The sequence below is a fragment of the Saccostrea echinata genome, unplaced genomic scaffold (assembly GCF_033153115.1).
Source record: "Saccostrea echinata isolate AGI-Se365-2 ecotype Australia unplaced genomic scaffold, CSIRO_AGI_Sech_v1 ptg000001l, whole genome shotgun sequence".
Classification (NCBI taxonomy): domain Eukaryota; kingdom Metazoa; phylum Mollusca; class Bivalvia; order Ostreida; family Ostreidae; genus Saccostrea; species Saccostrea echinata.
In genome coordinates, this window is record NW_026889750.1 from 41203020 (window position 1) to 41335655 (window position 132636).

Here is a 132636-nt window from a genome sequence, read left to right on the forward strand (position 1 = left end):
AAGTTTTCTAAACTGTGCCTTAGAAATAAATATTCTGATATTCTGTCCTGCAAGGGTATTAAAATAAATAATCTGGCTCTAGAAAATCACCACCACGCCCCATCCCCTGGAAATTTTAGTTTTCAAAGGATAGTTTAATAAATATAATAAATAACGCGTTCATGACTGACTGAAATTTTGAATTAAGAATATATACAGGAAAATTAGATTATAAATATTTATCTGACTAGAAATAAATCTGAAAACGGTATTATGTCTATATTGTAAAAAAAAACATCTACTCTAATCCTTGCGTCGGAAGCAAAACATTAAAAAAAAGGAATGGGAATATTAGAAAATCATATAAGGAGTACTACAAGTGGATCATAGGACCTATGGACATCATTTTATTTTTTAAAAAGAAGGCAAATAGTTTATGTTTTCAAACAGTGCATTTTCAATAAATCATTGATTATCATGAAGATAAAGGAAAAAAAAACTTTTTTGCTTGCATTAACTATGGTTACATATTGATGAATCCGTTTCTGTGGAACACTTCTGATTTCTTTCGCTCCGATATATGTTTTTAAGCACCAGAAAGCGTTCGTACTTTGTGTATGCATATACCTCTGTAATTTTCCTTAGTAGTACAAGCCACAAAATAAAGACAATGTTAGCGGGATTTATATTTCCAGATTTTTATAAATTACAGTGGATTAGCTATTACATGTAAGCGTGGATGCCAAAGCATTCACATTAACACCCCTCCCCTTTAAAAATGAAAACAAAAGAAAGAAAGAAAAATACAAAATCTTTTGAAGTGAGAATGTATTCTAATAAATTTGTTTTACTATTCAAAAATAAATTCAAGATATTGCATTATCCACACACTGCACATTCCGGGACCCAATTTTACAGTCATAAATATTGTCAATTTCTGTTGAGCACCCCCCCCCCCCTACCCGCTGGGGGCGGGGGGTGGGTGGGTTAATGCCGCTCCAGACGCCTTTGCTTGAGACAGAAAAGCATCCAAATTATATTTGCCCAGCTATGCCACTGAAATAAATATCTAAAACATTGTTCATGTTCTTTATCCTTAAGCTGTACAGTCAAGTATTCTTGAAAATTTTCGTTATTTGCTACCGACCCTGATATCGAAATTTCCATCAATAAGAGAAGGAGAAAGTTGGAGGACAGATTGCTAATAACACACATACTAAGTATTGTTGGACACTGTCATATAATGTTGTAAATTTTGGATTTTTCATGAAATATTTTCATGGGAGGACTATCAAATAGAAACTCCTTGTCAAGCTGAAAAGTTATCATATAGACGTTATTCATGTTATCATTGAGCCCAAGCATAGAGTGGAGCGTATACTTACTATGTTTTACATAGTTTAATACATATATATTGGCAAAATTATTGGAAGTGTACGGTCCCCTCATGCCTGCCCTTTCGGTTCCTACGGCCATAAAATAGATAAACTCCATATTCACCTTTACATGAAACAATTTTCCGAATAACTGAATGTTCCGAAAATAAAATTCATTAGCGTTTAGAACTTCTTTAGTTATATTCAGGTTAACGTAGTGCTAAAATGTTACTGGTGTATATTAAAGTACTTTGCACTTCGAATTAAATTTCATGCACAAAGCAAAAGAAGAGTTAGATTTTGTAAATGTTTTGCATGATTACATTACATGTATTTACCCTTCCCCTTACAAATATTAGTTTAAACATTAAAAAAAGTAATAATGGCGGATCTAGAGAGGGGGTTATGGGGTTGCACCCCCCTTTTGGATTTGCTAAAAAAACAAAGACAAGGATGGAAAGAGAGAGAGAGAGGAGAGTCCCGATCGAATATTTGTTTCTTTATTTTTCCAAAAACCGTTTTGCTTTCGTCTAGTTTTATCACATACTTTTACGTGATGTGATATGCTTTACCGGTTTTAAGTCAACATCATAAACGTGATATTTTGAATGATCAATTCATGGATTATTTACGTGAAACGATATGGACATTGGCATCTAATTATAATTTATAATACATGTATTTAAAATATGTGAGTGTTTCTCCGAGTTTATCGAGTTTGAATATCCAAAATACCTGCAGTTGCCATGGAACTAAAACTGGTTCATTATTTCGAAAAATTTGAAAATTTGGCACAATTTTAAAAGAGTATTCCCCGTTTTCAAATCCAATATAACACCGCTGTGGTCGAAGGGACATACTTAATATGTTTCAGCATGTAAAAGCAGTGTTTCTTGTATTGTTTGTTTTTATTTTCGGCTTTTTTCCTTTTTTTCCCTTTGAAGAACTACTAGATTCAAATAATCACAAAATAGGATGTGGTAGCGAGGTAGATATTTACTTACAATAACACAAATTTAGAATTTTCTCACACACTCTTTCTAAAACTGATCGATCTACTAGATAAAATACTGGGCTTTTAAAGGTGGACTCATTTACACTTAAAAATGAAATTTAGTATTAGTATTTAGTATTTCAGTTTTATTTTAATTTTACATATATCTAATCAGTTTCTTTATTATAAAAAGTGTTCTTATTAATTGATAGTATCAGACCCATAGAACGCAGAGGGGAGGGGAGCACTTTTTTCGGAGTGTAGTATTATTCTATAGTAAATTTCCTTTCAAATGCTGGTTGCCCCCCCCCCCCCCTTCTGTCGCTGTAAGGTGGAGAACTGGCATATTCTAGGATTTGGACAGTTAATTAGGTGTTTTGGGGGGTCAAATATTTTGACCTCCCTCCACTTTTGAAACCGTTGCTACTAGCCTGAGTATATATATTAAGTTGTCGTTTAACTATGTGAAGGTACGGTATAACAGCTCTTATTTACTTATTTACTCCTCACCCCCCTTGAAAAAATTCTAGATCCGCGCCTGAGTAATGGTAATAAACGTAAGAGTTAGCTTAATATTTTTTGTATCCCACATCGTATAGATTGTAAAGAAAACATGCATTTATTTAGTCTAAAAACCTCTTTTCTAGGTGAAGACTGGGGCTTACTTAGATAACGTTTCCTTAGCAAAAGGTTTCCATAAAATAGTGTTGAATTTATAATTAATACACTTTTTATTTTTACTACTCATTCTTTCCTCTGAATTAGACATTTATAAGTAGTAATTTTGAACAGCGTAAAAGTAAAAAAAAAAAAAAAACAATCTGTTCCTTGTTATGTTAAAAACTTTCATATTTTTCATACTCATTTACATTATGAAATTTTACCTTTGCCAAATTACGCGGATTTTTTAATGACTGTGACGTAATACTAGCAAGGGAGCTGACGTCATTAACGAATATGAAATGTCCCTGTGTTCGTTATTTGAAAATTAGTAAAATCATTACAATAAAAATTATCTTTGGGATGTTGCTTATCATTAAAAGAATATTCAATACATTCTGATACTTGTAACCAAAAGTTCTGGCGTATCAACTGCTGTTCTGGCAGTAAGAGGGTTCAAAGAAATTTTAAAACTTCGTAATTGGAATTATAAGAATTAAACGTTCTTTTTGAAAATTTTATCGATGTGTAAACTCTTGACATTTTACTCACAAACTAAATAAAAGTGAGAAGCACTTTTATGTTAAGTTTGTGAGTAAAATGTCAAGAGTTTACACATTGATAAAAGGATGACTGCACTACACGCCTGTTTTTGGGTCCTTTTCGGTTGCTTCTGTTGCTTTTATATCTAAACCTTATTTCACTTTTGTATGTTTATGAAAGAATCCTGTCAATTTGGAACCAAATTTAAATCTTAAAATGATTTTAGACTGTGATACAATAAAATGATTCAATGTTTTTTGTCCTTACTGCTTTCCAAATATAGTGAATTTACACTTACCTGCCCTTGACTGAACATTAGATATGCAAGAGAGGTGGAGCTAACATTGTAAGAATTGGTCTGAAATTAGACTTGATAAATAACAATGACATGTTTGGAAAAAAGAACGTGATCACTCTTTCCAATCTCCCTCTCCATTCTGTATGGCACAAATACACTTCTGACAAAAGTTTCAAAACGAAATTAACAATATGAGCACGTTAATGTGATTAAAGCAGATTTTATATTGTAAGCTACCCAAGGGGTGGCTAGTATTTCTGAATCCTCAGCATGTATACAGGTCATTGCTTCATCATCTAAATAAATCATCTATTTACCAGGATGCACCAATTTAATTTGTTCTCATGTAAAATAGACCAGGCTCCTCTCTCTGTAGATACTTGGTGGAATAATACTTAAGATGATGATCAGTCATACTTATCATTTATTGTACGTACAGCATCCCATTATCATAACAATAGTGGCAATACACAAATAACAACATAAGAAAACATGGCTGATTCTTCAGAAACACAAGTTTAGGTCGTCCAGTGTGGTAGGAGATTTCTAACTAGGCTAATTACGTGTAATTTACATTATAAGTATCTCACCGTCTTAGCTTTCTTCTTTATCTTTTTAAATGTTGCCGCCGTACAACTAGTTGAAATCTCTCGTAACGTAGTACGCGCTTGCTTATATAACCTCCTATCCCCTGTCACATGACACAAATTATCCAATGAAAATATGCCGTACGAACTATCAACCAATCAACAGCTTGTACGGGAAGCTGACTTCCCACACAAGTTCCCACACAGAACTACTTTTGCCACACAAGCTGCCGTACAATATCGTAACAAAAATAACAACGTAAAAATAACAACTGGAAACTGAATACATAACATAAACTTGACTAGACGAATAAATTAATACCTTCAATGTTTATAAAACATCCCTAGGCTGTACAATAGATACTGAACAATGTAGCGTATGAATATCGTAACTACCAACGATAGCGTAAACAAATGTAGTTCCGATTAAGCTGACTGATAATAAAGTTAATGCTGACAATAAAGGACTACTTATAGCCTCAAAATACACAACAACTCAAATTAAAATGTAGAATCTGATCCAATATTCATAACTTGAATCATAGATTACTATAGTAAATGTCACTAAACCGGAAGTGACGATCCGAGTAAAGTATGATGGCTACCAAAACATGAAATGTAAAATCCACCCTCTTATCCCTGATATTATAAATCCTACGACTTTACATGAAGCAGCAACAGGTAAAATATGATGATAATAGCTATTACTATAATCGTATCAAGATAAGCTGACATATTATTTTCAATAAAATCGTAAACGAACAACTTTTCTGGCAGGCACATGATGAACATAGATTTAACAAGTATGAAAACTGGACGACCGCATAATATTACGTATAAAATAAAGTGATATATTACAATATATTACACTCCCCACAACTTAATTATAAAATTCTCCTGAATTTGAAATTTTCATCACTCAACATAGCTTTAACAGTCTTTACAGATTTACAGTCTGATGGGAATGTTCTTAGAGTCTATAATGGCAAGAAGGTCATCAGTGGAGCGGTCCCTAAGAGCACAAGATCTCTCAAGCATCTTTACCCAGGTCGAATCCCCATTGTCTTCACTAACTATTGTCTTAAGTTGTTCATACATGTAGTACCGAGCCTTTCGAACAATTTGTTCCTCCTTTTTCCCAATCTTCTCTACTGTGCCCGGAAGTGCGAGGAAATTGAACTTATCTAGTAGGTCCACACGTTCGATACTGGAACTTCTTGTTGGGTCCATCTTCTGTTGAATGGTCATGGATGTGAATTCCCAAGATAAAAGCTTTCTATCAGGTGACATCCCCTGCCAGTCCTTTGGAGGCCATAAAATACTGAGATCTTTCAACTTCAGCGTAATCTGTTCTGTGCCCCAGTCCCTTCTTGCTGGAGGAAATAATGGCAAACATCCACGTTTTAGGAGGTTGAGGGCCCTTTCTGACATACTTGCTCTGGGTTTATTACTAGAAGAAGATTCTTTCACTGACTGCGAGGCTGGCTCAGATGGAGTTTCTGCTATGGCTGGTGCAGTGAGAGCAGGGGTTGGGCTTGAACATCTGATTTTCTTTGCGGGAGGACTGTTGTCATCTGCCTCTATCGTTGTATATATCATGTCAAGGTAGTTCTTGTCAAGGCCAGCAAATTTCAATAATCTGGACTGGAAGGTAGGTGAACTTAATTGCACCATCTTAGTCTGGTCAACCTGAGGGGCTTCATTCCTCTTCTGTACCGACATTTTCCTTGAGAGACTGGCTACTCCCTTAGCGTCTGTGAGGATGACATCTCTTATATTCATCTTAAAGATCTGTCTGCCCTGGCCTATAAACAAGCAAATTTTCCCCAACATCAGGGAGACGTGTAGTATCTCCATCTCTTCTATCTCAGGGGCAGAGGGCGTGTAGCATATAGTTGGTACATGTATGTCTAGGGCTTCTTCATCATAGTCAGGTTGAAATAGAGCTTCTGGGGTTGGGGCCTGTGTGTGTGTGATCTTTAACTTGTCCCATCCTCTCTGCCACTCATCCTTCTTTCTGGTTGTTCTTCTTGTGGTGGAAAGCCATTCCAAGACTAAAACTCTAGCATGGGTGGCAGAGGTACTCCCCCATTCTGTTCCGTTGACCAAGCGACTATATCCTTCTGGGTCCAGGCTGAACCACACACCATTATTTTCAGAAATCAAGTCAGATGGGTATTTGGCGAGCTGGTGAGGATGTGTTGACTTGATGTGGCTCCTGAGGTCTGTGACTCTTTTATATGTTCTTTCGTCAGGGCACCAAGGACAAACAACTCTCATAGTTCCATGCGTAGGCATCATATGGTTCTTGAGGTCTCTGTTGGAGGGAAAATTCAGGTGGCATATCCAGCACTCCATTACAATAGTCTAAAATCAAAGTAAATGGTTGTTAAAGGGGAGTTCATGCGTCATCTTACATCGTCTTATCTTCTAAAAGAGTTTCTTTGTTGTTTAAACTAAATAGGAAATCATAACATCAACACTTCTACTTCTGAAGTTAGCTACCACATGCACTAACATCTACATCTAAATCTCTAAGAGACTGGTTAGAACAAGACATCAAACATCTATAGGATTCAACGTGTGATGTGTACCAGGTAGTAGGTCCACGTCTATAATACTGTCTTATAAACGACTTGTTAACCATCTCTATCAACATCTTTGGGAGAAGAGTTCTGGGTGATCAGGCCAGCTCTATCCCAACCTCAATGGTGCACCAATCTCATATCTATCATCTACATAAACATCTAAGTATGACTTCTTAAAAGTAACTTGAAACATAGGAATACAAAACAACATCTGAAGAAACTTCTATGCTTTATTTAAAATTTTCTTAAACCAGTTAGGGAGGGTTTTTCCTTTGTAGGGCATTAATCTGTCAACATGATAAACTTTTGCTGGTTTCCGAAGTGTTCTTTGCACGAGGTAGTTCAAATCATCTATTCGTTTGGTGATGAGGTAAGGACCCTTCCATTTTGAAGTTAGTTTTGGACACACCCCAACTTTCCTGGTATCATCATACAACCAGACAGGTTGACCTCTTTCTAACAGTTGTTTCTTTGCTTTCTGATCATAGTGGCGTTTATTATATTCTGTGCTCTTCTTCAGATGTTCCCTGGCCAGGGCATGAACATCAATCAAAGTTCTTTGTAGCTCATCTATGTACTCGTTTGGTTCTATGCCATCATCTGTCTGACTGGGAGGTTTGCCAACAACTGCTTCTAAGGGAAGATTAACATTTCTGCCTAACATCATGAGATTTGGTGTGGTATTGATACTAGAGTGTATGGAAGCTCGGTATGCCATCATGACTTGAGGGAGATACTTGTCCCATATTTTCTGGTTGTGCTCACAGTACATAGTCAACATAGTAGCTAAGGTACGATTGAAGCGTTCCACACTGCCATTAGCTTGAGGTCGCATACTACTTGTCCTAGTTTTGTCAATATGGAGAAGTTCACACATTTCTTTAAAAGCTTTAGACTCAAAATTTCTTCCTTGATCAGAGTGGACTTGTAAAGGTGTACCAAACCGGCAGACTATTTCATTGACAAAAGTTGTAATAACAGTTTCAGCTTCTTGATCTGGGATAGCTATAGCTTCGGTCCATTTAGTGAAACAATCAATCATGACCAGAATGTATCTGTTACCTTTTGTAGACTCGGGAAGAGGTCCCAAAATATCTAGAGCTATCCTTTCCATTGGTTCTCCAACCATGTACTGTCCTAATGGTGCTCTGTTTTGTCTTTGGCTGGATTTACGAGCAGCACATAAATCACATTTTTTACAATATCTTGCAATTTCTTTTGACATTGATGGCCAGTAAAATGAATTTTTTATGCGGGACGTGGTCTTCTCAGCACCAAGGTGGGCTCCTGTGGGAACATCATGAAAGTAATGAATAACCTCTGATCTCTTCTGTTTTGGTACAACTAATTGTAATATGACCTTGTTTGTATCCACATCTTGGAACTCTCTGTATAACAGACCATTGATGACTTTAAGTCTATCCCATTGTCTCCATAAGGTTTTGAATGCCTCAGAATTGTGTGATATGACATCCCATTTTGGTCTTACAGAACCATCTGTCAAGGCTAATAAAAGCATGCCCATGGATTGGTCTTCCAGTTGCATCTGTTGAATTTCATCCACCCCCCATCCCTCTAGTATTACTTGGTTTCTGAATTGGCATTGGGTAATTTCTTTACTTCTGGTTGTCACTCTAATAGTTGGCATGGATTCAAGACCTTCACTTCCATTGGATTTTTCATCATCACTATTATCACTGTCATCTTTGTTTTGTTGTTGTCTTAGACATGGTTTGCAAGGATTTCTCGACAAGGCGTCTGCATTTTGATGACTTCGCCCTGGGCGGTGAGTAACTGTAAGGTCATAAGTTTCGATCTCTTGAAGCCATCGTACTGTTTGACCAGTGGGGTTCTTCAAGCTTCTGACCCAGCTGACAGTGTTGTTGTATAAATCAAGGAGGGGCTTTGCTATCTCTGCAAAATTCTTCACAAATCTTCTGTAGTAAGAACAAAGTCCCAGGAATGATCGGATTTGTCTTTCATTCTTTGGAATTGGCCAGTTTTTGACAGCAGATATTTTCTCAGTATCTGTCTGGATACCCTGTGAAGAAACTATGTGACCTAAGAATTTGACTTGCTTTTGGAAAAATATACATTTTGATGGCTTGAGTTTTAGATTTGCTTCTTGAAGTCTCGTAAAAATATTGGCTAAGCGCTGAAGGCCTTCTTCATAAGTTGAACTATAGGAAATTATGTCATCCATATAGACTAAGCATTCAGTCCACTGTAGACCTTTCAGTACATTCTCCATAAGTCGCTCAAATGTAGATGGTGCATTAACCAGACCAAATGGCATGACTCGAAATTGGAAAAGTCCTAATGTTGTTACAAATGCAGTTTTCTCTTTGTCCCTTTCAGACATTTCTATTTGCCAAAAACCTGAATTGAGGTCCATCGTTGAAAACCATTTGGCACCAGACAGAGAATCAAGGCATTCATCTATACGGGGCAATGGATAGGCATCTTTCACAGTTTTCGCATTCAACTGTCTGTAGTCGACACATGCTCTAGTGGCTCCATTTTGCTTAGCTACTAAAACTAGATTTGATGCCCAGGCACTGGTGGATGGTTCAATTACACCTTTCTCTAACATGTTCTGAACTTCTCTTCTTTCAATATCTCTTTTTGCTATAGGTTGTCTTCTTAGGGCTTGTCTGACAGGCTTTTCATTTTCTGTATCTATCTTGTGTTTTATTATACCAGTGCAGCCAAGATCATCTGGTGTCTTAGAGAATACATCTTTGTGCTGTAGGAGTAGTTTGAAGAAAGCGTCTTTCTGTTCTTGGTCTAAATTTATGGAACTTCTTTCAAACATGTCAAGGAGATGTTCTGGTAAATCTTTTTCAAGAGTTGTATTTTCCTTGGTATCCTTAAGAACTAAGACTCTCTGTGGTATGGTACCCTGATCCAGTAAATATGCATTTCTGCATTTACCAATTGTAGTTCTGGCTTGAAGTTTTACAGGTTCTTCTCCAAAGTTTACAATGTTTACATGTATCTGATCAGACTGGGTATCTATCAAACCATCCAGTACTTGTATGTCATCACTGAAGGTGTTAAGTTGCTCTAGGAAGCCTATGTCGGTGAGGTCACCATTTCTGGTCAAAGCTACTGGAACCCAGATACCACAATTTGCAGGTATGGAAACTGTTTTCTTGACCTCTACATTTGTAGCTGTTTGATCATTGGCAATCCAGCATTGAACAGTTGTCTTCTCAGTCTGAAGTGTTTTTGTTTTGTAGTTAATGTGATGACAATACTGCAAGAGGAAGTCTTGTCCGAGTATAGCAGTAAGATCCATGTCAACCACCAACAAGTCAACTGCATGTGGAACATCTTCTAGATAAATGTAAAATCTTCCAATACCATGGACCGACAATGTATGACCATTCAAATCTTGCACACCCATGTTTGAGGGTTGAAGATCAGGACACGACTCCTTCGGAATCTTCAGAAATTCCACATGTGACAAAAGTGATGCAGTAGAACCACTGTCTAGTAAAAAATTAACATCCACCCCACCCAATGTTCCAGTAATATGGAAACCATTATCTGAGATATTTTTCTCTTTATTTAAAACCACCCCCCTAGAGTCATCAGAACTAGGTCTTGGCTCCTCCACCAGCTGTCGACCTACAAGGCTGATGGTCTCCCATTTCCCTGTTGGTAATTTTGTCGCCTTAGTTCATCTTGATTTCTTCTCTGCCCAGGTCTTTGTTTGTCCAAATAAGGACAGTCTTTGATAAAATGCTTAGGTGAGCTGCAATGGAAACAGAGTTGAGGGGAAAGCTTCTTGTTAGCTCTTTCCAGGCGGTCCAGTCTGTTGCTGATTTCTTGAATTAGTGAAGATGAATCAGGAGAGTTGCTTCTAGACGCAGTAAAAGATGTTAACTTGTGGAACATTAAATTCCTCATCATTTGTTTTGACAGCTCTAGCATGTTGTTTCTTTTTGTCATAGTTTTCACCTAGGATGGCTTCATATCTGTCAATTATATCAGCAGCTTCTGAAATGCTCTGACAATCTTTATCAATACATCTGCACTTCATCTCTACAGTTACCAGCTTGTAAAGGTGATTTAAAGCTAAGATTTCTTGAGCTTGCTCATCTAAATTACAGTACGCTTTTTGAACCATCTGTCGGATATCATCACCTAGAGCAGCAGCACTCTCACCCTGTTGTCGTCTGCGTGATTCAAGCTTAGCTAACCATTTGTTCTGGTGTCTGGAATTTCCAAACCGCTGACTAAACTTGTTAATAAGGGCGTCAAAGGATCTTCTTTCAATCACAGATAAACTCATGTAAAATGTCCTGGCTTGGCCTCTCAAGCTTGCAGCAAGAAACAGTACTCTATCTCTCTCTGTCCACTGGCTTAGTTCTGCACAGTCATTGAAGTGTGAAATATACTCTTCCCAGCTTACAGTACCATCATAGGACTCTGGCTTCATCATGTAATTCACAGGTTGGATAGGGCCTGAAAACAGCTGAGGGGCAGGTCTACCAGAAAAACCACTATAGGTGCTTGGTGGTGGACCATGATTGTCTTCGTTTCTTTTGAGAGAAAATCTTTCATCATTGCTCGACTTCTGACGTTCATCATATGTGTCACCTTGACCACCATCATCAAACGTAACCGACTCAGGCACGCGCACCTCGACTTCGTGATCAACCGACTCACCGGATTCTGACATCTTAAATTCTTTTTTTTTCGTCGTCTTAAATAAGTAGTAATGAATCTATTGTTAAATCTATGTCATCTTATCTTCTAAGACTTTAATGTTGTTGTTAAACTACCACACTGGACGGCTCATGGGCTCGTATCAGGACACTAAAAAAATTTAGTATCCCACTTCTGACACCAGTTTGTAAGCTACCCAAGGGGTGGCTAGTATTTCTGAATCCTCAGCATGTATACAGGTCATTGCTTCATCATCTAAATAAATCATCTATTTACCAGGATGCACCAATTTAATTTGTTCTCATGTAAAATAGACCAGGCTCCTCTCTCTGTAGATACTTGGTGGAATAATACTTAAGATGATGATCAGTCATACTTATCATTTATTGTACGTACAGCATCCCATTATCATAACAATAGTGGCAATACACAAATAACAACATAAGAAAACATGGCTGATTCTTCAGAAACACAAGTTTAGGTCGTCCAGTGTGGTAGGAGATTTCTAACTAGGCTAATTACGTGTAATTTACATTATAAGTATCTCACCGTCTTAGCTTTCTTCTTTATCTTTTTAAATGTTGCCGCCGTACAACTAGTTGAAATCTCTCGTAACGTAGTACGCGCTTGCTTATATAACCTCCTATCCCCTGTCACATGACACAAATTATCCAATGAAAATATGCCGTACGAACTATCAACCAATCAACAGCTTGTACGGGAAGCTGAGTTCCCACACAAGTTCCCACACAGAACTACTTTTGCCACACAAGCTGCCGTACAATATCGTAACAAAAATAACAACGTAAAAATAACAACTGGAAATTGAATACATAACATAAACTTGACTAGACGAATAAATTAATACCTTCAATGTTTATAAAACATCCCTAGGCTGTACAATAGATACTGAACAATGTAGCGTATGAATATCGTAACTACCAACGATAGCGTAAACAAATGTAGTTCCGATTAAGCTGACTGATAATAAAGTTAATGCTGACAATAAAGGACTACTTATAGCCTCAAAATACACAACAACTCAAATTAAAATGTAGAATCTGATCCAATATTCATAACTTGAATCATAGATTACTATAGTAAATGTCACTAAACCGGAAGTGACGATCCGAGTAAAGTATGATGGCTACCAAAACATGAAATGTAAAATCCACCCTCTTATCCCTGATATTATAAATCCTACGACTTTACATGAAGCAGCAACAGGTAAAATATGATGATAATAGCTATTACTACAATCGTATCAAGATAAGCTGACATATTATTTTCAATAAAATCGTAAACGAACAACTTTTCTGGCAGGCACATGATGAACATAGATTTAACAAGTATGAAAACTGGACGACCGCATAATATTACGTATAAAATAAAGTGATATATTACAATATATTACAATATCAATGCCAGATGACTTAACGTGTTCGAACACAATGTCTTAGTTACATGCTACCTTACAAGTCACGTGACGGAATCTAGTATTCACAAAGTTACCTGAGGTAAGAAATCACGTGGTGAATTTTAATATTCAACAAGTCACAATCCTTGGTTACAACACAGAGAACGAATGTAAGAAGAAGCGGTTTTTTCTCTTTTTAACCATGAGCGCATATTTGTCTATTAATCTTCTTTTGACACATTGTTATTTATGCAAATATACAACTACTGTTAAACGTAGAACAATAGACAAACATGCGCTGACTATGTATAAAGTCAGTAAAAAAGTGGGCGTCCTCATTATCGAACGGAGATTCAAGAAATTTTGATGACCCCTGCCTTTGAAAACAGATTCAAACTTCGTAAATACACACTTTTATTAAACGTAATTACATAAAGTTGTAGATTGGATGTTGACCATTCTTGCAATGAAAAGAAAAATGCTTGTTTTGAAAGTTTATTTTGTCGCAAATTCCGCATGTCCTTAAGTGCAGTCATCCTTTTCAAAAAGAACGTTTAATCCTATATTGTCTAAAGGTGCGGTCACACGATGCGATTTTTCATTCGATTTTCATTCGACTTGCTCAGGTAAGTCGATTGGAGTCGATTGGTGGGGTGGTCACACGATACGATTTTACACTCGATTTACAAACGATTTTGACAAGAAATGAACAGGTACTTGTTGTTTTTTTTGTTTGTTTTTTTTTAGTTTGAAAAGTAGTTCTGATTTTAGTAATAAACCTAAAAAGCATCATTATGAAAATATTTTTTCCTTTCATTCTGTTTAATATTACGTCATTTGCCCCATTATGACGTTTATGTTGACGTAATCTACAGGTTATGTCTATCACTTTACAAGATAAGATAACATACCGCATTAAAAGAACTTGTCCGAAGTATCTGATGTTTTCCAGGGTTTTTAAACTGACTAGTTAAGGAAAACACGTTTTTTTTTTCTTTTCATTTCGGCATAAAAAGACTTTAAAAAAGAATCTGCACTAGACTTTCGCTTACAAGAAAGGTAAAATAGCTACGTCGCGAAAGTTAAACTTTTTTCCGTTGACCAGCAGTTGACGAAGCAATATTATTGAAAACATTTGATATATTGCTTTTTTATTTTCACAGATTACTATAGGTGAAATATTTACAGCCCAATGATTACTATGTGTATATGTAAAATGCGTGACTGGGTACACAGTAAATCAAATTCATCAGACGCTCCAATAATTAAGTTAATCAAAATTTTAATAAAGGTAACTTTTGGTAGGTAAGTAAAGAATGTTACCATATTACCTTCCTAAAAAAATAAGAAAATAAATAAAAAATCAGACTTAAAAAATTCCCTGATGATATGTAAACTAATCTTTAATTTTTAAAAAGAATTTAATGTTGATTTTTTTTTTTGGGGGGGGGGGGGTGTTTTCAGACTCTCCCTTTTATTCATTCAAACCAAAGTACATAAGTTACAAAATTAATAACATACAAACATATATACAGTAGTTAGAGGTACACGTACAATGCTACATCACGTCGAAATGAAAAGAAATAAGGAAGATAATTCAAGGAGAAAAGACAGCAACGTAATTTCTCCTAATAAACATAAATAGTTTTTTTCAGTCATTTTTTTTTTTTGGTTAGTAGTTCCGTATATAAGGAGAGTAGGGACGTTAACAGAGGCTCTTACTTGTAGGAGTAAAAATTGAAAACCTAATCTAGTTAATCACTTCATTTAGTATTTTTGTGTGAGTTCTATACAATTAAAATCTACCATTTTAAATTATTCTACACGTGTTATAGCTCATGTTATCCCTCTTTTTAAAAAGGATGATCCCTCTTTGGTGTCTAATTATAGACCTGTGTCGCTATTATCTTGTGTTAGTAAAATTATGGAAAGAATTATTTTTAAACATGTGTACAATTATTTCCATAGCAATAATCTGTTTTATCGATATCAAGCCGGTTTTCTACCCGGTCATTCTACTGTGTACCAATTACTTGCATTCTACTGTGTACCAATTACTAGAAACCTATCATAACATTGTACAAAACATTGATGAAGGTAAATCATGTTGTATGGTTTTTTGTGATCTTTCAAAAGATTTTGACAGGGTGTGGCACAAAGGTCTTATTTTTAAATTACAAACTTTATGGTATATCTGGTGATCTCCTTCAGTGGTTCTCTAGTTATTTAAGTCATAGGTCACAAAGAGTTATGTATAAGGATTTGTTATCGTCAAAACTTGATATATTTACAGGTGTTCCCCAGGGCTCTGTCTTGGGGCCACTTTTATTTCTGATTTATGTAAACGATGTGGCTGAAAATATGTTGTCAATGTGTAGATTGTTTGCTGATGACAATTCGCTTCAACAATCTTCATACAATATTTTAGACATTGAATATAAGTTAAACCACGATTTACATATTTTGGAATTATGGTCAAATAAGTGGCTTCTAAAATTTAACCCATCTAAAACTAAGGTTATTTTTTTTCAACACGAAAACTACTTCTGTTACGCCTAAAATATTTTTTAAAGGTGACAGACTGGAATGTGTTCCAGTCCATCGACACTTGGGTCTACTTTTGTCACAAAACCTCAGCTGGTCTACATATATTGACGGTATTGTAAACAATGCTTATAAGAAACTTGGGCTTTTGAAAAAACTTAAGTACAAACTGAGTAGAAGTAACCTTTGGAAATTGTACACTACCTTTATTAGACCTACGCTTGAATACACTTCTATTGTTTGGGATGGCTGCTCTAAACACGATGCTGATAAGCTTGAAAAAGTGCAACTAGCTGCCGCTAGAATTGTCACAGGGCTTCCTATTTTTGTATCTTCAGAAACACTCTACTTAGAAACTGGGTGGGAAACTTTAAAATCCAGGCGCTATATTGCAAAAATGACTACTATGTTCAAAATTCATAAAGGGGGTGTTCCTGAGTATTTGAGTAATATTGTCCCGAACACGCATGAAAATGTATCAAAATATAATACCCGTAATAAAGAACAGTTTATTGTCCCAAGATGTAGATTAGAAGTATACAAAAGGTCCTTTGTACCAGATGCTGTGAAGCAGTGGAATTTATTAAAAGTAGAAGCGAGAGAAGCCATCTCAATTAATTCATTCCGTAAAAACGTAATACATGTACTATTACAAAAGTCAGCAATCCACCAACATATTTTTCTTTTGGTAAACGCTATACAAACATAATTCATACCAAACTAAGACACAACTGTTTACTTAATTATGATCTTTATAAACGAAATATTATCGATAATCCTTTTTGTTCATGTGGTACAATGTAAATACGAAGATGTTTATCATTTCTTTTTTGCATGTAGAAATTATCCAAATGCTAGAAATAAGCTTTTTAACCGCCTGTTTTTGAGTTGGTCAATATTGACACAAATTTGTTACTTTGGGGTGACACAGATTTGCCTCTACAAACTAATCGCACAATATTTGCTGCTGTCCATAAATTTATTGATGAAACCTGTAGATTTTAAATTGCTATGTTATTGAGCAGAACTTTCAATCATGTTACTTGTTAAATTAATATTTCTATGCATTTTTTTTTCTTTGCATGACAATTGTTATATTTAAGGAGAGGAACCAGTAAGTTGTAAGAACTTGCTTCCGATCCATTTGCTTATGTCAATAAAATATGTTCAAAACAAAAAAAAAACCCATTTGTACCCAGTAATTGCAGTTTACTGGGTATCCTTAAAAATTTGTCAATTAATAATTTATACGTTCATTATAGATGACAAAAATAACGACCATACATTTCGCGTCGCGGGAAATGTCATTGTGACGTCACGATTTTCACTGGAAAGTCGATTGAAAATCGGACGCCATCCGGTTTCCAATCGACTTTCAGATTTTGCTTTCGACTTTCGACTCGGCTGGTCACACGGTACGATTTTAGTCGAAAGCAAATCGAATGGAAAAATCGGATGGAAAATCGAATGAAAAATCGCATCGTGTGACCGCACCTTAATACATACTTGGTACCCATATGAGATAGCCAGTACACATTATGACGCCATTGTTCTTTACTACACAAGATTATAATGGACATCAACAAAAATGCTTCGGCGCAAGGGCATGCTCTATTTTATTTAACTGAATCAAGGTGTATTAAGAAGCAATATATTCCAAAATTTGCTGGTATTGTTGCACAAATATCAACAGCTCAGTTGTATAATTTCTATTCGTGAAGTTTTTAGTTGAATAAGGGTAAAAATGTACCGTCCGGTATAAGTTTCTTCAAATTTCAATCAAATGAGAAAATGACAAGGATTGGTGCAGCAGTTTTATTAATCTATAGAATATTCTTCTTAGAATTATACAATTTTTATATAAAAATAAGCAGGGTAACCCCTTTGCGCCGAAGCTGTTTTGTTGATGTGATTTATTACCTCAGTAGGTTAGATCAGTGACGTCATAATGACGTCATAATGTGTACTGGCCATACCTATCGTCAATCTCCTATGCAGAGTTGTCGTTCGTTCCTCTCTCAGACACCTCTGCAATGGGCTCACGTCAAGATTTTTGACATAACGTAAAAAACATAACATTTCAAGGATTATTTCAAATTAAACTAATAATTTTACATCTATTTAGTAAATATCTATCTTTATGGACTATCATTAGCTCGGACATTTAATTATAATGAATGGAAACAAACGCACTATTTCTCGTGCTTAACACCGTAACACCGTGATATACGCGAGCCAACGACAGAGGTGAATGTATGAGGCGATGGCAGAGAGTGACCTATCGTGGGTACCAAGTATGCATAAGAAAATAAATCAAAACTTTCTCTGAATAATAAATATACCTCTTATGCGTTTCTATTAGCTTATTTGAATAGAAACGCCTATATCTAGCCTTAACTTGCATGCGTAAACATAAAATGTTTTATTAAAGTCACGTATACATAATTCAAATAGCAGATGACTTCGTTAGGATGAATCATCATTTTTTTTCACATGAATCGTACTTTAATACAAAAATATAATATAATTTGTGATACACTTATGCCCCCGACAGATAATTGGAATTTTTCTAAGTCCAAGGGACATAACTCTGTCAAAAATTGCTCGATCGTACCCAGAACAAAACTTGACCTAGATATTCTTATGATATATCTGACAGGTACATGTATATCAAATTTCATTTCAGTATGTGCAACCTCTGCGAAGAAAGTAAACGGGAAATTGAAAATAAAAATTGCTCGATCATACTCAAAACAGAACTTGAACTAGATATTCTTACGATAAATCTGTATACCAAATTTCATTACAGTACGTGCAACCTCTGCGAAGAAATTGAACAGAAACTGTTGGTGGACCTACAGACAGACCGACCGACCAACAAACAGCAGAAAAGCAACATGCCCTTCCTTCTTCGAAGGGGGCAATAAAATGTTACAGTGAAATATGTGGAGATAACGAACAGTATTCAAGCTCAAAAGTCCAGTAAACATTACAAAATAGGTGCAGAGCAAACACGGACCTCCAAAACATCAGAGGTGGGATCAGGTGCCATGGAGTGAGCATCCCCTGCCGCCGGTCACACCCGCCGTGTGCTCCTTGTCATGATCAGGAAATAACGGAAAAATCCGTCGACAATTCAGTGTGTAAATAATGGTCTAACAATTGGTATGAAAAACGTCAGTCAGCATTTGACTCAATGATAAATTGTATTTGCTGACAAGGTCATTGTATCGACCATAGAACTTACGAAATGATTACTTTAAACGAGACTGCTGATATTCTTGTTTCATCAACTTGTTTGTCAATAATTTACCTCGTTTTAGAAATTGTACATGCTTAGAGCATGCTCTTGCGTATCGAATCAACTGTGAGATATAAACCCCGTATGCAGGTGATGAAGGTATATTGCTGCATAAGTAAGGGAAGTTGACGATTGAAAAGTTAAAGTCATCACGTTTATCATAAAGCTTGGTTGTTAGATTACCATTAACGTCTTTGTCAAGTAAAATATTCAGATATGAAACAGATGTGTCAAACTCTGTAGTATCTTTTATCTCAAGCTCACTGGGATATATCGTATCGACATAAGAATGGAAATAACCATTGTATATTGACAATACGTCGTCGATATATCTAAATGTCGAGTTGAAGTTTCATTCATTTCAAAGTAACTTTCCTGCGTTACTTAGTAAGGCAGAAAGTTTATCAGCGGTTGTGGAGTACCCTGTGTGTCTGGCATAGCCAAAATACCAGAGTTTTGAACAGGCATGAACACAATATTCCTCCTTTGCACTGACAGTACCATCCTTGTAACTCAGAATCAGTGTACTGTATGCAAACTTAAGGTTGTATTGCTTACCAGTCAGTGGAATGATGGGACTGAACGCGGGCGTGGAGTAAGTCTTTGTATTAGAAAGATGAATTTTATAGATGTTTCTCTGAAAATGTCGATGCTTGTTTAATCTGATAGATACCAAACGTAATTTGTCTGAGATCTGTAAGGATAAGAACCAGAAAATCAAGCAATAGATCCTTGGCATCCATGAGTTTCCATTGTTTGGACCCGCTGTTGAATGTCATTGCACACAGCGTTTTTGGAGCGGCTTTTCCGTTGTGTTGGAAGCAATACGCATACTGCGGCCTAATTCATTATACCCGCCGTTATTGCTTTTCAAAGGAGGTTATTATTTGTTGAGTATAGCAGCTACGATGCCCACAAAATCGCCAATCGATGGAATTTTGGACTACATGAACAAGGTATCTCCATTTCCTTAAGCGACCGTTGGCTGCCTCAACATCCACCTTACCTTTGTCACACATATCGACAAGCTTGCTTCTTTTGTACTAAAGCTTTCTCAACGAATGGGGGCATCTCCGTTCTGAAACCACAGCTCTGAAGAAACTAGAGAGCATCCCGAAAACCGTTACCGACTATAAGCAGATATTTTTTCTCCATGAAATTCCCGGAATTGGACTTTACAATGTGCAAAGAGTCGTTATTCTTTTCATTCGCATAGTACGGCCCCATTACATCAATAATATAACGATTTGTGTTAGTAATTATAAAAGATTTAACTGGACTGAATATGTCAATCTTTGGAACTGATATTTTGAACTCTTGTATGGATATGTATGTGCCATCCAAAACGAGTATCACAGTATCTGAGATTGGGTCAGTAAACAGTTGTTTTGCAATGTCAGTGGTGTGTGTTCACGATTTCATTTCTTGATATATTGCATTCAAATGCACTGCACAACATCAACTACCGACTGGAGAAACAAAACTAAACTGTACGAAAAGTTCTGATCGTGCAGTGGTTGATAAATCTCCAAGTGTTGTCTTATTAAACAGACAAATAGCACATTTCCTATTAGATATTCCTAACGAAATGACTGGAAGCGAAATAATTGAATTTTGTTTTGGAACACCCTGTACATCTTTATCACCTAGCTGAGGTGTGTTCAGCAGAGCGAGCGCTCGCGAGAAAAAAACTGTCTTTATTCAATATGGCGAACGTTTCACTGAAATTCTATGATGATTTTAAAATTGTTGATTTTTAAAAGATTAATCGCTTACGGTTATTCCCGGAATGCATGATCGAAGGAGATTTCAATTTTAGATACTTTGTTTACCATTACGACAAACCGAAAGTTGATATGGCATGGGATGGTTGACTCGAGTACAAGATTATTAGAGACTTCGACAATCGGGCCGTTTTTTGTCTCTGTAAGTTTGAAAATAAATACAGAGTAACAAATAAGTGGTTCCCTTGTCTTATGTCATTATTGTCTGCTTCAGATACTTAATACCACCAACTGAGCAATGGCAAAATATTTTAAGGAAACGTTATTTTAGTGTTCGGACTGTGAAGTAATTTTTTTTTAGTTTGTATGATTGTCAGAATCATAACTGTCCAGCAAATTAATCGCCCTCAGAGAGACATTCTAATTCTAAAAAGATTTAGAATTAGAGGAGCACGAGGAAAATACTTTGTAAAATATGTGCAAATAAATTTTATAGTAGCATATCAGAGTATCCTTGCATTGAATCATTGACTATAGTTTTTGACAAAGTTAAACTGTATATAAGCCTAAATATGAGCACAGGATGTGCTACTTTTCATTTAATATTGGTTTTTAAAATTTTTTGAAGATTACCTTATTCATTGATCAAAATATGGACTGTTTAATTAACACCATGGGTCAGATCAGTTGTTTGGTTTGTGCAGTAAATCTAAAATAAATAATGTCCCACAAAATACATGATATGTATGTGTACAAAGTTAATGTTTCACAAATGTATCCATGTTAACAACCTTCTGCACTTTGTACAACTAAGTTAGTAATTACTATAAGCAGTAAGGAAGCAGACTTTTAAGAATGTTCACTCATCTGAAGTCTTTGTGTAATTAATAATGCACATACCAGACTCTTATTCTTTGGGGAGAAAAGTATTTATCTAACCTGGAAGTTTTTATGTTTCATAAACTATAGTAAAGAGGAGTCAGTTGCAGTATCAAGTAAGACAAGGTTGAGGGAAAGTGATGAAGATCTAGGTAATTCTTAACATCATCCTATTGATTCATCCTATTTATATGTAATCAAACAATATGTAGTTTCATTTCCAAGTTAATAATACATCATCCCTTATAAATGATATAAAATTATTCAAAGCATATTTTATAAACATTAACTTTTATATTATTTTACTCAAGGACTGTGAATCTTTTATAAATGTCTGTACATGTACATGTAGAGGTCTGCCTTAATTGATAAAATTAAATTTCAGATTCATCTGTAGCTCTTCCAGATGCTGATATCGATGTTCCATCAGGAAAGCAAGGAGGTGAAGTTTATGATTAAATGATTGAAATCATCAATGTCCTTCACATACTAATGTTTATTTTTTTTTTATTTTGTCAGCATTATGGTTGGTAAATTGATAAATATCTTCCTCGTGGCAGTGTCATTTAGCTGTTCATTTATGAATAATTCAATGTATCTGGAAAAGGTGCCTGTTGGGGCCTGAGAATATCTTAGTTGAAATTGTATCTGCTAATCTTTACAATTACGACATTTTAATTTCTGTTTGTCTAAATAATTATTTCTCATCCAACTACCCTAATTCTAAGTGTTGAAATCAAAAGACTGATAATAGGGAGATTTCCATTTTTATACCCCCGCTCCGAAGGAGAGGGGGTATACTGTTTTACCCTTGTGTGTCTGTAGGGATTAACTTTAAATTCATGGTTAGTAGGGTTAGTGGGGATGTTAATTCCTGGGTTAGAGTAAACTTGGTATTAAAGTGTACAGATACTGTACAAAGTAACAATTCAGCGATACATCGACCGTATTGATCGCAAGGGCCCACAATACACATATCATATTTGCATGTACCTATTGTTATACAGCACAATTTAATTTTCATTGTCTTTTTTTGAAAATCTTCCTGCAACATAACAAATTTTAATGTTCCAATATGACTAAATACAAGGTAGCAAAGAAAAAATACAATGTTAATACTTAGCTCAACCTATAATTAACTTTGGTTAGGGGTGTAAAGATATTCTTTTTATATTTTCAGTATCTGTGGAGGTAAGCAAACAAGAATATGTTATGGTATCAGTGAATTCAATTGTTGACAACTGTATCATTATACATGTATTGCATAGCACGTCATGATATGTATCGTATCGTTTGGTAGCTTGCGATACTCAGGCATATTACAGGGCTATATCAATTGTTATGTCATCTAATATATCCATCTACATCAACAATAAAGTATGAACTGAACCCATTGTGGCTGTGTCCACTATTACATAAACAGGTTCTACTGGCTCTGGAAATTATAATCTCTTCAAATTTTGTGAAAGAAATAATGACCGAATTTTTATATAACAGGAAATCAAAGACAAAAATGAAAAATATAAAATTTAATAATATTATGTCATGTACATGTGAATTTAATATCTAAGTCTGCACATGAAATATATATTCCTATGTGAGATTTTAAAAATAAATCACATATGATTCTGTATCTGGGCCTAATTCTTGTTGGGTTAATGAGACACAACTTTTAAGCTGAGCAAGTCAAAAAACATCTTAAGCATCTCATTCTATTATACACTTATCATATGAAAGATATAACAACAAATGATTAAATCACTAAATGGTGTTTACAGTTGAATACACAGTTCCATAGTAGTTCGCGACCTTATATTTTGACCAATGATATACGTCGAAAAATAAGCTCCGCCCACCATTACGTACCTCGGACAAGACTCGGACATAAGCGCCATGTTGTGTACGATTAGTACGGTGATGTTTACATTGTTTTCAACGTGAAAATAGATATATTCTGAAGAGAAAATGGTGAAACATTGTTCATTTGGAACGTGTAATTCGGACAGTCGGTATAAAGACAAGCTTAATGGTGCCAAGTTTATACCATTTCCCAAACCAAAGACGAACTTGCAGAAGTGTATGCGGTGGATTGCGTTATGTCATAGGCCACAGCATCAGCTAAATGTCAACAAAATAACAAAAGATACGTATATATGTACTAAGGTAAGGTATTTTGCTCTTTATATATGTATGCAGTCTTTTATGATTAATATATCGAAATTTGTAAACCAGCGGAGAAAGCGAACAGGCATATTTGTTCAATGAAAAATAAATATCGGCCTGTTGATTATAGCAAGTTATACATGTTGCTGTATTTGATTATTTTCAATCGTCAGTCATTAGATTAAATAATAAGCATTATATTAATGATGAACGTTATTTATATTATAAGTGCATGTATCATCGAAACATAGAATGGTTCTACAGTTAGAAGTACTTTTACAAGTAATATTTTTGTTTCTTAGCATTTCTTCAATATTGATGGGCCAACAGCAGAGTACCCAGACCCATGTGATGCAAAAACGGGGGAATTTAAGAAGGCAAGACATCTTCCATCCCGTCACCCTTTCAATGCATTTATTGGAAATGCTACTTCCAGTGACGTACTGTCAGTTAGGTAATATATGGATATAATATAGTTAATTACACATAGTTTGTTTGTTGTTTACGTCTCTCTCGAGAATTTTTCACTCATATGGAGATGCACCACTTGCCGGTGGAGAGCTGCAAATTTTGACCTATGCTCGGCACTTAGGGCCATTGAGCAGTGAGGGATCTTTTTCGTGCCAGCACCTACTGCAACACGGGACCTCGGTTTATATGGTCTCATCCGAAGGACCTGTTTCCATGTCCCACAGTGGGATTCGAACCCACAACGTAAGGATCACTCCTTATCTTGCGACTCTACAAGTGTTACCCCCAATGTTTTATTTTCTTATCTTGATCATAATGTAATGTTTATTGAAAGTTTTGAATACATTTTTTTGTAGTGAGGTCATTGAAGATATGGAGACCTGTACAACCGAGAGTGATGTTTATCTTCAGGAAACTGCCTGTCAAACAAGTGAACAGTGTAGGTTTGCGTCTCATAATTTCTAATTATAATATTTCAGCCTTGTTTATTGGTGAAGAACCTTACCAATCATTCTAATAGGTCAGAGGAAAAGCAGTGTATATTTGTAGCATTAATTTATTCCATTATGATAAATAAACACAGATATTTTACATATACTTTGACTATATCAGATTCTCAGCGATTTAACATATTCAGCACCATGCTGCAAGTAGAAATTTGAAAGCATCTCAAACATTCTGTTTTGAAAAATTAAATCCTCTTTTATATTTTTGAACAAAAATGTTCTTTCTAGTAAAAACAACGAATTTGCAGAAAGTAGCCCCTGACACCATCATTTGACCCTGTATTTGAAAAAAATAGTCATGGTTCTTCTTTAGTTCAAATTTTCCATCATTTTCTTGAAGCCGGAATTTTGGAATCTGTTGTACTGCTTCTGAGATAGTCATATCGCGTGCAGTAAATGGGCATTTCACTTCTAGGACACCAGTTTCCCCCTCAAAACACACCTTGCCATCTGGTGAGGCAGCTAGATAAGGAAAATCAGGGTTTATAACCAATCCACAATCATGAATATGCCTCTCCTGGAAGGATTCCAAATATTTTTTCTTAGCTGCATTTTCATTTCCTTTACCATAAGATGTGGCACTAGTAGAAAAGTGTTTATTTGAGGCTGGAAAAATATCCTTTAGAAAGACGTCATTTACAGCCTTTTTTCGTTTGCAGATTTTTCCGAACTGTGAGGCTGTTAGTCGTTCCTTTCTTTCTTTGAACCATGTTTCACAATTAGCTTGATCGACAGTCTCTTTTTCATTTTTCTCTGCATCTTGCATAGTTGTGGCAAACATTTTCACTATATTGCCATATTTTTCATTCACTGTAATATTTTTTACAATTTTTGGAAATTTTGTCTCCCCACATTTCCCAGCATCAACTTGAGGATGTTCTTTAAAATGCTGAAACTAATCAAATAAAATTTTATCATATATTTTCATATTTATGTATTTGAAGAAAATCTCTGCAAATAATGAAGGTTAGTTGTAAAGGTTTATTATGTTTTTTTTCCAGTATTTTCATCAATGGAGATGTTAGCAATGGCAACCAGAATACATCAGTTGGAGAAGGAAAATAGAGAACTATGTGAAGCTTTAGAAGCCTTGCAGTCTAATAACCAAAGCCTTAGAAGCACCTACACACAAACTGATATGCATGTTCAATTTCAATGTGGAGTCTGTGTCAAACTCAAAAATAAAAAAAATATTTCAGTATTATACAGGGATAACACATTTACGTTTTCTGATGCTGATATCTTTTTTGTTTCCAAATGGAACTTTTTCAGATGCTAACCCTGTTACTTATGATTCAAATAGGGAAGAGGTAAAGAGACTGCCTGTAGATCAACAAGTATTTTTGTTCCTATGCAGAATTAGGAAAGAACTTCAAGTTAAAGACTTGGCTTGTAGATTTAATTTGAAGATTCAAAGTGTGTCAACCATACTAAAAGGCATCTCCAAGTATATATATTTACGCATAGGATCACTCAGTTACTGGCCACATAGAGATACAATTATTCAGAACATGCCTTCTACATATAAAGAAGAATTTCCAAACTGTGTTGCTATTATTGATTGTACAGAAATAAAGATACAAAGGCCCTCATCACTATTATGCCAAAGTCAATGTTACAGTGAATATAAATCAGCAACCACGTTGAAATCCCTTGTGGTGTGTGACCCAAGAGGTTCTATTTTATTTGTGTCTGATTTATACTGTGGATCTATTTCAGACAATGAAATTTGTACCAAAAGTGGATTTTTTCAGTATCTAGAATCTCAGATGAGGCAAAGATATTTACATCCAGGGGACTCTATCATGGCAGATAAGGGGTTCAAAATAGAGGACCAGCTGGCTGAACTGGGACTAACACTGAATATCCCTCCGTTTGCTTCTAAAGCCCATTCCATGAGTGCAGCTGATGTGACTTTAACAAGAAAAATCGCTGCTCACAGAATACATGTTGAAAGAGCCATTAACCGAATCAAGTGCTTTAAACTGTTCAGCAAGAAAATTCCTGTCTCTTTGTTGCATAGTATAAATGAATATTGGGTGTGTGCTTCTCTTCTCACAAATTTTCAGGACACATTAGTGAAATTATCATAGTGTTCAACCACATTTGTACATGATTATTTATTATGTTTACCCCATATTCCCAATGGATACCACCCGACATTGGATATTTTTTTCACATCCCACTGCTGTGACATAAAACATTGATATTGATGTTTAAAATATGTGATAAAAAGAATCTCCCATGATTTGTGGTTGGGTGTGATTTTATCCAACAAGTGCTTTTTTATCCCCTCGCCTTGACTCGGGGATAAGAAACACACAACTTGTTGGATAAAAAATCATATCCAATCACAAATTATGGGAGATCCTACATTTATATGTATGCAATGTTAATGAATTTTAAAAAGTGAAAGTTGAATGAACTTTTTCAATTAAAAAAAATCAAAGATATTTTGAGAATTACTGAATTAAAGTCTTTGTTGATTTCATGTCCTCCAAAAGCCATCTTACATGATATTTAAGCATGGATCCTGTTTGTATATTTCCACAAATAGATGGCTCTAATTGAACATCCTCTTGCAGCAAATATGATAGTGGCAGTGACGGATCAACCTTAAGCTTTTTGATATCCTCAGGAAACATCAGGAATTCTACAAAGAGAAAAAAATTAAACTTTAGTTCAATAGTTGAAAAACCATAACATTCTGTCCTGTTATAAATAGTTGATTTATTGTGATTAATAGCTATATGAAATTGCATTGGGCGTTTACGTTTAATTTGGTTTGTCCACATAAACTGGTTTCTTCTTTCTTGGGGTTGGTTTGGGCTTTGAGAATACCATGGAGGATAAGGGTTCCGGTTGAATTTTAGTCCCCCTAGGCTTGTGCCATTGTTGAGGCAAACTTGTGCAGGGTAGCTCTGCAGGAACCTGATTCAGTCCAAGACGCTTATAATGCTGAATAGTGTATATCAATGCCGTTGTGTGAGCACATGTTCCAGAGAGTCTACAGTAAACATTGATCAATTTTTAATCAACTTACTCACGGTACGGAATAATTCGTAATATAAATTAGCCATGAAGGAAAAAAAATAACTCACCCTGCCTGACAAGAGCAATGACTATCGTCAATGACACACACATCATAGTTTATCGTCATATTTATCTTGTGGGGATCCTCGCTCTTTTTCATAGACCAGTAACATTTTGCCGTAATTTCTACGTTTTTATTGGTGGAAGTATACAATTTTACTGCATGGAGATAACCATTAATTATACCCCCTCTCCTTTGCACGGGATGTAACGACGACATTTTTAAAGTAATCTAGCGATATACTCGCAGGAATTATTCCTAGAGCGTTTGTATCAGCCGCCGTTTTTCATCTCTCTTTGTCCGAGTCTGCTTCGTTGCTATGATGTATCTATGGTGGGCGGAGCTAATGCTGCGGCTGTGGAACTGTGTATTGTGATCTGGTACTTGCACTCTGAACTATAAAATGTGGTTCTCTGTAGCTTTTTCAATTTAAACTAATCTATAATGCATTTAAAGATTTTTTCAACATGTTTCTTTTTTTTTTTTCATCTTTTAGTTTGCATTGTGTATCGATAAATCTTGTATTCATGCATCTTACTTAAAACACTGGACATGCCGGAGCTGGAGCCTTCCAAGGATGCCATTGTTTTGATGGAAGCAGACGATAAAGAGATATGACACACAAACCACTTATAAGTAACTGTATCTGTTACATATTTAACACAGAGACAAAAAGTGGTGAAAAGTTTGTCACTTCTCATTTCCATCACATCTTACAGCAAATAAAACCAAAACACGACTATGGCGCATAAAACGTTGCTTTATTCGATAATCTTGAGATATATATTCATAATCTTGTGATGTATATTCAAAATCTTGTGATGTATGTTCAAAATCTTGTGATGTGTATTCAAAATCTTGTGATGTATATTCATAATCTTGTGATGTATGTGCTATATCTTGTTATGTTTATTCAAAATCTTGTGATGTATGTTCTATAATCTTGTGATGTATATGCAATATCTTGTTATGTATATTCAAATTCTTGTGATGTATGTTCTATAATCTTGTGATGTATGTGCTATATCTTGTTATGTATATTCAAAATCTTGTGATGTATGTGCAATATCTTGTGATGTATATTCGAAATCTCGTGATGTATGTTCTATAATCTTGTGATGTATGTGCAATATCTTGTGATGTATATTCGATAATCTTGTGATGTATATGCAAAATCTTGTGATATATGTTCTATAATCTTGTGATGTATATTCGATAATCTTGTGATGTATGTGCAATAATTGCATTTTGGGTAATATGACGCAATAGTGTTCTAGTTAAGTAAGGACAATTTTCATTGGTTGGAAATAACGAAAGTAGCGGGATGATGCATACATAGATCAATTGGACTTTCATTTCTTTCGTTTTGATCGCCGAAATATTGCCGACTCGGCGTTAAACAATAATTATCAATCAGTCTTTCGTTTTGATACAAAGAAAAGAGACATAAGATATGGATTATATATGCAGGTATATCAGTGAGGAAGATATAAATGTAATTAACATGATAAATAGAGTGAAGTCCTCAACTGCAAATCATCGAAAATCTTTTTCTCTAAAGAAAAACAATAGCTGTTCATCAAGCTTTTTTCTTCTCCTGTAAAAGAGCTGATCGGTAGTCTAGTGATAATGAAAACACAAAAAAGATTATCTTCTTGTCATATTAATCAGGGTGATTTTTTCCAGATTTTATATTTGGAATATACTCATGATAAATTTGAAGAGTATATATAGAAGTTTAAGGCTTATGTAATTACAATGTCAACTATACTCTGTCTTTTGTATGTTTTTTTTTCAGTTCGCAGCTACTGTATACATCACTGTCATATGATTTTCTCAGTGTATTACACATGTAGTAGGACAGCTGATTAGGTTTGACATGAGATATGGTGATTGGTCACCTACAATCATGATTGCTAAAACTGATGTCCAACTTGATACAACCCAATGTTTAACCTAAGTGACCTAAACTTATCTCACAGATTTTTTGTAAGCCTTAGTCATTTTAAATATACAATGTACATGCGTGCTTTATTTGGAGAGTTGTAACTTGTTTGAAGAAGTCAGATAAAACCCCTGTTTTTTCCCTGTCAATTGAAAGCAAAATATCACTGTCTAAATCTTCTGCAGAGTTGTATCAGCTACAGCCTTGATAGATGCTACTAAAATGAAACAAGACATTCCATCACATATAGATATGCTTGCAATGGCTTACATCTCTTACATAAATCATCATACTGTGAAGGCTTTCACTTGTCTTTAACTCCAATTGGCTTCATAACATTTTGCTCAAAGCTAATACATGTATATCCTGGCTCAACATCAGATGTTTGTCATAGTCCTACATAGTGAGGTTCAAATTCTAAAAAAAAATCAGTGCAGGAGTCCTTAATTATCTTACATGTATCTGATGAAAGATTCATCATTCACTGAATCAGGACTGTGTCTAAATATACCAGTTTTTCTTTTATTCAGAGGTCAGTTCACTTAACTAAGAGGCTGCATTGTGCTTTAAAATTGCCAGTGCACATTACTGCCACGTGCCAATGAAAGGATCAAAAAATGAAATACTTCATTTTTGGTTTACTTTCACAGATATTTCAACCATGTTCATCTTGTTAACTTGCAAGTCCCTCTTTTGAAAGAAGTTGTATAATATAACTTCAATATCCTTTTGTCACTTGTTCAACTATTATATACATATACTTAAGTCTATGTTCTCCCAATGTTTCTTATGGAAGTTTTGTATTTTGTAGATTCTTTAAGAGTGAAATTGACCATTTTATGTGTTTTAAAAAAATCTTACATTCATCAGGTCGCCCGCGTGGCGCAGTGCTTAGAGCATCTGCTCTAGAGTCCCGAAGTAAGGAGTTGATCCTAATGTCGTGGGTTCGAATCCCACTGTAGGACGTGGAGGCCGGTCCTTCGGATGAGACCGTACAAACCGAGGTCCCGTGTCACAGTAGGTGCTGGTACGAAAAAGATCCCTCCCTGCTCAATGGCCCTAAGTGCGAAGCATAGGACAAAATTTGCAGCTCTCCATTGGCAAGTGGTGGCACCTCCATATGAGTAAAAAATACTCGAGGGGGACATTAAACAACATACAAACAAACACACTTATCAGTTGGACAGCAATTAATGGCAATGAGTACTTCACTTATTCCTTTGACAATATAAGTATTTTAAATACACAGGTTACTTGTTGCAATATTTAAATGATCACGTTTTACAAATGAATGATTAAAAATTAGACATTATGCAGAAAAGGCATTTTTACATGTCACAGAACTACACGTGTATGGAATTTACTACCAAATTTTGCATGTCCATGCACTAAAAAGGTACTGAATTGAATTTTTTTTTTTTGTACAAAATCTCCTTCACTTTATTTATCTCAGATTTACATTGACATATCTATTACTGAACAGAACAGAGACCAACATAGTTTGTCAAAGTTTCTAGTTTTCTCTTGGTGCTGGAATAAAGGTACTGTAGTAAAAATTTATAGCAGTGCAATATTTTTAGTACATTCCTTATCCTACACAATTCTTATCATAATGACACTGTTGATCAGGGTCCCAACCAAAAAGATGCAACATGTCTTGTTAAACATGTGTTGACCTTGAATCTGGTGGTAGTAGGCAAGGTCAGTTTTCAGATGTAATGAATCTTCCTCGTATTCTGAAATATGAAAATATAATTAACATTTATGTAAACTAAGGTAAATTTTTTACAGATAAATTTCGCCAAGTAGTCGGTGATAGCCCAAAGGAGCACTGGAGTAATAAGCCTTTTTATGATATTATAAACAATAACATGTACCTAAGTATAAGTCTTTCAGATAATTGACTGCATCTTCAGCTGTTAATAATGCAGCAGAATAGGTACACTTGACTTTCACAAACTTGGAAATTGCTGTCCTAGCATACAGAGTCTGGTAAGATACTTCACAGAGAGGAGGATGCAGAACTAAATTATGTGAAACACCTTAAGCACCCAAACAATTCATCGAGCCAAATTCCTGAAAAGTAAACCAAAATATTTCAATCATTGAAAACTAAAACCATGTCCATAGTACATGAATGCCCTGCCCAGTGTTCATTGTAATGCAACATGAAAAGAAATGTGCTTTGCTTCTTTGTTAAAGATAAGGTAAATGAGAGATATTGAGGTCAAGGTCACAGTGAAAGTTAAGTCAGAAAGATGTGACACAGTTGAATAGCTGTGACTAATTTGTGTTAGTGAACGAGGTATAAAGAAAATCTTGAGAATAGTTTCTTTCAAACTAATATTAAAACAAGACTATTAGTAAAGTCAAAATGTCATGGGGAAGGACAAGGTAAAAAATAATGGACAGAGTTGATAAGTTTTAACCAATAAGTTTTATTATATGTAATAAAGATAAAAATATCTTTAATGGTTTCTTTTAAATTGAGTTTTAAATAGTAGGGTCAAAAAGAACGTAAAAAACAGCTAGTCTGCAATTAATTAGTTTTTGCATAAAACAAAACAGTTTTATCTGATTTAATTCATTGATTTTTTCATAAACATTTAAATATATAACATTACACTAAAATTTAAATTTCATTGGATTTAGGACCCTCTATACACTAAAGGAAAAGATTTTTTGGACATTGAGAAAATTATAGTGTGTAAAGGTGTAAATGTTGAGCTTATCTATTACATGTTCAACATAGGGTACCTTGCATTTACCCCCAGGAAAAATGTTCAAAGAAAATGAAGTACTGATGAACAAAAATCACTGTTGTTTACTTTAATGGGTAAAATACCAGCAAATTAAAGTGTTCAATCTATTCATCTTAGCCTATTAAAATGTTATAAATGCTTTATTTGATCACAAATTAAGAAATAAAATGTACACGTCAATTTATTTTATTCTAGATCAAAGGACAGATTACTCTATCAGTCTATCTGCATAAAAATACCACAAATCAGAACTCTTTAGTGTGCAGTGTATAGAGGGCTCTTAAATTGTTTGTACATGGCTACACATACTTTTTCTACACAAGTTCAGACACCCATTTGCAGATGTGCACATGCATTACCTTTTTTCACTTAAAATTAAGCACAGCTTCAAAGTTGGAGATAGTTATCCTTTGTATCCTCATGACTCCCCCCATAAAATTTGTTCAATACCGTTTTGGTGCCTTTGCAGTATTTGGACAGAATCATTGCATAGTATAACCAGACAAATGGAGCATATGCTTCAGTAAATTTCAGACAAGTCAAGGATCCTCCGTCATAGGAGCAACAAGGATCTGGTGCTCATGTGACTCTGGCTGCTGAATCCAATCCAAAGCTGAAAATATTAATAACATTTAGTTGATGATGCCAATTAATATTTTAACTCTAAAACGTGTGGTTCATAATTTAAAAAAAGTATAAAAATTGGGAATGTTTGCAAATTAATGGTTCTAATGTGTTACTTTTCATTCACTATGATCCCCTGTTATGGACCATTCCTACCCCTAGAGGCAACAAGTTATTAAAACAGATTAGAATCTACACTACCTCAGGAAGCTTTCTATAAAGTTTCATTTTTCCCCCTAGTAAGTTGTTCTGTAGAAGAAGATTTTTAAAGACTTTTATCCCCAATTGAAAGGCCCCATCTTACCCTCCAGGGTCATGATTTGTACAGTTTAGAAATTTCAAAACCTCATCACAATACATGATATGCTTAGTTAAGCTTTCAGGTCAGGTGAGCTAAAATAAAAAAATAAATCATTCATACAATGTTCCAAATTTTAACAATAAACCTGACAAGCCTTGCCAATATCTTTCTAAGGAAAATCCTGTACTTATTATCAAATGGCATATCTAATGCTCTTTTATTATAATTTAAAATATACAGAATAATATAATTAGAGTGTTTCAAAGAAGTGTAACCTTTCCTATATTGCATCATTAAAAGTGTAAATAATCTTAAGATATGGTCAGCTGTTTATTTCCTACTAGCATTATAGTTCTTATTGCCTGCCAAGAAAAAAAAACATCCATGAATAGTAAAGTGTGTAAGACTTTGACAGAAATATATGAGTATTTAAATTTCTATGTGTGGTAACTGTACATAATCCAGCAAGTACAGTACTGTCATGAGCTCATAAACATGTATATAAATGCTAATTAATTATCGATACCCTACCTCTCAAAACTCAAAAGGCATACATGTATGTTGAATTATAAATGTCTGGAGTATTTTTTGCGAAGTAGGTCAAAGATCAAGGACATCTAGACTGTTCACATAATGTTGGTATTGACAACAATCAGTGCACATACTAAATAGCATAGACTTACCTCTTAAATATCAAAAGCCTAACCGGATACATTCATCATGAACTATTTAAAAAAAAGTAGTCAAAGGTCACATTCAATGGTCTCAAAGTTTGTAACTATGGTATTTTACAAAAGTCATTGTGCAATGCAAATAATTTGTGCAAAATATCAAATCCAATGTGTGACAGACAGACACCGGGTAAAGTGATCCCTAAGTGTCACTCTGCTTAGCAGGCGAGACAAAAATAGCAAGGATAATGTGTTTGTTTGTTGAAAAGTGATTGAAGGATCCTTAAAAGTAGAAATTTTTGTTCATTAATGTACTGTAATTTTTACCTGTATTTTAAAGGACTTGTTGGACATAACTTATGCACCATGGTTTTTGTGTTCCTTCTCATTGATGTCTTCAGATTTTAAGCCACCAACACTTTAGATATGTTTTACATACAAAGCATGCATTTATATCTGAAAATGAAAATAAAAACAAACTAGAGGTACTGTGAGCACTGAGCTCACAAACTGATACCCCTGCCTCCCATGTTATTATAATGACAAAGTTCATATTTTGCTATGGGAAACCTGAAATATGTGTCCGATCAAAAGGTAAAATAGGGGGTGCAAAATGGCACAATGTAACAAAGATTTTGTAAAAGTCTCATCAAATTTCATTCAGTGGTATAAGAGGAGATGCTGATAAGAAATGGGTACCCCAAAGTATATATTAATGGATTGTTGTACAGAAAGATGGACAGCTAGACGGACGGACAGACAGATGGACACCCCCATCACTAAACACCCCCCACTTTTCAAACGGGGAGTATAATAATTATAATTAATTTCATTAAAACAAATTAGTACAGAATACACAAGAATAATTAACTGATTCCGTTAATTTATACAGTTTCCATTTTACCTCTTAACTGATCGAGGAAAAAAAAATCAAATTAATTTCACTTTACAACAGTAGATGTTCTTTAAATTAGATATAAGTACTGTACATGGAAATCTTAATGCATATTTTATAATTACCCATACAAAAGAGGTGCAGAGGTTGTTTCAAAATGATGTCATATGAAGTTATCCAATGGGCATTCACAGCTAGTACAAGCAGATACAGCGTAACTAGAGTTGACTGGAAAAAAAATATATAAAAATCATGGTGAAAATTTGAAAGTAAAGACCTGCCTTGACCTACCCACCTCCGGGGGGAGGAGGGGGGGGGAATGAATTAAGAAATGAATGTAATAATTTTTTCTTTGACCAAAGTATCAAACAAAAATTTGGACAGAAAACGTCATCAATGCGCGAAGGATGAAAAAGTTTTCCATCCAAATTTTTGTTTAATACTTCTGTTAAAGAAAAAATATTAGGCTACATTCATTTCTTCGATGAAAAAGTCATGGAAAAGTAAATTTACAATTTATAAGGGCAGAGACATATAAAAACCAATATATGTCTCTGATAAGGGTTAATCTAAAATGCGAAATCATGTACGCGTACAATCACTTTCTCATAAAAAAATGTTTATGATCATGATTACCGTCTTCCTTGGAAGACGGTATACATAATTTTCGTACGACGTAACAATTTTTCAAGATTTTCAATCGTAAAAAAATATGACAAAACGAACAGTGGAAATTGGCAACAATTAATTCGAAATAACAAGCTAGTTTTTTTTATAGCAGTTAGCAAAAAGCGTTTCTTTATTTTCAATGTTAACAGAATTGATCTTTATTGCTTGCAAGCTTTACAGCTTGTACATTCTTTTTCCCTTTGTGTTGCACTGTTTTTCTAATCTCTTCAGCACTCGGCAACACCTCGGCCGAGGATTGCCGAATGATCTCTGCAGCAATGTCAAACTTTACGGAGACAGCCGAGCATCTGTTATTGTTTCACTTGGTTAGGGCTTATGTCAGAAAGAATTAAGAAGAAATACAAAGCCAAGAAGTTTTCAAGAATTATACAGCCTGATAGGTTTAGGTCAGTTTACTGTTTAATGTTGTTGCTCAAGACGGTAAGCTTTTTAAAAAAGCTCTACTTGTGTTTCCTTTTTTATCAAAAGTGCACTCCTATACGTACCTACCTACGGTGACTTTATACAACTTTCTTCTCATCTACGCCTGGATGGACATGCAGAATTTCCTCGTTGTACAAAAACTTTAGGACATGTTCACTGGTAACAGGATTCTCATATTTGCGCAAAAGTTATCGACTTTGTCAGTGTAAAATAAAGTTACAGTCCGCAAGCCCGGACTGAGGACTCTCCTTTTCACAGCGTTCTGGCGTCTATAGTTCTACTTTCACTTTGGAGACCAATGAAAAATGTCCTTACATAGGTTATCGAAATTAAGTCGAATATTACCCACAATGCAATTATTGCATATACATCACAAGATTATAGAACACACATCACAAGATTTTACATATACATCACAAGATTATTGAACATACATCACAAGATTATCGAACATACATCACAAGATTTTGAATATACATAACAAGATTTTGCACATACATCACAAGATTATAGAACATACATCACAAGATTTTGAATATACATCACAAGATATTGCACATACATCACAAGATTTTGAATATACATAACAAGATTTTGCACATACATCACAAGATTATAGAACATACATCACAAGATTTTGAATATACATCACAAGATATTGCACATACATCACAAGATTTTGAATATACATCACAAGATATTGCACATACATTACAAGATTTTGAATATACATCACAAGATTTTGAATATACATCACAAGATATTGAACATACATCACAAGATATTGAACATACAGTTAAAACTGCCATAGCGACCCACTGTATTAAGCGACTCACTGTCATATGTGACCGTAAAAATTCCTCCCAACGCTTTTCCCTATATATTATACCTGTCTTAAACGACCACCTGTCTTAGGCGACCAGCGACCGTGATTTTCCTGACAATTTTTTGTAATTTCAGACAATTTTACCTGGATTTAACGACTATAAAATTTCCGATTCCTACTTTCGATTTCGGTCGAGAATGCTACGTTTTTTGGTTCAAAACATCTACAGACACGCATTTATTTCATTTAATAATTATAAAATGCGAATTTTACGAATAAAACATTTCAAAATAAATATTTTTACTTACGTTTTGATATTTATTGAATAAACATTAAAATCTAATACATAAACATTCACGTTTTTCTCTTCAATGATCGAGTGCCATTTTGAAAATAGACGTTCGAGGTCGATCCCAATATCATTTCGTGCTGTAAGGGCCAAATGGAAATTCAGCTATAAAACCTGCCTGTTTAACTTTTAATTATCAAATAACTAATTCCTAGATGTTTATTTAAGTGAATTGTGTCACCAACGGGGAATGTAAACACACGCTAAGATAGCACCCATACCAGGTGATAATTGAAGCGATTGAAGTAACTGATGACAAACAGGCAATTAGACGCGGTAGTTCAATAATGGAAAAAAAAAATAATTAGGTTAAATAGATTTTTAGTCATAAATATAATTTAATATTTAATAATATATAATTTAATTTGTTACCAAGTGCATAACAAAAATCATGATACAGTTTTAATTCTTAGTAATGTGCAAAGCATACGAAGTTATATATGGGCTATCATGTAAAAAAAATATTATTAGAAACATCTTTGCAGCTTTTTTATACTGTATAAAAAAAATTAATATTTTCAAATGTTCACAATACATGCACATGTATTTCCCAATAATCAAATGACTCGTGTGTGGATCAAGCAAAATTTATTACTGAACTGGACAATTGTACCTTAAGTGTAAAAGCATTTAGAGTTGAGCAGTACCTATTAAAAAGCGGAAATAAACAGAATATGTTATAAAATACATGTCATTCCACATGCAGTGTAATATTTCCAGCATTGTTTATTTGAACACTGCGGAAAATAAGCAACCTGTGTATTAAGAGACCACCTGTCATATGTGACCTTTTTTCCTTTCTCCGTTGGAAGGTCTCTTAATACAGGTTTGACTGTACATCACAAGATTTTGAATATACATCACAAGATTTTGAATATACATCATAAGATTATCGAATAAAGCAACGTTTTACACGCCATACAACACCGATCTTGAGCTTTGTTTTGGTTGTGGTATTTTTATAATATTGAAACCTTTCAGGTGTTCAAATTCCGGAATGAGGATATACAGTAGTTAGACAGTTTTCATGAAAAATACAGCTTCTCATCCATCGATCGAAACATTCGACGCCATATTGGATTTGAGGCGAACTACCTAAGAAGCAAGTTCGCGAGCGATCGCGAACGCTCTGACGATCACCTCCGTTCAGAAGCGAGCGCTCGCTCTGCTGAACACACCTCTGGTGTGGTACATGTACTCACATTTATTACCTCAGTGACATTCCTCGCTGCTGTAGCAAAGTATAGAGACGTGTGCATAACTTACGTTTTGTTTTGCCCTTTATTTTTACACAAAACACAGCCATAGGACCTCGGAGCTGGCATGTTTGTTTTGGTCTCACAAAGCCGCATTTTCGACATTTTTCGATTAAAACGCTATACACTTATGAATTTCCTAACATAAATTTGTTTTTAAAAAGCAAACACGTATTTTAATGTAAGTGTTTTATAAAAAGGTATATGAAAAAAAGTTTCACGGGATTTGAATTCGCTCCACACCTGGCTTTTTGCGAAAATAAATAAACGCGTTCACCACTGCGCTATTCAGTCAGCACATATATTCCCTGCCTTAAAGAGGCTTAAGCAAATGGCATTTTTTCGAGTTTTCTTTTCCTGTATGAAATTATATAAAATAATTTGAAAAGACATCATTCTACTTGTTTTTGTTATGTTATGAATATTGACGCTAATTATGTAGTGTTGAGAATGCCACAACTTGACTTACTGAAAGTCCAACGATGATTGATTGTATATTGTTTTACGCCCCGTTCGAGAATTGTTCCTCACATAGAGACGTCACTATATACCAGTAAAGGGCTTCAAATTTAGACTTAACTCGCCACTCAGGGCCATTTAGCAGTGAGGGTTCTTTATCGTGCCATCGCCTGCCGTGACACGGGTCCTCGCTTTTAAAGGTCTCATCCGAAAGACCCGAAAAAGGTCTCAGCCGAAAGACCCGCAACTTTTCACTTCATAGTGCCGTGCGCATGGCGAAGGAATAGTTCCTACCTTTTTCTTTTATAAACTAAGGTGAGCCGCTATTCGAACACACGACCTCCCGATGGGTCAGATTCCAAAGTTGAGGTCAATGATTGTATGTTGTTTTACAATTGTCGTTTGAGAATTTTTCATTGATAGAGAGACGTCCGCATATACCGGTAAAAGGCTTCAAATTTAGACCTTTACTTGGCACTCAGGGCCATTGAGCTGTGAGGGTTTTTTCCGACGCCTACTATGACACGGGGCCTCGGTTTTTAAGGTCTCATCTGAAAGACTCGCAACTTTCACTTCAAAGTGGCGAACGCTTAGCGAAGGAACAGCTGCTACCTATTTTTTATCGACTTAGGTTAGTCGTGGCCGTGATCCGATTACGGAGCGTGCGCTCTACCGACAAAGCTACCATGAGGATCCGGTATCCATTGATAAGTTAGTGATAATAATTAAGAAGGATATACAAAAGAAACTTTGTTAATTACAAGTATTAATATATATGTATCAAAGTGATCTTATAACGTAGAACACAGATGACGTCAAAATTGATGACTTTCCCAATCCGGAAATATTGCATCCTCAACTGAATCCTATAGAAGAATGAAATTATTTCTAGCGCCGGTAATCAAAAAATGTACAAAACGAGAATAAAGAAGGCTATAACTTCGAAGAAGGAAGGTGGTATTAATAATTACATGATTAAGTACTGCTCAAGAGTACTGTAAGATACCGTAAGAGTCAGGCAGGCCCAATGCAGGCATTGCACACATTAAATTTTAAATCTGTTTATTTCTTTTCAATTGACATTCATATCGAACCTCTTTAAATTCATGAATTAAAAAAAGTTCATTTCTTTTGTATATTGTGATATTTACTCCCAAGGTAAATTGATAGATTTGATTAAATTTCTATAGAATATCATTAAAATTCACCCTTTTTAAATCAATAATACTTACAAAAAGCATTCAAAGAAATAGCTTCTCATGATAAAATTCTGTTCATTGTAATTTATGCTTTAATATAGAATTGTTAATTTTATGTGTTTTCTTCATGCTATTAAATATATAGCTTCTAAAGTTAAGCCCCTTTCCCCAAATTTAACCACAAGAGTTATCTCCCGTTTCCTATAATGCAGCGGGGTATCAATATGGCAGCCTCTACTGGAAGATGCTCACTCAGTGTTTATTCCTCAAGTTCTTGTGCTTTTTCACCCCTTCATCCATCAGAAACAAATTTGACAAGATTAAAAGACTGCAAGAGAAGTATTGTTTCAATGGAGTTCGATCTGGTGTAAAAGGAGAGGCTGATGTGTTTAGTGAAGCAGATCTAATTTGCAAGCGGGTGGGACTCTTCACTGTTGAAGAAACATTTAACGTTTGTCCCTATCACAGAAATTTTCTAGGTATACACTGGCGTCCCAAGACCTCTTGTCAGTATACTAACCATCAAGGAAATGCCAAACCATATCGAAGTTTTAACTCTCACATGTGTAAGCGGATGGTTTCCTAGTTTAGAATTTTAGTGCCTATTGGTTCCGGTAAGTTATCTATTTATCATGTTTTTATTCATCAAGAAAATTTGAACTGGAATTATTTTAATTATAAAATGACACACAGTAACAGTTGAATATCTCATGAGGGTTGTCATTATGAGACAAGGACTGTCATAGCTTTAGCAACTGTTCAGAGGGGAGGGGGGGGGTCTTAAGGAAGCTCTAAGCACCAACATAAAATATTTTTGGACTTTGTGAAAATTTTTACCATATAAAGATGTACATATTGAATTTTTCTAATTTATTTTCAACGTAGGTTACCTACCACATTTCTCCAGGAAAAATGTTCAAAGACAATGAAGTATTACTAAACTGAAATCACCTCTCTTTATTTAAATTGGGAAAGTACTTGAAAAAAATGTTTTCAATTACTTTATCTTGGTCTAATATAATATTTAGAATGCTTACATCTATTTTAAATTGTGTCATATATACTGTAGAGTTCCATGTATTTCATTTTACATCAAAGATCAGATCACCCTAACCGCATAAAACTACCTTGAAATTTGAACTCTAGTGAGCAGTGTTTAGAGCTTCCTTAAGGTTTACCTATTCCAAATATATTCTTTTGAAATAAATATGAATGTAAACAACATTGATTGATTTGATCAGCTGATGATTGAAATTCTATAGACTATTATATTCAGCATGTTTTGAATTTTTATCAACCAGGATATAAATAGAAAAGTATTTTTTGCAGTTTGTGGACCCAGACAAATATATATATATATATATATATATATATATATATATATATATATATATATATATATATACACGATTGGGCAACAGGCATGCAATGCTTTTAAATACCTCTCCATACAAGAAGTCAAGGTTATAAATACAATGAACTGAATAAAAATACACTAGTATTACAATACGAGTAAACACGCATACACACACACAATCTCTCTCACACACACATATATATAAAGATACATATAAACATTGAAATGTTAATTCAATGTTGAGAAAAAGAGCTAAAGAAAACTCTATGGATAAATAGTAAATCTGTCATTCAAAAATGACTTCTAGAAATAAAGAAGATTTATATATCAATTATTGTAATTGATTTATTATACAGAGATATGTAAAAAATAATAATTAATAAATTTTAATAGTTTTCTTTTATTTTTTTTTTTAGGAATATGCAGAAAATGCCATGGATATTACTTGAATCTTCCATCATCAACAGTAGGAGAGGTAATAAATGCAGTCTTATTTTACTAGAGTTAATTCGCCCCTTCATACTCAGAAATGATTTATTTTCTTTTGTACAATTAAATAAATAATATCATTGGCTAAGCAACCTTCTCCCTGTTGTATGAAATAAGTTGCTACATCCATAGTTGCATAGTTGTACACAAGTAAGTTAAGGCAAGGCATGGGCATTTTAGCTCACCCGAGTCACTCAGGTCATCTATTACTATCCGTTTTTGTCCGTCGTCGTGCGATGCATTAATCTATATATTTTTCATAATTTAAAGTCTCCTATGAGCCATTTTTACCCAAAATCACTTTTTAGCTCACCTGAGCTTTTCTGATCACATTTTGTCTGGCGTCCATCAGTCTGTCTGTCCAGCTGTCCGTCTAAACTTTTCACATTTTCGACTTCTCAAGAACTACTGGGCCAATTTGACTTGCCACAGAGCATCATTGGTTGAAGGGGATTCAAGTTTGTTCAAATAAAGGGCCACACCCTCCTTCTAGGGGAGATAATTAAGAATAAGTGAAAATTTAGTGTCGTCTTTCAAAAATCTTCTCAAGAACCATTTAGCCAGAAAAGTTGAAACTTATGCAAAACTTTCATTATATAGTGTAGATTCAAATTTGTTCAAATCATGACCCCCGGGGGTAAGGTGGGGCAAAAAGAGGGGATCAAAATTTTACATGGAAATACATATGAATTTTTTAAAAAAAAAAAAATCTTTTTCTCAAGAACAACAAAGCTGTGATCAGTCATATTGATATAGAAGCATCATCAGGTAGTGTAGATTCAAGTGTGTTCAAATCGTGACCCCTGGGTTGGGGTGGGGTCACAATGAGGGATCAAAGTTTTACATAGGAATATATAAGAAAAAATCTTTTCAAGAACAGAAAAGCCATGTTTAGTGTAATTGATATGTAAGCATCTTCAGGTAGTGTAGATTCAAGTTTGTTCAAATGATGCCCCCCAGTAAAGCCATTTGTTATACTGATATGGAAGCATCCTCGGGTAGGTTAAAATTCAAGACCCCCCCCTCCCCCCCGTAAACTTTTCAATACTGAACTCATTTGTGTTTTTTCCTAGTCAGTGTGCTCAGGTGAGCGATGTGGCCCATGGGCCTCTTGTTAAAGAATTAAAACTTATGAGGACAGTCATTTGAAAATCTCCCTCTGAAAAATTATTACTTTAAAAATCTTTCTACTAGGTATGAAAGCATCATTTTATACTGTATACTCTTGAAACTTGTATCCTTGAATAACCCCCAAATTGTTACATCTGCGCCCAAGTGAGCTACGTGGATCACATGTCAGACACATATTGCAAAACTGAAATTTTCTGTCTTCAAAGTACATGCATATTATGCATGTATACATTGTAGTATGTGCAACTTATATATGATCTGTACATGTATAACTTTTCATTTTGTAACAGAGTTATGTCAAAGCAGTACAGTTTGCAGCCAAAGTTCTAACTGGAGTCATGAAGAGGAAGCATTTCCCCTTCATGAAATTCAGTTGGCTGATGTGAATGCAGCCATCAACATCTTAAGCCAGGGTCAAATTAGTCCTCTTCCCTCAAGACTCAGCACAGATTTGATGGATACTAAAGAACGAACTTTAAGGTGAGTGAATCACACCAATGCTCTAAAATTCATTAAAATCTGTTTACTTTTTTTGAGGATGAAAATAATATGAAACCATCATTGAATTGTTAAATAGTGCCCCCTGAGGATGGGTTGAACCACAACAGGGTAGAAGTTCATGTATATAGCATGTCTTGGGCAGGTTGGGGGAAACGTAAATTCCGCTATAATAGTGGTATATCACTATTATAGTGAGATTCCGCTATATTTTCAGCCGTAGTTGTCCTCTATTTCATCAAATATTATACTTGCTGTTTAAAGCGCAAGTTATGATGGGTATGAAAATTGACAATAATTGGCATCCTTACATATCATGAATTTTATTTAATTTTCTACCGATGCGTTTGATAATGCGAACACACTTTTTAAAGCGGAAGTTACATTTTTAATATAGCAACCAGTGATTGTAGTGGTACTGAACAAAGACAGACTCTTAATATCTCTCACACATGTGCACAAATTAGTGCTTTTAATGAATTTCAACCCATGTTGGAATAGGTTTGTCGAATTTAAATAAGTAAAAGATGATTTTTGCCTGCATAGTTACTTGCCCGTTATGACAAATGAAAAAAGGTTCAGCACATGTACAATTTAATGGAACCGATTTGTGTCGTCTAAATCGTAAGCAATAAATATATAAGATTTTACTTTTACAAGTAATCTTAAATTCATGTATAATGTTTCCTTTCTTGATGATGAAACCATGAATTTAAATGATTATTCTTAGCAAGAAAAGAATCATTACACTTGTGCATGGAATTACCTGTAGACGTGACGTAAAATAAATTCTGCATGATTTATTGATTCTCTAAATTGCATGAAATTTTATATTTAACTACGTTATGCACTGGAAAAGAGACGATGAAATCCTAATAACCATAAATAGATTATTCTGGTGTAAATAAACGAAATACAAGGAGAAACAGAAATATGAAGATAACGAAAAAGGCCATTTGAGCAATAAAATTTTTTTTGTAGAGCGAATAGGTAGAATTAGGTGCTATGGAGGAGTACGCATCCCCTGTCGAGCTTGGACTTTGCAAAATTCATTTATTAATAGTTATCTTGAATTAGTGCATCGTTGTCTGCGCCACAGCCGCTGAAATATTAAGCCTGCTTTTTTAACTACACAGAAGCCATTATTTACACATTGAACTGTCTTCGCGTACGGTTATTTTTTTTTTGTTTTTTCCCGATCATGACAAGGAGCACACTTATCGGCAAGGGATGCTCACTCGTCCATGGCACCTGATCCTACCCCTGATGTCTTTATAGGTCCGTGTTTGCTCTGCTCCCAAATTGATTTGTTTCAATGGACTTTTGAGATTGATTACTGTTTGTTATCGTCATATTTCATACAGTATTTAAGCAAATTGAAAAAAAAATTGAATCCATTTAATTTATTTTTTGCCTTAAAGTTCAAAAACTTGAGTATATTACATCATATTTTTTCTTACATCTATTTATTCATTTTCTGTCAGAAAATGTACAAAATTAAGTAAAATAAATCACTGCATTTTCATCGATTTATTTATTGTATTTCTCTGACTTATATTGTATTAAATTCTACAAAACACGGGTACAATGTATATCTAAGTTTGGATGTAATTAACATAATTGTTATAAACACAAATGGACTTTCAACTCATTTTGTTATTTGCAAGCGGGAATAGGTGGATATGTGATTTTTTTTGAAAAAGTAGGAATAGGTGGAAGACACTCTTAAAACTGAGACCCCTTGTTGTTCGTAATGTGTATCGAATCAATTAATATTGTAAGACATTAATCCCATGTGCAGTAATATGGTATATTGCTACATAATAAGGAAAGTTGACGATAGAAAAAAGTAAAGTCATCACATGTACCATGTAAGTTTAGTTATTAGTTAGTCATCAATCTCTTTCTCTAGTAAAATATCCAGATATGAAGCAGTTGTGTCGTACTCTCTGGTGTCTTTTATCAATAATTTTCAACATACTTCTATTTTTGGAAACTGCAGCTATATCATAACTAAATGAACCTTTAATGATTTTAGTGCCTCATCATTACGTGGTTTAATCATAATTCCTGTATTACATGTAAGCACCAATGTTTCTTCTGAGAAATTGCGCCAAATATTCCCAACAAAAAATAGTTTATACATATAATTTTTGATAGACTTTTTAAAAAGATGTTTCTTTTTTTTTTATCTAACTTTATTTATTGTCATAAAACAAAAATTAATATTTTACAATTTTTTTTAGCATCCCCGAAACTACTGTCATATAACGTGTTTGTAATTACCTGTTGAAATGACATCTTATATCATTGTTTACGATTTATTGCAATTAAACTATACAAATCGGTTTCATCAGAATAAAGCAAATATGTAATGAGCTTTTTTGTTTGTTTGTCATAACGGGCCTCCATACCCGTTACCATGCAGGCAAAAATCATCTTTTCTTCTGTAAAATAGACAAACCTATTCCAACATGGGTTGAAATTTATTACAAGCACTAATTTGTGCACATGTGTGAGAAAGATTAGGAGTTTGTCTTTGTTCAATATTGCCACAATCACAGGTTCCTATGTTAAAAATGTAACTTCCGCTTTAAAAAGTGTGTTCGCATTATCAAACGCATCGGCAGAAAATTACATAAAATTCATGATATGTAAGGATGCCAATTATTGTCAATTTTCATACCCATCATAACTTGCGCTTTAAACAGCAAGTATAATATTTGATGAAATAGAGGACAACTACGGCTGAAAATATAGTGGAATCTCACTATAATAGTGATATACCACTATTATAGCGGAATTTACGTTTCCCCCAACCTGTGGGTACCCTAATAATCATATAGAGTTGACTAAAGAACAAACTTTACCTATATTGAATTTTATTTTGTTTTCCATACACAATAACCTTTGTTTATCACACCCCCTTCAAACGATGAGGGGGTGGAGGTATAGGAATCACCTGCTGTCCATCGTATGTCCGTCCGTCTAATTATCCTTCCGTCTGAAAACTTTTCACATCTTCAACTTTTTCTCAAGAACCACTGGGCCAATTTTAACCAAAGTTGGTACAAAGCATCCTTGGGTAAAGGAGGTTTTAAATTATTAAAATGAAGGGCCAAGCCTCCTTACAAGGGGAGATAATCAAGAGAAAACAAATATAAGGTGGGGTCATTAAAAGATCTCCTCAAGAACCATGGGGCCAGAAAAGCTGAAACTTATGTGGAAGCATCCTGGGGTAGTGTATATTATAAATTGTTCAAATCATGACCCCTAGGGGTAGGGTGGGGCCACAGTAGGGAATCAAAGTTTAACATTGAAATATAATGGAAAAATCTTTAAAAATCTTCTCCTCATTCACTGGGCAGAAAAACTGAAACTTATATGGTAGCATCCTGGGGTAGTGTTAATTCTAAATTGTTCAAATCATGACCCCCGGGGCTCGGTGGGGCTACATTAGGGAAATGAGTGTTTTGTCTTGAATACTACTACTAATTACGATTTCATGAATAAGAATCTTGAAAATAAGGTTCAAATGTGTAAATTTCTTTTTTAGGTCACCTGAGTCACTCAGGTGACCTATTGCTATCTGTTTTCGTCCGTCGTCGTGCGGGTGTGCGTCGTGCGTAAATTTTTCCCATTTTCGACTTCTTCTCAAGAACCACTGGGCCAATTTCCACCAAACTTGCCACAAAGGATGGTTCAAGTTTGTTCAAGGGCCAATGCCTTCTTTCAAGGGGAGATAATTTAGAATTAGTTAAAAATTAATGTTATCTTTTAAAAATCTTCTTCTCAAGAACCACTGGACCAGGTAAGATGAAACTTATGTGGAAACATCCTCAGGTAGTGTAGACTCAAGATTCTTAAAATCATAACCCCCAGGGGAAGGGTGGGGCAACAATGTAGGATCAAAATTTTACAAACAAATACATAGAAAAAATCTTTTTCTCCAAAACCACTGGGCCAAGAAAGGTGAAACTTACGTGGAAACATCCTCAGGTAGTGTAGATTCAAATTTGTTCAAATCATAACCCCCGGTGGTAGGGTGGAGCCACAATGGAGGATCAAAGTTTTACATAGAAATATATAGGAAAAATGTTTAAAAATCTTCTTCTCAAGAACAGCAAAGCCATGATCAGTCATAATTATGTGGTAGCATCCTGATGTAGTGTAGATTCAAGTTTGTTCAAATCATGACCCCCGGTTGTAGGGTGGGGCCACAATGGACGATTAAAGTTTTACACTGAAATATATAGGAAAAAATTTACATTGGAATATGTAGGGAAAATCTTGAAAAAATTCTTTTCTCAAGAACAGCAAAGCCATGATTGGTTATATTTACATGGAAACATCCTCAGGTATACTAGTATAGATTCGAGTTTGTTCAAATCATAACTCCGGGGATAGGGTGGGGCAACAATAGACGATCAAAGATTTACAAAAGCTTCTTGTATCAGTTTATTTCATACTCTATGGATCTTTTATGGATTGTTGTTTAATACTCAGGTAACCGTTAATGCCCTTGGGCCTCTTGTTGTAGTCATGTTTTGTCTGTTTGAACATTATGCAACCAAAAGTCCAATATCCTGGAAAAGAATCTTAGAGAATGTTATATATACTGTAGTGGCAAACATTTTTATCAAATGAAAATATTTTGTACATTTGTATGACTATGTATTATCCATATTTCAGGTATTACTGTGAAGCGTTATGACTACAGTGAAGCACAGAGTGGAAAAAGTTACTGTGATGCTAAAATTGCTCATAAGAGGTCAAAGATGAGAATCCTATCTTCAGAAGGCCACAATATGTGTACAGCAACCCAAATGAATGAAGCAACTGATAGTGGAGCAGGAGTAAAGGGAACTTGCATTGCTGTTGTTGATGTTGATGTCACCAAACAAGAAGTCACAAAACATTCATCGAAGGGAGGGAACTTCATATAGAACATAGAGTTCACATCAACAGGAATATTTTTATAAGGAAATGGAGAGCCTACAGAATCGGAAAGGGGTGCTTTAAGAACAAAGAGAGTCTTCAGAAGCTAGGACAAACCCCAGTCTGCTACCTGTGTGAAAATCAGCAGCGACTTTAACTTTCCTGAGGACCATGGCCAAATTTATTTCAAGACACCAAAAACAGAATGGATCAGGATCACATGATCAGTCTGATAGCATATCAAATGATAATGAGGAGGAGGGTGAGGACGAACTTACTGGAATGAACTCTAAATTGTTCTTTTGTCCTGAATATGGATGTGTAAAGTCATATCAGACTTTTGATAAACTTAACGAGCATCTACTCATTGGGAATCATGTGTGTTTAAAAAATTGTCAGAATCTTCTCGTGACAAAACAAAGAAACTATGGGCAGAAAAATGTGATAGTGTGTTGGCAGCTACTCGTCCTAGAGTTGAACACGAGTCAGAGGCTTTAGACAGTGTGGATTTGAGAAAAGAGATACTGCAGATTCTCTGAAAAAGTGAAGGATTGTAAACCTATAGGGTTTGAGACAATTATTTTAATCAGAAAATAAACATATTAAACTATTTACAATGTACTTAAGATAGAGTGCATTGACCTGTAATCCAATCGGGATATGGAAGTGTAAGACTTTTCTGTAATAATAAACAAACCTGGTAATCGGATTGAGGACAATGTAAGCTACCAGGATGTTTATCTATCTTGGGACGACGATGCAGGAACAGTAACGCAACATTGCTAAAAATTATCTTAACATTATTTTAACTTTTGCACAATACTAGAACGTTGGACTGAAGCTTATTAAAATTTATGTTTCAATTACAATTTATTTTATAAAATTCCAGGATTTTGTACGAATTTATTGAATAACTTGTTTACTTGAATCTGATTTGTCTATTTCATACGTAAATGAGTATTATGTATTGTACATTATAAAATACGATCTACGGCGCTCTTCGGGGGAGCCACTATACGATCAGCTTTACGACTCACAACTTTCAGTAAATAAACTCTTTGCAAACATTTTGGTTTCATTGGCTTACAGGATTTCTTGACCGTGTAATTCAAGAAAGGAGAGGAAAGTGGTAGAAAGGAGAATCCCACAGCTGTTGCATTAGAAATGCGAACTCTGGTTGAAGATGGAAGAAGGAAGTTTTCTCCATGTGAATGGTTACAGCCAAGTCAAATTTCATCCTTTTTTTCCAGATTTGCTGTAAGTTGCAGTCATGCAAATGTGACTTGTGTTGACAAGTGTGAATAAGATTCAAGCGACAGTGATTTGCTGAGTGTTTTATGTGAACTTCAAAATGCAGAAGTTTTTCAAAATGTCATTGCATGGTTGACATGAAGCAGACAGTCTAATGTTTACATCTTAAGACGTTTAAATGACATCTCCATGGAATAGTTTTGTCAACCTTAGAAATGCAATGTAGTTGATTTTTGGTTTGGATGTTATTTTCCCTGAGCTTTTGCAATGAAATTTTTGATATGTATATTAGGAAATCCCCTAATTTAGCTCACCTGATCCAAAAGCTCAAATTTTGAGCAAATTTTGTTTGGAGTTGGCTGTTTGTCCTCTTCTTAAAACCACTGGGCAAATTCAAACCATGTTATTATATAGGGGGAAAATCTGTGGTAGAGCATTGTGGCCATGGGCCTTTTTTGGGATTGGATCAAAAGGTCAAGGTAAACAGTCCTCTATTGATTTTGAAGTCAAGGTAAAGGTCAATTAATTCCTATATGATGATATAAGTTTACAAATGACATCTCTATTTTTCTAATCTTTTGTAATTAAACTATGCAGTGACGCTATACATTTTAAAAAAAGTTTTTAAAAATAACAAGAATTTTTTTTAATGAAATTTGCTGTATTTTATTGTTTTTTATTTGAAAATACAGTAAAATTGTAATTTTTCTGCATATTTGTTTTTTTTTTAATTCCAAAAATGATATCCAGTTGGTTACCATAGCAACAGTGAACAATGAAAAAAATGTTATGTTTAAAGCTCAAGTTTGTGAACATACATTACATATAAGTCATCAAATATATTTTTCATCATGCACATGTGCCACCCTCTGCCTGAATCTTGCATGGAACAGTACTTAATAGCTATCATCGGCATGTTTTGTTAACGTAAGCAGTAATGACGGCAGTTTTGGAATGATGATCTCGACCATGTGCTATTAAATTATAAGACGTCTTTATATGTACATGTTATTTCTCAATAAGAAGTGTTGATCTGTCTTTAATTAAGTTCAAGTGCAGTACTTTGTAGTTATAAAAATCTCTATTATTCTCGTAGTATTACTGGCCGAATTTGTAAACTTGACAGCTGAATTGTCACCCATCATTAAAAAAATGTTCGTCCTCGAATTGTAAGTGATATGATTTAAATATTATGTAGTATTTAAAGATAATTAAACACATACTCACTGATCGTCAATATATACATTGTTATAACCTATACATTAAATTAGTAAATATTTAGAATGATTGCCAATTAACATCAATAAATACTTGAAATGTATAACTGAATAGATTATAAAATATGTACACAAATGAATTAAGAATAATTTAATTCTAGTTGTAACGCTGTATTTGATTGGATAAAAAATTTACTTTATATAGTATAAAATGGGTTGCCTACGTCACAATGACTTGCGTCAAAAACGTATTGATCCGCCTGACGTTGCATTCAAATTTTGTACAAATTGAAGTCATTTTTTAAGGACAATCATCTTTTTTTCTTACACCAAATGTATGAAAATTAAATTATAAGGAATGAATTTAATAGCTACCCAATTTATATGGTATAAACTGGGTTGGAACAGTTTACGCTTTTTTATAAACCGCTTCGCGTTTTATAAAGCGTAAACTGCCCAAACCCAGTTTATACCGTTTAAAATGGGTAGCTATTAAATTCATTCCTTAAATGAATACATAATTACAATACTATTTCAATGCATACATGCAGATCTTATGAATAATATATATATTAATTAAATATAATATATATATATATATATATATATATATATATATATATATATATATATATATATATATATATATATATATAAGAGATTCAGTCGATTACTAGAGATTCAGTCGATTACTAAAAATTATTTCAAATTATAATTTTAAAAAATTTAGTCACATTTGAAAGAGGCGCAGAAACAACCACAAAGACGGGCACATGAAGAGGCGCGCATAGAGCAGACACGGGATTAGATCACTCTCCATGGGTGAAAGTCTAGATGGTAGAAACTTGTGTAGCAGCATCACAGATTAAAGTAGAGGTGAAAATGTAAGAGAGGCTAATCTGGACACTTTTGGGTCCATCAAAGTAGACTGAGGGTCCCTAGTGATTACAGACTTTAATACTGTCTGGTACCGGGATGCAATTCTTCTCTCCAATTAATGGCCGAAGAACCAAGGGGCAACCAGGTCAATCTACGTCCTCTTAGATGACGGGCTTCAAGGTTCGCCTTCTGCATCAGAACATCTACAATATCATTACAATCAAAACTGGGAGCACCTGAAAAAGAAAAATTGGGGGTTATTTACAAAATCCAGATGGTGGTAGGAGGAACGAGAGGACTTGCTCTTGTGAAGTGTATAGAATGGAGTGTTGATGGATGCTTGATAGAAGTTTTAGGGGCAACAGACAGATGACAGCTGCAGGTTCAACGACGGAGAGAGAGCAGATGGAGCTGAGGTCAATGGTGTTACCAGAGAGTGTGCGGATGGAATAGACTTCAGGTAGGGCAAGCAAGCAAGTGTCCAAGTTTAAAAAGTCATAGTCAGGGATGCTGACCAGTAAGAGTGGGTCAGTTGAGGAGGTAACTGGTTTCTGGAATAGAAAGCACTGGAATCGTGGCCTAACCTGAAGAGGAAGCAGTCATCTGAGGGGTGGACAGGGAATCATTCACAGCCAAGCAAGCAGCCTTTTCCGTAAGAGAATCTCCAGCATCAGTGAAGATAGGTGGCAAGGGAGCTTCAGTGGGTGTTGGAGGGACAACAGGTGACTGAGAAAAGGTCACAGAGGCCACATGTGCTTAACAGGATCCTTTGTAAAGAGAGCCTTTTTTTGAAGCCATCTTCCGCACGGGCAAGTCTGTCTAGCCCGTACAAGTCGACTTTCTTCAGGCTTCCCTACGAAGACAGAAGGGGATCGCATAGGCATTAGTGGTATGCCCGATTTTCCAGCCTTGGAAACTTCTGGCACTCAGGATGAAATTGGAGACACAGAGGTCCTAGTGCGTCGCCTTGAAGATTTCCTGGGATAGTCCTGGGGATCTTATGGAAATGCTCCTCTCAGGACGATACTTTAGCAATGAAGGAGAAAGCACAGGAAAAAGGAAAGAGTCGCGTTTCCTCACAGTCTAGGTTCGGTGTTTCCAGCGGTGCCTATGTACTGCTCCATAAGATATCTTCTGGTAGCTGGGTAGTAACAGATGGAGCATTCTAAGATGTTCCAATGAACTTCCTGAAGGTGTCTTGCCAGTTGTTTCCTGAACTTAAAATTTCTTGGACAGAGCCGTCAGTCAAACATCTGCATTTAGCATAAGTAGATATGAGAAGACAAAACATAATTTTGTCGCCCGCGTGGCGCAGTGGTTAGAGCATCTGCTCTAGAGTCGCGGAGTAAGGAATTGATCCTTACGTCGCAGGGTTAAATCCCACTGCGGGGCATGGAGACCGGTCCTTCGGAAGAGACCTTATAAACCGAGGTCCCGTGTCGCAGTAGGTAATGGCACGAAAAAGATCCCTCGCTGCTCAATAGCCCTGAATGCCAAGCATAGGTTAAAATTTGGTGGCGTCTCCATATGAGTGAAAAAAATTCTCGAGAGGGACTTAAACAACATACAAACAAACAAAACAAAAAAATAATTTAAAAAAAAATAATATTCCGGAACAAAATTGAGGAAAGTTTCTGTAATCTTCATGTCTCTGTACTTAATTTTACAGAGTACTCGGGTGCCAGCCTATAATCATTCCAAATATGGCTTTGAGCAGCTTGTGATGGACAACTTTCTTCACTGAAGGACCTCTAGAAATTTCGTAAGTCAGGTCAGAAAGTATAAGGACCCGCCCACTTCTTGCAAAACTTAGGATGCATTTTAATAGCCCTGTTTATATTTATTAAAACAAAGTCACCTTCATTGTATTGATACTGTTTGCATTGTGATCATACTTTCTCTGCTGTCTGGCTCCAGCCTTTAACATTGCTGACCTTGTCAGTTCATGCACATCAAACATTGTACATGTGCTTTGTAATTCTAGTACATAGTCACTGTAAGAATTAGCAGGAACTCTGGAAGTGTCATGGCGGCCATGTAACAAATAAATAGAAATCTCAATTTCTTTACCAACCATACGTAAACATCGGGTCTCTCCGGTACTTTCAAGAATTGGAGATCTATACATCTTCAAGATATATACAAGATATATTGCCAACGTAAGGAGGGGCAAGTATAAAACCCTATCTCTGGGATGTTTTCCCATATACATGTATTTTTTTCTAGAGGTGTGCAATATTACCGGTATATCGGTATATTGCGGTAAATCCCATGGCGACAATAAATCGCGATATGAAAGTCAGAAACCGGTATTTTACGATATATATATGAATATATAGAACAACTTTTAATTGTAAGAAAATGTTGAAATAAAGTGTTTTATCTTGTCCACAACACCTCAGGCATTTTTAATCGTGTCAAATAACTACACCGGATGTCAAAACTATGATACTAACTGAAGGGTCCGGGTATGGTATGAGCTTTGAAATTCGGAAAATCTAGATTCTCAAAAGTGATGTTCTATTTACTTTAATACTTTCCTTATTAATGAAATTATATTTATTTAAAATTTTTTTTTTTTCAAAACGTTTAACAACTCTGGTTTTCCGATTTCTTTCTCTATATGTCATATTTTTGCGGGAAAAGTACGTTTTGGTTTTAGTTTCTAGTGTCAATTTGTTAAAAAGAGTTCGAGGTGGTGAAGAACACAAAGGCAAAAGCTGCTATTTGGCAGAACTTTTCACTGAAGAAAAGAAAAAGTGATGGGGTGTTGCTATCAAATATTGCAATTTATAAACACTGCAATAATGAAGTTAAGTATTCCGGTGGAACTTCAAATTTAAATGCTCACATCCGTGTGTTTCACCCAGGTGCAATGGGGTAGTTAGAATAATCTAACTGTGTCTCGGTACAAGCCCTCACCACAGTTAGAATACGTCCCATATACTTGCAATGTAGCAAATCGGAGTGGATCCACTCCGAAATGATTTTGAAGTAAACAAAAGGAGTTGCACTGAAAATAACTACCAAATTAATCATAACAAACCTTTTTGAGATTGTATATGCCTTTTAACCAAAAAAATAATCCATATTAAGACGAAAATTCAACTCCTTTTCTCAACGTTTTTTTCTCGCTTCAAATTTACACACCATGTTGACATTCGGAACTCTCTGGATGGATCATAGTAAAGCACTGAGTTCGAGTTATCGCCCGTGTTTATTTCGCTACATTGCAAATACACGGAACGAATTCTATCGTTAAACCGGGTCCGTAGGACAATATCATTTTAACGATAGAACATTCTATCTACAATGGAGATGCATGGCTTGGCTTGCATTCCAGTCAAGCATGACAGAAACAATAACACAGACACGATACCATCCAAAATACTTACCAAGCCAGCGTCATCTCAGCAGACATTACCAAATGTTATGGCAGTAAAGTATCCACCAAAATCATCAAAAGCGATGGCAATTACTGATTCTATAGCCAATTTTATAATTAAAGATCTGAGACCATATAGAATTGTTGACTCTCCAGAATTTCGAGCAATGGTAAAGACGTTGGATTCTCGCTATCAATGCCCTTCTAGGAAGCAATTTTATGATGTTTTGATACCCCAAAAATATGAAGCAGTCAAAACTCAAGTTCAGGATCGGTTGAAAAATGCTGGCCAGGTAAATTATTATCAACATGATCAAGAATAATATTGTTACATTCACAATACATTATATACACTGAGGGAGATTTTTTTTTAAATTCATTATCATTAATGCAAACCAATTTTACATGTGTATCACATTGAATTTATTAGTGATTTAATGTAATTTTAATAACCAGAATATTTATTTTGATTTAAGGTAAAAAATCATTTGAATTATTTGTGACTATTAATTCTCTGATTTTTTGTTAGATTGCCATTACAACTGATGGATGGACTTCAAGATCCACTGAGTCTTATGTGACCATAACATCGACTCACATTACTGACGAATGGAAATTGCAGAACTTTGTTCTTCAGACTCGGTGTCTGCCTAAAAGTCATACAGGTAAAATAATTTACTTATTGAAATATTTTAGTAAATACTCTTGAAAGAAACTTAATTGATGAAAATTACTTTTGAAATTATTATTTTAATTTTTAAATTAGGTGAAAACCTTGCTGAGGCAATTACTAAAGCTTTGGATGAATGGAACATACCAAGGACACCGCTCTTTGTGGTATCAGATAATGCAGCAAATGTGACTAAAACAGGAGATCTACTCAAGTGTGAACTCCATCTTGGATGCTACGCCCATACTCTAAACTTAGCTGTTCAGAAATGTTTGGGAGTCCAGTCAGTTGCACGTCTTCTTGCCCGAGTCAGAAAGATCGTTGTTTTTTTTCCACAGAGGTAGTGTTGCATCTGCAATGCTGAAAACACAAGCATCTCTATTGGAACTTCCTTATCACAAACTTGTTATTGATGTTTGCACTAGGTGGAACAGTGCATATGAGATGCTTGATAGGTATTTATCTATGCAGGCAGCTGTAGTTAGTGTCCTGGTAAGCAAGGATCTTAAAAACAAGGATAAAGACTTAAAGTTTCTCTCTGATGATGAAACTACCCTTGCTGAGGATGTTGTTACCTGCCTTAAACCACTGAAGGCAATTACCACAACAATGTGCAGTGAAACAAGTCCTACAGCTTCCATTATTTTGCCTATTCATTACCAGCTACTTGATTATGTTCTTCTCCCAAAAGAAGGTGACTCTCCAACAATAGTAAACATGAAAAAGTCAATGTCATTGAATCTGAAAGAAAGATATGCTACAAAAGAAAACATGTTGAACAAAGTAACAGCCCTTGATCCTCGTTTCAAAACACTTCCATATTTACCTGAGGAAGATCGATTGTCAGTTTTTGACACATTAGTGAGGGAGGCAGGAAATCTTTCTAACACAAACACACAGATTACTGTGAAGACTGAGCCAGTGGACAATGCTGACAATCCACCCATTCCTCCTCTGCCTGTATTGCCTACAGTTTCAGATGATTCTGTCCCTCATCCTCCTGAGGAGAATCCTATTCCTCCAAAGATCATGAAAATTGAGTCAAAATCGAAACCTTCATCTAGTACCCTTAATGACATCCTTGGTGATGTTTACATATCTAAAGTGTGTCCACCTTTGAAAAAGCCTAAGCTTCAGGCAGCAGAGGATGAGATATCGCAGTACAAGAGTTGCCCTGGTATCCCATTGAATGCTAATAAATTAAACTGGTGGAAAGAAAACCAAGGACAGTTCCCACTTTTGGCTGTACTTGCTAAAAAGTACTTGTGCATACCAGGCACAAGTGTGCCATCCGAACGTGTCTTTTCTACAGCGGGGGACATAGTGTCTGCCCAAAGGGCAAATCTCAAGTCAAAGCATGTAGACATGTTAATTTTTTAAAAAAAGAATATGTGATTCAGTGATTGTGGAGTACTTCAACTCAGTTTTATTGAATCTTTGGAATCTAGTCATGAAAGTTAAGGCCTAATGAGCTTGATTTATTGTTTTGTGTAAATGTGTTTACCTAGTAATGCTAATTGCCAGAACTTCAGGTTTTTAATGAGCAAACACTCAGATTTCTTATTTTATTTTTTATCATTTTAACTGTTATTTCAATTTTATTTACAGTAAAGTGTTCTGTAAGTAGTTGTAGTGTCATGTTTTTCTATTAAAGAGTAAAGAGTTCTTCTAAAATAAATAAATTTAATACAATTTATTAGTTTTTATTCACATTTATAAATGTAAATGTATCTGCAATATATCGCAATATATTGCAATATTCAAAGTAAAATATTGCAATATATCGCAATATGGTTTTCACCCACAATACCCAACTCTATTTTTTCAGCATACATTTTAAAGTTCGATTAAATTGCTCCACTAGGCCGTCGCTCTGAGAATAGTAGGGGATTGTTCTCGTTTTATACATGCCTAATACTTAGCATATTTATTTCTCAACGGATTTTTCCGTACGCCCGATCCTGACAATGAGCACTTACTTCGTCCCACCTCTGATGTTTTTTTAAGAGGTCTGTGTTTCTCTGCTCCCGATTTGTATCATTTCAAGGGACTTTTGAGCTTTATAACTGTTCGTTATCTCCATATATCGTGCAATATTTTCACAATCATCTGACTGTGTTTTTGATTCGACTCTAAAGAGCATGTTCTGAATATGATCAAATTTTAAACCGAGGCAGGTTAATCAAAAATAAGTTGGCGTTTCATGGTTTTCAATGTCAAAGTTGAAGATAACGAACAGTGATCAATTTTTAAGTCAGGAGTTTGCAAATCCTATGGTCGTTATAATGACCTTGTTTGCAAGTTAAACCATTCGTTCCGTCTTATCTCGATTGATATGTTTCCCACGAATTGTTAAACAATTTAGACTTCAGTATTACTTCATTTACCTGATCAATACAGAGGGTTCATGGCGGATGTGGCCAGTCAACAGGCATTGCTTACTCCTAGGCACCTGATATCACTTCTAAGGTTTCCAGGGGTCTGTGTTTTTGTTCTGTTCCCGAAAAACTCTCTTCACAAATTAAGTCACGTGCACCTCTTTACGGTCCACTACGCTTCCGACAAACCCTTGACAGATTTGTAGCTAAAACTCGGTGTAATAGAAATTTCACAAGGTTTTACATTCCCTTAATTGTACGCATTTGAAATAGTCTTTTTGTTACCAAAACACATTTTAAGTTAACAGGAGGGAATTCATGAAAACTGCATTTGTCATTATTAGGAATGAGTTTTGTTTTTGTCTGTGTTTGCTTACAATGGATTAAAGTCGCCCGCATGGCGCAGAGGTTAGAGCATCTGCTCAAGAGTTGCAGAGTAAGGATCTGATCCTTACGTCGCAGGTTCGAATCCACAGCGGGACGTGGAGACCGGTCTTTCGGATATGACCGTATAAACCGAGGTCCCGAGTCGCAGTAGATGTTGGCACGAAAAAGATCCCTCACTGCTCAATGGCCCTAAGTGCCGAGTATAGGTATAAATTTGCAGCCCTCCTCCGTCAAGTGATGGCGTCTCCATATGAGTGAAAAATTCTCGAGAGGTACGTTAACAACAAAACAAACAAGGAATTAAAAGCTGTTGGCTAGAATTCAGTGTCGCTAATATCGGCCGTAAACACATCACAGTAAAAGGGTTTGTGGGAGCGTAGCGGACCTACAAGATGTCGTAGAGCATGACGATGTCGATGTATCATTGTCATTATATCGACTATAGAACTTACGAAATGACGACTTTAAACGAGACTGCTGATATTCTTGTTTCATCAACTTGTTTGGCAATAACCTACCTCGTTTTAGAAATTGGTCGTACGTAGAGTATGCTCTTGCGTATCGAATCAGCTGAGAGATATAAACCCCGTATGAGGTAATGAAGGTATATTGCTGCATAAGTAAGGGAAGCTGACGATTGAAAAGTTAAAGTCATCAGGTTTATCACAAAGCTTGGTTGTTAGATTACCTTTAATGTCTTTTTCTAGTAATATATCCAAATATGAAACATATATTGGAGACTTTTGAGTTTGAATACTGTTCGTTATCTCCTTACATTTCAGGAGGAATGTGACTGTGAATCATGACCTTTTTTATGCTTAGGACAGAATGCAATACAGATGAAGGGATTAAGGCATTAGTGTGAATAACGCAAAAAAAAAATCCTAGTCCTATTCGAAACATGGATTTACAAATCTATTGCATGCATGGCCAAGGAGATATAATTTTACATTGAAATATACCGCTATGTTAACGATAATCCTAATCATTCTTATATATGCACTTTCTGGTCAAAAGATCAATATTTAATACCTGACTTTAGGCAGGGTTGTTTCTAAATTCTAATTTGTTATCTTCCAAGATAACTGTGGATAAAAATAAAATGACATTTTCTTCTTTCTCAGATATATTTATATGACTGGAACTTCCATGGTAAATAATGACAATGTTTTAACCAAAATATCCAAAACTACCTTTAGAATCTTTCTACTCATAAGTTATTATTTCTGTTAATTCTTAATTAAGGTGTTTTAAAATTAGTGCATGGAGATTACGAACAGTATTCAAGCTCAAAGTCCATTTAAACAATATGAATTGGGAGAAGAGCAAACACGGATCTTCAAAAACAACAGAGGTTGGATCAGGTGGCATAGAGAAGAAAGCATATCCTGTCCACCGGTCACACCCGCCATGTGCTCCTTGTCATGATCGGGAGAAACGGGAAAATCCGTAGACAATTCAGTGTGTCAAAAATGGTTTAACAATAAGTATGAAAAACATCATTCAGCGTTCTACTTAATGATAACTATTTAGATTGTGTTTGCTCACAATGTCACAAGATCATTTCACCGACCTTAGAACTTGCGAAACTTGACTCAAACGAGATTGTCGGCATTTGACTTAATGATAGGTTGTATTTGTTGAAAAGGTCTTTGTATCGACATAAAACTTGCGAAATGATGACTTCAAACGAGACTATTGGTATCTTTGTTTCATCAACTTGTTTGCCAGTAGCTTGCCTCGTTTTAGAAAGAATGGAAACAATCTATACGAATTTTAATGAGACGATCGAAAATATATTTGATGAATTTTAAAAGTTAGAATATTCTTATGTGCACCAGTGGAAATAAGTTATTCATCATACGATACCTTGTTTCTTGACGAGTTCCGATTATCAAAATGTATTATTTCTAATCCATGGTTTTTAAAACTTAATGTACATACACCCCTATGTTTAAAAAAAGTATGCCAACAAATTATAGTGTATTTACTTACATTTCAACGATCTTTTTCAAAATTGCTAAAGTTTTAATGATGACATTTGTGCTTTTACTTTGTTTATTCATGTCTTCAAATAGTAAACAATTTACCCACAGTTTGACTTTTACATTTGGGTCACTTATAAATTATAGCTTTCAAGAGTGCATGGGCAGGCTGTACTTTAATCAGTAACATGATTACCGTATGGATTAAAATGATGATATTCATGAAATATAGCCTTTCATTCTAACTTCTATTGTGGGCAAAAACTTTGTCGTTGTCTTTTAAAGTACAATGCAGGAAAGATTAAGAAAAGTAGTTTAATGTCTTGCTAAAAAATACTGCAGTGAAAGTTTAAAATTTCGATAAACATAAGATTATCAGAAAAAGCTAAGGAGGCCATTGTACTTTTACTTCAAAAATCAGCTAGTTATAACTGTACTGTACATAGTAGAGTGAATGATCTAAATCATACTTCCCATTCTCAAGTGGTGTAAATCGGATGTGGATTCTCAAAAATTCAAAATCGCCATTTTTTTTTTCAAAAGTCAGTAACACCAAAACTTCACATGTTAAATTAAAAACTAGGCTTTTTATATCAAAGACAACACTGCTTCTTCAATAAAAATGGAAGTCGGAAATTTTCATATCTTAATTGGCCCCAGGGTCAGAGGAACTGGAGTTTGAATTGGGCTCTTATGATCTTATAGTGAAAATGAATAAATTCTTTAAAAACTCTTCCTCTCCGTGTATATTTGACCGATAAACTAGGTGGATGGGGTCACGATGAGCAAGGATGCCTCTTCCAATATTGTGAAAGGGTCAGGGGTTGGGGGAGGGAGGCTATTGATTGTATAGTGAAACTGCATTATTTCTTTGAAAAAATCTCTGATCCTGGGTATTAAGCAAACAAACTAATACATATTTATTGATAGTTATTGATAAGCAAGGGTGCCTCCGTCAAAATTATGAATTTCATGGCCCTTGGGTCAGTGATTCTGGTGTAAGGGTTGTGCTCTATTGATTAATATATGGTCACAATTTTTTTTTTGAATGTGATATCGATGGAACTTTTTAACAGTACACAGAGACGTAAGCGTAGTCATGAACATCGGTCTTACAATAAACCTATTACACACGATGTTTCCTTTGATTCATTACTACCTTATGTTAATAAACAGTTAGGCCTTCATCACATTCGCACCAAACTTTACTCTGTCCCTTTGAAAGTTTTGAATACTATAGATCTATGTATTCTTTGTTATCCCCCCGGATCGAAAGATCTCGGGGGTATATTGTTTTTGTCCTCTCTGTTTGTCTGTCTGTCTGTTGTCAACTTTTCCCTTGCCCATAACTTTTGATTGGTTGGAGCTATGACTTTCATATTTCACATGTGTATTCCTTATGACAAGAGCTTTCTTTGGGTACCATCATATTTGACCTTGGAGTTTGACCCACTTTTGCAAAATTTTATGAGACTTTAACCTTGGCCATAACTTCTGAACAGTTGGTGCTTGGGATTTCAAACTTAACATGTATATTTTTTGTGACAAGGCCTTCCTGTAGATACCAACCACTTTGACCTTCTTACCTTGGAGTTTGACCTACTTTTGAAAAACTTTAACCTTGGCCATATCTTTTGAACAGTTGGTGCTTGGGGTTTCAAACTTCACATGTGTCTTCCTTGTGACAAGACCTTCCTCGGGATATCAACCTCTTTGACCTTGACCTAGGAGTTTGACTTACTTTTGAAAAACTTTAACCTTGGCCATAACTTTGAATGGTTGATGCTAGGGCTTTCATACTTCACATATGTAATCCTTGTGACATCAACTTCCTCTGGATACCAACCAATTTGACCCTTTGACCTTGACATGGGAGTTTGACCTACTTTTGAAAAACGTTAACCTTGACCATCACTTTTGAATGGTTGGTGCTAGGGCTTTCATACTTCACATATGTAATCCTTGTGACAAGACCTTCCTTTGGATACAAACTTTGACCTTGACCATGACATTTTACTTACTTTTAAAAACTTTAACCTTGGCCATAACTTTTGAACAGTTGCAGCTAGGGCTTTCAAATTTCACAGGTATATTTCTCGAGACAAGACCTTTCTTTGGGTACCAACATTTTTTATCTTTTGGCCTGGATTTTGACTTGCATTTGAGAAACTTTAACCTTCGCCATAAGCTACCATACGGGGGCATCAGTGTTTCACAAATACATCTTGTTTGAAAATTGTCTTTCTATTTAAAAAGAGAGTTTAATGAGGAAAGTATGTTTTAATGATATACATTCTAAGTTGAATAAAAATGGAAGGATTATTGCTGATGTAACAACCAATATTGAACGACGTAGTATAGAAATATACATAAAAAAATCAATTTAACACATTATACTCGGTAGTAAACGAATTAAATTATATCACATCAACATTTCGATCAGTATGGTGTATCAAAGCCGTGAGCTCTATAGTTTTCAATATATTCAGGTTTGAATTAAGAGTCCTCTCCTCTCCCCTTTTGTATGATTTCTCTTTTTGTAATTTACGACTAGAAATGCCCCCCTCCATCGTTATTTCCTGTTTTTGAACTTCAATGGTATTTCTTGTGTCTTCTTTGATTCCTTTGCCATTTTCACAATTCTCTGAATAATTCGAGGCGTTTTCTTCTCTGTCGGAGTTTACATTAGTAATGTTAGTGTCCATGGATGTATCTGTCGTCCGGCTACTTCCGGTGCCGTTATTGTCTGAGCTATTTTGTCTCATTTCATACGTGGAGTTTGAACTCCCCAACAGGAACGATAACTCCCGTTTCTTTTCTCTAGTGTATTTTGTTTTGTTCACTTCATGGTAGTATTTCCTTGCTTCTATTTCCGATCGATGCTTTTTGTCCTCGGATAAGAAAAGACCTTGATCAAAGAATGAGGATATTTAAGAAATTTACATGGCTTGAATAAATTAGATAGACACTTATCATGACTTATGTAGGAAAAATGAAATTGTTCCATAAGGAAAATATTCTAAAAGTAGAAATTTACCTTTTAAACTTTTCCATCGAGTGCTCTGAATAAAAAATAAAAGTGGTGTGCTTTTTATATTTGATTTGAAAAACAAAAATCGTTTTACTGCAAGATTGAATATATACGTTATACATATCGTGGTTAATTGTAAAGATTATTTTAGAAATAGGTGCTTGTTCGGTTGTTCAAAATATATAATGATATAAAATTATTATATCTCATTATAATAATATTATTACATGTATAAACGCGTCATCTGACTGGTCTAGACACTCGTAAACGTCGCGTATCCTACGAAGAAATATGGAATCCAACCACTCTAGAACACTAAATTTTCCTTTTGGAATTTTTATTCTTTATTTTATAATTTTGCCATTATAAACTCTACTATACAATATAAACTTGAGTTTATTCACAGAGTGTCCCCATTAAATTTGCCGGGATATACTATATATTAGAAAATAAAGGTAATTTATGGATGTACCTCCCCCCTCCCCAATAACGTGATGAACTTTTATTCTTACTGGTCCAGAATTTCTTTTAGGTTGTGCTTCGTCAAACTTAAATTGCTTCCTATGGGCCTGCGTAATTGAGTATCACATTTACAATGAGAAGAAAGTATGAAATGTACTTGACAAAAAGATTTTAAGAACACAGAAAACCTCAAAACTTGCAAAAAAGCGCTTCAAACACTTTATTAAACGTGAATTTGAGAGCAGCAAAAGTTTGTTTTGATTCGGTATAAGAAACAATTCATTACATGAATGTTCGGGAGATATTTCGATGATACAAACTCATTAAGCAAATCATGTCATCTTACTTGTTTACATTTGCTGAAGTCCTAGCCAAATGCAATGAGAGAAGCAGGGTTAAATAAACATTACCAGTCGTATGAATTTGGAATTTTTTTTAAATCTTAGATTAATTAGGGATTATGGATTAGGGTCCAATAGTGGGGGACCTGCCTTTCAATGAACATTTTAGTCTAAATTAAAAGTAAAAATTCACTTTTAGAAAGTTTTTATTGGGGGGGGGGGGGCTGAACCCCCATCCCCCCAACCACCCCAACTCAAATAATATTTTCCCTAATGTTATGTTCACCTGAGTGGAAGTCGGTAGCAAGTGAAATAGCTTTCCAAAACTATTTGTATCAATTTTGAATTCCCCGATCTATTTTTAGACCAATGTTGAGAAAATAAATCTTTATATTCATCTGGAAGGTCACGTGCAGGTGAATATAACGTAGTATTTTTTTCTACATTGTTGGATCTTAGCCAATCAGAGAGATAGGAATTATTCAATCATATAAAAAAAGTTATATTCAGCCAGGAAATAAAATTCCCCGAGGGGAATGTGATTTTTCTTGGCAGGATAATATTCATATTTCTTTCAAGAATATGCAATGAATATATACATCATCTGAAATTTCGAGGTCTAGTACCAACTTACATGTGATAGACTGTGTTCTGTCGAGAAGCAATGTAAGGCACAGTGTTTGATCTGTAATATTTAGAATAATTTCCATTAGTGTACTCTCTGGAGGAAAATATGGATTACGATTTCAAAGTACTGTTGATAACATAGTTTATCTGTATGTGTTGTATTATTCTCAAACCTTGCTCTCCAAAACGCATCTTATAAGATATACATAACCAACCTGAAATATGAATTTACAATCATTTTTTTTTTTTTTTTTTGCACATCTATTTTCGAACAAAAATGAATATTCCATTTTAAAATCAGAAAATGAATCCAAGCCATGTTTAAAAAATTGTGTGTTTACCCTCTCCCAACCAACTGACTAAAAATGGCCGACTCAAATCTCTTTTTTATCCTCCAGGAAACAATTATATTTTTATTCATTCCAAAGTTTTCTCATCCCATTAATTACTATTTTATCTTCATATTCGCAATTGTTTTTGAATTAAAAAATTCCCTTACCTACCTAGCCAACTTTTTTTATCCTGAGTCGGGAGAGGGCAAACAAAGATTTTTTTTTTTTTTTTTTTTTTTTTTTTTTTTTTTTTATAAAAGATGGCCTCATATACTTTCATTTCATTTTATATTCTTATTATATTTTATTTGCAAACTACTTTGCTGAAGGAAGTTTTTCAAATGTATGCAGATACTCCAATCTTCGTTATTGTTGGATGATAAGGTAACGTACCAAACAAATTTTGCATGTGGAATGCAGAACAATCTGAGAAGAATTAACATTGACTAAGTCCATTCCTAATACAGCCTCCGTCAGAGTTAGTGACAACAATATTAAAGACTTCAAGAAAATAAGTCTGAAAATTACAAAAAAAATTAATAATTGTAAAGAATAATTGTTCGAAATTAAAAGAGAGGAGGAGATTTATAAAGATTGAAGATAATATCTATAGGACAGCACGAGTGAACAATGGCCTTAACTACATTATAGTGTTAAACTCTATGTACACACATGAAACGTCTTTTGAACACAACCTCGCTTTCCTCTGTAAGTTTAACACGGATTTTCCACACTATGGTAGTGAAAACAAGGAATGCCTATTCAAAGAAGAAATATTTCAGTTTGCTAGAAAATATTCGATATATCTGCTTTTTTGTGTAAGTCATACAAGCAACGCGTTAAAAATTTGTGTCAGTGATATTTACCGATTTATAAATGAAAAAAAAACAACTTCGAAAACGATGAGTATAGATCGAAGATAACCTTCAAAACTGGAATAAAAAGAAAACTTACCAGAATTATAAATGTCACTGGCAGCATAAAGACATAAAACTGCCAGGTGGATTTGGAGATCCAACAACTGAAAGAGATATAATAATAATTTTATCTACAATGTTTAACACTAGAATTATAAGGAAGTAAACTATTTACTTATGCAATTATGTTCCTTTACCTGACACTACATCTGAAATTTACAACGAATTTTTGATGTGTATGAGGTGATACCCGACAAAGGAGCACGTTATATTTCGCAAAGGAGCGTGAAATAATTCGCATAAGTATTAGTGATCTCCTTATACACACCATAAATGGACACTTTTCTAAAATTTGCCTGTTTACTTCACAGCTTCACAACGCACCCTCTGTATCACACTTGATACATAAAAGATGTGCATATGTTATAAAAAAAAAAAATACCAATCACCACTCCGTTTTGATCTTGAAAAAAAAAACAACAACAACCGAATAATTGATATCATGATGTGATATGTCCAGGGATTTTACTATGAATAAGATGCATTTGTCATGTGGCAAAAGTTTCGTTGTGGAATCATTAAGTAATCCTACTTGATAAGAAATCGATGTGCTTTGCTGTTTCCTTTTTTTTTATTTCCAGCTAGCTCGGCGAAGTTTGAGGCAAAACTTACATCATCATTTTTTCATCAGATGAAAACTTTGGAAAAACAGCTGAAGTAGTAGTGAAGAAAACCGTCAAAACCACTGGGATTCCTGAAAGATATAACATACAAATTACAGTCTATCGTCAAATTCACCGGGATTTCTAAAAGATAAAGCACATTTTATAGGAATTTTCAAAACCAATTTTTACTTCTATAAAGTTACAGAAAATCCTGCCAACCAAAGGAGATCAAGAAAGATAACGCACAAGTTACTAGCAATTGTATGCAAACATTACAGGTAATCTTTGAAATTTAACATATTCTCAAATAAAACGCATGTTATTGCGGAAAAAAAAACAGGAAAAAGTTAAGCTGGTTTTCATCATCAAAACTTTTGAGTAATGACAATTATGCTCACTGGTATTTAAAAATTCGGCATGTATATTTGTAATTTTTACTGGTTTCAGTTTGCAAATTCAAGCTTACTTAACTGCAATAACAGTAAATTACATTCTATGGTTTGTGATTTTGACATTTTTATCTTACAAGATGTGAATTTTTTTTTATCACTAAACTTCTTACGAAAAGATATGCGACCTAGTATGGTTAGGTCTAATGTTGACTGGCGTTTTTTTTCTCGAACAAATAAATAATAAAGGCCATTATTTTCATACAGAATTGTCTACGGATAAGAAAGGACTCACGACGGGTGTGACTTGTCGAGAGAAGATGCTTATTCTTCTCTGGCACCTTATCCTACCTATGATTTTTTATGGGTTCATGTTTGCTCTGCTCTGAATTTGTATTGTATAAATGGACTTTTTGGACATGTTTACTATTATTTTTACATTTTAACAAATAGGTTCAGTAAATTACATCATTTAATAAATATAAACAGTGAAGCTTTTCCACCACCAACACCCCTTGAAAACCGGATCTCCATAAATATCGGCCAATTTCTAAAATCTCTTTACAATAAATTCTCCCAAAACCGGTCATCCCTGTGAACCGGACAGGGGCCAATTTTTTAAATTTATTTTTTAAAAACCAAAGGTAAAAAAACACAAGTAATTTTACCTCATTATACCGGCCATATTTTTATGGCAAGAAAATATAATTGCATTACCAAGATGTGTAATAATGCCTGGTCAGAATGAAATCTGTGATAATTGTTTAATCTCAAAGGGTTCAAATGTTTTTTAGATTGTCAACTTAAATTGAACAACAGTTCCGAGGACTTCTGTCTCAGGACAAAGTAAAGTAATAGGCCATCGGCCAGTAATACATTAAAGGCCATCGGTCTCAACACTTTCCTATGCAGAGATGCCGTTCCTTCCTCTCGTCTTCAAAGGGGCTCGCCTCAAAGTAAAAAAGATATATTCCAAGGATTAAGTCAAATTAAACTATTAATTCTAGATCTATTAAGTAAATATCTATTTTGAAGGACAAAAATTAGATCAAACATTTAATTTGGATGAATTAAAACAAAGCACTATTTCTCTTGCTTATCACTGTGATATACGCGAGGCAACGACAGAGGTGAATGCACGAGCCGATGGTAGAGAGTACGGTTTCACCTTAAGCCCATTAATTAATTATGCAAACTGAACAATGGTCGAGGACACACGCATACTAGGCCATGGACTTCAAATTTCATGTCTAGCAGCCCAGGTCAAATATCTGTTCATCGGCCTAAAATACCTAAGAGGTCATCAATCTAATCTAATAATAAATTTAAGCATACGAAGATCATCAGCCTTAGCACTATAAGTCATCAGCAAACTTACCAACTCAAATGTTATTTAATTAAATTATTACGGTTGTGGTAATTTGATTATTAGTACTTCTATAGACCTGTGCAGTACTTCAAATTTAGACCTGTCACTACTGGCCTAAAAAATTACTGATAGTGCCACTTTTACTGGTAATTTCTGATATTTACTGATGTTATACTGATGGTACTGAGAATTGCTGATATTTGCTGATATTTTTTTTACTGTTGTTACTGAAAATTGCTGTTGGTTCTGATAATTACTGATATTTACTGTCGTTTTTACTGTGGGTTCTGATAATTACTGATATTTGATGAGAGTTAATGTCGGTACTGAGAATTGCTGATAATTACTGAGATTATTTCTCTAGGTTCAGAAGGCTTGAAAATGGTTTATTTATTTATTTATTCATTCAGAAATAACATTACTCTTTTTCATATTTTTGTGAGGAAAATTTCAAGTAGAATTGAACTTTTTTTTAAGAAAAAAAATGATAATACATAATAATTAATACATTTGGTTAATCCATATCTAAGAAACAATATTTATGAGAGGTACATGACTGATAATGAAAGATGAAATTGCACAGGTGAAAAATACATCTACAGGTTATCCTAAAACAGACTGCCTATGCACCTCTCAGGTGTAAAAATCACAATTTTACCCAGATAAGAAGGTGCTCCCCATTACATATCTGTATGCTTTTCGCGATTGGCCGAAGTGGGGCAAACCCAAGCAGATTTAGATTTAGAAAAGAAATTCAAAGATTTTGCTAGGTGGGAATACATCAAAATGAGACCCCCCTCCACTCCAGCCAAAAAGGGGGTATAGGTGGAGTGGTATTAAGGAAAATGAAATTCCATTAAAAATCATTCAGACTCATTCTTACGTTAAATTCAAATAAAAAAAAAAGTATATATGGAAGGGGAGGGGTATGGGCAATCCTGTCCGCGAGTACCTGTGGGCCATATATATATATTTTGAGAAACATTGTCAGTCTTTAATTTTTCCCTCATTTTTTTAATTGTCTGAATGGAAGTTCAGAGGTATACATGTACACTGTACATTTTTAATGCAATAAGTGTCACACAAAAAGTTTTCTTTTTAATTCGTGAAAACAACAAAGCGAAGATGCAATCAATATATATTAATAGTACATGTAAATCATTTCACTCTAATCTTGAAAATTTTATCTAGGTCCCGAAATAACCAGATACCGAGATTATAAGACACCGGCTGGTAATGAAAAAAAATGGCGATGTATTGGTCAGGAAACTATAAAGTTATTAGTTAAAAAGTGAAGGAGAATCACCATATCTTAGAAAAATAAGTCACCGATTCCTACAACTTTGTGGTAGGCCTAGTTTTATGCACTCGATATGGTGCCTCAGCCTACTAGCTTCTTTATGACTTTGTCGGTAATTTTTTGGATCTGCACGTGTAACATGCACATAATGAAGACAACCTTTGGGTTTCACAGAAATGCGTCGACCCACTGGCAGGTTAGTATGCAATGTTGCAAGTGATTTCAGTGTTATTTTTTCAACATTTTTGTGTCAATTTTGACTTACTAATGGAGGTGAAACCACCTTGACTCGTAAGGAAATTCGAGATACACATGTACCTGCAGTGACCTTAGTGACTTGAACGGAAGCTAATACACACTACACAGATAATGCAACATTTTCAAATAAGATTTTAAAAATCTGCTCGTTGAAACTGACATGAATTTCATCAATAAGTGACAATGCAAATAACACATTTGGTTATGAATATCATTTAATATTATTTTTCTACATGAAAAACATGAAATAATTTCCATAAACATGATATATATATCATTGATAATGCAGTATAGTGCAAGTTTCATGATTTTTTTGTTTAAACTATAAATAGACATACAAAGACATAGAGTACTACATGTATAGAAAGTGAATTTCGGTAAATTTATACAAAAAACACATTTCAGTACAGTATAGCCACATTCAAATTCGTAGTAACACACTTCAGTCTTGCTCTTTCATGTTTGTGCATGGATTCGAAGCTGGTAGATGGACTAATACTGACAGATCTTTAAGAATATGTAATTTATGTAATAAAAATACTTTAGGTGATTTATTCCATTATGTAATGGAGTGTCCATACTTTTCTTCATGAAACTTATTGATAAGAAGTATTGTTTTCATGTAAATACTTATAAGTTTGAGAATCTTATGTCCACCACAAATGTTGACTCACTGATAAAGCTGTCTTTGTTTGTTAAAAAGATATTGGCCTGTTTTCAGTAATACTCTTTCATTTGATACTACTCTTCCTTACTTGACTTTGTATTTTGTATATATGTAAATATGTTCATGTACCTCATATACCATTGTACGGTCTGAGAGAAATAAACAAACAACAAAACAACAGGATTCAAAATCAAAAATTACTGTCATTTTGTTGCATGTTTGGATCTAGTGGATTTCTTTCCTTTCTTGGTGTAAGCTGACAAGGGGACATCACTGTCTGAGCTGTCGTCATCATCAGAGAGGTGTATGGCTGTCGTTGGGGTTGAATCTTCTAGATTTTCAGCTCCACGATTGTCTGCTCCTCTGAAAGTTCGAGAAAAATCATTAATAAGATTATTTTGCAAAACATGTAGATTGACTTGCTGAAGGAAGACAAAGAGGCCGGGCTAAAGGATAATGATTTCCTCTTTTCAGATCAAAGCACTGTCACAAGATATTCTTATGATTGCACTGAATTTTAAGTTATGTGAAGAAATAATCAATAGCTACATAAAGATGCATGAGTATAAAGAGTGATTCCTAACAAGGACAGTTTTATGATTTATTCACAGTCTTACACATTTATAATGTTATTTTCACCCTCATTATTTATTGAATGGTTTTTATTTATTCTTTAAATGTAAGGTTTTTTTTTTGGGGGGGGGGGGGGTGTTATGAGATCAAATTTTTCTCTCAGGAGCAGAACTTAACTCGTCTAATCTTTAATAAAATACACATAGAAATAAATAAATTTATATTAGTCAATAGCATTGACAGATGCTTATAATAATAACTTACATATCATGCTCGCCCCTTAACAAGGTGCTTGTTTCGGTTAATGTGTTGGCTCTTCGGTTTCTGGACTTGCACAAGAAGCGATAAACTGATTTTTGTCTATCCTTGACAGCTTCAGTTCTAAAATCAGAAAGACATACATTAATTAGATAATCATAATAAAAAAAATACTGCAGGATTAATTATTTGCACTATAATTTAATATTGTGTTTCCTGGCCATGTTGACAGTGAACAAATGTATATTTCTGAATATAATATACATGTATATCTATTAACAAAATAATCAAAACAATTTACAAATTTAAAATAATATTGGTACATACAGAGTATTGCACATATGTTCCTAATTATCAACATGATCATGGTAATTATAATCTCATCAATTGCATCTTACATGTATAACTGCATCAGTCTTAAATAAATTCTTAATCTAAAAATTTTTGCAATGAAAATACACATGTAGTTTACATTTTTTTTTTAAATCATTTATTTGTCTTAAGTAAATATGATGAGAGTCAGAGCACTTTTATTTATTTATTTTTTTTTAGCTTATAAATTAGAATTTTTGAATTATCAATGCCATGAGTTCTTTGTTAGTTTGTTGTATAATCTATGCAAATTGTAGTGACCAGAGGGACCCAGTGAGTTTATCACCTATTGTTCCCCCTTGCAGTTGTTATGTTAAAATATACAAATCCTAGCACTTGGGTTTTGACCAAAGACTGAGACTAATTTTTTTTTTTTTTTTTTTTTGAAATAAAAGTAAATTTAAAAATTATGTCTATGATAATGTAAAAATGTAATTTACTGTTTTTAAATTTTAAAAAATGAGTAAAGTTTAAAATGCAACTGTTCCTAAAATAAAAAAAAAAGAAATAAAATTACTTACTTCTTCTTCCCATAGAATTTAATCCAATAGATGGCTTTTCGCATACGCTGCTGGACTTTCTGTCGGTTTGATTGAGATTGGTCCATGTCTTTGGTGAAGGATGTCATAATTTCACTGGTTGCTTGCTCCCAACTGGCATCTGTTTTCCCACTGAGATTGTGCTTTTGTATAAAATCATGTACAGATTTCTAAAAGGAAAAAAAAGCAATTTATGTAAAACTTGTCTTCTATGTATAAAACAAAAACAAGATAAGTTCATTGAATTAAATGTATTATGTTTACTATGAAAAATAAATAAGTTTAGGATTAAGACAAGATAAATTTACACTTTTGTTGAATACGTTAAATATTTCCTCCTTGTTCTTTTTTGAACAATTGTCAACAATTAAAGGGTTGTAAATGAATAAGATTTAATGGTTTACAAATGATAATTAAGATAAAATTATCTTATAAGCCCTATATATTAACTCCTCTAAGTCTTTTTAACATTCAAAATAATCGACGTGTAACTCTGCATCATTCACTGATTTTTTTTTTATTTATACCTATATTGATAAACTGTAGTAAAATTTACACACCCCCCCCTCCTTCTATCACAAGATTAATAGATTGAATCTTAGTTAGATTACCATGATGTATATATTAATGTTTCAGCTTATAATAGCTACCCAAGCCCCAATACATTTGTTAACTATATAATCTAATGATAATCAAATTTAATCTGATCCATATTAACAATTTTACAAAATTCTCTATGTCTTGATTAATTAGCATTGTTTTTTATATTCATCATGCATGTTGAATAATATGTTTTTCATGCATGTGTATTATCTAGATATCGAGCTCTGGCTAGGAGATATTCTTTTGTCTCAATATGAATATTGTTATTTTCTAATTGTCAATCTTACTAAATGAACATATACTAATAGAATTCAGAAAATATAAAATTAAATTATTTATTTACCTGCAAAATGTTGTGCTCATAAGTTCCTCTTTTCCAAAATTGCTCGGAATCAAGCCCCTGGGGAACTTCAAGGTCAGTTTGTGTACCAGTGGATGTTTTTGATGCATTACAAGGGCAAGGGTTTCCAACATGGAATCGAACACAACAAATGCAGTTATAGTCACAAGTCTTTGAACTATTTTTGGGCAAATATGATGTACTGTGCTGCACAGAACCAGTTGCACTATAGTTGTAGTCCGCATTGATAAATAACAAATTTTGATAGAAAGTACCATCCATGATGTAGTTTGATACTGATCGAACACTAGCTGTCTCTTCAAAATTGTCCTAACACACTCTGAATATTGTTTGCTTAAAATCTTTGCCTATCACATATTGTAATGAACTTCTCCTAATCATGATAATTTATATACTCTTTCAATTATGGGAACTCTGTGATTAACTTAATCAGTGGACAGTTCAAACAACTTAATTCATGCAGGTAAATTCTTCTTGATCTCTAATTGGGAAATTTTGTTAATAATTTAATAACTTAAACTGACCTTTAAAGTTCCTGGCCAAAAAAAAAAAATGCATGCATGCATATTTCAGCTAACAATATAAAAGTATAAAAACAACTTAACATATGTACCGATATGTGGGATGCTAGCATGTGTTTATGCTCTTTTGTCATCAATCCTTATTCTAAAAAAATGCACGAGACTGAATTTTTAATATGCATTGAATTGTTTCTGGTTATTAAAAATAACTAATGTCAATGAGTACAAATTGTCATCACAAGAGAAAAATTACATGTAGATCTTTATTTTAAAAACAAATTAGGTATGGAATGATTAAGAAGTTGTTACTTTTAAAAGTTTGAAAATATCAGGGACCTATATACTAACTACGTTAGTATATAGGTCCCTGAAAATATATTGGCTCATTAAAAGTTCTGTTGCATTTGAATGGTCAGGAATGTGATGTGCTGTTAGTGGGGAAATCCATAATACAGGCATTATCAGCACTTGTTCAGAATTACATGTACATATATAATCACAATGTTTAATGATCAACAATATACTTGTGTATGTAAATGCATGTAATTTGTTAAAGGTATGAGAAAATATATAAACCGACCGGGACCTCGGTTTATACGGTCTTATGCAAAGGACTGGTCTACGCCCCGCGTCACATAGTGGATTCGAACCCACTACACAAGGATCAGATCCTTTCTCAGCGACTCTAGAGCAAACCCTCTAATCCCTGTGCCACGCGGGCGACTGCCTACTGGTACTTAGCTGAAAAGGTCTCAAAAGGAAAATTTAGAATAAATATTAAAATTATTTGCCATGTGTGTTGGTTTGATATAAATGTGAATTATGCGTCATATGTAATGTTTTCCTATGAAAATTAATTAAATTTGTCTGATCTTTTCTTATTGTCAACAATATGAAAAATTCCGTCATAGAATATAAAGGGCACTTGAAATGTAAGGCAATATTCTTAATATTCCTTAAATGTCTTTACATCAATACATTTTTCCTTGTATGTACAGGAATAATTACAAATCATATTTAAGATAGCCGTGTAAGATATAAAGCATATCTAAATAGCGTGATTTTATATTATTTAGCTTTAACAAATGATTTGAAATGATGAATAAATTTTGCGAGTTCTTCAAGGCAGATATTAAGAAATAAAGATATTGAGCCTCCTAATTACAATTTTTTTTCAATTTGACACATCAGTTTTAGTTGTTTTCTTTTATTTTATTGATGACAGCTATTTTACTTTTCCTATTTACGTCATATCAAGGTGTCATTCTTCTAAGATGTCATTATCAAAGGTCAAATCTCCACGGAGGTTCTAAATATTTAAAGGAAAGTGCAAATATGTTCTTAGTTCAACGAGTAATATCCATACAATGTTTATTGATGCATTATCGCAGATATATATATATTTTTTTGTTGTTTAACATCTCTCTCGAGAATTTTTCACACATATGGAGACGCCGCCACTTGCCAACGGAGGGCTTTACTCGGCACTCAGGGCCATTGAGCAGTAAGGCATCTTTTTCGCGCCAGCACCTACTGTGACATGGGACCTCGACTTAAACTGTCTCAACCGAGGGACCGGTCTCCACGTCCCGCAGAGAAATTCGAACCCACGACGTAAGGATTAACTCCTTACACCGCAACACTCTAACCACTGCGCCACGCCGGCGACTTCTCGCAGATATAGATTATAAATACTTACCCAAGCCAATGATAATGAATCTAGAACATCTTTTCTCGGCTTTATATTCTTTTGAGGTTGATGTCAAGATGAAAAAATGGAATATTTCCAACAATACAAATGAAAATGCTGATATGTAAAAGAAATAAGCTGCTATTTCACCAATGAACCCAAGAATCTACAAATGAAAAAAAAATCAAGAAATAAATTTTAAAGTAAATCAGAAGGAAAAAAGTATAAATTACCCCAACCCCAGCTTTTCTCGGTGTTTTTAAGCAAGTGATGTTTTCATTCATCGTTTATTTAACAGAAAATAATCTACTGTAGCTAAAAAGATATTAGAAGACCCAATTGAGATCTAAGTTTTTGACATAGTAAATTAAAGTATCAAACTTATAGTTTTTTCCGATAGAAAAGTATTTTTACTATTGAAAAGTTTTCAAGATTTTGTCAAAAGTCACTTTGTTATGAAATCCGAATTGCTATATTTATATCATTTATCAAATACGATATTTTTATACTAAAAGGAAACATTTCTTTTACCGCATATTTTCCCCAAACTATCATTTGGAGAGATTTTAATGTTCTAAATCAACAGGCACTTGTTTCGTATATGGGGTATCCCCTTCTTTTTCTTACCAAAAGGTACCTAACTTAATTTCTGACACTCCTCTTCAAGCTCGTATTTTATTTATTTATCAACCATTAACCTTGAAGTCTTTAACATGAAATAGAGGTCTGTGCTTGCTCTGCTCCCGATTTGTATTGTTTCAATGGACTTTTGACTTTAAATTACTGTTCGTAATCTCCATATTTCACTTTTAAGACTATTTTCTTTCCAACAAATTGTTCAAGATGATCTTCGTCAAGCCTTTTTGTTGGAATCCCCCTATTTACATGTATTCCTAGATAATTACCTCAATACATTTTAAGACTTTACAGAACATACACCAACTTCCAGTTAGAGTCATTGTGTACAATAAAACCAGAGGCTACCGACTTTTCATTCTGAGGGCTCTGTTTTTTTTTTTTTTTTTTTTTTTTTTTTTTTGTACAACTATAACCCTAACTGGAAGTCAGTGTATCCTGTGTAAAGTCTGTTGAGGTTATTTTCGAGGAATGAATAAATGAGCGGTTTAAAAGAAGCTCGATAAAGGACGTCTGAAATGATTTATCAGAAAAGAAAAAAAGTCTCTAAAAGTGAACTATGTCATGTTTAAGTAGGCTTATGATTGATAAATTAATAAAATACAAGTTTAGGAGGGTGCCTGAAATAGAATTAGGTACCTTGTGATAAGAAAAAAAGGAATGACTCCAAAAACGAAAGAGTGTCTGTAACCTTATATCAGAAAAAAAAACTCTAACGTAAAATTTCACCTAATAAATCAAACTTTAAAGTAAAGTATCAAGTATCATAGTAGATTGAAAAACAAGGTACAGTATGCTAATTTTACAATGAATCATACTAAAAAAAGTATTATTGTAAAGTACGGTTACGTAATACATGAACGTTAATTTATTCTCACATTTCCTATAGAATACAACTGTGTGATTCAGTTTTACCTTATTTTCCATGCCCGTGTGACACATGAGGAAAACAATGTTGTTCAGGAACAAAACAATGTTGAAACTCAAGTAAAAGACGTAGTGATCACCAATTAAATATCTATAAAAGTGGGTTACAAAAAATTATTGAAGTACTAGTAAATCTATAAAAACATTCAAACCAACCTCCAATAATTCGGAAGGAATGTAAATAACTGTAAATGTAAAAATGTCAACATGAGAGTGTATATTCACATCACAGCCGGGGTATTACTAGTGGGCATTCGCTCACAGACTTCTTGTTTCCATTCTTATGTTGATATGATATGCCCCGGTGAGCTTGAAGTAAAAGATACCACAGAGTCTGACACATCTGTTGCATATTTGGATATTTTACTAGAAAAACACGTTAAGGGTAATCTAACAATCAAGCTTTATGATAAACATGATGACTTCAATTTTTCAATCGTCAACTTCCCTTCCTTATGCAGCAATATACCTTCGTCACCTGCATACGGGGTTTATATCTCTCAGTTGATTAGATACGCAAGAGCATGCATGAACAATTTCTAAAACGAGATAAGTTACTGACAAACAAGTTGATGAAACAAGAATATCAGCTGTCTCGTTTAAAATCATTTCGTAAGTTCTATGGTCGATACAATGACCTTGTGAGCAAATACAATTTATCATTAAATTAAATGCTGACTGATGTTTTTCATATTAATTGTTAGGTCATTATTTACACACTGAATTGTCGACGGATTTTTCCATTATTTCCCGATCTTGACAAGGAGCACAGGGCGGGTTTGACAAGTCGGCAGGGGATGCTCACTCCTCAAGGGCATCTGATCCCACCTCTGATTTTTAAGAGGCCCGTGTTTGCTCTGCTCCGAAATTTGTATTGTTAAATGGACTTTTGAGCTTGAATACTGTTCGTTCTCTCCATATATTTCACCCAGAAAAGCTTTCTATCGGTAGGTGAAAGCTGGGTTTAGTTTGTTTGTTGTTTAACGTCCCTCTCGATAATATTTCACTCATATGGAGATGCCACCACTTGCCGGTGGAGGACTGCAAATGTATACGTATACTTGGCACTCTTGGCCATTGAGCAGTGAGGGATCTTTTTCGTGTCAACACCTGCTGCAACACGGGACCTCGGTTTATACGGTCTCGTCAGGGCTTTAGGCATGCACCCCAAAATTTTTCAGTGAGCTGACTGTCAAGCGATTCTTTTCCTCCAAGGAGTGGTTATCTTCAGTTCGGGAAATCGTGTTAGATCGAACTGTTCCAACAAAGATCTGGCGTAAACAAGAAACCTTCGGTAGTTTTTGGACTATGCAAGAGTTAGTAACTCTTCATCTTCAAGGCTCCGTGGATGATCCTATTGGAATTGACATTCATGCAGAACCTTGTATATACTGAAATCTTTTTGCCGACAAGATCAACTGATCCACATTCATTGTTTTACTAAGGATGCCGCACAGCAGAGAACAAATACAAGGGCTAAAATCTAATCCAACTGAGAGACTTTTATTAGAAACAGAATCTCCTTATATGTATGTAACAACAAGGAGGGGAATTAACACATCCGCTTTCATTGGCGATTTTGGAAGTTCAGGGGTTGCACTATGTGCCTAAACATTTCCTCGCCATGAAGATATGGATAATATGTCTTCAGTTTCATGTAAACCTAAAACATTTTATTTTATTATACTTTCATGCTAAATACTAAACTATGATTGGTTTAGACGCATTTAACAATCCATATTGTTACCCTCAGCGTTAGCAACACACTTGAAAACGGGTAACACAATAAATCATGCGCGTAGTAGAATTCTCAAAACGTCACTTGTGCGTTTGAAAGAAGCCTAATGAACTTGACGTCAATCAAACTTGCGACCGATTTGACTTAATTGAAAACAACAAACGACAGACGAAACATGCTTGCGAGTACAGAAATAGCGAAACTTTAGATGATAAACGACTCTTTGAGCATCAAACAAACAATAAAGAGGTCGGTAATTTTTTTGAAGCTTTTTTTATTGAGAAAATCAGAGTTTGAAAGCTTTCTAAATGTGAACTTAACGACGATCGACAATTTCTTTGCTGAAATCCAAATCAATAAAACATTAAGTATAATAAGATAAATGGTGCCTCTTTTCAGGATAACAGTCGAAATTGACACCCTAAGGAAAACCATTGTCAACCTCCGCGTCATCATTTATATACATGTATAAAATGGAGAGGTGTATGGTAGAAACGTTAAGCCTTACATGCACATGTTAATGTACATTGGGATCGGGTTCCCTTTCCCTTGGCAAATTATTGCTTAAGTATTGGTAACATTGGTAACATGATATATTTATATTGTTTGTTCATTTTTTTACAATAAAGCTACTATAATTCTTAAATCATGCCCCTAAAAGATCTCGATAATAACTCTCTTGTACACCTGTCATTTACATGCAAAAAAATATACATAAATAAATGTAAGAACATTTTTAAAAATTCAGCAGTCAAAGGATGTTTTTATGACTAATTTTACTGCATGCATGAATTTTGTACTTTATCTAATTTATTAAGCTATATAAAATCATTACCTCCAATTTATTGCAAAGATTAAAATGCAGACAAGTAACCCAAATAAAGAGATCACGTGACTTAAAATAACAACCACGGATGCCCGACTGGATGATACATCGAAAGGACTCTGAAAATAGGATTTTAATTAACAAATGGCAAAAAAGATGATACTAATCATGTGAAATAAATCAGACACGGTGTACTTTTCTGAGGAATGATTAAGAGGAATGTCACTTGAATAACGGATTAGAAATATACGTAATAAATTTCAAAAATGTCATACACGTACTGTCATATTAGAGGTAAGTCCTACTATGATTATTAGTACTGGAAGATCACAGTGGCATGTGACGGCATCTGTCACAATAGAAACTATGGAGCAGCTAGTATTCCTCCACGAATAAACATTGGGCTGCCTAGTCAATACACAAACGAATAATATATGTACAACTTAACAATAGTTCAGACTTAAAATGTATTTTCAGGATTATTTAGTTTTTCAAATAACTTTACCTTTTATTTCTTTCCCATGAAAGACATGCATAATCTTCAATATCACGGTGTTTGTCCTTAAAATGATCATGTTCATATCTTTTAGAATGCATTTATAAAAGGATATTTTTAAAAAATAAATCCTTTTGATGAAATAATTTTGAAAATATGAAAACCATAGACATAATATTTCAATAACTAGAGTGTTCCAAAGAACGCATGTGTCGCCTGCTTTGTAGCTTCACTAAAGGTGTACATAAAACTAAGAGGGGTCAGCTTTTTATTTACTATAACATGATAGACTGATAGTTCATGCATATGCCTGCAAAGAGAAAATGGCATCCATGAATGGTATAATTAGACTGCGATAGAATCTGACAATCAAAGAAAATAAGGTACCATTACTCTCAAATGAATAATTTAATAGAAATTATTATAAATGACTATTTTTCATTTTATTTAATACGTGTTTCCAACAATCCTCCGAAAGAGATTTCAGTCTGTCTTATTACAATTGTCAGTCTACACGATCCATTGTTGAATACCGACCCCGACGCATTTTTATGGTATTTAAATACGTTTGTATGGTAACTGAAAAGCATGCAGTTTCAAAGTACTTTTTTATAAGCTAAACGTGTTTCCAATCATCATTCAAAAGAGATTTCTCAGTCTGTCTTTACTGCAGTTCTCAGTCTACAAGACCCATTGCGGAATACCAATCCCGATGTATTCTCTTAGTATTTAAATATTAGTTTGTCCAAACGGTTTCAAAGTACACTATCATGAGCTCATAAACATGTACATGTATAAATGCTAATTACCTATACCCTGCCTCTCAAAAGTCATAGGTTTAATTAAACTGCCCGAGATATTTTTGCGAAGTAGGTCAAGGTCAAGTGGATTGTAATGCTGGATTTTTTTTCCATATTGTCTTATGACAAACAGTGCACATGCTAGATAGCATAGACTTACTTCTTCAATGTCAAAAATATGCTGTATATCGGCACTATGAAATATTTTGAAAAGTAGGTCAAAGGCCAAGGTCAAAGGTCACGAGTTCAATAACCATGGTAATTGACAAAAACCATAGTGCCAAGCATTATATGTACAAAATATCAAATCCATACCTCTTACAGTTCTTGAGATATAATGTGTGACAGACGGACAGACAGACGCCGGGTAAAGTGATCCCTTAGTGCCGCTCTGCTCTGGAGGCGACACAAAAACGAAGAAAACTTCACGTTTTAAAAATTACATACTTACAATATTTACAGTTATATTAGCTGATACGACATTCAAAGATGGTGATAATTCTGATGGTACACTCTGTTCAATGTACACGGCTACCAGATCCGATACAAAAACCATTTCAGGTATTCTGTATTGAGACAACATCGATATAGCATTCAGTCGTTTATGGAATTGAAATATCTTAATTGAACTTGATTTTGTAATTTTACATATTCTTCAGTTAAATTTAAAATATATTATTCAGTTTTCATAAAGTCTATTTAACATTTCAATGAATATTGGCTAAATCATTGTATTGACTTTAACAACAGCAATAATTCTTTTATTATATGATTAAATGATATAAAGTAATAAAGTAGTCTATGCCATTTGCTGTAGTCTAAACCAAACGCAAATGAGTGAAGTGGGGTTAAAATAAACATAACCAGTTGCATTAACTTGGCATTTTGAAAATCTATTTCAAGTGCGATGTAGAAAAAAAATTAAATGTCAGACACGTATACGAACGATTTTGAAAAGGGAGGGGGCATTATAAGAAAGAGAAATTGACAACTTACAAAAAAAATCTTGACTAGCCCCCTCCCCCCCCCCCTTCCCAAGGAGAATTATCCAAACTCCTAATTTTATTTCGGGGTAAGTCAGGGTCTATTAATAGGGTCTTTGGAGGGGGCAACCAGCCATTCAATGAACATATTCATACTATGTGAAAAGTTAAGATTTACGTTCAGAAAGAAGTGTGTTTGAGGAAGGGAAGACCCCCTACACCCCCATCCCAATGCCAAATGCCTAAATGTTATGTTCTACTGAGTGGAAGTCGGGTGTCAGTGAAATAACTTTCCAAAACTATTTGTATCAGTTTTGAATTTCCAGATCTATTTTTAGTCCAATGTTGAAAAAAGTAAATTCTTATGTTCACCTTGTGTAGGTGAACATAACGTAGTACTTTTTTTTACAATGTTGGATCTCAGCTAATCAGAGAGCTAAGAATTATTCAATCATATAATAAATTGGTTGATTTTTTTTTAATTCCTCTGATCAAATCTGAATTAATAATATTCATTTGCAATATTTTACACAACAATGACATTTTCAAATAATATTTACTTTCAACAAACTTACCTTAAAGGCCATTGGGCAGATAGATGGCTTTCAAGATTTTGGAATCTAAATGATGTCAGATTCACACCTGTTTACAAATAAAATAGAAGAATTTTGAGGTAATGTACAAACATGCTTTAATTGTTTGTTAAAAACAATTTTATTGATAACAACACATTGTTCATCACCATGAGAGTTGTTTGATACGAAAGACTTGCTTCTTTGGCTTCCAAGTTCCTCTACTTCTGAAAACCAACAAGATTTCTCATTAATACTAAGCCTGGAGTAAATGTCGTGAAAGTTTATTTTGCATGATTTCAATGTTCTACCAATATTGTCTGTCATGATGCTATTTCCACTTCCAGCCTCTACATGGAACAATTGTTTAAAGGATCTACGGGCCAAATACGCCGACATATGTAAAATATTTATTCCTAGGGTCAGTCTCTATGAAAGGAAAAATAAATGTATTTTATAACACTTTTTTTATGTAGTAAGTTGAAAAAAAAAATAATACTATGAAAATTCTGTCACCTTCCAATCAGAAGCATTCGTCTTTTCTTTTCGTTATCTGATTATGTACTAATGTACCTGCTTTATTTTCAATGGTAAATCCTTCGTTACCGTCAGAAGACGATCCATTATATTTATGATATCCTGAGGAAAAATATAAACTTTTATCAAACAAGCGATTTAAATTTTTCAGGAAAAGGTTCATCTTGAGTGGATATCACAGTATTTACGATTTCCCTTCATCAACTTACGTACTTCAAATGAAATTCTGTCATCAGTTGTGGCTACTTCTGGAAAAGCCCACATATACTCCAAAATCCGCCGTAAAACACTTGTAAGGAGTTCAGCGTCACCAACATTTATTGTCGTGTTCTGGATTTGAGCAAAGTAGTATAGCTCTTTTAAAATCTTTGTTATTGTTGTGGAACGATATCCCTGGCGAAGTACCTCCACCTAAAATACGAATGCATTAATATTTATCATCAAATGGATAAGCTTGATATATGATCATTCCTCAGTAGATGGTGACATATGATTCTCTAGTTCAGTTTAGTTGTCAGCATACCTTGTCATATATTTCAATCAAGTCATTGGATTGACATTTAAGGAGATTTGGTTCATTCCATCTACAGATTTTACTGCTATTGTCACAAATACAGGAGCGCTCCGAAAAACCTAAAAACCGTTTACTGAACTAAGAATAAGTAATAGAACAATTGATTTTACGAAATTGTGAGAAAAGTGGAGCAATATCATCTATTCATTTACTAGTAAAGAGAAAAAAGGCTTAAATGAATACAACGATAAATGAGCAATAGCTGGTTTGCTTCGAGAAAATGAACAATTTTAAGATAGGAAAAAACATTTAAATTCTAAACTTGCAAACTACCTCCAAATTTAGGAGGACAACTCTGTTTTGTAAAATGACCATTCTCTGTTTCCGGCCATAGAATATCCAAGTATACTTCTGCAGGACAAACCAGATGTATATCTATAAATAAACAACATTGTAATAGATTTCTACTGATTTCCCATCATGAAAATTAAAACAATCTTTGGTAACACTATGTTGAAGGTATCATGTTTTTCAGGTATCTTATACCTGCTGTCAAATTCTAAAAAGAAATATTTAAAAAAACAAGAGGCCCAAGGGCCTTAACGGTCACCTGAGTATAATACAACAATTTAGAAGTTAAATACACTGATAGATGAAGCATTGTTGCCCTAGCCCCCCCCCCCCCCTCCTCAAGAACCCCAAAAACTGAGGCCATATATTTAAAAATTTTGGAAGAGGCATCCTTGTCTATCATAATCATGCACTTAGTTTGTTTAAATAATCTCCAGTAGCAGAGAAGTTTTTCAAAGAATCAATGCATTTTCACTATATAATCAATAGAGCCCCGCCCTAACACCAGAACCCCTGACCCTGGGGCCATGAAATTCACAATTCTTGAAAAGGCATCCTTATGCGTTTAAATAGTCTCCAGTAGCAGAGAAGAAGATTTTCAAAGAATCAATGCATTTTCACTATATAATCAATACAGCCCCACCCTAACACCAGAACCCCTGACCCTGGGGCCATGAAATTCACAATTTTTGAAAAGGCATCCTTATGCATCATAACCATGCACTTAGTTTGTTTAAATAATACCCAGGAGCAGAGAAGAAGATTTTCAAAAAATTAAAGCATTTTTACTATATAATCAATAGAGCCCCGCCCTAACACCAGAACCCCTGACCCAGGGGCCATGGCTTTCACAATTCTGGAAGAGGCCCACCTCCTCATCATAACTACGTACTTAGTTACTTTATTAAATACCCAGGAGCAAAGAAGAAGATTTTCGAAGAATTAATGCATTTTCACTATATAATTTATAGAGCCCTGCCCTAACACCAGAACCCCTGACCCTGGGGCCATGAATTTCACAATTTTGGAAGAGGCACTCTTGCTCATCATAACTATGTACTTAGTTCCTTTATTTAATACCCAGGAGCAGAGAAGAAGATTTTCAAAGAATTAATGCATTTTCACTATATAATCAATACAGCCCCACCCTAACACCAGAACCCCTGACCCTGGGGCCATGAATTTCACAATTTTGGAAGAGGCACTCTTGCTCATCATAACTATGTACTTGGTAACTTTATTTAATACCCAGGAGCAGAGAAGAAGATTTTCAAAGAATTAATGCACTTTCACTATATGATCTATATAGCCCCACCCTGGGGCCAGAACCCCTGACCCTGGGGCAATAAATTTCACAATTTTGGAAGAGGCACTCTTGCTCATCATAACTATGTACTTAGTTCCTTTATTTAATACCCAGGAGCAGAGAAGAAGATTTTCAAAGAATTAATGCATTTTCACTATATGATCTATATAGCCCCACCCTGGGGCCAGAACCCCTGACCCTGGGGCCATGAATTTCACAATTTTGGAAGAGGCACTCTTGCTCATCATAACTATGTACTTAGTTCCTTTATTTAATACCCAGGAGCAGAGAAGAAGATTTTCAAAGAATTAATGCATTTTCACTATATAATCAATACAGCCCCACCCTAACACCAGAACCCCTGACCCTGGGGCCATGAATTTCACAATTTTGGAAGAGACAGTCTTGCTCATCATAACTATGTACTTAGTAACTTTATTTAATACCCAGGAGCAGAGAAGAAGATTTTCAAAGAATTTATGCACTTTCACTATATGATCTATATAGCCCCACCCTGGGGCCAGAACCCCTAACCCTGGGGCCATGAATTTCACAATTTTGGTAGAGGGCTCAATGCTTATTACAATGATGCCAACAGTTTGACTGCTTCATGTCCGGGAGTAAAGAAGAAGATTTTTAAAGATTGCATTATTTTTGGTGGTTTTAGCCCCACCCCTCAGGCCCCGGGGGGGCAGGGACCATGAAATTCACAATTTTTGTTCCCCTTCACCCATAGATGCTATATACCAAATTTGGTTGAAATTGGTTGAGCGGTTCTAGAGAAGAAGTTAAAAATGTTCAAAAGTTAACGCACGACGGACGACGCACGACGACGGACAAAAACAGATAGCAATAGGTCACCTGAGTGACTCAGGTGACCTAAAAAGTGCTACCTCTTCTTTAAAATGGGTATTTTCTTGGCACCAGATCCTCGGGGGGGGGGGGGGGGGGTATTTGCACTGCTCTACATTTGTATTGTTTAATTGGACTTTTGAACAGGATCACTGTTCATTATCTTTACATTTCATTCACAGTTAAATTACATTCTAGGTTATAAATAGAACATTACTAGAAACCTTGCATTCTATTGTAGAATGGGCCACTTTCAACGCTGCTCTATTCGATTTTAAAGCAGAATGTGCAACTTTTTTTTAAATGCAAAATATCAAACTTTCAGAAACATTCCCATTTTTTTCCATGGCAACAGCAGCATTTATGGAAATTTGAAACCCCAACAACATGAGAGACATACATTAATATTTCTTATTAGAAGAAGAAAAAAAAATCGAATTAAGAAGACATTCCTGGTTTTTGTTTCTTTTTTAATATTATATCAGTGCATACTATCTATTCAAAATATATTATAAAGTCAGGTACTCTTCACACAATTGCTCTGTAAAAATATAGTTCCATTCATGATCAGCAGATACAACATTACGACAAATGTTTAGAATATCGATGTGTATGTTGCACATGGAAGACAACAAAATTAACCTAATATGATTTTAAGAAAATCATTTTATCCCCAGAAATTTAAATAAGAAGTATTCATATTCCTACGCGAGCTGCCTCCTCAGCCTTTTTCCCGAAAATATGTAGGTCATTTTTCGATTGACAATCTTTTCACAAATTACAATACTTTCATGATTACTGTTCGTTAATTATCAAACAATTTCTTATGATAGACAATGATAATCATTGTGTGTGTGTGTGTGTTTTCTTTTTTGAACTGTTTACTGACGGAATGGTTATATAACAGCTGCAATCGCAACTTCTCAGTACTTCCCGACAACCGAAAAAAAAAACGAGTTTAGATGCAATTGACTTTCTGATCGAACGTGTTTAGATGCGATTGACTTTCTGATCGCACGTGTGTAGACCTGGACTATTTGGTCTTGCAATCACAGGTGTGTGCCCTGTTTGCTAGTGACGCAATACTGGTGACAGTATTTGCTACGGATTGAAGAACTAGTTTCATAACAAGTGCATTTTTTTTTCTTTTAGAGATCAGCTGAGCAAAGTACGTGAAAATTCGAGTAAAATTAAAAGTCGAATATCTTGGATATGGGGTAACCCGTATCTATTCTTGTTTAAGAAGTCATTTGAACTTGAAAAGTACAGATAAAGAACAGTAATCAATCTCATACGTCCAGTAAAAAAAAAAAAGAATCCTGAATAGGGGCAAAAAAAGACCTCTGAGAACAACAGAGGTGGGAGCAGGTGTATGGGAGGAATAAGCATCCCCTGTCAACCCGTCACACCCGCCGTGAGCCTTATGTTTTCATCAGGTAAATGAAGTAATCGGTAGCGAAATTGCAATAAAACTGATGACCTCACAATTGGTGGAAAACTTGGTCAAAATAGCCCTACGATAGGTTGTATAATTTTTAAACAAGGTCATTATAACAACCAGAGTAGTTTAAAACACTGTACTATTAACTTCTTTGTCAGTTTCCTGCCTCTGTTTAAAAATTCAAAACTTGCTTTTAAGTATAGAATTAGAAAGAAATAAACTCCATTTGCAGGTGATGCGAAATATTACTAATGAAAGAAAACTTAAAAAGTTTCAAAAGATATGGCTGGGAAGTTTCCTAGAAAAATGAGATTTTAAAATTTCCTCTGTTTCAATGCAAACGTGGTGAACATTAATACTGTGAAGTTTCAATCAGATTTTACAAGCCATGTGAAAGACCTCCTGCAAACAAAATTACAACTGGATCAATAACAATATACCCCCCCCCCCCCCAAGAAAATCACACACTACAGGACGGGAGTTGCATTCTGTTACCTTTGACCTTTAAATGAATAAGAAAGCTTTACCTTTGGCGACAAAGATATGTATTGTTACATTTCTCTCTCCTACTTGGTTCGTCACCTGGCAGGTAAAATTTGTATTCTGTGTTATTCCTTTAGCAACCAACTGACTCCCAGCTGGTAATAGCGTCTCCGGTATGCGGTTAGGTGTATGCCATTTTATTGGAACTCCATTTTCAAACCATTTGTATTGAAATGAATTATATGGCTCATTGATGGAAAAACATGGAATTCGAATCGAGTTATTAGCTGATATAATTAGCTGTCTATTTGGTACATAGATCAGAGGGCTCGACAGAACAACTATATGTATAGAACGGCGTTTTTCTGTTGTCCCAGCGGTGGCTACACAAGTGAATTGTCCTATTTTGGGGAAAATAAAAAAAACGATAAATGTAACATTTCACTCGTACAGGATTTTCAAGATATGATTCATGAAGTAGATACTTGTACAATTCTGTTTCTAAAAAATTTAGCCAAGTGACAAATGATTGCATATTTGCAGATACATATAGTTTTCGTATGACGTATTTCCAACCAAGTTATTACGTTGGCTGCAATCTTGGAGGTGAAAGTGCAGCTAGTGAAATTTCCTCTTTAATTTACAAAAACTAAACTTGTGTAGCAGGAATATATGGGAAGCAATCTTTACAATATAAAAAAAATGAGAAAAAGAAGGCCTTAGCAAACGTGTATTCTTCATAAAAACAAAGTTTTCTATACCTCAAAGGCCAGTATAACAACTTTAAAGTTGTTGAATAATGAAGGAATTCTCCAATTTGGTGGCCAACGAGAAATAACTCTTACTAAATTAACATTTTTCTAAAACTGTTTACCTACCTTCATCATATTTCTTTACTTGAGCATAATATAAAACCGAACGTATAATTCCTTCAGTATTGGACATAACCACTCTATGGTAGGCACTACGAGGAGAGATCGAGAAATCTACCAGCATACCATCCTTGTACCATCTGAATCTGGTGGAATTATCTCCCTTTACAATACATGAAATGGTTAAAAACTGGTTTTCGTTTGTGTAAGCTTCATAACCTGCTCCACCATTCCCCGTAACCATTTCGACGATTTGCAATTCTACAGAAAAAAAAGTAAATAAATCGGTTTATTTGGACTGGTAGAGTGTGTTCGAAGTATTTTTTTCGTCTGGAATTCATTTTTTGTTCAACCACAGAATTTACAATAGATTTACAGATATTTTTAACATCTTCAATATCCAAACTTTATTTTGGCAAAAAATCAACAAAGCTTGTAAATCAAGGAACAATTTACCTTCGACTATCGAATAAGTCAATTTATTTCCCCCATTTATATCTTCGGGTAAGTTATTGCGAAGTCTATTAATTACTTCAATCGTAGTGTTCTTGTCATGACTGTCTATCGTAAAACGTAGTTCTTCCATTTTTAGCACTTCTGATCTAAGGAAAGAAGTATTTTTCCCAAGGGGGAAATGGAATTTTAATTATGAAATCAAAGAAATACACTTAAATGTGCAATTGAAGGATTTAAAAAAAACATACTTCACAATAATGGTTAATTTTCAATACTAATGATAGTGACTGAACTTAAAATTAAAAAAAAAAAATTTTTACACCTTTTAGTATCCTCGGTAAAATACTTCTTGCTTTCAATTTTGTGTTGATGTAGTTGACTTAAAATCTGTATTGAAAATAATTTTAAAAAGAGTAAGAATCAAGGTAGCCAATAAGCAGTGGTTAGTCCTAATCTAATGATTTGTTTCTCCTCAATCGATTGTAAATGTAGAATATGAAATACTTACATAAGAAAAAATATCACTTTTATTATTTGCTGATTCATTGGACAATTGTTCTCCCCATTCAATGTGAATATTTACAATCACTTTTTCTGTAAATGCATATATTAGTTAAATTACTGTTTCAAAGTTACACATAAATGTTGTTCTCATTAATGTGTATCCAGACACCTTTATACTAAGTATATGTATCTGGTAAATCTTATCAATAGCATCAGATAAATAAAAGACAATTAACACAATGTTTTATTCTACATCAATTTAAGCATTAATTTTTGTTTCATAACTGGCATTTAAATTAAATAACATAGTAAGTCCCTTATGAAATTTTTGCATTACTATGGTATTTTTCTATTAAATATCATTAAGAATGTGTAGAAAGCAAGCTGAAGTGAAAAACGTGTCATGAATTCACGTATTTTCATTAGTAGAAGAAAGAAGGCCTTTACAGGATATCGATTAATAATTGCTTGATTATCTGATTGCCTCATTGTGCTCACAAAAAGTCTCGTGATTATTAGATACCTTGTACTGAACACGTTGTTCCATCATTGTTCAGTCGGTACCCGTCCTGACATCCACAACCCATTTTCCCTGGAAGAATCTCCAAACAGATTTGATCACATGCTAAGTAGTAACATTCTGAAACATGAATATGGCTCACTTTTCAATTTGCATATTTTTGTACTCAAAAATATATATAGTTCATTTTAAAACAAGAAATATTCTTTATTTTAACTAATCTGGTTTCCTGATATTTATTGCTAGTTTCTGCAGGGAAACCAGTAATTTTGAAAAATTTAACATTTACATGTATGAATATGTCGTTCTGCTTTGACAATATATGTATATACCTTATGTCCCTCAAATATATATTTAGATTGCTCTGTGAAATACAGTTAATATCATCTACCTTATATTGTCACCTGAGAATTACAATGTTCTTAATGTTTCTGGATTTTGCAAAATTCTGGGGAAATTTTGTAAAAGTGAGGATCAATCAGTTAAGGCTATTATTTTAGTTTTATTATGCTCTATCTCTAGAGGGAAATAATTTGCTGGGTTTTTTTCATATTGAATTTCAGTTATAATTAATATACAAACATTGCATTTCTCAAGGTTATGTTTTTTGAGAAAGAGAACAGAGTAACTAATATTTTATCCATGTATTTACACCTGTTATAAAGGTAACATACCATCTTGTTTGATTTCGCACCATTCTCCAGTGTATCCGTACGGACATTCACAAATATAATTTAAGGAACCATTCAAATAGCTATAAAAACATACATTTTATGTTGAAAACATCAAAAATACAAAAATTACAAAATATTGAAAATGTGACAAGTTTATATATTTATTTCTGAAAAAAAATTCAAGTGTTAGTTAACATTTTATTTTATTTATTTTTTTTAGGGTTTTTAAAAAAAAAGAAAAAAAAAAAAAGAATGAAATATGAAGATAACGAACAGTATTCAATCTCGAAAGTCCAATGAAACGATACAGATACAAAACAACTTTTTTTTCACTTTTGCATTCTGCTCTGTTTTAATCATACAGTGAAAAAAAACTTGTATGATAGCGTACATGTAGGTACTAAGGATCATAGTTACGCAGTTGAAAGGGAATATCGCTTACATTGTATATACATGTATTAGGTTATATGTCGAATAAAGTAAAGGAAAATACTCATTTAAGTTTTTGCTCAGTATTGATCATTCATAGGGTGGTTTAATGATTTTCAAGATGATTTAGAGGTATGTTGTTGCCCATGTTGTCAAGTAGATGAGCAAAATGCACGCCAGTCCATTTGTGTTTTAAGAGATTCCATATAAAATAAAAAAAAAATGTTACATGTGATTAGTAAAAATGTCTACATAATTTCCTCTTTTAAATAAAAAATTAATAATAATAAATGAATAAAAAGGGGAAAGAAAAAACACAATCCCATTGCTTTTCATTGTCACTTGCAGTTGAGTTTTTAAGTATCAATATTTTCAAAATATAAATAAATAAATAAATTATTTTAAAAATAAAAAAAATTACTTAGAAACAATTTAGAATAACGAAAGAAAATAAATGCAAATTAACAGAATCAGTATTAAGGGAAAATACGATAGTATACACCTCTCTGAAATTATTAGATTTTCCCGCCAGGCGGGTAGCCAATTACGTGGTCTGTCTAAATCAGTCAACCACTCTAAACGACTATTTTACCATGCCTATTCTGTCTCTCAAAAGTCTAAAATTGTTTTTAAGTGGGTTCGTCATACAACGATATTGGACAGATCCTTTCTCATTTTTGAGTGTTTGTCCGCATTTTGTACAAAAACAGAACAGTCCTCGAATATGGTTGCGTAAAAAACTTATAAAGTGTAAGAAAAATGCGATCAAAAGGGCCGAATATACACATCGAAATCGTCAAAATTTACTAGCTTCCGGGGGCTTCGCCGCCCTGGGCCTTAAGGCGGCCCCCAAACCCCCTGCCTACTCGGGCGTCCACATCAAAAGTACCCTGCCTACGCCCCTGCCTTTTCCCCCTGTGTCATTGACCTTGTCCTAATGACCTTGTGAGTTGAGCTGGTGCAGTTGTTTTATAGATGAACAAGTAATATTTTAGTGTCCCTTTCAAAGATTGTGACAGATGGACAGACACGAAAACGCAATGTGTATAGCGCTTGTTTTATTTATTTATTTATTAACTTTATTTATTATTATTATTATTATTGCGAAGGTTGGGACATGCTGTAATTACATGACTCTGAAGGATTAATAAAATTGATGAGTCTTTATATATTTTATATATGTAGGCCCCGCCCCGCTCCTAGACCTCAAACCCTTTCTCCAGAGACATTAATTCTATTACTTTGCAAGAAAATAAATTTTCATAAAATGAATAATTTTGTCCAACCAAAAAAGACCAACCAGAGTGTCGATTTTTTTAGTATGAACGGTTGCTTCAGTAGATTTCTGGAAAAAATCAAATATTTTAAGGAATTTCAATATATGGTCAAAAAAGCCCACACTGGCCTCATGCGCTTTAAGTTTAACAATTTAAGGAAAGAGCTCATTACTTAATTACAGTATATAGTTTGTCCGTTAGATGCCCGAGGCACATAAAGATAAAGGATGACTGCATTTAAGACAAAATAAACTTTCAAAACTATCATTTTTCTTATCATTGCAAGAATGGTCAACATCCTATCTAAAACTTTATGTAATTACGCTTAATAAAAGTGTGTATTTACGAAGTTCGAGTCTGTTTTCAAAGGCAGGGGTCATCACAATTTCTTGAATCTCCGTTCGATAATGAGGACGCCCACTTTTTTACTGACTGTATACATAGTCAGCGCATGTTTGTCTATTGTTTTACGTTTAACAGAAGTTGTATATTTGCATAAATAATACTTTGTCAAAAGGAGAATAATAGACGAACATGCGCTCATGGTTAAAGAGAGGAAAAACTGCTTCTTCCTACATTCGCTCTCTGTGTTGTAACCAAGGATTGTGACATGTTGAATATTATAATTCACCACGTGATTTCTTACCTCAGGTAACTTTGTGAATACTAAAATCCGTTACATGACTTGTAAGGTTTGTGCTAACTAGGACATTGTGTTCGAACACGTAAGTCATCTGACATTGATATAAAATCTGCTTTAATTACATTGACGTGCTTATATTGTTAATTTCGTTTTGGAACCTTTGTCGGAAGTGTGTTTGTGCCATACATTATGGAGAGGGAGATTGGAAAAAGTGATCACGTTCTTTTTTCCAAACATGTCATTGTTATTTATCAAGTCTAACTTTAGACCCATTCTTACAATGTTAGCTCCACCTCTTATGCATATGTAATGTTCAATCAAGGGCAGGTAAGTGTAAATTCACTATATTTGGAAAGCAGTAAGGACAAAAAACTTGAATCATTTTATTGTATCACAGTATAAAATCATTTTAAGATTTAAATTTGGTTCCAAATTGACAGGATTCTTTCATAAACATACAAAAGTGAAATAAGGTTTAGACATAAAAGCAACAGAAGCAACCGAAAAAGACCCCAAAACAGGCGTTAATTGAGTCATCCTTTGAATTTTCAGTTCATTTAGACAGGTGCTTCTTCAATAAAAATGGAACTCGAAAATTTTCGTATTTTCTTCATCCCTTTGTGGAGTGTACTCAAATTGAGTGTCAGTACTCCAGTAATTCTGTGGTGAACAGTTAAAAACCTATGTATATTTGTATTGAAAGGTGTAAAAAGTTAAAAAAAAAAAAAAGTGGACAGTTTAGTGGTGTAAAATCTCAGACACGCTGATGGACTGTATAGCGTGTCGGAGGTGTCCACTGATGGTGAATTCCTAATTGTGGCTGGTATATTGTTCCATGTTATGATAGTTGCTGGAATAACTAATGAATACATGTACTTGTAAACATCAACCCTGTATTGATTTGGCGGACTCTGTTTACCACAAGAGGCCCAAGGGCCTTAACGGTCACCTGAGTATCATACAACAATTTAGAGAATCCATAGAGTATAAAATGAACTAAAAGGTGAACGTTTGTTGCCCAAATGCAAGAAAAATAGGGTGATCAGGATCAACAAAATAATTAGTCTAGTATTCATTAACAGTTCATAAATTAGGTTCTAATCTCTTCCCCATTTATCACTCTCACCATAAGTATATTAACAAACTATCAGTGCTTCTGTAATATTTTAATTCCTTGTTGAAATCTCTTACATTAGCCTCTCTTGGTCTTTGATGAACATTTCATAAGACAAGTTATTTTTGTCTCATTTTTATTTATCTACTACTTACAAGTCTACCTGATCATTAAAACTAAAAAAGTACTTTTTGTATTATACAATAACAATTCTTGCATAATTCTCCTATTCTATTAACCTTTCAAGTACATTATTTACAGTGATTAATTATCAAAAGTAAATGGCAAAGGGGAATAACTCCTCTCAGTAGAATACAAATTAATAGAGCCATGGCCAGGACCAGAACACTTGAACAAATGGTCCAGATGTTCAAAAATCTGGTAAAAATACCCTTCCTTATTAAAACTTTTACTCTTTTTGCCTCTGCTTTGCCCAGGTGCAGAGAAGATTTTAAAAATTTATATGCATTTTACTACAGATTCACTATATTCACTATATTATCAATAGAGCCCCCCCCCCCCCTCCCCACCGAGAAACACCAGAGCCTCTTACCCTGGGACCAGAAGTTTGCTCATCATAAGTAATCACTTTGTTTGTCTGCTTAACACTAAGAGCAGACAGGATTATTTAATAGAATTAATGCATTTTCACTATATTATCAAGAGCCCCACCCTTACACCAGCACATCTGACCCAGGGGGTCATGAAATTTACTACTCTGGAAGAAGCACTCTTGCTCATCATAACTATACACTTAGCTTCTTTGCTTTTTAACCAGAATATTTTCAAAGAAATTTTGCTTTTTCGCTATATAATCAATAGAACCCCCCCCCCCTTTTCACCAGAACCCTTGACCCTGGGGCAATGAATTTCACAAATTTGGTAGAGTCAGCCTATCATAACTATGTATTTAATTTGTTTAAATAATACCCAGGAGTAGAGAAGAAGATTTTCAAAGAAATTTTGCTTTCTCAATACATAATTAATAGAGCCCCCCCCCCTTTTCACCAGAACCCTTGATCCTGGGGCCATGAAATTCAAAATTTTCGAAGAGGCATCCTTGCATATCATAACCATGTATTTAATTTGTTTAAATAATACCCAGGGGCAGAGAAGAAGATTTTTAAAGAAATAATGCACTTTCAGTATATGATCTATATAGCCTCGCGCTAGCACCAGAACCCCTTACCCTGGGGCAATGAATTTCACAATTTTGGTACAGTCACCCTTGCTTATCATAACAATGTATTCAATTTGTTTAAATAATAACAAGGAGTAGAGAAGAAGATTTTCAAAGAAATTTTGCTTTTTCACTATATAATCAATAGAGCCCCCCCCCCCAACCTTTTCACCAGAACCCCTGACCTTGGGGCCATGAATTTCACAATTTTGGTAGAGTCACCCTTGCTTATCATAACTATGTGTTCAATATGTTTCAATAATACCCAGGAGTAGAGAAGAAGATTTTCAAAGAATTAATGCACTTTCACTATATGATCTATATAGCCCCACCCTAACACCAGAACCCCTTACCGTAGGGCCATGAATTTCACAACTTTGGTAGAGTCACCCTTGCTTATCATAACTATGTGTTCAATATGTTTCAATAATACCCAGGAGTAGAGAAGAAGATTTTCAAAGAATTAATGCACTTTCACTATATGATCTATATAGCCCCGCCCTAGCACCAGAACCCCTGACCCTGGGGCCATGAATTTCACAATTTTGGTAGAGTCACCCTTGCTTATCATAACTATGTTTTCAATTTGTTTCAATAATACCCAGGAGTAGAGAAGAAGATTTTCAAAGAAATAATGCACTTTCACTATATGATCTATATAGCCCCACCCTAGCACCAGAACCCCTGACCCTGGGGCCATGAATTTCACAATTTTGGTAGAGGGCTCAATGCTTATTACAATCATGCCAACAGATTGACCCCTTGTTGTCCAGGAGTAAAGAAGAAGATTTTTAAAGATTGCATTAATTTTAGTGGTTTTTGCCTCACCCCTCAAGCCCCAGGGGGGCAGGGACCATGAAATTCACAAATTTTGTCCCCCTTCACCCATAGATGTTATATGCCAAATTTGGTTGAAATTGGTTGAGCGGTTTCAGAGAAGAAGCTGAAAATGTTCAAATGTTAACGCACAACGCACGACGCACGCCGACGGACGAAAACGGATAGCAATAGGTCACCTGAGTGACTCAGGTGACCTAATAAAACCACGGCTTCTGCTATTGGTGATGTGTAGCATGTGATGTACCGGAACTTCCACAATGTGATGGTAAATTTTTGTAGAACAAGATCACTCGGTTCCGGGCCCTCTGATGTTCTAGTGGTTCCCAGCCGAGTTGATATAGCATGGTGGACCCAGTTCCTTGATCCCTTGACGAATAATCACCAGTGGCGAACCTTGCTGCCCGGGGCTGAGCATCTTCTAGGTGTTGGACTACACGATGTTGGTAAGGACCCAAAACCACTGAGGGCCACCCTGGCAGAAGTTGAGTTGATATGCTCGCGTCATATGTCTGGTTATGCAGTTTATAGGACTCTTTAAATGGATGGCGTTTCTTAGAAATGTGGATGGTGGTACATTTTTGACGGTGAAAAGCCATCTGCCAGTCCTTTTCCCATTTCTCAACTGCACATAAGTCCTGTTGAAGTTGGACTGTGTCATTGGTTGATTGGATTGTCCTGTAAATGAGGCAGTCGTCTGCAAATCATTTAACAATGGATGTTACCACCCCCGGGAGGTCCTTGATGTAGGCAAGAAATAATAGGGGACCCATCACTGTGCCTTGAGGTACTCTGGAGTTCACATCTGCTATGTTGGAGGACATCCTTTTAACCAATACTCGCTGTTTTCTGTCTGATAAGAAACTTTCAATCCACTGTAGAGTGTAGCCACGAATCCCATAATAATTCAGTTTGCGGAGGAGACGTTGGTGTGGTACCTTATCAAATTCCTTGGCGAAATCCAGTAAGATGACATTAATCTGGTTGCCGTTAGGCTACTAGCAAGAACTTGTACTGTGGCAATACGTTGAGTCCCATATGAGCGCTTACTATGAAATTCCTGCTGGTGTAAGGATAGGTATCAACTGTTCCTTCCCAACTGTTCGCTCGGCACTTTGAAGTGAAAATTGCGGGTCTTTAGGATATGGCCTTAAAACTGAGGCCCAGTGTCACGGTAGGCGTTGTCACGATAAAGAACCCTCACTGCTTAATGGCCCTCATTGCCGAGTAAAGTTCTAAATTTTAAGCCCTTCAACGGTATATGGTGACGTCTCTGTATGAGTGAAAAATTGGGACATTAAACATACAATCACCCAATCGCTGCCCAAGTGCAAGGGAGCTATTTTATATTTATTTGCAAACACGTGATAATATTACTGTCTAATGGCATTAGTTTGAAAATTACAAACCCGTACTATAATCCAAAAAGCATTTATAAATATCATATTTTTGATGAGGGTTCAGCACTGGTATCCAATGACGCTACTAAGTAAAAAATGAGGTAAGAATACTTAGGCTTATTTATTGAGCTAATGATTTTGTAAACAACATCATGTTTTGTATTTAGCCTACATTTGATGTAAACTTTTACCTTGCTGGATAATTAAATGTGGCTACCTCATTAGAGATTCAGTTTTCAAGTGCAGATATGATAAAGTTCATTATACCTTTATCGACTTAGATATGAGAAAGGATGAACTCTAGAGAAAAACTGTGTTACAGGTAATGAATCCTTCATATGAAAATTATCTCATTCATTATGTCTCCAAATTTTATAAACTCCCTTTATAAGTATGATCACATTTCAGGGATTTATCAGTACCTTCTCAGGGGCCGAAATTCGGCCCCATTCCCAATTGAAAATGAGTTCAGTTTTTCCCAATTTGGCAGTATTTTTTCCCAATTGGTGAACAATGCTTTTATATTTAATTATCTTCGGAAAACACAAAGTAAAATTGTCAGATTGTCTGTAACTTTAATCTATTTAACTCATTTAGCAAAGCTACAGTCATGACACATGTTTAAAAACACTGTAAAAACATCGCCAACTTTTAATCCGAATTTCCTCCGTTTTTCTGAAAATGGTGATGTGTAATTACATAGATTTGTTAAGTTATTTCTACCTACTCAATTGATCTACGAGTGAATGGTAAGGACTGTAGGCATTATTTCAAATAGAAAAATATATTTTCAATGCATTAATACATATTAAAAGAGGACTTTGTGTACTTAGTATAATTTTTTGCAGGAGGTTTATAATCTCCAGAAACAGATTCTGCAATGACCTAAATTGGAATCTCACACACACATGTACTACCCTAAGTTGTACAAACACTTTATACTCATTGAAGTCAATTTTACTAAGTCTGTTATTCATAACTGATCTTGTATGAATTAATTAAGTTGGATCATATTTAATTGTCTGTTTGGTTGCCCAAATAAGAGTTCATGCTGAAATGTTAAATGAATTACACCTGAATACATGATTTAAGCAACACTTTTAATTTTTCCCAATTTCATCAAAAAGCCGATAATTTTTTCCCAATTCCACAAAAATGGCGTTTCCCAAAATAGGCTGATAAATCCCTGCATTTACACATTCATAACATGATGTTTGGTAGTGAATTTTTGGGACTGCATCAAAAAAGAACTGAATGGGTTTTTCCAATTTACAACGGAAAATTGAAGTATTTGGATAATTTAAAGATATGAGAAATATTAGACATAAATAGAGCGTTATAATTTGATATATGATTTTTTTTTTATTATACATGAGATAAAGAATTTTAAGAACATTTCAATTACCTGCAAATTCCTCCATTTTGACAGCGATTGGTTTTTGTCAAAGGATTACAGTCTGGTCCATATTGACAGAACTCTCCGAAATAATTCTCTGTACAATGACATCTGTATTCCGAAAAATCGACAGAGGCTAAGCAGCTACCGAGGTATGAACAATGATAGGCAGTACAGGTGGTTTTTTCTGAAGATGCATCCTTTTCTATGAATTCATATGTTATGTTAAAACCATATACATCAACCATGTGTTCAAGAACTCGAATATTTATGTCTCCCATTTGGTACACCCCAAACCGCAAGACCACATACGGAGCCGGTATTTCCAGAGTATAAATGTCGTGATAAGCGTTCATTATCTCCATTTTGGATTCATTTCGATAGTTTTCAGAATTCGTGTATTCCTGAAAGAATTGAACAGTAAAATAATTTGTTAAATAAAACTGAGTGAAATGAATCAGCGTTTTGGACGTCTCTTTGTTATGGATCACCCATTCACAGCGGATAGGAGTCGGGAATTCTTTAGGAAAATTCGGAGATTGTATAATTCCTTTCGGAGAACGGAGAAGTCCACCACAATTTCTATAGACGCTAGAAACTGTGTAGTGCAGTCGTACGAATACCATTAATTTTAAATAAAACGTTACCATCCCCATTGTCACAACTTGTTAATTGTTCGTGTAATTCGCTTTCCGTATTTATATGAACCTAATGTAAAGTTAAAAAAACTTTAATGAAAAACTCCCGTCCGTCACAATTTTACAATATGTTCTGATCTATTTTGGATTTTTCGGTTCCTCTTATTTCTTTTACAAAGAGATATTTCTACGTTTTTAAATACATTTAGCCTAAAAGTAATGTCTTGTACTTAAACTTTTTTTTTCATATTTCACCGGGTGAAACATATTTGGTATCAAAATATAGGATTGACAACATCAGAAAAGTACCCGATCAGTGTATCAGGTGAACTAGAGAAGGGATGGAATAGCATGACAAGGCGACTTGACACACTGCACTCTGACTCTCTCGGTAATAAGTTGGTCAGAAAGCCTTAATGAGTTTTTCTACCTTGTGATAAATTATTCATCAATGTTTTGACATTGTGATGACTGATCTGTAATCTTATCAGTTTAGAAATCTTTCTTTCAATAATTCTCTCTTTTACGTACGTTAATTACTCATTCCCCTTTTTGTGTATTATAATCTGAATCAAGCAATGAAGTTTTCATCAATTGTGATCGAGACATATCCAAGGTTTCACATTCTATTTATTGATATTCTGTTGTTACGCATTCTAGTAATAACTAGCATATAAATGACTTAAAGTCAACGATCCCTTTTCTAATTTAAAGATACATGTACTTACTTCTCACCATAAATGAAAAGGAAATCTTACTTTCTAATGCAATGTATTTTTTCGTCAAATTGGCTTGTCTTTAGTAACTACATGTAGTATATCAAAACATTTAAAAGCCCATTTCCGTAATTTATTCAAAAGAAAATAAACAAGCAGGAACAAAACTATCATCACCTACTCCAAAACTAAATTCAAGATCTGCATTTTGTTCAAACAACACAAGTAAAATACTTTGAAAGACTACTATACAGTCAAAATTCGTTATCTCGAACTCGATGGATCATAGAAAAAACTTCAAAATATCCGAGGATTCCAGATAATGAGTTTAAAATACATAAAGAAAGAGAAGTTGAATTTTCAAGTGACTTCGACATATCCATGGTATTAGAATTATCCGTGTTCGAGATGCCCGGGTAAAATTTGATAAGGGGGCAATAATTATCTTTAATTAATTAAACACATCAGTATATTTAATTGTTTTTGCAAAAGCGATTTGCTTTTTTTGTGAAGACAGTACGTCTGAAATATCTTGCGCTTTTCTGATATTTTTAAAATCGACCTATAGAGGTAGGCGGCGAAACAATAATGTCGTTCGCAGTCCTTCACATCGTAGTTTTCAATATCACATTGCCCACTGACACCGACCTTTGAGACGTGACTTTGAATCATCTTTAGGTAATCAGCAACAATATACTCAACTTTGAATTCATATGCATTTCAGTCAAGTTTTCTTTTCTCTAAATGAAGGCACATACACGAATTCAATACCTCGTTGCCCAGTGTCCAGAACTTTGAAATAATTTAGGCATCAACATACTAAAGATTGGATCTATTCCTATCAAGGCTTCGAGAGATATTTCACTGGCACGATTATGTGACAGCGAATTGAATAACTAAAATGACTGAGTTCAATTATTTTTATGCCGTAGAATTGATGTACGATTACAGTCTACTTTGGTAAGACCCATCTACAGACAAACCCCCCTTTTTTTTTAAATACACAAAACTTGCACAAGCGCGGGGGGGGGGGGGGGTATTACCCATTCTAGGACACATTTATAATTTGATAACAACATACGTAAATCTGTAACAGTTCATTTAATCTATGAATGTAGAATTTGGGCAATTGGTTGTTACTAGAATCTAAATGTAAATTTTTAAAAACATTATTTTAGGAGGGCATTTTGCGTACACAAATAAGCGCTTCAAAGGAATTAAAAAAAATAAACACAAACATTGAAAATTGCACTTTTATAATATGTTATTATGAAAGATGTTAAATCATGTAAATTGTCAGATCTTTTCTTTCATTTGATTTTGATCTAGATAGATTAATTCAGATACAAGTTAAAAAAAACCCCATTAAGTTACAGTAACAGCAATTCCACAATCTTCATTATTACAATTGATATATAAATCTAAATACAAGCACTTGACATCGACCGCTATCCATAGGGCTAGGGCTAGGTATAAGAGATACATGTAACATGTCGGTTTAACATTACTAATGTTTTTATATCGTACATCGTGCATTAGATGTACTACACCGTAGGTGAATTTTGATACTTTTCAAAAAACTTTAAACCTCAGATATTTTTAGGTTGCTGAAATAGGAGTATAATAAATAGCTGGCCTATTGTCCATTTCTATATACATCATATAAAGCAGATGTGAATGGCGTAATTAGATATGCTGAAAGTAATGATCATTAACTTTTCAGACACATATGAAACTAGTTGAGGCAGAAAATATGTTATGAAGTTCACCTGAAAGTAAGTCACTTTTACACAAATGATAAAGGACATAAGTTCTGCAAATTATTAAATCCGAGGAGTTCCCAGTAGCCCTCACAGTAGCTCTGGCGAGATCTAGCGAGACTACAACGAGATAAGGTAAATTATTTTCGAAAATGTGGCTAGGAAGTGACTAGCACGTGGAGACGTGGTGAACAGAAAAGTTATAATGCGTTTCATTTTTAACCACTGAATAATATCTGTAGAAATGTACTTCAATCTCTCTGGAATTCATTCAAACGTCAATAAGTATTCTTCATGACATTATTTTCTGCACTTAAGTATTAAATTTCGTTCTGGACAAACATACTTGCATGGGAACAGGGACTATATCTTTTGGCGTTAGATTAGCAAATGAGGTACCAGTATAGATTAATCTGAATGAGTTGAATTGCACTGTGGGTTACTAAAGGGATTTTACACTTTAAAAAGGCGATCGGAAAGACACAGAGAACATTTTTTCCATGCATTTGCATGCATTTCCATGCTGTCCATTTTTATTCTATTATTTCCATTCTCATAATTACAAACAATTCATAACAATTCAGTCGTTAGAGCGTTCGCTCTAGAGTAAGGAGTTGATCCTTACGTCGCAGGTTCGAATCCCACTGTGGGACGTGGAGACCGGTCCTTCGGATGAGACCGTATAAACCGAGGTCCCGTGTCGCAGTAGGTGCTGGCACGAAAAAGATCACTCACTGCTCTATGGCCCTAAGTGCCGAGTAGAGGTCAAAATTTGCAGCTTTCCACCAGCAAGTGGTGGCGTCTCCATATGAGTGAACAATTCTCGAGAGGGACGTTAAACAATAAACAAACAAATCATTTGAACGTAGAAGTCTAGGTTTCTTAAAGTCATACTGTAAGGCGATTTTCGTCTGCATTCCTTTGTTGTACTATCGGTGAATACAATTGTCAGGTGGGTTCCCTGACCTAAAAGCACAGATGATCACCGGTATTGTGATATGATAAAAAACTTTGTTGTCCATTTAATTGTTTAAATGCCTATAAAGGATGCTGCTCGTTTACCTTAACCTTGAAGCGCTAGTGTTCTGAACGTGGCACAGACTACATTTTTATATGCATTTTGTAGTTACTTAACAATAACAACAAATTACGAACGTCCGTGGCATATATCTTTCATAGTTTCTACTCTTTGTATTTTTTCATATAAACATTTTTTTTTAAAGAATGGGTGGACTTAACTTGCCAGAAAAAATGCCGTAAATTAAAGTTTCATAAAATGATTATTTCTTTCCATCATATAAATCCCCGATATCTTAACCGTGAATTCATGGTACAGATATGAATTTAAAATGCTCTTTTCGAGGTAAACTAAATAAATATCGAAGGCATGGTGCCTGAAGATTTCTTGAATATCAATAGATAATCAGGGTCACGCGTTTTTCATCGTCTGAATACATAGTCAGCGCATGTTTGTCGGCTGTTCTTAAGAAAACTGTAGTTGTATATTGAACAAAATAATGTCATATTAAAAGGAGAAGAGCCGACAAACGTGCGCTCACACTTAATTTAACAAAAAACATGTTCAAAATGAAGTTTTCGTTTCCATTGTTATGACTGAGTTAACCTTGATTTGACTTCGATTGACCTGTTAAATATTACAATTCATCACGTGACGTCCACCTGCGAGTGTACTCGTGAAAACAGTTACATTGTATTATTCAACCTGACCTCGTTCTAAATCACATCTTTGAGCGTGTTTGGTTGCCGTTTTCAGAATCTAGCAAATTAAATGTTGTTTTAATTTTGCGTGTCCACACATTTTTCTTTTTAATTTCATATTGACATCGCTGTAATATGCCATACACATATTCGAATTTCTAGAGAGAGAGAGGGAGAGAGAGGTCAACAATGACGCCGATCGATAGCCCCGCCTTCTATTAATATTGATTACGTGACCTAGAAACCACTCCGTGTACATGCCAAATTCCGGAAGACGATACTAATGTATCGTTGCTTCAATTTTGATTCATGGCAACAGGGCATTGCCTTTGTACAAATGTTCTATCTAATATAACCATGTATACGTAACTCTTTCTATTGCTTGTAATATATTTTGGATTCACTTCATCGCAAAAAGATCCAAAATAGGGCGTTAAGTCCACCCATTCCTTGTTTGGTTTTTTTTTGTAATCCATTTAATATCTATCGTAGATTGAGTTGAACCACGTGTTCGAAGTAAAATGTAAACATATACATAGGTGCCAAGTTAACGTTGCTATTCATTCAATGATTGGTCAATTGTTGGTGGTAAGATCCTTGAACGTCAATTGCTACATAATGACACGCCCATTTCTTTAGAAACGAGAAAGAAATATTCGTGTAATGCTTTAGGATACCCCACTCTCTGCGACTAACAACATGAGTTGCACTAAAATGGAAATTTTATAAAGTTAGAGGAGAGAGTTAGAGACCCCTTTTTCTGTTAAACACGTATTGTAACGAATATGTGTACATAATTATGAATTTATCGTTTATTGGAGTTACCAGTCGAACACTTGTTTACTCGGTGTTTATATAAACTGTCAATTTGATTGGCCACTGTATTTATAGAATATCTGTTCTACAGGTATTCGAGTGAACCATTTGACCGTTTTGTCATTTCTAAAGAAATGGGCGTGTCATCATATGACAATCAACGTTCTAAATAAAGCCCAAAACGTTGCATTCAAACGGAAAATTTTACCACTTCAATGCTTTTCATTGTAACACTACTAAGTTCCAATTAAATTATCACAAAATTATCATAAAAGCGACGACTAATTAAGTAGATTGTGATTTTTTAAATCCCACCCATTTCTGTTTAAAATCTTGGAAAATCTTTCAGAAAGTCTGGAAACACATTTTTATATGTTTTTAAAACAAACAGATTATGGCAATTTTCACTACCAATTTTATTTATAAAACCGATTCTACCCTATAACCTTTGAGTGGGTCAACCTACACCTACACCTGCCTTGAATTTGAATCACAATAACATTGGAAAGGGTGTAAAATACATGTAAGTTGTGCCTGCTACTCAGTCCCATTTACTTTTTATGAATAAAACTATACATAAATAAGAAATAGCAAGTGTTAATACGTTGTTTTTATACTAATTCTGACTACAGATTACCCTGTCTACCAATACAGAGGGCTAACGGTGTATAAGTGTGGACAGGGGATGCTCACTCCTCCTAAATCATGATATCCCACTTCTGATGTTTTCCAAAATCTGTCCACGACTCGACTTCAATGGTTATAACACGCGATTTATATAGAGGTCGCCAACTACTTAAAATGGGTGAAATATAAACAAGAAATTAATTCTAAACCTATCCTCTACGACTCTTAAAGTTTCAACTTGTACTCCTTTCATGGTTGACAAAGTAGCGATAAATATAACCTACGAAATCAGACTTCACGAACTGGCACTTAGTCTGACGTGGTGTGCAACAACCTCACACGATAACTGAGGCTTAAAAAGCAATGTCTCATGGATACCATTTATCTCCCCCTGGTTACCATTTTAAATCTGTTGGAAATGTATTTTTAGCTTCCGGTTCCACTGATCTCTGGGCACTGTTTCAGTAGAGATTACACGTCTTAACATAAGGTATAAACAGGGATCTTACATTTTGAAATCTTGGTAAAATTGATCAAAACTGCGGTACCTAATCAAGTACATGTGTATTTGAATTTTCTTTCAAATTTTGAAGAAACCAAGTACTGTTACAATTCTCCCACTGATTTCATAGCTGACCATGTTTCTATTGTTGTAGTTCTTATATAACGTATTCCACACAATTATTCCCTTTTTATAGACCTTTCTGGGGATAATGTTGAAAATTCAATTCTTTAAGAAACCCCTCGTTTTGTTAAACTCTTCAATTTTTATCAAATCTGTCAGAGGTTTGGTTGTGAAAAATTAATCTTAACTTTGGTCAGCTAAGAGCTTTTACTCTGTGTTTATTGATCAGAAAAGCACTGAATGATACATCTGTAAATAGCTTAATACATAAATCAACATTAAATGTTAAGTCATGAATAATTTCTTTCAGTTTTAGAATGTTCAATATTTACATTGATGAGATAGGTCTTGAAGTTTTAAAGAAATTGCCAAAAATAAGGCCTACATAGATTCCAGATTCCTTAAAATTTCAGAAAAGGGAAACTGAATGAAAGGAATTGAAAAGCAATGCACATGTTATTAGGTTGATAAAATCTTCTTATTCAAAAAAAAAATTAACTAATATACACAAGATCTTAAGAAATTGCCATACTTAACTTTCAAGCTTAAGTAATGTTTTTACATAGCTTAGAACGATGCATGTTAGCAGCAAATGTGTTTAAAATATAGTATGTGCGTATAACAGATTTTTGACTTATTTAAATACATGTACTCGTATACAAAAATGTTATCATTGATAAGTGACTTGGTTGGTGCAGAATAAATGAACTTGAATGGTCACTTTCGATTTTTCTTTACATATGCCATCAACCATTTAACAATCCAGCTATGACAAAAAGTGGAATCTTTAGTATATTGAATGAAATCGTCTTACACAGTTTCAATGTGCTTTGGTCAGTCTTAATACTGATTTAACTTTATAGCATAATGAATTTGCTTATATTGGTAGAGAAACAGATGTTTCTGTAAAAAGAGTATCTCATACACTTTATATTAATTAAAACAATTGGAATATTTTGAGGTACTTTGGAGTTCCTGAGGGTAGATTCCTTTTTGTTTGCAACTTGTTTCAAGGCATAAACTATTGACATAATTTTTAAGCTGGATTGCAAAGAAAATGAATTAATTGTTATGCGTGCTTTCAATAAGATATCAATTTCATATATTTTTATCATGTTTTTTTATTCTTATTTTTAATCTGTTGTATTCCAGATAAAATTGAATATTATACTATTGACTTTTATAATATATATCACCTGGCAATTCAAACACTTTCTTTGAGAATAAGTTTTGACATCCTTATGGAGTTACCAATTTTACATATACCAGTTAAGGTAACTTTTTTCTGAACGAATTTCCATTTTATGTTGTTTTCCTCGAATTTGTGTTACGCGTATTATTTCTTTTGGCCTATGTTTATCCAGCAAACAAGTTTTGGTAAACATTTGCTCCATATTGCCTATAATATACATGAAATATGAAGATAACGAATAGCAATCAAGCTCCAAAGACCATTGGAACAATACAAATTTGGAGCAGAGCAAACAGGATCCTCTAAAAACAGCAAAGATGGGATCAGGTGCCATGAAGAAGCATCCCCCGTTGATCGGTCACAATCGCCTCTGCTCCTTGTCATGATCGGGCAAACGGAAAAATTTTGAATTCTGATTTACTGAAGACAGAAGGATAGATGATTTTCATATTGCCCCTCAACCGTTTAATGATATGATTTTAAATTTCATCTGATGTTTTTGATCCATTCTGAAAAAAAGAGTAAAGGTCGTCATTTTCACGTTTGGCCCATCGCCTGGCGTTTTCTTCGACAGAATTCATAATCTGTATGAAATTCTTAAGTATTGAACAATCGGGTTCCTTAAATTTCAGCCCTTTTAAAATGGGTGGTCGATACAATGACCTAGTCAGCAAATAAAATCTCTCTAATAATAGGTGGAATTCTGACTGACGCTTTTCATACAAATTGTTAGGCCATTATTCATACACTGAATTGTCTATGCATTTAACAGCGACAATAACATAACAATGAGCACACAACGGGTGTGACCGGTGGACAGGGATTGCTTACTCCTTCGTGGCACCTGATTCCACCTCTTGGTTAAATAGCTTTTGCTTCGGCCAAAAAAACTTGTTGCTTCGTTCGGAAGTCGTGTAGAAAAAAATCATTTTTGACCACTGCAGCAACCCTACTTCTGTCCTTTGAACCATCTGTATAAATTTCTATTGTAGGATGTTTAGATTTTATTTCAGCCTAATTTCTGTCGAAAATGAGAGAATTTGTTTCTGATTTCTTTAGTTCGGATAAGGATTGATCAACTACTGGTTTGATTAATTTCATTGTTGTATTTCAGAAAGAGTAGTAGTTTTTACAATATCCAATGGTAGTTCAGAATCTCTTATAGAATTTTTAAATCGGAAACGAAAAGTTTTATGCATTTCTTGTTTTTATCATATAAATGTGCATTTTATGGATTAAAAAACACAGTCATGTTCAGGATTATCTTCGTTTGATTATAATTTTAATTATGTATTGTAAAGCAAGTTTAATTCATGTATATATTAAAAAAAGATTGCTTAAGAACAGTAGGGCCTTAGTAACTTAGGTGAGTGTTGTTGCCAGTGGGTCTCTTCTCTTATGTAAAATCAACTAGATAATTTAATAGGAATTTTTTAATACCCCGCCATGAATATGGCCGGGGTACTCGTATATAGTGTTTGTCTTGTCCGTCTTCCATCCTCCTGTCACACTTTGTGTTTAGCTCATTTTCAAATATTTTTATCAAACTTCATATGCTGCACATATTGATGAGAGCTATTCAACTGTATTAGGCCTAACACTTTTTTTTTATCTCGACCTTTCCTTTGGCCTCACTTTTCACAAATGTGTGTTAAACTCAGTTTCAAATAAACTATTCAAAATATTTTTATCTACCTAATAAGCTGATACATACTGATACGGACTATTCAACTACCTCAACATTTGTGACCTTGACTTTTCTTTTGAACTTCACCTCACTTTTCTTAAATTTGCATCTGGTTCAGTTTCAAAGAAACTATTCAAGACATTTTTATCAAACTTTATCTGCATCAGCTGCATCAACATTATTTGACATTGACCTTTCCTTTGACCCTGACCTCTCAAAAAAGTGTGTTTAGCTCAGTTCACAGACACTATTCAAGACGTTTTTATCAAACTTCAGTTGCTAATACATGTATTGTTGAGAACTATTCAACTGCAACATTTGTGACCTTGACCTTTCCTTTGACCTTCACTTTTCTTAATTTTGTGTTTATCTCAGTTCTAAAACACACATCAAGATATTTTTATCTTATATTTATATTTATCATTATGTTTTTTTTTTACTTTGACCTTCCCTTTGACCTCACTTTTTTGTTTGAATTTGCGCTTAGCTTAGTTTCAAAGAAACTATTTAAAATATATTTATATGTAAGCTTAATTAATGATGCATAATTTGATGAGAATTTGTCATCAGTGTCCCTTTTCTTATTACCTTGACTTTTCCACTGACCTTTAACTATACTATTTATTGTGTCTAAAACCGATTAAAAGAAAGTATGCAAGATACTTTATCAAACTTCATACGCTTAATACAAAATTTCATCTTGCATTACTAATGAACCCTGGGCAGGGCATTCATGTCAAATGGACATATTTCTAGTTTACTCCAGTCCTTCACTACTGATGAATTTCCACTGTCTTTCTTCGTTTGGGGATAAACACGTTACTTTCTCCTCAGATTGTGCGTGAAATGAAGTAAAACTACCGCAATATTACTCAGTAAATCGCAGAATAACAAAATAAAATGCAATATATTTAGCAAATTGAAACCAGCCATTGCGAAAGCGTTCCCTGCTGACAAAGCAGGTAACAACACTGTCTTTGTTTGTAAGGCTCATTATTTAAACTGTATTTTAGAGGAATTGGGATTTAATTCATCAAGTGGTAATTCAGCTTATACCCATAGTTCCTTTCTAAGGAGGAAATTCTTCAAAATCATGTGTCAGTTTTGAATATTTTTAATATATTCTCAACAACCAAGATAAATTTGAATTACCATATCTATACTGGATTCCGAAACTTTATAAAAATCCTTAAAAACAAAGATACATAGCGGGTTCCAGTAAATGTTCTACCAAGCCTCTTTCTTTACTTCTCATTAAAATCTTAACAGTAGTGAAAGAGAACCCTCAGGAGTACTGTGCAACAATATATTTGAGAAGTGATGTAAATCAGATGCAGGCACGTAGCAACGGGGGGGGGGGGGCACTTTTTTCCAAAGACTTTTTGTACTATTTGAAATGTTAGTTGAAACGCCGGTTGCCCCCCCCCTTTTTTGTTGTGGAATAGGGCTTTGTAGTAGTGCATGAATAAAATTTTGTACTGAAAGAAGTTGGAACCCCCCCCCCCCCCCGAAATAGGATTTTCGAATTCGGACAATTTTCAATTTTTCTTTCTTTTTTTTTTTTTGCTTGTCAAGTTTTTTTTTTCAGATAAGTTGAATTTTTTTATTTTTTTTCTCTGGCTGGCCCCCTACTTTCAAAAACGATGCTACGTCCCTGAGATGTGGATACTTAAAATTTCCAAGGAACTTTTGGAAAATTTGAAATCACAATATTAATTTTACTAAAATCAACAACATAAAAAACTTAAGACTTTTCAACTTTATATACAACCATTCCCCACGATAAATTAAAATCCAGGCTTTTTGATATCATTGACAGCTGTTTTTTCAATAAAAATGGAACTCGTAAATTTACTAACCTTGTTATTGGTTATTTGCAAAATTATTTTGTTAAAAAACATTCTGATTGTACACACAAGTACTCTGAAGTTGATATTAAAAAGATGCTTGACTTTCAGATTGACAATATCAATTGCTGCGGCATTCAACTCGACATTTAGATACATCAACGTCGTATTGTCAATTAACAATGGTTATTTCCATTCTTATGTCGATACGATATATCCCGGTGAGCTTGAAATAAAAGGTACCACAGAGTCTGACACATCTGTTTCATATTTGGATATTTTACAAGGAAAAGACGTTACTGGTAATCTAACAACCAAGCCTTATGATAAACTTGATGACTTTAATTTTTCAATCGTCAACTTCCCTTACTTATGCAGCAATATACCTTCATCACCTGCAAACGGGGTTTATAGCTCTCAGTTGATTCGATTCGTAAGATGCTCTACGTATGAACAATTTCTAACACGAGGTAAATTATTGACAAACAAGTTGATGAAACAAGATTATCAGCATTCTCGGTTAAAGTCGTCATTTCGTAAGTTCCATAGTCGATACAATGACCTTGTCAGCAAATACAATATATCATTATGTCAAATGCTGACTGACGTTTTTCATACTAAGTATTAGTCCATTATTTACACACTGAATTGTCGACGGTTTTTTCCGTTATTTCCCGATCATGACAAGGAGCACACGGCGGGTGTGACAGGTCGGCAGGAGATGCTCACTCCTCCATGGTACCTGATCCCACCTCTGATGGTTTAGAGGTCCGTGATTGCTCTGCTCCAAAATTTGTATTGTTAAATGGACCTTTGAGCTTGAATACTGTTCGTTATCTCCAAACATTTCATTGATATAACCATACAGTTGTACATGTTGCAAGTACTTTAGCACTTCAGTTGTTCTTGAGTAAATATAAGATGTTAAGATAGTTGTGAATTGCCAACACTCAAGAGACTGAGACTTAGATGTGTTTTTGCAACAATCGTCCAATAATCAGCAATGTTTTTGACAAATGTTTATTTTTTCAATATCAAAAGTGCGAGACGAGAAACCATTAAAAGGTATTTGTAGTACACTCTTGACGGAAATTAATAGTTCTTAAGCCTTCATTATCGTAACTTTGTCACGTAAATATGAACAAATTCCGGATCAAAAATCAGCCAGTGACCTCCGTTTCAACTTTTCATTCACAAAAATCGTCTTTGTTGCAAAAAGAATCCATAAAATTCCGCTCTTCACTGTTTGCTAATCGATAGCTTGTTTGCATAATTGCGACGGGAGATATTTTTCGAGTCTCATTCATGGTTCTTTTTTATGTCGGATTTTAAGTAAATTGTCTACTTGGAAAATCTTGTAAGTACGCCATCCATTTGTAATTAGTCTATCACGGGAAAAAACGCAAATGCTCGACAGTATAGGCTGAGAATGAAAGGAGAACGTTCGGTTATGACTGAACCGTAGTATTATCCTTCATAACGGAAGTGTCGTATAATCAATCATGGATGATTTGAGTTTTTTTTTTTAAAGCATTCTATAAATACTAAATAATGTTGAATGAGCATTATTACAAAAGGTAGTAATCTTAGAAGTACAAAAGAAAGTTGCAGACTGTTAGAATCCATGAGTACTGTTATTTTGTTTGAATAAAATATCATAGTTATTTACAGAAATATAAAAGAAAAATAAAAGAAAATAATATAAAAAAAAAAAGAGCATGTTCATTGTTCTCTATACGTTATAGTACCTCAGATGCAAAATATATTAATTTTCAGATAATATCAAATGGATGAAACAATATAATGCTAAATTTAATGATAAAGCATTAGAACTTATTTCTAATCACGAATGTATTATATCAAACCATGTCACATGCGATAACGAGGAACGTGATTACACATGAATGTGGACACTAAATTGAATAAAACCATTTTCCAAAAGCAATAAATTGTCGCCTATGGACACGGAAACAAAATGCCGCTGTTAAAATGAATTTGTTTCCATAGGAACTGAAAAGATGACCATCATTTAGCAGCCTTGTTTTTATGTTATCCATTTGATGTCAAATTTGATGATATTGTTATATTTTTTAAGGAAAATTCAAATATTAACAGAGTATTTTCCACGAGATATGTCGTAACTTTGGATGTCTTTCATTCCTGATTTCGAGTATTATTCTTGTTGAAATTAAAATAATTCATGATAACAAATTTGCAAAGTGACTTCTTACAATAGTTTCTTTTTTTTTTTTTTACCATTTTTTTCCTTTTTCTTGGGACAGAAAAGCAAATCCTTTTGAAAAGTAAATATCGACTACTTCTTTTCAAGGAATGTTCGTACATTGAAATTAAAGGTCAACTGATAGATAGCAATATGTGGTCAAATTCTTAATCTGGAACAGAAAAAGAAGCATATTCCGAGAATGGGTAAATATTATTAAGTTTTGGTTTATGTTTCTTGTCAGATTTCTGTCAGGTTTGCAGAGATACATGTACATAATGTAATGAAATGAATGATTGGTATATGTAATGATTGGTATATGTAATGATTGGTATATGTAATGCTTGGTATATGTAATGCTTTTTTGACTTAGGCTTTATTTCTGGGTAAGAAAGCAGATTTTTTAAATACATGTATATACGAGGGCTTATCAAAAAGTTCGTGGACTGATGCGATAAAATTAATACTATGTAGTCTGTGCGTACAAAATTTATGAAAAACATAAATCAACAAAAGTTTAAGAAATGTTGAAAATTTTAACTTGATACGTAGATAATTTGCCAAATTATTCTAAAATAAAATAGACATTATATGATCACCCGGCGCTGTCGCCGTTTAGTTTCATGACGTCCGACAACGTCATTGTTTCTAAATGTCCACTCCGTCTACCTTATACACTTTTCTTGAACTGATTACCTGGAGTTAAGTAAGGACTTAAGTCCGTCGTTGTTTATGTGACTTTACAATGTCATGAACAGCTGCTTCCAATGCATATAATATTGTAAATGTATCTAAACATAAGGAAAGATCCTCACTTGATTATACCAGAATACTTAGCTTGATGGAGTTCAATTTCTACCACACATGATCAACGTCACTTTTCGACGTGACTGATTTTTGACACCCTCACTACAAATTGACTTTAACTGTGCATCTTTCATCTCTCTGAATCTTTCTGGCTATCTAAAATGAGAACTCTGAATGTGTTTTATTTTTCTGTAGCCCGTTTAAACATTCCCTAGGTCTATACCAGTTTTTCCAGGTGCGAAACTTTAAAGAATGTTGGAAACAGAAACCCCTCCCCCTTTTTGACGTCATTTTTGAGCCCTTAATTGTTTGTACACTCCATATAAATTTACGATAAAATTTCATAGAATTTACAGAATGGGGTAAAAATTGCAAATTTTACGGAACAATTGTGTTGTACCACATGCCTGGATTAACCGGATTTTTTGACGACAAATGCTCATATCAAAAGAGTTTTTCTCAGTTACACTCAGGTAGAAAAAACGTCATATTTGAGGTTGCGCCGCTTGGACATACCATTGCATACAAAAACAATAAAAATTTATTAAAAAATAAAGCTTATGATTTATGGTTTATTCTATCGATAGAAAAGATGATGCTAACTAAATGTATTAAAATTCTTTGAGGTACCTAAAGCGGTTTTAATTTTATGGCGCTAGTCCACGAACTTTTTGATAACCCCTCGTACATGACGTACTCTTTATAAATATTTTCTGTTTCTTTTTTTTTTAACGGCATTTAATCAAAATGAAAGAATGATTTTTATTTTCTAAAGTGAATAGAGCTGTTACTTAGCTAGTCAGTCAGGTACTGTATTATTCGTCTGCTTTTATGTATTTGTCGTCATTATATTTAAAAAAAAAAAAAAAAAAAGGGGGGTCAAATAAAACGCTGAATGACAAATCATCTTTCGAAGGAAATAATGCCAAAACGTCTTTCGAAAGAAATCGTGCACATAACGGGATCGAGACTAACCCCTCAAAATTTATTAAGGTTTGTCGATAAAGCAAGATTTTTGGTCGAAAATTAATCATCTTCAAAGTTTACATTCATTTTTTTTCACAATTAAAGTCTTAATTCTTTTAATTGGAAAGAATCAAGCTTAAATTATTTCAAAAGCTGAATGGACAGAAAGGGGAACATCCCAAAACTTAACCATGCCCAACTTTATTTTATCATGTATTAATGATAAGTCTTCAGGATGTGTTAAAGACCAAATACGGAATATTTGCCAGGATTGACCATTAAAACGTTTTAAAATGGCCAGTTCAAGATGTATTCATGTGAATAATGTGGTAATCCAAGCTAATTTGTCGAGTTTGTTGGTTATTTCGTTATGTAAGGAATAATAAAGCTACATTTTGCATTTCGTTTATATTTTCTCCTTCTTTTAATTCAGTTAACCACAAGAGTAATGCATTTGCTCAGGAAAATGCTGACGGAATTCTAACATACTTCTTATAGTACATCTTTTTAGTTTAGAAGTCTTTCCTAAGGAAACCAGTAAGCACACAGCTTCATCGGTGTCTTAGAATAACCTCTTTTGTTAGTTTATACATCTTCTTTGATCATCATCAGCTTCTCTCACCATAAAAAGCACAATACATCACAGCTGATACCCCATACCAATGACTCTGTATCAATATTGCCAATAAAAGCTCAGCGATTCTATTCTACGTTTATGCCATTGGCATTCTGGAGAAGACCGCTAAAACTATTCGATATTTTGGTCATAATTGAAGAGCTAAGACAGGAAAACCTGCAACATCTCTCACGAGATTTCTAGGAGGTTCGTAAGCGTTTAATTACGCGGATAAAACATCTGTATTTCATTCCCAGATGTACTATTATAAAGTTATCGCATTAGATATAGGATATTAATAAATAATAAACTTGTGGACAGTTCTGTACGCTGAGAGACGATAATCAGTATTTTTATTACGATTTTACCGCCTGTTTGTCAATGAAACTCATAGAAAAATGGCATGCTTCGTCCATTACAATACACCGCAACTGATGTTTCTGTGTTCAAGGTTACAATTTATTTAACCAATGATATTTCCTACAAAACATGTATGGATGATTTAAAAAGTTACGGTCAAATTAAACATTTATTGATAAAAAGTTGTCTTTATATTGTTTTTAGTCATTATTATAGTTATTTTTATGAAATTCACAACTTGTTTGCTCTGCTCCTGATTTGTATTGTTTTAATGGACTTTGAGCTTGAATACTGTTCGTTATCTCCATATCTCATTTCAACTAGACCTTTTTCTAGAAGATATTAAGTTTACATTTTGGAAAAATGTTTTAAGGGGAAAAAAGTTAAGAAAATGTGAAGATAAGAAAAAGGAATCATTCTCATAATCTATTTAAATAATACAATTTATGAGCATAGTCAACATGGATCCTAAAAAACAGAGGTGGGATTACGTGCCATGGAGGAGTAAGCATCCCCTGCCGACCTGGCACACCCCGCCGTGTGCTCCTTGTCATGATCAGGTAAACGGAAAAATCCGTTGTCAATTCAATGTGAAAATAATGGCATAACAATTTGTCAATCAGGCTTTAAAATCTAGGTTTTGTACAACTAATATCGTAAATTCTTGTGCTTGTACTTGCATATATCTGTGCAGGAAAAAGATTATATGATTATAATTTGATATAAACGACTTTTTAAAAAATTCTTTATTGGATTTCCTGGATATTTAAAGGTGCTTAGACACAGATTTGAACTTAATATTTTCTCAAATTTTCTGTATAAAATCACGACTTATATATTGCAATAGCAATTCACACGAAAATATAATTAAAAACTTATTTTATCTGGAAATTATTGGAACTACGAATTCCGGGACGCGTTTGATTAACACATCTTTGCACTTACAAAGATTTTAACTTTATCCTTAATATTTAAGAAAAGAAGCGATTTTGTTATGTATTAATGAAAAATATTACATCTATAATCCAGAAAATTCAGAGTAGAAATGTTCGAAAGCAAACCAAACTCACAAGTATTGTCAGTTCATGCTCTGTGATGTGTACAGAGTTTAAGAAATTGAACACACCTGTGAAACGTAAACTGTTTTTGTAAACAGGGCACGAGCTCTGTTATTGTTAATGTTTACGATTCACCGGGTGTATTCAATTGTTAAACTCTGCACACACCACTGAGCACGGACTTACAATACTGTGAGCGAGTTTTGCTTTCGAACATTTCTACTCTGAATTTTCTGGATTTCTTAAGTATTAAGAATAAAATAAAAATATGTGAAAGCACAAGGATGTGTCAATCTAACGTGTCCAGAAATTCGCCAAGTTTTAATAACTTCGAGATGAAATAAGATTTTTATTATATTTTAGTATGAAATGCTATAGCAACATATAAGTTATGAAATTATACAGAAAATTTGAGAAAATATTAACTTCAAATCTGTGTCCAAGCACCTTTAACATATGATTATATTATATATCTACAAATTATGAAATGATTATGCAAACTGTAAGGTAGCAGCACCAGGTATTGTTAAATGGTACTAAAAGTGTATAGTAGTTTTAAAAATAACACAACCGTTGGAAGAGTAAAGATACAAGATACCATGCAAACATAGTATTACATTTACATGTGAATAAATAATATTGAATAAATGTCAATACTTGAGTCGTTGATAATTTATTAAAATGATAATTTTCATGAAATAGATTTGTTTTAAAAATCCAACCCCAAATCCTAACGTTAAATCATTAGTAATTTCATTATATATAAATTCGGGACACAAGTCCTCGTTATTTCTAACTTGAGACTTGTTGGCTAAGACAAGCCGTGCTGTATTCAACTAATTTTACTTGTTAAAATTCTAAGGACCAAATATGAATTTCTTAAAGAGGCTATTTATCAAAATATTAAGAATTCTAAAATTCAGTGACATATTTATATTCCTAAAAAAATAATATTAATGACATAGTAAACAATAGCAAGATTTTTCGTTGAAGAGACATGTTACAAGAGGCAAAAACGTGTGTCATATCTACCGTGTTTGTAATAATTAAAAAAAAAATAATAAAAACGAGATGAAATATAAATGATTACAAAAATAATTTAATGAGAAAGATTTTAAAAATAAAACTGTAACTATGTTGTCTTAATCGGTTCAAGTCCTTTTAAAAATAAAATGAAATTCCATCAAATTAAATCATCATTGGAATAAAAACTAATATCCTTTATATAAAAAATGAGATGAAAATCCCTATATAAATCTACTAAATCAAAAAGGAGCAAATGACTAATGAAAAAATCTTAGCGTCTAATTTTTAAAATGACAAAAATTAACTACATAATATAATTGATTTTCATATCGATCCTTTCAACTTTGATTGATAAATTCAGAACATTAATATCTTTGAAAATGATAAGAATTATCGACAAATTTCAATATTTCAAAACATCAAAATATATTAAACAAAATATATACATATGCTTAGATTTTGATTAAGCAACAAAATCAATTAAGATAAAATGTTTTGTCGATTTTTGGCTTTATAGACTTGATTTTGGCTTTATACTTTTATAGACTTGATTTTGGCTTTATAGACTTGATAAAATTATCATACTGGTTTTTGTTCCCAGTATTGGTATACTTTTGTCTATGATAAAAAGAGTGAAGTTAATGAACAGTGACCGATCTCTCAATCATAAAGCCAATAATGTATGATTATGCATAATGTCATAAGGAATTTTGCCTTAATGAATAATGAAGTACATATTGCATAATACATGTATGTATGCAAAATGAATAATGTATAATTATGCATTACTGTATTCCAAGAAGTTCAAAATAATGTTTTGAACTATTTGTTCTCACCTGATTATGTTGTATTATGTAATGTATAAGGTGATGCATACAATTAATCCATTTTATAATGCATTTTCATCAGCCTTAACTTTTTTGGTTTACCAATGTAAAATGATCCTATCCTTACTCTTCACCAAAATATTAATTTCTGTGAAGGAGAAACTTCAGATCGAACATATAAAAGACTTGCTATAAATCAAATGTACATTCTAAAAGACTCCAAAGAACTTTTGGAAAAAAAAATAACTCAAAAACTTTTTAAACATCAATAGCATTAAAACATGTCACTTTTCTATGCTTTATACCACCATTCCTTACCATTAAGGAGCAGAATTTTTGACATCATAGAAAATTGCTTCCTCAATAAAAATGGAACTCGTAAATTTTCCTATCTTGTGATTGGTCATCTACAAAATTACATTATTATCATTCTGATTTTACAAACAAGTCTTCTAAAGTTAATATTTTAAAAATGCTGGAGTTCCTCATTGACATACGAGGGGTGATCAAAAAGTTGGCGAACTAATTGAATTATTTCCATAAAAGAAATAAAATTAAGTTTTAGTGTTCTTTATCTTTTAAAGTTGTCCTCCGATTTTAATGCACATCTGCCACCGTTCTGCCCATGCGCGAATCACGTGATCAAGGCAATCACGTGACATGATCCGCAGCAGTCTGCTCACGGAAGCTAAAAGATTTTTCTGAGTCTTATATTTCTTACCATGCAAGTTATTTTTAATAATAAGAACAGTCCATTTGTCCGAAAGAGCCAAATCTCGGCAATAGAATGGTTGGATAAGGATATCCTTTTCCAAAATGAGTATTGTGACCATCACAACCCGTGTCTTATGTCTTGGGAGCCTCGTTTTTCAAATGTTGATATAGTATGGGCGCATTCTTTCTATCGTATCTGATATGTTAAAAGTCTAAAGTAAACGATATTTTAGGGATTCAATAATTATATTATTGTTAAGATATTCAACTATTTTTCAAACTGTAACTTGGCATTCTTTTATAACAAATTGCTCAACTACGGACACATCTCTTCCCCAGCTTGCTTTCACTGGGCAACAGAACAAACATTATTATCAATCATCTCCCTTCCTTCAATAAAACAATCAATTAAATAAATGATTGAACTTCTCCCAAGTCTTTTGTCTCCATAAACCCTGTACAAATTATTATATGCTACTACAAAGGAATTTCTAAGATACACGTTAAACTTTACAGCCGTTCGTTGCTCGAGACCGACTGAGTCAATCATTTTTTTTTCCACAAGTCACCTACATATTGACGTCATTTTCACAATGTGACGTCACAAACAAGGAGAAAAAGATAACATAACATCTGCTATTTATAGAACATGTGTATGACTATATGTGTGCCGAATTTCATTTTGATCTGAATTGTGGTTTGTTCTCTATAGAGATAGTTCGCGAACTTTTTAATCACCCCTCGTATCAATATAATCTTTTGAGACCAGGCCTTGAGACCATAAAATGAGAACAGAATTAAGTCAAAATTTTGATTTTGAATATCTTGAGTTGTATTTAACATACATACTTAAAATTTTGCAGGTTTGTATAATATTCCAGTATAAACATATGATGTAAATTCTGTTCTGTTATCAAAATTATTTCCAAAGTTATTTGGATTTGAAATTTTGACTTAAGTCTGTTCTCAGTTTATGGTCTTGGGGCCTGGTCTTTCAATTTCCAAATTAAAAAAAAATCAAGAAATATTGCAATTTTACTTGTTTTCGATCCTGGGATTTTAATTGTAATGAGATAATATTCTCTATAAGCGTCAAATTTATAGGGGGCAATTAATAAAGAGTTGTCACATTTTAATGTCCGTGTTGACAGCATGCGCAACTATTTATCCCGGTTGCGCCAAGGGATATAGTCCCTACCCTGTGGAACAATAAACCTGTTACTGTTTTTATCGACAAATGTTAGATATATATACACTTTAATATTTGCCATCAAAAGTGATTATTACATTTTGTGTTCTAACTTTTAATATAGCTCTCGACTCAGAATGTAACAGGAGCACCGCCAAGCGGAGATTTTTACATGTAGTTATTTTAAGATCACTGCGAAATTAGACAAAAAAAGTAACATATTCTAACTTTTTCTTGGGGATTTATACCATTGTTTTTGTTGATTTTATTAAAGGTTTTTATTACAGATTGATTCAAACGTCAATCTGCCACTTGTAATGATACCGGAATTTTCCGCTAAGAAGTTTCATCAAAACATTTTACATTCAAAAATAATATGTAACTGCATCAGTAACAGTAGTACTGCAGATATGTATGCTTTTGTTAACTACTATAACAATATATATATAATATATATATATATATATATATATATATATATATAGAGAGAGAGAGAGAGAGAGAGAGAGATAGATAGATAGATAGATATATCGTTAGATTACTATTAGAATTAATAGGGGTTATCTTTTACAATGTCAATGAAATTTTTTAAAAGTGTTATCCTCAGTACTGGGGTTTCCTTTCAATTTTGTGAACAAGCATGTACATTAACAAACCTCTATACACCAACAAAGTTGAAACTCACGTACATTTGCGATGCTATATTCCCTCCGCAACTTAAAATGATAATTAACCGTTCTAAAAAAAAAACAACAACAAAAAACAAACAAACAAACCAAACAAACCAACCAACCAACCAAACAAAAAACAAATAGGAATAATACTCAGAATGATATCAAAGATTCGTCATACATTTTATTTTTCAGACCAGTATGATTCCATCGAGTGAAATACATCATTATTAGCGCTATTGCTTAATAGATAGCTATACTAAAAAAATTTCAGACAAAAAAGACTTTTGTCTCTTTAAAACTTGTCTTTTATTGGTTTCTCATCCACATCATTCTGGTACAAAAGCCTATCAAAAGCTGGGGTTCTCGATTTTTTGATTCTCGTATTTATGAAATGCTACGTCTGAATGTTACACTACACATAAAGGAAATTCGGCGACTGGAAGCTTGTGTACCACAGGCTATAATTCCAAGAGGTTTTAATGCTGCACATACCGCAGGAGCATGGTACAACAAAAATATTGCAGACCACGCGTGACATCAGCAGCAATGAATCGCTTCATTGGTTTGCGTCATCATCTTTCCACAATGACGTTGTCTAGAGCATTAGCTATGCCTGAACTGCACAGAATATAACACAAGACCGTTTGCAGTTGACTACGGGATGGTGAAATGAACCTGAGGGCTTATTCATGCCATTGTTCTGACCCCACAAGACCGCCAATATCGACTTCAAAGGACTCAGACCAACAGATTATGACCACAGCAACACAACAACAATCAACAAGAGCTACAAGTCCAGATTTTTTTTTATTACAAAGCTTGATGGAAGAGTCAGAGTGGATAAGATTCGTAATAAACGTTTTGCAGAAAACTGCCACCGGGAGGTGTGATAGATGTTATGATATGGGCAACGATATTGTATACAAGCAGGACTGATTTGGTTCGTATTTAAAGGATTTTGACGACACAACAGTACTCAGACGATGTCCTACCCACACATGTCTTTACAATAATGCAACATCCTGTAGCCATTTTTCAATCTGAAAATATTATTAGTATTAGTTATCCAGATTCAGTCAAGGGTGTACTGCGATTTACCCAGGTTTTTATTCCATGTACACCCTGTGGCCGCAGGGTCTTTGGAATACATCCGGGATAAATCTCCGTAAGCCCATGATTGGACCTAGATAACGAATCTATTACCTATATAACCAAATAAATTCTTTAAACTCAAGTCCAACGAATTTGTGTTTCAAACTATCGATATGATTTATGTGCTACAATACATCGTGACGTCATGTTATTTGGTTTTTGGTGTTACAAGCTAGATAGGAAAAAAGTCACATACGGCTCGTCTGACAAGTGCATTCTTGCAAAGCCACAGGATCTAGTCCTGCCTTGGCCATCTAAATCACCAGATTAAAACGCTTCGAGCATGCATTGGACAAAAATGGATAGAAATATTTGTCAAAGACAACTGCATCCCCAGACTCTGCAACAGCTGATCCAACTTCTACATTTAGAGTGGTATAGCATTCTAATACAGATTTTAATTTTTAACACACAAATTTGCGTCCATGGGATGACGTTTTAGCTATCATTGGTATCTCCAGGGGCATACCAGATATTGATCTTTAATGACCTTGAACTGTCAATGATTGTAAAATTCTTGAGCAATTATTACATTTAGATTGTAGACCTATTGTTAACTATATTTCTTTGTTATTAATACATCATTCTACCTGGTAACCTTATATCTGTTGTGTTTATAAAATTTTACTATGCGTGTCTTTTTTGAATAGTGTAACGAAAAATGTATAAATTACTCTTTTATGTCACATCATAATGTAAAAAGGTGAAGATAAATTATTGTATTGCCTACTAAGATTTTCAAATAAAATACCCAAATATGATATTTTTCTAGTGCAAAAGGGTCACACAATAATTTACGCGCAGTAATCTGTAACAAAAAAAAATAATAATAATAAATATTATTCAAACTGTTTTACATAAAATAAGAATATATTCATTGCCCCGATTACATTTGGTAAAATATGTCAATGGTTATGATTTTAAACACAAAAGTTACAATTTAAGTGCAAAAAGGTCAAGTTTATTGTACCGTTGCTCAGGACGATGCACACTCGTCCCCAATTCTTTTGCGATTTTGAGTCATGCTTTTTGAAAAGTTATCTCAAATATACATCTCAAAAAATTCTTGATATAAATCGTCACACGACATACCTTAAATAAGCCTAAAATTGGTATGAAAATCGTCAGTCGGCATTCTATTTAATGATAGATTGTATTTGCTGACAAGGTCATTGTATTGACCATAGAACTTGCGAAATAAGTACTTTAAACAAGACTATTGTTATCCTTGTTTCATCAACTTGTGTGTCAATAGCTTGCCTCGTTTTAGAAATTGTTCGTACGTGGAGCATCCTTTTGCGTATTGAATCAACTGGGAGATATATACTTCATATGCAGGTGATACATTTGGTATATTGCTACATAAGTATGGGAAGTTGGCGATAGAAAAGTTGAATTCATCACGTTTATAACAAAGTTTTGTTGTTAGGTTACCATTAACGTCTTTTTCTAGTAAAACGTCAGAGCTTGGAGGTGTAAGCACCCACTGCCTACCTGTCACACCCGCAATGTGCTCTTTGATCGGGTAAACGGAGAAATCCGTGGTCAATTTAGCATGAAAATAATGACCTAACAATTTGTATGATGGATGTCTGTTAACATTCAACCTAACTATAAATTGTGTTTGTGTACTGTTTATTGTATCAGTACGCATTATATGCGTAGTATGTAGGCACGGACCTTCTTTTTAATTTACTTTTCTTTCCTCTAAAGGTATATGTAATTCAAATGCATAATTTTGATGGGTAAGTATCTTCCCAGGTTTCTGGAGATCAAATTTTCCAAAATTTCTTCCGTTGTCATTGAAACACAATGGGTATATTTCTGAAATTTGAACATTTTGAAAAAGCTTGAAATGGTACGTGTAGATGCTAACTACTTTCCAGTTTAATACATGTATTTTTCTGTTGGGGTCAGTTCGAGGTGACATATGTTATTACATACAATAGCAGTTTCTTGTTAGATTTTTTGTCACCTAGGACACATATACAGAAGAATATTGATTATGTGAATGTTAAACAATGATCAGAGTTCATGAGAGGTTGCAAAGCTTAATTCATACGGGGGATAAATGAATGGAAAAGCTATTGTCTTTGATAATATTTTTCTTCGGCATTAAAGTGATTGTGCTTTATTGTGAATCAAAATAAAACCTGTTTTGCATCATGGTGTAATGGGATTTTATAAAAGGTTATTCCCCTGGCAGTCGTCAATCACTACACTTACCAAATGGAGATTTTTTATGTCACTTATGTGGCATTACAGAAATAATAATATATAGCCTTTGGGTTTGGTTTTGTTGTTTTATACTTGATGTAGATAAACAATTTCTAAATTATCCATAAATGTTCCTTTGGTATTAAAACGATATTTATTTATCTGAAGCATTTTAATATATATTATACATACCTCAGTTTAGGATCATTTTGTCGGTAATACGGATTCATTCAAGTGTCTCAAATTTTGACAATTTGTTTTAAAACCATTTAGGGCATCGATTATGATTTTATCTGCGTAGGGAACTTCATATAAACCCATGTTATTTATTTTAATTAAATTAACGGTCTTAGAAAAAAAAAATACCGAAAAATTATCCATTTTTTAAAAATATCATTATCTGTCAAAAAAAGCAAAAAAGAAAAAAAATTAGAATAATAATAAAATAAATAAATAAATAAAAATAAAAGACAGGAAAAATAAGTTAACATTGCACAAAGTAATTTGATTGGGTAAAAAAAGTACATTTATATTTTCAAATGAAATGATTTAAACTGGTCTCACTGATATTGAGATATTGAGTGCAAGTAACAAGAATTTTAGCAAATAAAGTCTCACGTGTTTCAGAGATGGAATCATGGTGCTTTTTGGTGAAAGAAAACTTGTACTAAGAATTTATCTTAAAATTTTATTTGATTTACATATTGCATTTTCGAGAGAGAGAGAGAGAATGAGACAGGATACATCTTATGTATTTTCAGACCTGCCATGAAGAGTATCCCGTCTAAAAGATTAATTATTTTTTAGCATGAAAAAAAAAATCATAAAATATATTCAAGGTTTTAAAAGTAAATACCCTTTAAGAGCGTTGCAGAGCGTTGGAGCGTCTTAAAGCTGCTTTATGGTATCCTTATAATTTATCCCCTGGACCTTGCTATAAACTTAGGGAATTGTAATGAGCGAGTCCTTTTCAAACAATCCAGAAAGAATAAAATATGTTTTGGTGTCAAATGAAAATAATTGTTTAAATAAAAAAAAATAATTTTGAAAGAAATGTAACTTTGGACGAAGTTCCCAGTTTTACTGAAAGACATACATATGCTTATATTCAAAATTATCAATATCATTAAAATAAAGAATTCAACTAAACCATTAAAAATGTTTACAGAGGCGTAGCTTGACTTTAAATTCTAGTGAGGCAAAACCATACATGTAGCAGCGAGAGGTCTGGGGCCGCCTTGAGCCCCCAGCAGGTTCCGGGTGGTGTCATGGGAAGGGGGGGGGGCACTCCGACAGAAAATGGAGTTTTGGGTTTTAAAATGCAATGAAATTTCATTTGCTGTACTAGTTTCTTTATTTAAGACTTCAGCATGATACTACATATTGTAAAAGAATGTAAAAGAGTTAATAAATTTGTTTACTAAAACTTTTGAAACATTAAAAGGTGAAAGCGCATCTTATTAAACTTTTCTTCTTTCTTTAAAACTTCAATTCAACATTATAGAACTGCTTAAAATGTTAAAAGAAATGCCATTAATTTTACGTATTATCTGCAATGTATTGTTGATTATGGGAAAGGGTGGTGGTGGTGAAAAATCTAGTGAGGCAGTTGCCTCATTGCTACAATGGAAGCTACGCCCCTGATTTATAATCAGTTACGTTTCAGCATGTAAAACAACATGAAATGTACTTTGCTGACTCTGGAACTGTACAAGTCCTAATGCTGTCTTTAGAACCTCGTGATGAATTGTTTTTGACATACAAATCATTTGAATTATTTGATTATCTGCTGTTTAAAGCAAAACACGTCATTTTTGTTTACTATAATTAGATGTTCGGTCCCTCATCGATCGCCTTCGTTAGAATCACAAAAAAGACCTTGTTAGTTGTCAGTATCATGGACGGGGATTAATAAACAGAATAAGAACAGGGTTCAGGGGGAAGAAAGACGACGTTCTTAAAATTGGATAATCAATTGGATTGTAAGATTGCCAAGAAAGTGACGAACAAACACTGTGACAATAAAAAGGCAATAAATACTTAGAATAACCACATTTTTTTTAGTAGTTGTTGTAGTAGTTATAATTGTTTTAAAGTAGAAGTAATTTAAGTATTGGTAATAGTGTAGTTTCAATAGCAAGAGTATTCAGTTTTCTTGTCGTAGTACTAATACTACTGATAGTGGAAGTAATAGTTGAATTAGTAATCAAAAAGGGCAAACGATTAGAATTTTGTTACATTAGTTTAGTTATTTTAATCTTCATTTTTTTAAAATGAACTTAAAGATTTTCTGAAAATTATATAAACGGCTTTATAAACATTGAAAAAGTAAACAGACATTGACGTGATACAAAAGAAATAGGAAGTGTTGTCGTAGAGCTCTTTTATTCCAAGCAGAATTCAATGTATTTATGTATTGACGCATTTCTATCAGCATCTGACGTATAAAGGGATCCTTGAAGGCTCCATTATACAATAGCTGCCTCTTCTTCTTTCTCATCCGGGTTTTGTTAACTATGCGCTCTCAGGGTAAAGATGTGTTTAACATGAGTAGATCAAAGTCATTAAAACGTATTTACGAAAATAACGTCAGGAAAACACATACATGTATTTAGTCACTGCTCTTATATAATGCCCACATGCAAGAGCTATATTTGTTTTTTCTCAAATCTGAGATTTTTCTCAAACATGCGTGCCACCAACGTTTTTTCCGACTCAGCTGAGAAAAAAAATTCTGAGATTTCCTAGAAAATCTTGAGATTTGTACATGTACATAGTAGTCTCAAATAAAATTTCACAGAATTATGATATGGTAAAATGGTCGCAAATGTTATGACAATGCATACTTTTATCAATGAATACACGAAATTAACATGCAAGCACAGAAAGCATCTTGGGACTTTGTGCGGATAGATGTAACTACAGAACGAAATAATTTTAATGTTAAGTTTTATTAATACTTCCATCATCAAACGAATATTTTCAAAGATTTTTCCCGGGTATACAATGTCTGTAATTAAATTTTTCAATGTGACACATCTATAAAATTTGCTATTTATAGACACACTAAATCATATTCATATTAAAGTGCTAACATTTTTGTCTTCTGTTCATTTCATTGACCCCGAGGTAAGGTTAATCTTAACATTTGGATAAGATTTTAAAGCCCTTAAAAGGGTTTTTCTTTTCAAGAACAGCATGGCCATCTTACTCATGTGAATTCAAATTCAATCTTAGTCACCGCTCCTTAAGTCTAGAGTGGGAATACAATATTGGTTCAAATTTTTTTTTCACGAGAAGAGAAGGGTACACTCATTAAGAAATATTCTTTTGATGATGAAGAAAGTATTTAAAAAAGTCTTCTTTCTGAAATGATACTAATGGCTTCAAAAGCATTAAAAAGGCCAACTTTCACCGACTCGATACAACAAAAAATACGAAGTGCTTTTAGAGCTCTCCACGCAGGGTTCACTGTCTTTATGTATTGATGTATTTCTATAAGCATCTGAAGTATTAAGGATCCATGCAGGTTTAGTTATACAATGGCTGACTCTTCTTTCTCATCTGGAGTTTTGTTATCCCCTCGCAACGAAGGGGACATAGTAACGCGCTATATCTGTGTGTGTATATATAATCGTGACGACGTAAACTGCGACTTCACTGAACGTAGGTAATTCAAGTTATGTAGCTAAATATGATGTTAATAACAATTTCGAACCTGATTGCACGGAACTCAATTATAATTTACATTCAGAAAAGCAAAATACTGTATTTTATATTTTAATTATTATTTGTTAGTTTGTCATGTGTGCGAAAAGGAAGTGACGCTATTTGCACCGCGGGATCGAATGTTACCTTGATTTATATACATGTATATGTATATTTCTAACTTATTTTGCACTGAATTGTCTGATCTAATATTCCAGTCACATAAATGAAATTGCACGAAGGGATAATAATTAAAATATAAAATACAGTATTTTGCTTTTCTGAATGTAAATTATAATTGAGTTCCGTGCAATCAGGTTCGAAATTGTTATTAACATCATATTTAGCTACATAGCTTGAATTACCTACGTTCAGTGAAGTCGCAGTTTACGTCGTCACGATTATTGTCGGTATTTGTATAGATGCGGGAACCGGTAACGGTCTACGCTTCTACCGACGTTTCGACTTAAATATCCCTGGATTTATGTAATAGACAAGTTATTCCCACAATTTTAACTTAATGCATGCTTGGGTCAAAACGTTTATCAAAGCGTAGACCGTCACCGGTTCTGGCATCTACACGTTTTTCAGAGTCATAGCACGAGATTTTGCATGTAGGCCTTTATTTTCCACTTCTCTACAGAGAATATATTTAGTGAAGCTCTAATGAGGACTTGATTACGCCATAATGGTTATATAATAAGAAGTCACATTGTATGATGTTTGAAAGAGAAATGTGAAGAAATTTGAAGATATTTTACCTATACAAAGGTATGAAAAACTTCCATTACTTCTACGAATTAGTTAACGGTTTTCCCTTATCTCTTGATGCTTTATTTCAATTGTCAAACATGCTCGGCAAGTCCAGAGTCTTGTGGCAATTACAACTTGAGTTCGAGAAAAAAAAACCGGTAACTTTAGCTTTTGGAACCTGTATTGCAGTTAAATTTAGAATCAGCTCTCTGCTAATGAAAATTTGCTGCAAAGTAACCTTCGATATCGGTAATTCATATATAAATTACGATTTTTTAAATTTTTTTTTTTTTTTGGTTTCGAATACAATGTATTCTGAATATCTCTTGCACGTTCAGTCGCACTTGTCTTAACATGAATAGTTCTGTAAATTTGTATTGGAATAACTCAACAATTATTGATAAAACAGTTAGCAAGATATTATAAAGTTTCACTCCAGTTTACTTGATTATATTATCCACTACAACGTTTCCGAAGTTCGCATAAATATTGTCTTTAATCTAATTATGCCTTCACTCACAGGCGACATTTTGGTTTTGGTGTGTGTTTCTGCCTGTCAGGCTATCCGGCTGGATTCGTGTCCGCTATAAGTCTCGAACCCTTCTTTGGATAAGTGCTCGTAAAGGTGTGTCATGATTTTCTGTCAAGGTCATTTCACCAAGGTCCAGTTCAATAGAAATGAAATATATGGAGATAACGAACAGTAGCCAAGCTCAATGGTCCATTAAACAATACAAATTTTGGAGCAGAGCAAACACGGACCTCTAAAACCAGGTACCATGGAGGAGTGAGCATCCCCTGCCGAACGGTCATACCCGCCGTGTGCTCCTTGTCATGATCGGGAAATAACGGAAAAATCCGTCGACAATTCAGTGTGTAAAGTCTCGACTTTAAACGAGACTGCTGATATTCTTGTTTCATCAACTTGCAGGGATAGACATTAACTTTCAGATTCATGCACTTGCCCTTCGGGCAAGTGATCTCAAACTTTGACTTGTCCGAATACAAAACTTGGTTTCCCAAATTAGGAAAGAACTTAAGAAGAAAATTATTTATTACTGTAAACCGCTTCCTGATAGGGAGGTCGTGAGATCGAATATCTAAGTCGATAAAAAATGGGTAGCAACTGTTCCTTCGCCATGCGCTCGACACTTTGAAGTGAAAGTTGCGGGTTCTTCGGATGAGACCTTAAAAACCGAGGCCCCGTGTCACGGCAGGCGTTGGCACGATAAAGATCCCTCACTGCTCAATGGCCCTAAGTGCCGAGTAAAGGTCAAAATTTGAAGCCCTTCGCCGGTATATGGTGAAGTCTCTATATGAGTGAAAAATTCTCGGATGGGACGTACAACAACTTACAATCAATCAATCAATATTACTGGAAACGTTATGATAAGAAAAAATAAGACTAAATACACTACTGTCAATTTGGCAAGTTGAGCTACCTGAAAAAATTGCGATGCTGCATTTGTACATAAATGTATACCACTGTACTTGTAAATTTAACCTGTTAGCACACAATGCCATGCAGCAGTAACCCTCCGTTTCCTTTTAATAAAATTCATTAAAAATTATGTTTGGTAGGATCCTTTTGTGAATTGCGATTTTCAGAGATAACTCTGAAGCAACGCTAAAGGAAGATAGTTGCTACGAAACATACATCTTCTCTTAATCAGGATACATCCTGTTACTCTGTACTTATATTTTGTGCGTGAATAAATAATCTAATTTCCTAATAAGAAGTTAACAAAATTTTGTTAGACGTAGAGTGTATTTACTACGAAAGAAAATAACGAACCTAATTTTTAAATGAACGGTATAATACAGAAACGCTAGCAAGGGATTCCGAATGCAAAAACAGGTCAGATACGTTGCAGAAATAAAGTGTTCAATTTATTGTTTTATTTACAAATTAATGTAAACTAAATAAATATGTACATATGAATGAAAAAAATTCACTTGCCCTATCGGACAAGTACATCGACAATTTCACTTGCCCGAACTGATGATTTACTTGTCCCGGGCAATCGGACAACCGTTAATGTCGATCCCTGAACTTGTTTGTCAGTTTAAAATAGTGATCGGAACTTAAGTATACTTCATTAGAATAAAATCAACAAATTGACCTTGGATATTTTTTTCCCGTGACCTATAGATATATCAAGATCTTGATTAAAGGAAAAATTTCGTAAGAAGTCAAGGTCATTGACAAAATGTGGTTTTGGTATTTATGGTTGTTTATTGACCATCGATTTAAATCTTATTCAATCTCCTTTATATGATTGGATGTTTGTTTTTAATTATTTCAAATGCATATTAATATTTTATAATGATAACAAGGGTATAAATAGGAACAAAATATATCAACTAAACATAACGCCTTGTTTATTAAGTTTAAAGAATAACAAGAAAACAAATCTGTGAAATTTCATACAACTAACATTTTTTGTTTGCTTAATAATTAATTAAATGAGGATTATGTGACACATCGTGAATGAATGCACGATTTTATGACGTCAGGAAATGTCTAAATACCGCACTACCGAATGTCCTGAAATTATGTTTTATAAAGAATAAGTTGAATTTTCAGAGTTTTTTTTAGAGCATGTTGTATTAATGATTTCTTACACTTATACATCCATGAATGCAACTACGAGAACATTTATACTGATAGTAATTTAAAAAAAAAAATAAGGATCTACTCTAACTGAATTCGAAATTATTGTATTCAAACGTAAAAGACATCATCTATGTAGATATATGAAAATTCAGACATTTTTTTATGCGATTGTGTTGCTTAAACATAAGTATTTTCCTTTCAGAAAAATAGATAAAAATGTAAATTGAATTAGAAAGTGTTGGTGTTTGCGTGCTTTGATGGAAAAAAAATCCAAAGAAATTATTCTACAATGGTTTCAT

General features: G+C 34.1%; 5 protein-coding genes and 2 pseudogenes across 5 annotated transcripts; 3 read left to right on the plus strand and 4 right to left on the minus strand.

Moving 5' to 3' along the window:
* Positions 1-7248: 7248 nt before the first annotated feature.
* LOC133197510 (uncharacterized protein K02A2.6-like) lies at positions 7249-10434 on the minus strand. Its single transcript, XM_061333588.1, has one exon. It carries the CDS (start codon positions 10432-10434, stop codon positions 7249-7251), a length of 3186 nt encoding a protein of 1061 aa, XP_061189572.1.
* Positions 10435-23355: 12921 nt separating this feature from the next.
* LOC133191783 (uncharacterized) lies at positions 23356-27073 on the plus strand (annotated as a pseudogene).
* Positions 27074-27480: 407 nt separating this feature from the next.
* Positions 27481-28168, minus strand: LOC133191793 (uncharacterized). The gene is made up of 2 exons (XM_061327531.1): positions 27809-28168; positions 27481-27714 (listed from the first exon to the last, which is right to left on the minus strand). Exons 1-2 carry the CDS (start codon positions 28018-28020, stop codon positions 27483-27485), a joined length of 444 nt encoding a protein of 147 aa, XP_061183515.1. The 5' UTR covers positions 28021-28168; the 3' UTR covers positions 27481-27482.
* A 12239-nt stretch (positions 28169-40407) lies between these two features.
* On the plus strand, positions 40408-43662 carry LOC133197519 (uncharacterized; annotated as a pseudogene).
* Positions 43663-55273: 11611 nt separating this feature from the next.
* Positions 55274-57396, plus strand: LOC133197527 (E3 SUMO-protein ligase ZBED1-like). Its single transcript, XM_061333611.1, has 4 exons — positions 55274-55639; positions 55876-56011; positions 56113-56299; positions 56442-57396. Exons 1-4 carry the CDS (start codon positions 55274-55276, stop codon positions 57394-57396), a joined length of 1644 nt encoding a protein of 547 aa, XP_061189595.1.
* A 5787-nt stretch (positions 57397-63183) lies between these two features.
* Positions 63184-100461, minus strand: LOC133197537 (uncharacterized). Its single transcript, XM_061333624.1, has 22 exons — positions 99815-100461; positions 91530-91609; positions 90859-90975; positions 89382-89636; positions 88548-88904; positions 84404-84505; positions 84080-84189; positions 83770-83967; positions 83593-83658; positions 83331-83448; positions 83190-83246; positions 83023-83089; positions 80450-80576; positions 80178-80287; positions 77593-77695; positions 76051-76207; positions 67149-67230; positions 66514-66580; positions 66232-66317; positions 65953-66076; positions 64270-64366; positions 63184-63674 (listed from the first exon to the last, which is right to left on the minus strand). Exons 1-22 carry the CDS (start codon positions 100459-100461, stop codon positions 63184-63186), a joined length of 3618 nt encoding a protein of 1205 aa, XP_061189608.1.
* LOC133181442 (uncharacterized) lies at positions 71328-74091 on the minus strand. The gene is made up of 4 exons (XM_061315954.1): positions 73813-74091; positions 72849-73036; positions 71962-72078; positions 71328-71487 (listed from the first exon to the last, which is right to left on the minus strand). The coding sequence occupies exons 1-4, from the start codon at positions 74089-74091 to the stop codon at positions 71328-71330; spliced, it is 744 nt and encodes a 247-aa protein (XP_061171938.1).
* Positions 100462-132636: the final 32175 nt, after the last annotated feature.

Coding starts and splice junctions, on each gene's coding strand:
- LOC133197537 (XM_061333624.1), bottom strand. CDS start 100,461: ATGGGGATGGTAACGTTTTATTTAAAATTAATGGTATTCGTACGACTG. Junction 66,581..67,148: donor TCTGATGAAAAAATGATGAT/GTAAGTTTTGCC, acceptor TATCTCTTTCAG/TTGTTGGATCTCCAAATCCA. Junction 66,077..66,231: donor GTGTTCAAAAGACGTTTCAT/GTGTGTACATAG, acceptor TGTAATTTTCAG/ACTTATTTTCTTGAAGTCTT.
- LOC133191793 (XM_061327531.1), bottom strand. CDS start 28,020: ATGTCGTCGTTACATCCCGTGCAAAGGAGAGGGGGTATAATTAATGGT. Junction 27,715..27,808: donor CATTGCTCTTGTCAGGCAGG/GTGAGTTATTTT, acceptor TGTTTACTGTAG/ACTCTCTGGAACATGTGCTC.
- LOC133197510 (XM_061333588.1), bottom strand. CDS start 10,434: ATGGGTGTGCAAGATTTGAATGGTCATACATTGTCGGTCCATGGTATT.
- LOC133181442 (XM_061315954.1), bottom strand. CDS start 74,091: ATGGATGGTACTTTCTATCAAAATTTGTTATTTATCAATGCGGACTAC. Junction 73,037..73,812: donor ATGAGCACAACATTTTGCAG/GTAAATAAATAA, acceptor TTTTCCTTTTAG/AAATCTGTACATGATTTTAT. Junction 71,488..71,961: donor TTAAGGGGCGAGCATGATAT/GTAAGTTATTAT, acceptor TCGAACTTTCAG/AGGAGCAGACAATCGTGGAG.
- LOC133197527 (XM_061333611.1), top strand. CDS start 55,274: ATGGAGATGCATGGCTTGGCTTGCATTCCAGTCAAGCATGACAGAAAC. Junction 56,012..56,112: donor TCTGCCTAAAAGTCATACAG/GTAAAATAATTT, acceptor TTTTTAAATTAG/GTGAAAACCTTGCTGAGGCA. Junction 56,300..56,441: donor CAGAAATGTTTGGGAGTCCA/GTCAGTTGCACG, acceptor TGTTTGCACTAG/GTGGAACAGTGCATATGAGA.